The sequence below is a fragment of the Danio rerio genome, chromosome 12 (genome assembly GCF_052040795.2).
Source record: "Danio rerio strain M-AB ecotype USA chromosome 12, GRCz13ab, whole genome shotgun sequence".
NCBI lineage: Eukaryota > Metazoa > Chordata > Actinopteri > Cypriniformes > Danionidae > Danio > Danio rerio.
This window is the reverse complement of record NC_141032.1, coordinates 31365790-31509968: the sequence shown is the minus strand read 5'-3', so window position 1 is coordinate 31509968 and position 144179 is coordinate 31365790. Positions and strand designations below refer to the sequence as shown.

The window sequence follows — 144179 nt, the reverse complement described above, 5'->3', positions numbered from 1 at the left end:
GGAGACTTACCACTTGACAGATCACAGGGTACTTGATCTGGTTGATGCCTCCTGCAAACACCCCAAACGTCATGGCAGTGTGGAAGAGGAAGTTGAGGAGCATGTGCCATCCTTTCCTGCTGATTCGGATTATGCTGAAGGGGCAAACACACACACACACACTTCTATCAGTCGAAGAGACAGCCGCTCCATGAGTAATACAGAAGGGAACAAGTATCTGCCTTTGAAGCGCAACGCTATGACTAAAAAAATCTTTCTGACCCCGTCTGCAAAGTGTCTCGAACTGGAGCGGCTCACTAAATTTGGCACTGTCCCTCTAAGGTTGGAAGTGTCCCGCTCTCCATGGAGCAAGCATTACTCACTGAAAATATCTGTGACAGTCAGGGGTGATGATACTATAAATATTGGCTGTCTGACTCAGGATCGCAGCATTATCGTGGCGGCAGTCTGTCCCAAAAAACATTCCCTACTGTGACCTTCCAGTGTTAGTGCTGGTGCTGCACATGGCTATGCTTTGAACGGGGGGAAGCTTTTAACTAGCTTTGATTTATGCAGAAGGTAAAATTGCACCATGTAAAATATAACAACAATTTTAAAGAATTTTGTTGAAGTTCGGCTGCAGAAATACACTGGACCAAAGCAATATAGACATTTGTTCTGATTATTTTTGATCATTTCTTGATTATTCAAGTCTTTAAAACTTGCTTCAGCTGCAATTTATGTGGAAAAAAAGCAAAAAGATTTGTGATCACATTTGTGTTCATCAAAGAATTAATGTAGAATCAATGAAGAAAATGTAAGCAGCACAATTGTTTCAAGATTGGTAATAATAAAAAATGTTTCACAAGAAACATTTGAACATTAGAAACATTTCTTTAAAATTTCACTAAATTCAGGATTGCAATAGGGAGCCAAAAAGCTTTTTTATTGCATGTTTACATGAGATAAAATTAACTTAAAAATACAATAAGCTACAGATACAGTGAGTGAAAGAAAAAATTACTTTGAGCGTGCAGATGACAAAACCCAAACTGACCAATGTTTACACAGATATGTGAAAATGGCAAAAACAATTATGCACTCTGCACAATATATAGTTTTAGCATGGATATCGCAATGTGTGAACACGCAATATTCACATCGCAGGATCTGTAATGTGAAGTCAGTATTACAGTTGACCAGGTACAATCGTGGAGTCATTTCAGTTTAACCATAAAAACGTGAAAGTATTTTTAGTTGTGCGTGTTTTACCCCTTTAACTGCCCCACCAAGAAAAAATCCTAATGTCGCTAGTTAACACACTCATTTTTTTTCAACACATCTCATAATTTTTTTAATTTCAACCTCTACCAAATGGTTGATATAACGGTATGTAATATAATATTATGGTAAAAAGTACCGAAATGAATACATATATTATGAAAAATCTGAAAATATGAAGAGTAAGACCACATTATTAATAAAAAACTCAAAATAAAACATTTTTGAATACCAAATCATCTTTATTTTTGTATGCCATAAACTATTTCAGATTCTCATTTAACATTTTTTTCTTTTTTTTCTTTTTTCTTTTTTACAACAAAACCAAAATCAAGTGTAGTAGTGCAACGGGATGTTTGTTTGATTTTTTTCATTAACCAACAAAGCTTTGTTTGTGAGTCATTATTTAAAACAGTACTTCTTCAAATGACATTAACAGTCATTATTTAAAACAGTCAAAATATGGTCAATCATTTGGTAGAGCAGGCAGTTAAAGGGTTAAGCCCTTTGACTGTGTTTGAAGCATTTGGGCACAAGAAATTATTGCATTTTCTAGCTTTAACAAAAATTTATTTCATTTAATAATGTAGATAATGAAGACTATACAACTTTATTGTATATCTGATCATTTTATTTTTGTATTGCAGTACCTGAATACTGTTAGAATTCTTCATTTATACCATTGCTCTACTGTATTTATCTATGCTGATAATTTATCTAGTATATTTTCTGCAGATGCACTTCTCTAAAAAAATTATTAAAAAGGTGACATGTAAACAGAAAATATTTTTTTTAATCTTACAATATTATTAATTTACTAAATTATCTTCTAATAAATGCAGTCTTGTGAAGCATAAGAGACTTTCTAACAACATATATCTTACCAACATTAAATCTTTGAGTAGTATGACACTACTGAGTAGTGTAAGTAAGGTTATTTTAGAATTTTAATATCAGTGCATACACAATCTCTAACCACAAATCTACTATTTATTTACAAATTTATAATGTATTTGTACTGTACACAGTATTATCCATCTGGGATACACCACCAACTTTCAAACGTTCATGGTCAGTAAAATTAAAAACATGTTAATTAAAATTTCAAATGTTGTTCTATGAAATGTTTCATTCACTAGAATCTTGGGAAAAATACAAAAATATTTTCCAGATTTATTTTTCACCAGCTGCAAATCAAAATAAAAAAACAATGAAATATTTCAATTCAATTTAACCATCAAGGAATACATACTATTTAGGCTACATTTACACAAAATAAATGTACTAACAATTCAACAACACTCACAAAAAAACTTTTAAATAGATCACTGGCATGAAAAAGAGTCAACATTTTTAAATCTCAGAAATCAACTAAAACCATTGCAAACATGCTTAACTACAGTATAGACTAAACCTGTTATATGTATGCATGTAAAGTCACAACAGTATACATTAAAAGTTTAATTTTCAAAAACGTGCCCTTTAAAACCAGTTTTGAAATGTTTGCATTTTGTGGTGAAAGTGTTCTTGTCATATAAATTAAAGGAATAGTTCACCCAAAAATGAAAATTATCCCATTAAATAATTAATTACACCCTCAAGCATTCTCTTTTGCTGTCAGACCAACACAGTCTACGTAGTTTTAAACTCCTGGCTCTCCCATGCTTTTATTTTGAAGATTCCAAAAGCACATAAATCCCATAACCAATATTCCACCAGGGGTTTAACAAACATCTTATGAAGTTGATCGATGTGCTTTTGTAACAGAAATATTTCCAATATTTAAAAGAGTTCAACTTCAACAACTGGTTTTCAGTAATGGCTGAATGCAAATAACGTGAATTATATATATTCAATTTATGACGCATGATGAAAGACATGCATGTGACATTGTAAGCGTAATATACTGCATAGCATTATACAATAATGCCAAGCCGTCTAGTTTTCATGTTCATCATTGTCTTCTGTGGTAAACAAACTGTGTAGTAATTGGTTCTTACAAGAAGAACCTATTCCTGGAGCTTCCTCTACGAATGCATCTTATGTCATGACTCATACATCGCTTAACGTGCATTTGGCCTCCGCCAGAAGTCAGTCTTTGTGTTGTCTGTGGGCTTGCCCTTATTGTCAGCAACATTCATGAAATAATTCCATATTCCAACTTGGCGGATCAACTCTGTCCTCAAACTGTGGGCTGCCACTAAGAGTACCTGTATTTGCAGCCACACCTCGTTTTGTCACTATAAAATGCAGATAGTAATGGGTTGTTCTTGAACGATTCTATCATTTTGAACAAATCTTTTGTATGACTCAAGAACAATGAGTCCTCTCAGAGAGTGATTCATTTACTTGCATGTGCAGGTAGAGTAGAAGATAGCTCCTTTTTCAAGTCCTCTGTTGGGTTTGAATCACATGGAAGACAGAAGCTAATCATATGCATTTAGAGTCTAAAAAAAATTTGATTCATCCTTCTTTCGAAATAAAGTTTATGGTGACCGAACATGGACTGCGGTCGAGGGTGGTTTTACGGCAAACACATAAGCAGCTTAATGCAGTTTTGCTTTACGTGTGGTCGGTGTTTGGAGTTTCTAAAGGACATGGACCAGACGGAAACCCCAGACATACTTCATCAATGTGTTCAATATTTTACTGAGGGCCACTCGTACGTTGAAATCGTGAATATAATGTCTCTTAAAAGTAAATTGAACGGAGCAGGTGTTACGGTTTAACTGGTGTGCGTGTTAACTGGTGCCTTGTTCCAGATGTAAACTATTCACCTTTGCTGATTGCAGATGCGTCCCTTTTTCACAGCATCAAAACATGCCCATACCAAATAAATATTCGTATTACTTGGTGTCAGTGTAAACATTTTAATATTTGTGTTGCAGAACAGTATATAACCAAAATAATGAAAAGAAATAATTATAATTTACAAGTCATCAATGGGATTTGAACCCAAGTCAAAAGGTTCAGCATGAGTATCAATCGCCCTATCAAACTGAGCTATTCAGGACTACACGATGAGGTCGGTTTTGATATTTTTATCAGTCAACACATGTGCTTTGGTTATGGACTTGTGTTAATTTGTTTCCATGTACTTGCGTTTAGATGTTTCTACATACTCTCACGCTGATATTTTCTCGGAATAGCTCTAAATGACAAAATGTTGTTTTATCGCAGTTGGTGAAACCATAATTTTATAGCTGCACTCATGTTAACCTGTGCCTTTGGACTCATTTTAACCTGTGTCAACAAAGTCACACACGAGTACATTCCGAGTCACTTCCGGTGTGTGGTACATTCCCTTTCCGTAAAGAATCTGTTATTGTAAATTTGTTTCGGGACTGGTAAAATTGTTTTGCATCTGTTATTTTTTTTTCTAAAATTTTATATTCATGGTAAAATGTTTTTTCCAATGTAACTGTGTATTAGGATAGGTACAAATGTCCAACATAAGCATAGGGCGCTCATGTTGGATTACCTTTTTATTTTTGAATTGTGAAAGCAAAATTCTCCAACAAGAGTAATTATAGCGCCACCCGATGATGAAAGCAGTTTTACTCATGGAGTCTATTATTTGGTAGTTTGGTCCTTTATTTCAATAATTTGGCAACCGTTAAACGTCATCTGGGAAATGGTTTAAATTTCTGCTTAGTAAAAAACCTTAAGTGTTTAATATTCGACGACACTACATTTAAAAACTATGCTGTTGAGTGTGTAAGGGCATAAGTGCAAAAGGGGATAGTGTATGGTGCTTTTTACTCAGATCTATACTGTATTTAATAATTAATGTCACTAGTGCAGCTTAATGACTAGAAAATGTACCTGTGGTGCACAATGTATGTCATGATAGAAATTAGCAGGCAGAGCAGCATCACTGCAGTGCAGGCGTACACCACTGGGTGCAGATAATCCCCTGGATATGGAGGAAAGGACAGCACCCTCTTCAAATCCTGTCAAGAAAAACACAACAAGGCAAAATTAAGCTATGAAAAACACCAAATGATAAAAAGCCTTTATAATGCGTATAAAGCGGCAGCAGTGTGCTAATTTGTTTTATTATATTATTAATGCATAGTGCTGGTGTCCGTTTCTAGTTAAAACATCTGCAGACTTTTAATTGACCCTTCGTATTGCTTTATTCATGTAGTGCCAGAAGCAATCAGTCTCTCTGTGAATAATGCGTGATGGTTTGGATCCACAACATAAATTAAGCTGTTGGATTAAAGAAACTGACCAGTGAAACGGTTATATCTATCTAAATGTGAAATGAAAAAAAAGGAAGCAAGAGGGAGGGGGAGAACTGAAGAAAGAAAAACAATGGAAGAGAAGAGCGTTGTCCCTGTGAGTCAAAGACTACGCCCCCATACGCATCAATCTCTTTCAGCATGTCTGTTTTATCACCCGGCCCCAAGATCCCCTTTGTTTTGTGCCTGAAGGGCTTCTTCCCCTCTGTAAAGCAGCACCACAGATGTACATACATATCTTTACACTCTAATGGACTGAATATGCTCTGTGCTCCACATTACATCAGCCACTTTTACTTAGTCTTCATTTTTAAATGTGTGACAAATATTCAGAGCTCATTCAACATCATCTTTGCTAGTACAGTGAGTTATATTTAGGTTAAAAAAAAAAAAAACTGAAAGAATGCCATCCCGAACAAGATTGCATATTTTAATTGCTTGATTTTTGTTTTGCATGTAGTTAAAGGTTAAAGATTGACACCAAGTGGTTGAACTAGGTATTGCACTCTTAGTTTAAAACACTTTTTCACTCTGCCCCCTCCTCTGACGACGTCACACAAATGCAGATTGCCAGATTGACGACAACAACAGAAGCAAGCATGCCTGACTATCGAGCCAAACACTGTGTCCTATTTACAAGCAACAACATGCAATAGAAGGATGTTGAGCTTTCCATGATAAAAGGTGTTTTTGTCCTAACCATCAACTAAAATTTCTGTTAGAAATGGCTTATAATTCTCACGTCTGAACAACTGCATAACTGTATGACAATGATTGCCTCAGGTACTGATTATGTGCTTTATTCACTGGTAAATGGTAATAATGTGAGTTTGAATGTCATTTTATGTAACATTTATTATCATCCTGAAATCAGCATCAGATAGTTTACATCAGACCTTGAAGATAAAATGAACACAGTTGAAATTAAACTTTAGAACTGTGACTCAGCATGAATCAGTCCTTCAGCATGTACATTTAATAATGTTAAAGCAGTTCAATATGTATTGCTGCGCACCATTCTGTGCTTCTAAAAGGCTGAACTTAAATGTTCCTGTCGTGTTGCATCTAGTGCAGCCAAAATGCAGCCAAATTGCTTATCACTGCAAATCTTGTCACATTTCTTGTTGTTAGTACACTGTAACAATGCAACCTGCTCACCCAATGTTTAAATTCATGTCATTTATTATATTTGTGAATTTAAAACCATCTCATGTGGAACTCTGAATCTGCATCTCATTTCGGAGGCTGCTACTGTCCACTAGAGGTTGCGTTTTCGGCCTTGAATTCATACTTTAAAAACTTTCATGACTGAAATGAAATGCACTGTTTTCCACCAAGCCAACCATGGGTGCTGAAATATAGCTGGATAAGCTGGCAGTTGGTGGAAAACAGTGCATTTCATTTCAGTCATGAAGGTTTTTGTTGCGTCTAGTGCAGCCAAAATGCAGCCAAACTGCTTATCACTGTGAATCTTGTCACATTTTGTGTTGTTAGTACACTGTAACAATGCAACCTGCTCACCCAATGTTTACATTCATGTCATTTATTATATTTGTGAATTTAAAACCATCTCATGTGGAACTCTGAATCTGCATCTCATTTCGGAGGCTGCTACTGTCCACTAGAGGTTGCGTTTTCAGCCTTAAATTCATACTTTAAAAACTTTCATGACTGAAATGAAATGCACTGTTTTCCACCAAGCCAACCATGGGTGCTGAAATATAGCTGGATAAGCTGGCAGTTGGTGGAAAACAGTGCATTTCATTTCAGTCATGAAGGTTTTTGTTGCGTCTAGTGCAGCCAAAATGCAGCCAAACTGCTTATCACTGTGAATCTTGTCACATTTTGTGTTGTTAGTACACTGTAACAATGCAACCTGCTCACCCAATGTTTACATTCATGTCATTTATTATATTTGTGAATTTAAAACCATCTCATGTGGAACTCTGAATCTGCATCTCATTTCGGAGGCTGCTACTGTCCACTAGAGGTTGCGTTTTCAGCCTTAAATTCATACTTTAAAAACTTTCATGACTGAAATGAAATGCACTGTTTTCCACCAAGCCAACCATGGGTGCTGAAATATAGCTGGATAAGCTGGCAGTTGGTGGAAAACAGTGCATTTCATTTCAGTCATGAAGGTTTTTGTTGCGTCTAGTGCAGCCAAAATGCAGCCAAACTGCTTATCACTGTGAATCTTGTCACATTTTGTGTTGTTAGTACACTGTAACAATGCAACCTGCTCACCCAATGTTTACATTCATGTCATTTATTATATTTGTGAATTTAAAACCATCTCATGTGGAACTCTGAATCTGCATCTCATTTCGGAGGCTGCTACTGTCCACTAGAGGTTGCGTTTTCAGCCTTAAATTCATACTTTAAAAACTTTCATGACTGAAATGAAATGCACTGTTTTCCACCAAGCCAACCATGGGTGCTGAAATATAGTTTGATAAGCTGGCAGTTGGTGGAAAACAGTGCATTTCATTTCAGTCATGAAGGTTTTTGTTGCGTCTAGTGCAGCCAAAATGTTTCGTCTAGTGCAGCCAAAATGCAGCCAAACTGCTTATCACTGCGAATCTTGTCACATTTTGTGTTGTTAGGACACTGTTACAATGCAACATTCTCACCCAATGTTTACATTTGTGTTATTTATTTTATTTGTGAATTAAAAACCATCTCATGTGGAACTCTAAATCTCATTTCGGAGGCTGCTACTGTCCACTAGAGGTTGTGTTTTCGGCCTTGATTTCATACTTTAAAAACCTTCATGATTGAAATGAAATGCACTGTTTTCCACCAAGGCAACCCTGGGTGCTGAAATATAGTTGGACAAGCTGGCGGTTGGTGGGTTAGATGTGCTTTCACTGTCCATGAGAGTGAACAGATGTGAAAACAATTTACTATACTTGTAGCAAGACAAAAACATGAAGGCACATTAGAAGATATGTGAAAGAAAAATAGCACTGTCATGAGGGAGGTCATGGCCGAGAGCTGAGGGAACGTTAACACTCATGTCACCGGTCTTTCTCCAGTCCCACAGCTCTCCTCCCTCCCTTCACACTTGTGACAAGTACAACTTCCTGAAATGTTTTAGGTCTCAAATTATGACCGAAGGGAAATCTGGTCACTCCTCTAAAGGATAAATGCTCGAGCTGTATAACTCAGTACCAACGATGGCAAAAGTACACCCAACTAGAGATCTGCGCGGGACTAAATTTTGAATCCCGCTCCCGCCCGCACCTGTCAGATTTTAGCCCGAACCCGATCGCTCCCGCTTATATTAAGCATTTGTTGTCCCGCTGCCCGACCCGCCCGATCCGGCTATAGAGCGGGGGAGAACAAAACCGAAAATCACCCAGTGATACAGTCCAGACAGCCTATAACAAGCTGTCTGTATAAACACACACACTCACAGCACCAAGCACACACACACACACACACAGACAAAGCTCTCTCTCTCATTCGCGCGTGTGCGCACTAAAGGCTGATTTATACTTCTGCGTCAAACACCGGCGTATGCTACGGCGCTGACGCATAGCCCATCGCCGTGGCCGTTGCCGTCACTGACGTGCACCTCTCAAAAATTGTAACTACACGTCGCAACAACGCGTAGCGCAAGCTCTGTGATTGGTCGGCTTGCTAGCGCCGACGAGTCTGGGCGGGACCGAGAGCCGCGCGAATGGCGCGAGCGATTGTTTACAAGTGTGGAGTCCCGTGAAGGAGCTCCGGATGGAAAGTTTTGTTCTTAGTTTACCTCATGGTTAAAGTTGTTGCACGTCCGCTGGTTCCTGCCTCAAAATGAGCGAGTTTGAGTCACTTGTACATCCAGGAAGTGTTCAGAATAGCAAAACAGAAGCGAAGAAACTCGACACAGAGGAACATTTACACCTCACTGCCCACTAGCGTTTCGGAAGTGTTAATGCAGACCAACGGAGACAGCGCGTAGAAGTATAAATGCCCAGCCACGCGCGTTGCCTGCGCCGTGAGTTGCGCCGGTCACTTGACGCAGAAGTATAAACCAGGCTTAACACACACACACACACACACACACACACACACACACACACACACACACACACACACACACACACACACACACACACAAGCTCCAAGCACACACACAGGCAAAGCTCTCTCTCTCTCATTCGCGCACGCGCGCACACACACACACACACACACACACACCTCTCATTCGCGCGTGCGCACACATACACACACACACACAGCAACAAACAAGCTAAACACAACATCGTGCTATTTCATTTACACACATACATACGCATGCTCGCTTGGGAGTCGGGAGCGATATTGCTAGACAGCCCGCTCCCGTCCCAAATTAAACCCATTACTGACCGCTCCCGTGATTTATTCGGAAATTTAAGTTTCAGAAAAATAAATAGTGGAGTAAAGTACTGATTCCAGTAACCGGCAGCTAGCTCTCTGCAACTCTTGCATTGTCATCTACTAAAGCTCAGTTCAGTACCTAGACGGGAGATCACATGGGAAAACTAGGCTGCTGTTGGAAGTGGTATTAGTGAGACCAGCAGGGGGCGCTCGACCTACAGTCTGTGCGAGTCCTAATGCCCCTGTATTTTGATAGGGACTCTATACTCCTCAGTGATTGCTGTCTTTCAGATGAGATATTAAACCGAGGTCCTGACTCTCTGTGGTCATCAAAAATCCCAGGATGTAATTTGAAATACAGTAGGTGTTTAACCCAGGGATTTGCCCTCTGTCCATTATGGCCTCTTAACCATGCTTATATCATAATTGGCTTCATCCCTCGGTCTCCTCTCCACCAATCAGCTGATGTGTGGTGCGTAAAAGCAATGTGTAAAGCAATTTGAGTGTGCAGAAAAGCGTTATGTAAATGTACGGAATTTGTATACCTATATAAAATCTACTTAAGTACAGCAATAAAGTATTTGTACTTTGTTACTTTCCTTCTCTGTTTATTTATAAAGCAATTTATTCACCTTCTTTTGAAACACAGAAGCACTTAGGATTCATTTGCCTATGGGTAAATAACTATGAATAACAAACAGCAGTAAATGGTTAAACTAATTACGAAACAACCCAGTGTGTTTATGACATTAATATTTAAATATAATAAAAAAAGAAAATACCAGTTTGTAACATCAAGCAAAACACTGAGCAGTTTTGCACCGCTAAAATCAATGGAAGCAAATTAAATTACAATGGCTGCACAAACTGAGAATGGATACCATTAGATCGTGATGACTGAACACAGAAAATCAACCTAAAAGAATTTCAGCATCAAACAGGTAAAGACCCAGAATAAAACCGATTACATCGATGCCAAAGATTGCTAACAGTTAGAACTATTTTATATAGTTGCAAGTGGTCTTAAACTGTTAGAACAACCTAGCTGCTGTCCCGAATTAATGGATTGACGCAAGTTCATTCTTCTATTTAGCTTTAAGTACATAATGGCCTTTAGAGAGACTGGATCCTTGAATAAACCATTTCACATGCAGTATCTAAATGTAAATATATTATATTGTATATTAGATATATATTATTTAGACATTTATATAGACATTACATTAGGTGACACTTAAAAATGACCATTAACGCTGCGTTTGGCACCGCGGCGGTATTAAGGGATTAAGAACGTGTTTTAAGTCTAACAGCAGTTTGTAAAAATGTCACCAGGGGGAACAAAGGGACAGAATGTGAATGTACAGAAATATACAGTAGCTGTATGGCGTTTTCTCAATGACAAATGTCATGAGCGCAGCATTACAAGTTGAGAGAGAATTAATGTAATACGAGCAATCGAATCTCGTGCACAAAACTTCATGCGCGCTCTCGCATATACGCTGTTCAAGTGTGAATTGGCTGCTTTTGCTCAGTGAATCGATGCGGACTCACAATTTGGGCCTTTTGATCTCCATGAAAACTCCTGTTAAATTAGTTATCCCAAGAATGTTGATATGATTAATTTAGTGGTACTACTTATTAACAATAACCAAAATACTAAAGCGTTAAGATAAGTTCTAAAATACTAGTGTTTTGATGTATAAGGTATAGCATACTGTATATGTTATAGTAGGCCTATTTACAACTTGTTAACAAATGCTTCAGCATACTGTAGCATTAATTATAGTGAACTCATAAAATGTAATCTAAATTAAAGCTTTACTACAGTAAAGTGTGGTGAAATATATTATAATATACCCTACAGTTGTAGAAAACTGCAGCACTGAGTCATTTCTTTATATTACTAGTTGTTGTGTTACCATAGCAATTACAGTAGGAAATTACAACACCCGATCCATTGAAGTACTTTACTATAGTATGGTTCAAAACACTGTACATGCCCATAGATGTGTTTAGGAGCCCTGAGGAACAGTTTTTCCTCAAAGTGAAAGGAAAATGCCCTCCAAAATCTCATTAACAATGTGACGAAAGCAGAGACTAATTCACTTATTTGTAGTTGCCATGATAAAATGGGATTGAAAGTGACAGTTATATGAAGATTGAAAAGTACAGTAACACCTTCTAAAAATGTCCCCCCTATTTTCTATTACAGTTACATTTCTGCTTGCGTTAGCTATAATTTGGGTAAAATGTTTTATTTGATTAGTATGGTGCACCTTTTGCATGCTTGATAACCGTTTTTAAAATAAAACGCATCCAACGTTTATTCTTTGTGTCTTTAAGTGTTACAAAACAAACATTAAATAGCTCATTATATAACCTACAGGCAAAAATGATATGGTTTATTGAACTGAAATTGTAACGTGTAGGCCTATTTTTAGTATTTTGGTTATTGTTAATAAATAGTACCACTATATAAATTATATTATAACATTCTAGGGATAACTAATTTAACAAACTCTGGAGAGCAAAAGGCACAAATTATGAATCTGCAACATTTTAATGAGCAAAAGCAGACAATTCATACTTAATCAGCGTATATTTTAGAGCGCGCGTGAAGTTTTGTGTGATAGCAACATATATATAAGAGCACGTGTGAAGTATTGTTCGTGAACAGAGGAAATCCGTGCGCTAGCAAAGAGATTAGCTCGCTCCTATTACATTATTGTGACTTGTAATGCTGCTCCCATGACATTTGTCATTGAAATAAAGCCATATAGCTGTAAACACCTTGCTACTTGTAAATGAAGATGAAGTAATGAAGTAAAGCATTATAATTCCTTTATTAAACATTAAAAATGTTAACAAACTTTATTATCATTGTAAACTTGTTAAGTGCAATGAGGATTCATTTTGGAAATTAAAAACTAAAGAAATAAAAGACAAATAAAAGTACAAACATACAGTTAAAGTCAGAATTATTAGCACCCCTGAATTATTAGCCCTGTTTATTTTTTTCTTTAATTTCAGTTTAACAGAGAGCAATTTTTTAAACTCATTTTTAAACATAATACTTTTAATAACTCATTTCTAATAACTGATTTATTTAATCTTTGCCATGATGACAGTAAATAATATTTGACTACATATTTTTCAAGACACTTCTATACAGCTTAAAGTGACATTTAAAGGCTTAACCAAGGTAATATAACTAGGTTAGGGTAATTGGGCAAGTAATAAAATAACGATGGTTTGTTCTGTAGACTTTCAAAAAATATATAGCTTGAAGAAGCTAATAATTTTGACCTTAAAATGGTTTTTAAAAATTTATTAAACTTTTATTTTAGCTGAAATAAAACAAATAAGTCTTTCTCCAGAAGTAAAAATATTATCAGACATACTTTGAAAATTTCCTCGCTCTGTTAAACATAATTTGGGAAATATTTAAAAAAAAAAGAAAATTCAAAGGGGGCTAATAATTCTGATTTCAACTGTAAATACACGAATGAATAAATAAATGAGTAAATAAATAAATTAAATATATAAAGCAGTGTTTTAGCTTAATATAGAAGGATTGAAAATGTGTTAGTTAACTTAAAGTGATAGGACTAAGACACTCAATAAATAAGCTTTTTTTCATTTAAATTGTCTTTGTTAATGATATTTTTCTCATTTTATGTCTTAACTATTGTACATAAATAATAAATGAACGATTAAGCAGGCCTAAATAATTATTTATTAAAGACATATTAGACATGTTAGATGTATATTACCTTTTTTACATGAGTGGATGTAAACCTATTGGAGAAAACATCCTAAACAAATCTGTAACCATTAAAACAGCCTAGAGATAGTTAATTCTATTGTCAGTTTTACTATTCTGTTGTTACCAGGGGCACTTTAATAAAATATATATATATATATATATTTTTAAATATTTAAACTATAAGCAGTGGAAAAAAGTGCTTATTATAACATCAAACAATAAAAAAGCAAATTTAATCCTAAAATATAGTTTGTCTTTCACTCTTTAAAATAAAGGTTCTTTATTGGCATTGATGATTCCATAAAAACTGCTTTCCGTTGCACAAAATGTTCTTTACAGTAAAAAAAAAAGGTTCTTTAGAGTATTAAAATGTTCTTCACACTTTTTTGGCATCACTGCAAAAAGTCCTCTCTTTATTTTTTTAAGTGTTATATTACATGATTTAGCTTGACAGTGTTTTTGTACTTGGGTCCATTATGTCCCATCACCCAGAGTGCATGTTCGCTTCAATCCAAGGTGAGATCAGCACAATTGCTGCCCATTAATCAGTTTCCCATAAAGCATCACTCAGTGTCAAAGTATTGATCCTTTGACCTCAGTTGTTCGGCAAAGATGCCACACCTTTAATGCCCTAAGACATCAAACCACTGTTGCGCTAAAAGTTCATTTTGATTAATATCAAATCCATTAGTGCATCCTAGAGGAAGCCATTTCAAACAGAATGTCCAATAAAATGCTTATCAATGCTTTGGGGTAAGCTATAGTGAGAGTTTGTGCTAAATAAAGATCTAATCAGTGTCACCTTAGTACAGGAAAAAAAACTAGTAATTTTTACACAATGCCTGCTAAAAAAAGCAATGTTTGTCATTCTTTTAGGACAAGTCAATTTCATCACAAACAGAGCCAAAGCACTTCTGTGCAAACCAATAATTTGCTTGTAGGAAACCTTAAAATATCATGGTCAAAATAGAGTCCGCCATTGAGGTTGGGTAAAAATAAACTCCAGCTGATGTCTGTGGTGATTAGACACAAGCACAGGCGACACCGCAGCCTCACAGACACACACACACACACACACACACACACACACACACACACACACACACACACACACACACACACACACACACACACACACACACACACCATTGCTCATCCACCCATCCACAGCAGTCTGATGCGATAGTGACTACTCTTCAAGTTCTGTGACCATCCACCCCTTCCACTGACAATAAACTGAGTAACTTTGTTAAAGAACATTGTTGTTCCAAAGTTTGAGGTTTTTAAGATTTTCCTGAAAATCTGTATTTATTTATATAAGAGCATGAATTAGTATTCAAGTGTTTAGCATTTAGGTGTTTAGAATATCATATAATTCAGAATCATATATTCCATCAGTAATCACTACTACATGCTGATTAAGTGCTCAAAAACATTTATTATTATTAGTATTGAAATTGAGTTATTCTGCATAATATTTTAGTGGAAACAGTGACATCTTTTCAGATTTTTTTAATGAATAGAATTAACTGTATTGGTTTGTAACACTATGGGCTCTATTTTGACAATCCAGGCGCAAAGTCCAAAATGCAGGGCGCAAAACCATTAAGGCCGTGTCAGAATCCACTTTTGCTATTTAAAGGATGGAAAAATCCGCTTTGCGCCGCGGTGCATGATCTTACAGGGTTAAGCTTATTCTCTTAATGAGTAATAGGTGTGTTTTGAGAATAAAACAACCAGAGTCTCGTCTCCCATTCGCTTTACGATTCGGTTGCATTGCGCCATGGCGCATTTGCTATTTACATGACAGACTTTGTAAGTGGAAAAACTGAATGCTTCTTCACTAGAGAGAAAACAGTTAAACAGAGCATCTGCAGGCGAGAATGAGAGATGAGCCTCCTCATTCTTTACTTTCACTTTCACTCTCGTGGATAGGGAAGTGTGTTGTACGCCCAGATATCCATTAGTCTATACATTATTAATTTTGTTTAAGCGCAAAGGTTTGTTTCAAAACTATTTCAAAATTCAGTTCTAATTTCCAGCAAATGAATAAATGAACAATAATAACGAAGTGTGGTCAAAAAACTGAGTTATATCCAAATGCACATGCTATGCCCCATACGGTCTAAAACCTGACAGGTGGACAAATCTAAGTTTTTTTTTAATAAAACAAATAAAATTATGCATATAATAAATACTACTACTAATAATAACAACATTACACAAAAGCAAATTGTCATGAATAAACTAACACTGACACCGTTATTGTAAGTTTGTTGGTTGGTAAGGAAGGAGGACATGGACCCGTTGTTGAGTATTTTACAAATTGGTGTCGAGGGGACATATACATTGACCTGCTGCAGAAGCAGGAAGTAGTTTTAGGTATACTGTAAAACCCAAAAAGTTAAGGTAACTCAAACGATTTGAGGAAACAGATTGCAACAAACCATTTAAGTTCAAAAACTAATCATAATGAGTACTGTGAACTTAATCCATTTGAGTAAACAAAGCAATTTGAGCACAGTAAAACCTATTAAATGAAGTAAGGCAAGAGAATAAGTTAAGGCAACTCAAATCATTTGAGAACTGATTGAAACAAACCCTTTAAACTAAACAACTAATCTATATGACTACTGTGAACTTACTCCATTTAAGTTGAAGTAATTATGTATTTTATTAACTCATTTCCTTCAACACTAAGTTTAAAAAATTTTCATATGAGTAGAAATAACTTTCAGTAAGTTTTCAGTTAACTACACTCATTTTAGTTGATAAAGTTGACTGTTGGGTTTTACAGTGTACTAATTCTGAAACTTGACTGATGCAGTTTCAATTTACTATAACTTCTTTGTTAAGCTGCTTTGCCACAATCTAAAAATGTCAAATCAATGTAAAAGTGCTATAGAAATAAACATGAATTGAATTGATGGTGGCATATCACAAGGCCTATGTAGAATCCATTTGAACCTTTGATTTGCTGGCATGCATCTTTAAAAGTAAAACAGAAGAACTTGCTGTCTAAGGTTTTAAATACGTGTAGCAAAGTATTAGGGGTGAAAGTGCCGGGGTTATCCAATTTGTATGAAATCAGGTGTTAAAGAAAGCCCATCAGATTACATCGGATATATCCCATCCTCTTTTGGATTCATTTCATATCCTTCCCTAAAGATCTTAATGTAGGGTCCATTTGGCAAGGACCAACAGATTTAAATTTTCATTTGTTCCTTGTGCGATTGATTTGCTGACTTTTAATGGGGAAAGGTAGCCACTGTTTTTGGTACTATTAATGTTGTTCAGTGTTTGTCTTAAGTGTATGGTATGAAATATGTGTTGTAAATCTAATAATCTGTAAAACAAATCATCCCAAAAAGGGACAATAAAGTTTACAGTAAGAGTAACTACATTTGTAGCATCCATAGCTAAATAAAAACATAAAAAATATAAAAATATTTAACGGTAAAGGTAACCTGTCTATCAATAAATACATGTAATCAAACTCCAGCAATAAACCTGTGACCATCCATATTTATGGGTGAATGAGATTTTCCACAAAATATTTTTTTCTATATACAAAGAAAGCATAATAAATGCAAATAAATTGCCAGTTTTAAGGCAAAATAATAAGTAAAAAAATAATAATACAAAAAGCCAACATACTCATTCTGACCTATACTTACAAAGTCCTCATACAAATGTTAACTAGACAAATATTTACAATTTTGTAACTTGAAGGAGAGCGGCAAAGTAAATAAATGACAAATAGTTCACATTCCAAAAGGTCAGGCATATAAACAGGCTCATTCTGAAAAATGTACAGCTATATACATTTCTAGAGAGCGCCAAATACGTCCCAGGAGGTATGCTTTTTGCATTTTTTGTTTTCGCAAATCCACCAGAGGCCGCTTTTTGTGATCTCTAAATTCTCTCACGAGTGCCATTCATACCTGTTGTTTTTGCGTAAATCCACCAGAGGCCGCTGTCGACTGACTGACTGCCTGACTAAATGACAAATCCACCCACCCTCCTCCTTCCTTAAACCCAACCAATAGTGTTTTCAAAAGCACAGGTTGACTCGCTCACCCACTTCCCTAAACCCAACTGACAGTTTTAAAAGGCAATCCAGAAAAAGAAAAGCCCTCGTATGATTTTACCACATTTTTAGATTTTACCACGTTCTCACCCTGTTATTCACTTGTCTATTTAAATTTTTGGGGGTTTTTTTTGTCTTACTCGCTTTTCGCCAGACTAGAACCCCATCGCAGTGGTCAACTCCTCTCTGCATCTCAAGTCCGCCAACATACACAGCGAGCTACTGGTCAAACTGGTAAGCGGTCAGCTGGTAAGCGCAAAAAGAAACGGTGTCATACAATCACGTCTGTTCATTTTAAAGACAAAATGCAGCCAAACGTACTTCTGGCTACATAATTTACAATCTCCAGAAACGTATAGGGGGTCATTTTCAGAATGAGCCTATAGTTGCAACAGTTGCTACACTGAATGACATTCTAGTGGGCGTCTTCTGTAAACCTGTGTATTTTACTATTTTGATGCTTGAATACACCATTGTCATCTTTCCCTCATGTATTTATAACACAACTGAACTGAATCACATGACTGGACTTTGTAAAGCCACCCAAGCCTCTGTCAACTCCAGCCAAACAGCAAGTGGAAAAAAAAGGTCAATGAATAAAAAGTGGGCTCTGAAGAGATGCCATTTCAACTCTCAGCCAACAAAGCATGCAGAGTGGAAGAGGATCATTGCTCGCTCAGTAGGAACTGCTATCATTCTGCGCACTGGCCCTCTTTCTTCAAGTAGACCAGTTCAGACCACTTTTGGTGGCAGAAGAGCAAACGCTATCCATCAAAACATGGCAGACTTGCAGAAAACAAAATGAAATACACAATGTGAATGCTAGAGGGGATAAAGCATGACATCTAAAAAGCTGTTTTACAACGTGTTCCATTGAGAGACGAACTGTTGAGATTTTGGAGAAGGTGAACATATGAAAACTGACAGATCCAATTCTGAAGCGAATAGCGACGGTGAGACAATAGAAAAAGAATCGGCTGCTGTCACTAGTAAGACACCATGCGTTCTCTCTCGGACAGGCTGTGCTTGGATTAAATATGATTAGTGAAATAGCGTCAGCCTATGGCCCTTAAATTGATTAGGGTGCAATCGTACGTTCGGGGGCCAATGTGATTGACATTTTCACACTGTCGTCTGAGGAAAGTGATATTTAATGAGCCATTGAAATTGATTGATCAACGCAGCGCCTTTACAGCAGGCTGAAACTGTTCAATCTCATAAAATGCGTTGGTATTAATATGATGTTATAAAGATTGCCGTGGCTCCTCCATATTTAGTCTCTGATGCGTCTTGAGCATTAAAAGTGTTCTTGGCTTCTCCTTCTGTGTGCCTCAGTGAGCATGCTTATCTTGGAGACAAAACTTGGTCAATCAGTCTGCTCCAGTACACAGACTCATCTTTCCAACTGAACATGACTGCTTGAGTTTGTTGCAGGCGTTTACAGATATGTTCATAAACATATACCAAATGTGTACACTCCAATTTGCACACATGCAGAAGAATGCTGCAAAAACACATGATCTAATATATAAACGTTAGATGCACCAACGAGCTTGCAAGTATAACAAGCTGTTTTAGCATATTATCACATTTAAAAACATTCTGATATCTTTTATCATTCTACTAATACTCTTTTTTTAATAGCTACTTGTATATTTCACATAAAATTATGGTAATTATTCATTAGTTACTATAGCTACTGACTGCAGTCTTATTCATTACATAGTAGTTGCTAATGTTGGATATATGTACAACTTATTACCAATTGCATTGCTTTATTGCATTTCTGCATTGGGCTCTGACATACTTTCTGCTACTTCATACTGTGGCCGTGGTGGAGGCAGTCGACCAATCGCAACAGACTGGGTCATCGGTCCAATTAGCGTAAATTAGCTTTGCGCTAAGGAAGGGTTTAGGAACAAAAGAATCGCTTAACAAATCATATGGGAGTCGCTGGGATAATTAGGTAAAAATAAATACATCTTATAAGGCAATGAAAGTGTTTTGACCTTGCATGCATTAGGCATAGGATGATAATAATGTTCAAGGTATACTGCGGTTTGAAAAAGTCAGGGTTTTGAAACCGCCTAAATGTTCTGCTATACCATTCTTAAGGTACGAGTAAGATTTTTTTATTTACTTTTTTCAGTAACTCCAGCAGAAAAATCCAAAGATGGGATTTTAAATTGTAAAGATCAGTGTTTTTGAAACAAATGAAGGCAGCAGAAGTCAATTAATCTTATGAATTATTTATCCTTGCATGTTTACTGTTACAAACTATTATAAATCTTTCAAAAAATTAAATATATTGTTTTCAAGGGGCAAAAAGTTTTTTACCTAGACATTTAAAAAGAATATATTTTAAGAGCAGTAATCACAATATCGTGATAGCATGAAACTGTGATATTTTTATCCAAGGTTATCATACCGTCAGAATCTTATACCAGCCCAAGCCTAACAGGCATATAAGCCTGTTGTTGGAGACCCTTAAAACCAAAATATGACTTTTTAAATGCAAAATAAAGGCTCTTTAATAGAAAGCACATCTGTAACTAAAAGTAAGTACTATAGCATGAAAATAGACACTAGTATGTTTTATAGATTGAATGTCAAATCAGCTTGCCATATGTAAACACATTTTTTCTCTCACAAACAACACAAAACAAAAAGCAGTTTTTATGTGACGACTATCTTTGCGTTCTTTCTACAAACACTCTTTGATATTCAAGATTTCTTTTGCATATAAACAACTAAAATAAATTACTATGCGATCAATAATTAAACCGACTTTAGCATGCAATTCAATTTTCATTTCTGCAATGTTGGTGGTAGGTGGCCATGATCTTCACTGTAATCCGTGTGGAAAGGGTGCACTTGTGTGCGGTTTTAAAGAGCTGCTCTGCACATCTCTTGCACTTTCATGTCCTCTGTAATCTGAAAAAGCTTTTTTGCAAGGTCTAATGGATAATGTGGTACTTGTAAAAACATATTTAGTGTTTTTGCACAGCTCTCTAAAATGCTAAATTCTTATTGGGCGATTGCAGCATTTAGTAGTCAGTACATTGTTTGGTGTATAGGCAACACTATATAACAGAGCTCGATAAGAAGATAAGTCTTTGGTTTAAAATCTTTGCAGAACATTGATGAAACAATATTTTTTGCCCATTTATTTCTTTAAATACACTGATATTTAAATATCTCGAGAGCCATTGTGATCACTTAATTTGTAAATCTTGTAGAAATGAGATAATAATTATAATAAAATACCAATCCAGTGATAAACAACTTCATAGATTTGGAATAAATAGGATAAGCACTAAAAAAACTTTTTGCTGGCCACAATTAATTATACTTCACAGATTTATAGATGTACATTTATACAAATATGACAGTAAATAGTAAATATTTGGGCCAAAACTAATTTGTCCACTTATTTATTTATTTATTTTTTTTATTTATAGGAAAAAAAAGTAGTGAAACAATGATACACCGTCACTCACTCACATTTCTTTGGCTTATTCCCTGCTTTATCAGGAGTCGCCACAGTGGAATGAACCGCCAATTTCTCAAGCAATTGTTTTACACAGCAGGTGCACTTCCAGCTAAAACACACACACACACACACACACACATTCTCTCCCATTCACACAATACTACATTATTTTATCCAATTCATCTTTACAGCATGTCTTTGGACTCTGGGGGAAACCAGGGCATCTGGAGGAAACCCACGCTGTATAATAAGTTATCACACTAAATTGATAAAAATACATTGCTCTATCCAATGTAGGGTGTCCTTCCCTTACCTCCTTGAAAGTTAAATGTGAGAAAGATTGTGGAACTTATTTTAGTGATTAGAATAGTCTGTTCCGGCATATTTTTCAAAGGTGCCACAATATCAAACCACAATATTTGTAATTTTTTACAGAACTTATTTAACACCAGTTGTCTCAATAAGATAATTCCTAATATTTCTTAATGTTGTTTTAAGTGTAAATCCAACATTGGTACTGTGATGTGTGTTTTCTGGGACTGTGATGTGATTAAGACATACTGGAAAGAAATCCACAAATAAGTTCAGAAGATTATTGGTAGACCTTTTGCCCGATTTCCAGCTATTTATCTTCTGAATCGTAAAACTGCTCTACACCCTAGTTATGGACTAGAATCTGTGTAACATTCATTTGGTCAATATGTGGAAAAATCTGCCATTTTCTTACCCTCAGAAAAACTGACTTATGACTTCATGATCTGATGATTTCTGGCATATCTGTAATTCTCTATAGGAGTTTTTCAAGAATGTATCTAGAAAGACTTTTTTTATTTATTTATTGTTAACTGTACCCTTTACAAAAGACTTGAAATACTAGTCGATGGACATGTCATTGCAAAATATTTTAAATAAATATAAAAATAAAATAAAAAATACATGCTGGCAAATGGATAAATCCAGGGGTCTGATGGATAAGGGCAAAGTAATAAGATTTATAATGGCTTTTTTTATAATAATTTATTATAAAGGATTTATAATTGTAGATGTTTTATGATCTTTCAATTGAATATTGTTAATATGTCATCACATTTATTCTAAACAAACTTGAAATGATTCATGAAAACAACATACATATTTTCTTGCTCCAAAAAAGCTCCTTCCTATGTTTTAAAAACCTTTTTTCTTTTTCGACACATTTACAGAATAGGTCAGCTGTCATATAAAATATTGTAGGGCTCAGAAAAGTACATAAAATGAGACTTTTGTTCGTATGGAATAAATCATTCTCTTTATCAACAGATGTACCACCGTGAGGTGGCATTTTCCAACATCAACACTCTGATCAAGGTCCCTTGATTCACTGTTCTAATCACTTGTTTGTTTAAAAAAGATTAGAATCTTATCTTAATCTCATCCCTGCCTCCTCGCAATATGTCCCTGTTTTCAAAGCAAACCTACGCCCTTGCTGAGATCTATGTTCTTAAATTATTAGATCAAGGCAATTTCTAACACTGTCATTGACTGTAGGCCTAGCTGGTTCGGGTCTCTGTCCTTGGTGCTTAAAACAGATAAAGCGCTAAAGGCGCTCTCCATGGTGCTGCTGTGATCTTATGTGCTTTCTGTGTGGTGAAAAAAAAAACCTTTTGCCTGGTTGGCTGATAAGGATGACCTGATAGGCTGGATATCTTTAAAGAGGAAGCGGCGACAGGCGACGTCATACACCTATTGTGTACGTCATAACATACACAGTTAAAATCTCTATCCACGTCATACAGCCGCGAGTATAATTTGGTGCTGTCATAGATCTTTTTTTTTTTTAAAGTATAATTGGAAAAACAATGTAAAATCGCCTTTGCCTCAGGGATAACCAAGGCCACGGACACGCCACAGCCCCTTGTGATGATTAGCTGACAATGACAATTGATATTCATTGCACGCGCTCTCCAGCTTCCAGAGGCACCAGTGCGGTTTCCCTTCTCACTAAATCCCTTCTACACAATCTCTATACCGTTTTCAGAGATTCAAATACTGTGTGTCGACTACACGTAACTAAATAAACTTAATTTAACCGCGCAGGGGGACTGAGCACGCGGACAAATGGATCTTCTTTCTCTGCGGTGAGAAAATACGATAATCTATGGGGCGATACTATTGTGAGGCATCGCTTTATATCGGTAGGCTACATAACATCGGAGATCAATTCTAATTCCCGTAAACGCCCGCTTGTTTAGGGGGGGGGGGGGGGGGGGAATCTCTTAATTCACTGCCATTAGAATTAAACAGAGAATCTAAAAGAAAGTTTCTGAGTGCGTATAAAAGATTAAAGTTGTATGTTATATCATGAACTGCCCTAAACTGTAACTAAAAACATAAATTAAGTGCTCTGAATCACTCACCATCAGATCTTCAAAGTTTAGGTCCAGCTTTAGTGCAATAGTATCAAGTATCACAGTCGGTTATGATGTGGCCATCTGGCGCGTGGCCCTTGTGCACGCGGAGAGAAACGGCATTCCGACAGGCGCTGAGGGGGGGTCATTCTCCGACAGGAGAGGCTGTAGAACATCCGAGAAAAAAGCAGAAAACAAAGCGAACATCAACATGAACCATTCCTTGTTGAAAAACAGCTCAGAATGGACGAATAAGTTATTTGCGGAGATTTCCTTTGGGCACGTGCGCATTCGCCGTGACGTAAGTCTTTGGAAATATCACTCGTGCTAACGTTAAAGCACAAGCGTAAAAAACACCGCGACGACCTCATCATCACAACGTAGGTAGTGTAAAAATACACTAGCTCTACGAATGCGTTAAAACACTCTAGTGTCTCCAAAATCGTAATTCTATGACGAGCAGAAGCCAACACCCCTTACCTTCCACCAAAATGGCAAATTCAGGACTTTCATCGGAAAATGTTTTTAAATGAACGTGGCTGCGTGAATTTATGAGCCACCTTGGTGGATATCACTTACAGCACCAGAATAAGATCGCCAAAATAGGCTGTTATCTAAAACATAACGTTAACTGAATATATTCTTACCTATTTTAAAGAGAGCAACTGGTGTCGTTCCCCATCTTTACGTCCCATTATCTGATAGACTTGTCGAGCGTGAGGGCATATATACTCCATCTCCAAGGAAGACCAACATCAGGTCTTATGAACTGAGAAGCGATGAACCGGCTCCATTTTTCATACAAAATAGCGCATCGAAGTGATTTTCATGACGTTCGGTTCGGTTCGGTTAACAGTGCTTGAAGGTGCATTGTTCCGCCGATGCAGAAGGATCACAGCATTGAAATCCTCTGACAGGGTTTCCGTACTACCATGCACCGCAGCACCGACACTGAATCTTACAGCTTGAGATCAGTTCAACGAATGACTCCTATGAGCCGGTTCTTTTTTGTGAATCAATGCAAAAAGAAGCTTATTAGTCCGAATCTCAATTAAATGATTCTTAAGAATCGACTCTTTATAGTGATTCAAAACACATTTCAACCATTTAGAACAGTTACTGAATTTATGTGACTCACTTACTCAACAGCAAGTTTTTACTTTCGTCATATCTGACTCGAAACGAACCAAGAACTGTTAATGTTTCGTACTTAAAGGGACAGTTCACCTAAAAATAATGATACACTCAGGTCATACGAAGCAAAATTTAAGGTATATGTGCAAGAATTTTTTACAATGTTGTTTCCCACAGCCTGGGGCACGAGTTTCTTCTTGCATAATTACATATATCAACAGGGATGGGCAAAAATACATTGAAGTGTATTTTAAAATAAAACACCAAATACCTCAGTTTTACGTGTATCAAAATAAACTACAAAATACAGCAGCCACAAATGTATCAAAATAAAATACTGTATTTTTGTATTTTGAAAATACAACAAAATATTATTACAAAAGAGCATGACAATTATTCTTTATCATTCGATCAATAGACATATTTCACCAATCCCTTCAGCATCAAACTTACTTAGGGAGGTAAACACATCTCTGGGGGATTTTAAATCAGTTTCTCTGTACCTTGTTCACCTCTACTTCTGTACATGAGTAGCTCTCCATAAACTTTTGTTTCTCCTCGGCTTTAGCATACATTCTGTACAAATTTCATACAGTAAGTTCTGTCTTGAACATGATCTCTTTAACCCATGTAATTGTTGGGATATAGAACAATATCTCTTCATTGTGTTTCCATCCATTGCATGGCCAGTGAAACTGCAACAATCTCTTAAGAGACTTATATTTAAAAGGGTGAAATATGAAAAGGTTATTTATTTGTTTGTTCAATAAAACTACTGAAAACTCCAGTTGTAATAATTTCCAGAAATCATGTTTTTTGCAATTGTAGTTTTCAATGTACAACCGATATTTATAAAAATTGAGTGATAATTGAGTTATCTGTTTTTGCATATAAACTGTTCATATACATCCTGCTGCTGCTGTGTAACAGGGGTCTGGAGTTTTTGACCAATCTGTATAGACTGCAATATTATTAAATATTTGTGTTTCATATGCTGTATTGTGCAACTTTTACAACTCTCTTATTAACTGTATGAAGTATTGTAGAAATCACCACTATTAGAAAACTACTACTATTTGTACAGTCTATTCATTTCTCCAAGATTTTTTCAGTTCTTCTTTAACTGGAAATGTCCCAGATTGCCCCCTTAGTCAACACCAGTCCACCATCTGTACAGCATTTCTTAAGCAAAGATGCTGATCAAATTGTATACTATACTGCCATTGTATTCAATTCAATTCAATTCATCTTTATTTGTATAGTACTATTACAATGTAGATTGTGTCAAAGCAGCTTCACTTAGAAGATTATAGTGAATTGAAACAGTGTAGTTCAGTTTTGATTAGCTCAGTTTAGTTCAATGTGTTTTAATATTCACTGCAGGAAGTCTAAACACCAAAGAGTAATCCATCGATGAGCAGCTCTACAAGTCCTGAACGATGTAAGCCAGTGGCAACAGTGGCGAGGAAAACAAAAACTTCACCAATGGGCGAAAGTGAGGGAAAAAAAAAAAAAACCTTGGGTGAAACCTGGCTCAGTTAGCATGACCATTTCTCATATGGCAAAATGTCTTGTGGAGAGCTGCAGTCGAGGCGCCGGAGGCTGGAGAACGCAGGAGGTCAGTGAAGACTTGGCGGTCCCTGGAGTTACACAGGAATCAGTCTCAGGCTCTCTACTCCTCCATGACCACCACAGCAGCTGCTACGGCCTGGTCCGGGAATGTGGAAAACCTTGGGATCATCTCTTCACAGGTATTGGATCACTTCAGTGGCACTGCATAATCTCTGGGGGTCTAGCGATGAGTATCTCCAGGTGGAAATAGAGAATAAAGAGAATAATTAGCGTAGCCTGTATATTATTGGTCTTAACATTGTGCAGTATACTATTTTTACGATTGTTGACTTTTGTTGCCATTTGCCTTATTTACTTTTTGCGTGTTGCATAATTTCCATCCATACTCCAAGCATTAACCACCTTCTTAATCAGTTTTCTGTTCTGATCCCAAGCCTATAGACAAATAACTAAGAAAGCATCAATCTGAGGCCACATTTTTAAGATGTTATCATAAAGCCCTTCTTACAAAGTATTTTACAGTATTTTAAAAATACAAAAATACATGACACTAAAGTATTTTGATTTCAAATCCATTTTCATAAACCCTATCAAGTACAAATTACAAAATACTATTTTGTATTTGAAATACATGCATCATAAATACTGCCCATCCCTGCATATCAACATACTACAACATCTGTAATCTGAGAAAAGTCAATGTTTCAGACTATGATCAAACACAAATCTAACTTCTCTAACACAGGAACCATCATAAAAGATAAACACCAGTAGCATAAGTTCCATAAGCTTCATTACTCTCTCTCTAAAGTGCAGGTGTTACCATCTGCCTGCATTTTGAATCAAGGACCGCAAGGAAAATAAGTTTTGTTTTTTTAAAACTTTATTCTATATGATAATTTTGACTTTCTGTAGGGACTGAAGACCCACAATTTAAAGTCTGGTCATAAAAAGTTCTCACCACATTATATGACTTGTTTGATGGAAATATTTTAATGTCTTTTGACAACTGACCAACAAATATAACACTGGGGGAAAAAAAAGACAACACAATTCTCAAAAATCAGGACATTACAGTTGTGAAAAGACAACTTTTGTTCACACTGGGACAACTCTACAAGCTGTTTCTACAAAGTCCTTAAGGATTGTGGCTCTTTAAATACAAGACTTGGGAAAGAACTCTTGATATACAAATCCCAGAAAATCAATGGGAGGAAGCTTGGAAAAAATGTAATGTCCCTAACAGAGTAAAAGCAATGCAACTAAAAATTCAACATCGAGCTCACATCTCTCCCTCACGGAGGCACAAGCTTAAAGAGGAGTTGTCACCAATGTGTCTAAAATGTAAAACTGAGAAAGGAGATCTTGTTCATTGTTTCTGGCTTTGCAGGGAAATTCAAAAGTTCTGGGTCATGATTGAACAAGAAATTAATGGTATTTTATATATTAATATTGGTTGTGACCCCAAGCATATGCTGCTTGGGATATACAACGAGATTAATATGAACAAACAAACAAAACAAAAAAACACTTTGCAAGTTCCTGACATTTTGTGCAAGAAAATGTATTCTCCTACACTGGATAACAAAAGAAAGAAAGAAAGAAAGAAAGAAAGAAAGAAAGAAAGAAAGAAAGAAAGAAAGAAAGAAAGAAAGAAAGAAAGAAAGAAAGAAAGAAAGAAAAGAAAGAATCAGACTCCAATTCAGGTAAATATCCTGTTAAGACCTCTATCTTCAATGTATTCATAAAATGTGTAGGTGTATTCCTTATAAATAAATAATTATATACTTTTATTCCTTAAAAATATTTTCATGACTGAAATGTTAAGGAAACTTTATTATAAACAAATATTATGAAGAAAACTAAAACTGTTTATCAGAACTTTTGTGGGTTGAATATTTTTGATATTATTTTCTTTCCCCAAAGATGGCTTCCAATAAGTTCTCAGTTTAGCGTGGGATCTACCAGTCTGTAGGAGAGAGAATGTGAGTGTAAACTGAATGTCAGTCGCGTGAGAGGCGATGTCGAGCGCGCGCATTTAAAGTTGCCCACTGCAGAGGTGGATGTGGTTGAAACCGTCTGAGCTCACGGGCACATCACCACCGCAGCGCTGATTTAAAGAGACAACCTACCAGGTTTTACCCTTCACAAGCAGCGCATTTTAGAGAATCACATTGGGAGGTTTCACCTCACACTGTTTTTACCTAAAAGCCACACTGAAAAGAGTGTACGTCCAGTGGCGTAGTGCAAACTGCTTACCTCCCTGCATAATCAAAATGGTAAAAAATAAAATTAAATCAGTGTTTTTTCTACACAGAGAGGGTCATTCATCACTAGATTACAAGTGCTCCCATGTTGACATGACCAGAATTCATAAAAAAACAATAATAAATATGATAATAACAACAATTTATTAATATAATAATAATAAAACTTTCCCATGGAAAACTTTAACTGCACTACTGACATGCAACCACGATAGTACAAAGAGTAGACCAATAAACTTGCAGTAAATTAGTTCAAACAGCTAGGAATGTCCTGATCAGGTTTTTGCCCTCGAGTCAGTCATTTGATTTTGAGTATCTGCCGATAGCAAAACCCAATCCAACACTTCTATGATACATAAAAAAAATAAAGAAGAGGTAAGAAACAGACCCAGAATGCTCCTTATTTTTTATTTAATTCACCTTATTTTAACATTCAACAACTCTGTTAACAAACAGAGCACTTCTGTGAGGTGGCTTGAACAATCAAGAAATAATTAACATCAATTCTTCACTTTAGGTGCAAGAGTTAATATATAAAAAATATATATATAAAAATAATAGCGAATATAAAAACAAATAGCACCTCAACATAAAATATCCGGCAGACAATCCCAAGTTTACATATCTAACAGTTCGCTATGGCCATGTTGTCATCATCAACTTTATAATACCTCCAGAGCAGACATACTCACACTTTCTCTTTCAAGCTGCTTCCGTGTTCCACTTTGCCAGCATTTAACCAATAGCCTCTCTGCAACAGTGATGTCATGCTGCACACATTGCTGTCTCTGTGTGAAGACAAGAAAGAGGTCTAACTATCGATGTGTTAAAATATAATGAGAATATGTGTGTGTTTGTGTGTGTATATATATATATATATATACACACACACACACACACACACACACATTCATATACATATATTATCGAGTCCGTAACGTCTGATTCCGATAGAGTCTGAAACCGCATGATCAGATCTGGACATCTGTATAAACAGCATCACACAAACATTTACCTGCAAAATCCTGGAACTTGCTCCAAATGTTTAGGTTATCTTTTAAAAGTATTTTCATTTTAATAAACTCATTGGTGTTTTCAAAATGACAAGTCCTTTGTATTGTCCATAAACAAGGTAGTCATGTTGTCAATGTACCCATGTATCTCGGCTGACACTATGGTGGTGTTTTGAAACAAAAAGTGCACAAAGCTGCACTTTCCTGTACAGCACATCAATTTTAACAGTACAAATTGTCACTATTGCATTTTTGGACTGAAATCCTGTTTTGACAGTATATGGTTACACTTTTACAGGTGGTCTGCAATCCAGAAAAAACAAAGATTAGAGGACAGAGTAACAGTTCACAGCGAGTGCACATTATTGAATTACAAAACTGTCTGTTCACAAATATTGGAATGTTCTACCAATACTCAAATGCACCTTTTGACTCACCTTGGCCATGATAAGGTCAAGATTAAGAACATGCATTAAAAATAACTGCTCTTATTCCTTCAGAAATGAGCCGGTGTCCTTGGTCTCTCGTATCTTTTCCACTATTTTGCTTCTATATCATTTCACCAGTACACTTCTTCTATCAGGCTTTTAAAAAAAATGAGAGTGAATTTGTACAATAATCATGTTGTGTCATCATGAATATTACACACCATCCTGTAGTATTTCGTTTTTGGCTGTATGCATTGACTGTTTATTTGTCAGGCTTATTGTATTGCTTAATAACAAAAACACCTGCGTGTCATATTTTTTTATTTTTTAACTATATTTTAAAATAAAAACACTATTTTTATATTTAGTTTACAGCAAGAACACATTACTGAATTACAAACCTGTATGTTCACAAACATCTGAGCATTCTCCCAGTACTCAAATGCACCTTTTGACTCGCCTTGGCCGTGATAAGGTCAAGATTAAGGACATGCATTAAAATAATGGCCCTTATTCATTCAGAAATGAGCCGGTGTCCTTGGTCTTCTATTTTGCTTCTCTATCATTTCACCATAACACTTCTTCTATCAGGTTCTTGACCCTGTTCTTTTACAGTTTTCTTCCTTTGTCTGAATATTTTTTTATTATAGAAGTTTTATATTTTATGGTTGCCAGTTGGAGGTTCATACAATTGGTTAAGAACATGTGTCCCACACACTGCATTACAGACACCTTTAATTGAACAGACTAGTTTATATTGATGCTTTCATAAGGCTTTCCAATGTGACACACAGTGACTTAAAAAATAACAGGAAGGATTTTAAAGAGTTAAAACAAATTTTGTGATCCAAAATAAGGCATCTCAATCCAAGAAATGCAGGCAGGTCAAATCAGATGTAATAACACAATTTTAACACATGATTGTGCAACAGACATCATTACTTATATTATAAAGCTTTAGGTTTAGCATTTGGATGCATACTTAGATAGTTGCAAGATGTTCTCGCTGCAGTCTGTAACCACAATGAAGTACTGGACCAGGTCCACTACCTAGTGGACATTGTATCGCCGAGTCGCCCACTAAGGTAATGCCCATGCTACTGTGATGACTGGGTTTAGGGTAGGGGAAGGTGTAGGCGATTGTCCATTACACAGTGGACCTCCAGTACGCCATCAAGCTGCGGGTTTTGATATTTGGGTGGCACAGTGGCTCAGTGGTTAGCACTGTCACCTCATAGCAAGAAGGTCGCTGGTCGAAGTCCCAGATGGGCCAGTTGGCATTGTCTAACAGGGTTGTGCTCATTCTTTTAGTGAGTTATGGGTGCACTTTGAGCATAATGTGCATTAAATCAATCAGAGGCTCATCTCTCATTCGCTTTAAGAGTCAGCTGTGTTGCGCCATGGCGCATTTTTCTATTTACAAGGCAAATTATGCAAGTGGAAAAACTGAATGCTTCACTAACGAGAGAACAGTTAAACAGACCATCTGCAGTGTGGAAATAATGAACGAGCTTCCTCCATTCGGCCTCTTTACTTTCTCTTTACTTGAACTTCACTTTACTCCTTTACTTTTGTAGATAAGGAAACAGTGTTGTACACACTTCAATGATGACATCCATTAGCCTACATATTTAATTTTTGTTGTAAAGCACAAAGATTTGTTTCAAAACTATTTCTAATTTCCAGCAAACGAATAAATTAACAATGATAATGAAGCGTGGTCAAAAAACTGGGTTATATCCAAAAACACGTCCTTTTCTTATGCCTCATAATGGTGATACAGACGTCTCCAAAACCCAACAGGTGGACAAATCTAAATTGGTTTTTAATAAAATGAATATAAATTTGCATAATAAATAATACTGCAAACAATAATAACATTATACAAATGGCATGAAGAAGGTGTGGGGGCAGTGATTTTTATATTTATGTAGAAATCATTTTATTCCTTTATTTTTATTTTTTTATATGCTAATATATTTGAGTATTACTGTACATCCCATGTGTATTAAGCAATGTGTAAGCGTTTCGACCTGCAAAGTACATAACTAACGCACTCTGAGCTGAACTTTAGACCAGCTTTTAATTAGTCAATGGATCAGCACACCCATGACTCATGAGTCCACAAAGTGGCACAAATGGTTAAACAGTGTGGTGCAAAATGTGAAAAATAGGGTTGTGCTGATCTGAAAATAGCAACAAAGCACATCATACAGGTCTTGTGCCTTTTTTTGCTGTGTGAAAGACAGGGTTAAAAGAATTGAACAAGCTGACAAACAAGATCATACAAACTAGAAGTCCATGTCTGAAACCACAGCTTATCCACACTATACAGTGCACAATATTGGCTGCCTGCCATTTTGTAATGGTACAAGCATTCTTAGTGAACGGCTTCATTACCTACTTTTGTTCACTACTTCTTACCCACAATCCACTCTAAAAAAAAAAAAAAAGAAAGATGGCTGAGGTGAACACTAGAGGCTGCAAATTTCATTCATAATTTAAACCAGGAGTCACTCAAGCGCATTGGAAACCTAGAAAAATTATAAGTAGTGATGTTCATACACTTATAGGTTCTTCATGTTTTTTTTTTTTTTCAATGAATGAATATTTTATATGATCTTCAAATAATATGTTAGATTGTATTTGCATTTTTATAAACAAATAAATGTAAAACTAGTGTTTCCATTTCAAAATATAGTTAAAAATTGACGAGCAGGTCTTTTTGTAATCAAGCAATACCATGCACATGACAAATGAACAGTCAATGCATAAAGCCAAAAAGGAAATACTACAGGATGCTGTGTGTAATGTTTATGATGAATCCATCCACTGCATAACAGACTACTCTCTGGCTCACATTATTTACATAATTTTGCTGGCATATACTTCAGTGAACGAGTGAACAAGTGAGCAGTTTTAGACATGAAACAAAACACAACTGCAACACTGTCATGCATAATGAACATTTATCTGGATTAAGGTTAGAAGCACATTACACATGCTACAAAAGATATGCATATCCATATATATATATATATATATATATATATATATATACACACAAACACACAAACATATACAAACTCCACATATGTGTTTTTTTCTAAGGTAGAAAAGCATGTCACCTTTTGAAAATTCATCTTCAAACTATGACCACCCACTTGCTCTCTGCCTTGTTAGGTCTCAGTGTTGCAATGCCTTGGGGTGTGCTTTTGCCCTGTCACCCACGTCGCTAAATGAAACCAGTCTCCGGCTAAACACTAACCTGTTTTATCAGCAGTGGAACAGCTGCTTGCTTTCATGCAATGCCCTCATGTTTTTTTCACAAGTGTGCCTAGTATTTTATTGTTGTTGTTATTGTTTTCTCTGACACTCATTATATGCAGTTACACTACAATGCCACCCAATATGGTTATATTAGCATGCTAATTGAAATTTATAAAGCAATTGCCCTGGAGAACACGGAAAGGTCCCTGATCCAGTTGTTGTTGCGTTAAAAGCATAACTAGCCAAGCGTAATTAAACCCTGTAACTTGGTTTCCATGACAACGAGTCTGCATCCCCCCCTTGACTGTTTTCGATTTAAGACGAGATTAAATAATTCCTCCAAGGAAAAATCTTAGCAATTACGATGTATCGGGCTCTCCAAATAGATATTAAATAAACTGACCTATCGGTTTTGCCAGATGCCTTAAACATAACGTTTAGCCTTGGGTCAAGACTTGTCTTGACTAATTCCTGTCAGTACAGCTAAAACAGAACATGTTAATCTAGGAAATTCAGATAAACGGCAGAACATAACAGCTTCATTATTCCGAAAGAATCAATTGGATTTTATTTTTATATGAACTAGGTCTGAAAAGGTGATCATTTTCACAGGAATATACTATTAATAGGGAAGAAATGCTTTCCGCATGTTTGCTATATCTTGATAATTGTACACACAACATGTTCACAATTAAACTCCACAAAGTAAGCTACCATGTGAATTTAGGACCCCATAAAATCCACTGTATTTTCAACTAAATGCTGTGAGTTTAATTGTAATTAGATTTTTTTAAATGATTCATTTAATTGAATTATTCATTTTCTTTTCAGCTTAGTCTCTTCCCAGCAGGCATACAACATCATACAACGTTAATATTAGGTATTTATGTCATGACGTCAGGTGACCAAAATTCAATGTCTAGTCAGCCTCTTAGTACAACTTTATTTTGACGTCCAATATCAATGTCAAATTACGCTGATATTGAATTGATTTTAGGTTGTGTTGGAAAGTGACCAAAATCCACTGTCTGACAAATGTCATAGTGGTAACGTCCATACAACGTCAAGGTATAACATGATTTTACGTTGATATTTGGTTGATTTTAGGTTGGACATTGGACATTGATGTCGGCCTGATGTTGGGTTCTGACATCAACCCGATTTTCATTTCCAAACAAAATCCAACGTCGCCATGACGTTGGGCTACAACGTCAATATGACTTCATGTTGACATCCTGTGACTGCAGGGTTTATAAATCAGGGTCGCCACAGCGGAATGAACCGGCAACCTATCCAGCATATGTTTGACGCAGCAAATGCCCTTTCAGCTGTAACTCATCACTCTCACATTCACATACATACACTACAGACAATTTAGCTTACCCAATTCACCTATAGTGCATGTCTTTGGACTGTGAGGGAAACCGGAGCACCCCGAGTAAACCCACGTGAACGTGGGGAGAACATGCAAACTCCACACAGAAATGACAACTGATCAAGCTGAGGCTTGAACAAGAACCTTCTAGCTGTGAGGCAACAGCCCTATCCACCGCATCAAATTTAATTTGGGAAACTTGTGTTCACATATTTTTATCAAATCAATCAAATCCCTTTTATTGTCACATCATCAGCAGCACGCTATGATGAGTGAAAAGCTTAGGTGCTGGCTCCAGACAGTACAAAATACAGTGCAAATAAAATGACAGTGTAAATATAACGACAGTGCAAAATACAGACAGTAAAAATACAACAACAGTGCAAAATACAGACAGTACAAATTCAACGACAGTGCAAAATACGACAGCATACTCCCCCCAAAAAAGTGATATCTGCAATGAATAGGTGTCCACATAGTTGTTGTTTTATTGCGAAAAAACAAACAAATTTACAATACAAATTGTTACATATCCTTTGTTTTTTTTTGCAAAAGTATTTTGCATAAAATATTAAAAAAGAAAAAAAAATTATAAAAAGGGGAAAAGAAAAATAGAAACAAGAGTATTAACTGAATGCAGTCATTCAACAATATATTGTCAATGTTGAAAGTAAATATTTACAATTAAACAGTATAAGATAATAATAGTTAAAAACAAACTAAAATTAATATACTATGAAAGAAATCAATTAAAAAGGAAAGAAAGAGCATTTATTACATGGAAGGCAATATGTTAAGAGAGTTCAAATAAGTTGTAAACACTGCCTAATTCAGAAATTTTAACATATATTCAAAAATGCTGTTTACTAAAAATGAATGACTAAAATAATATAAAGACAATTTAATTAAAATATAACAATTATTTACATTTTAATTTACAACTAATCATTGCAATTCATTAATTTTCCTTCAACTTAGTCCCTTATTCATCAGGGGTCGCCACAGCAGAATGAACTGCAAACTACTCCAGTATATGTTTTACAAAGAAGAAGGCCTTCCAGCTACAACCCAAAACTGGGAAACACCCAATCTTTGCAATATTTATTATTATTATTATTAATAATAATAATAATAATAATAATAATAATAATATTAATATTATTATATTTTAAAATGAACAAAACACACTTTTTGTACAACAAAAATTAAAATTATTAAAACAACTAAAACATTGATGAATTAATTAGCTATTATTTTGCATTAGTAATAATTCCTGTCATAATATCAAGTTAAATCAGAGATATATTTTGATACTTTGAATCTGTGAATGAAAATGTAAATCAGACTGCACTATATTTATTTAACAAACCTGTGAAAATCTGCAAAAATTAATTTTGCTTGCTTAGATGACATCTAAAATTAGACCTGAAACAGAATGTAAAAACACTTTAAAGCAAACCCATTGTGAATATCCTCCCTTAATTAACAGTTTATAAACTGATTGAGAAAATATCTGGATTTATAAAGCATTTACAATCCTAACATTTCAGATGTTTTTAGGACCACACCACTCCTTCTAATCTGACCGAATATTATATGAATCAAGCCAATTCCTCTCAATTGATGCATATTCATAACATGATTTTCAGTCCTATTCAGCCATCAATGCCAGCAGATTACTAGAATATGAGAAAATGAGTTGACTTTGCTGATGAATGTTTAACGAGAAGCAACTTGGCCTAACGTGACTCCTACTGATGGTCTTGTCAGTAGGAAATGCAGAACAGAGTCAGTGCGCATGACAGAACGAACTGTGAAATTAATACATGAAGTAAATGTTTACTAGTCAAGCTGTGCAACATCTGCTAGCATAATGGCTCTAATGATTCTTACTGTATTGCTAAATGATCAGAATGGGAAGCTAACTGATTCTTCAAAACCTCATAAAACCTCAACAGGGATTTTGTAATTTTATTTCACATCTGTTAACATCATCAACCATGCTGTATATATATATTTCTTTCAGTGTATTCATCCATTACTCATTAATAAACTTGAATCAGATGAATAGAAATAAATCAGAATTAATTTGTTAATTAAAACGTATACCTTTAATTTATCAAACATTCTGTATAATAACAATTTTGCCTCGAATACTAACTACTTCAAAAAATATATCAATAATAGTGCTGTCAATCAATAAAAAAAAATTAACTAATGAATCACATTTTTTTAAACTAATCACGTTTAATCACATTTAAAAGACTGAAACTTGTCATTTTGGATATTGAAATGTAAAATTAATGTAAACGCAAGACAAAAACTATTTAAATTCAAAATATAATTGTTTATTAGAATTTTTGCTTAACTTGTAACACAGATGTCTTCATGTAAACAACATACCCACAATAAACCACCAAGATCCTGGCTTGACAGCCATATTTATTATCGAAATTAAAACACAGGCATGTTAATGCCATTTAAATTTTTTAAAACAATCAATGCCAATAAAGAAAAAAAATATCTCCAAGTTGGAATCTAAGTGGACTACAAAAAATGCCAAAATACAGGCATTGCAGATATGAAAGTTGGAAAATAATAATAATAATAATAATAATAATAATAATAATAATAATAATAACAAAAAAATTGAATACAAACAATTGTACTCATTGAAAAGTTGATTCCTGTAAGTAGTGAACATTAATTATAAAGTAGAAACAATTTTGCTTACTCCCCCTTTACATTCATCCTGTTGCTAAGACAGTCCAGTCAGTTGATGTTATCAGGGGCAATGTGGATCTTTTCTTTTGAATGATGCGAGCTGAGAGTGCAATGCAATCTCACGGCAATTCGTAACTTTTTGATTAAGTGGCTACAGACAACGACGTTAAGGCAGCTTTAGGCAGGTTTGTTGCTATTGTTGCTATTTTAAAAGCATCACAAGTGGGCATTACAATTCAGAAACTAATATTTACTGATCTGTGATGTAAAAAAGAACTGTTAAAAATGTGTTATTCTGTTCTACCGAGTTTTAATATTTAATCAAATGCAAGAGCAGATGGGGTAGATGTCTCTCCACTAAGTGTTCTCCTTTAACCCACAGGACTCAAAGTACAACTTAGTTAAATATAGACTATATCAGAGGTTTACCATGTTTTGTTGATATCAGCTCTAACACACAGTAAAATACTAGAAAAAAGAAATTTTGACTCCTTAAAGGGATCATATCATCTGTTTAAACAGTTTTTTTAAATCTTATTCATTTATTTGTAACCTACACTGTAAAAAATATCAGTAGATTAACAGTTTCACATTTTTGTGATTCATGTTTTTATTATTTTATTTTTCCCCCGTTTATTTATGCTTTTAAACTGCATTATGAGACATTGATCTTTTCTCCAACAACTTTTAAAGGTCATCTTTGATAAAAAATCATATTTTTTAAGCTGCTTGGACAGAACTGTGTTTAGATATAGTGTTTCCACAGTACTACTGGAGTGATATAAACACAACAAGTCTCAAGCTTTTAAATTTCCTGATATTAAAATAGGACCCAAATCCCAGTGATTTCGAGGCCCACTGCAACATGACGTAAGAGTGCGGTTTTCCCTGCCAATAAACTGATTGACAGGTGACATGTCTCTATAATAACATGTATGCACATGTCCACAGAACATTTTTTGCAGAGAAACTGAAATTAAAACATATGTTACGGCTCTCTGTGATCAGCTGCACCTCAATAATTCTTTTTAAAGGGTCACGAAACACCAAAACACATTTTTTGAGCTGTTGACAGTCGTATATGTGTCCCACACTGCTATAAACACTATTAGGACACCTATATTTCACTAAAAAGTGTAAATTGGTTGTTTTTGCGTTATTTCAAGCAAATTCATACTTTCGGTTTGAAACGAATTTTTGAAGCTGCGTCATGGTCATGACATAATAGTATGTATTGTAATATTGTATTCCAGCGTGCAGACAGGGCGTCTGTGCCAGAGTGAGTCTTATGCCGTCTTACAGTGTGATGCATTAATGCATGAGTAAGGCTTGGTTCAAACCAATCAGCGTGCTCTATTGTGCAACTTCATTAATATTCATTACTGTCACAGTGTTTAGACGACAGAGACGCCACGTTGTGTTGGCAAAACAAGCGTGAAGTGTTGCTTTTATAGTTTGCTGCCGTTAAGTTTTGTTTTCATTTTCTCTCTGTGAGAGCTCAGCTGGAGTCACGTGTGGATTAACAGTGTACGCGACGCTCGACAACAATAACTTACATGTCTAAGGAGGATTATTGTTTACCTGAGAGCTGTTCTCATCTCCAAACGCTGAGATCTGGATTCGCTTGTAGTATTCTCTTAATAAAGACGCGGCTCTAGTTACTGGTGATTGTCCTGTCTCTACAGATTTGGTAAGTGAGCGACCAGTGCTCTTTGTTTATTCAGTTTGCTCGTATCGAACTAAGTTAACTATTGCACAGAGTCACCGAGTGTAAACACGTTAGCATCACAACCAAACTTTAACCTCGTGTAGGGTTTTTACCGCATTTAGTGACCGGAATAACACACGCGGCTTTCTGACGCTACCTGCCGTGTGCATCTAAGTTTCCGGGAAATGCGGAGGTTTTTTTTCTCTCATTCGCCGTGCGGTATCAAACATTGCATGAAAAATACACGCTTAGAGCAGATCCTCGAATCAAATATCTCGTTTGTCGCGAGGGGCATGGATGAATTCCCTGAGTGAAAGAGCCAAACTGCAGTTAAAGTCCAACATTTAATAATTTGGCAAATAATTCGACTACAGATGTCCATGTAGGTTAAACACCATCACTTTCTCCTGTCTGTGTATTTTGCCTCTGAAACTCACGCGTGCCCAAATAGACACTCCCACACCCTCCCACTTTTCTTCCTCCGACACTCCCCCTAAACAGAGCTGGACACGCCCACTTTTTTTGACTTTTTCCAAAGTAGAGGTGTGAAAACACCCTGCTGAAACGAGGGGGTTTCATGGCCCTTTAAAACCGTGCATGTTTGTAATAAAAACAGTAAATTCGCTATGTAATTCTTAACTGCTATAATCCTTTGACTGCATGCTACCAGTAAACGATAATGTGTGTTTGTGTGTACGTGTGTGTGTGTGTGTGTGTGTGTGTGTGTGTGTGTGTTTGTGTGTGTGCGTACTGCAAACGTCATTTGTGTTTGCAGTACACACACACACTCATCATTTCAGAAAGGCTTGAATAAACTCCACAACAAATACATAAAAAAACTTACTTGTTATTTTTGAATAATGAGTAGGCCCACACGGAATCTGTACACGCAGAAATCCGCAGATTTTTAGCCCATGATTGAGTCTATTTATTTACTTGTATAAATCTGTGTAAATGTATTTTTATTCAGTTTTTTTTTTGTAATTTCAGTAATATTATTGACAAATATGAAAATGTTTATGTTTTATTTACAACAGTCTGTAAAATAATATTTTCTGTCTTTTAGTAGATTTACTATATGAGACTTGCTTTGTTTACTAAATATCTAATTAGATTTGCATTGTAAACATTAAATAAAAGTTAAAAAGGTATATTTTCTTTATTTTATATATTAAGTTTTTAGTTATAATAAAATTATTCTGCATAAATCCGGAGATTTTCCGCAAATTCTTCACAGAAATAGATAAAAAAAGGTCAGCAGATTCTGTCTGGCCCTACTAATGAGCTGTATTTTAGCTTCATTTGTGTCTGTCTCTATCACTGACAGCTGTTATCTGATAACGCATGAGAACCAAACATGCATGTAGCCACAGGCTATAAAAACAGCTACAATAATAATAATTATAATAATTCCTTACATTTTCTGGGCACTCAAAGCGCTTTACAGATTGGGGGGGAATCTCCTAATCCAATGTATTCAGATACTAAAACGGTCAGATTCTACATTACATAATAAATAATCTGATGGGCATTTTGAGATGAAACTTTAAAAAGACAAGACACCAAAGTCTTATCTTACATCTTATAAACGGGGTAAAACAGGTACCTTTTAACATTGAAAAGTTGGAAAAAGTAACTTCTACAAACATTTGTAATGGTTTAAAGTGATATATTGTCTGGTTTGGTGTTGTATATTATAGTACAAAAGACTTGTAATAAACTGCCAGTTCTTTTATTTTTGACTTATTTGTCTGTATATAATTTTTTGTACATTTAATTTTTTTCAAACTATTAAGGTCAATAAAAGCCACTTTGTTAAACCGTAAATTGAATTTTTAACATTGACAAGAGTAGACAGAGATCATGGTCCCATAATACAACCATAAATAAACAAAAATGCTTGAGAATCAGAAAATATATCTACATATATTATTATTATTATTAATTTTATTTTATTTGTTTTTACTTTTTCTGAGGCTATGTTTGATTTAATTTAATTTAATTTAGAGGGATAGGGGGGATATAAGAAAACTAAGACAGTCTGTAATTTTTCTTATTAAGTATTATAAAACTACAATGTATGGTCTACAATGTATGACCAACAGTAAATAAATAAATAAATAAATAAAATGAAGTAAATATTTGTTATATTTTCATAATCTATTGTCCAGCTCCTTCTTATAAGGCTATGAGTGAGTGACAGCATTGTCTGGGACAAGAAGTGGCTGTCAGCTGTCACATGTGATTTACGCCCAGGTTAAATATTTGTCAGCATCCGTTTGGAGAGGCTGCCTGAACCAATCGCTGTTCTCCAGAAACTTGCATTGTGCTACTGTTAAAACACAATGTGCTGCTGACTGCTGTGATGACAGGCTGGATGGAGCATCATCCACTCAGCACAGCTCGCTGAATGTCACATCCCAGAATCAAATCACACAGTGAATACGGTTCGGGGTGCTGACTGTGTAAATGCACTATACAAAACACAAATGCACAATTAATTATATGACGTTTACGTTGTAGTCTTAAAAAGTTACACGAAAGTTGACTTAATGATCAAAATTCTGTTGTTTGTTGAGCATGAGAGATATTTGGTGTTTTGTTCATCATTATCAGTGGCATAACAGTACTGTGGATGCATTGTTATTTTGGGATTCTGGCTGGAGAAAGTGCTAAATGCTGGGCTGTAAGCCAAAGTGATGAATGTACAATAACTAGCTGGTGGCAGCGTTATGGGTTTATGGGAGAAAGAAACCATTTTCAGATTGTTTGTTGGAGCTGCACTGGCTAAAGGCAGATTTCAGCCAACATTTGCACATTTGGGGGTAAATTAAAGAATTGATGGGAATACATGCGCAAACAGATAACTCAGTTTTTATTAGTTTTTGTTAATCTTATTTTGTAAAGAGCCCCTATTATGCATTATGAAAACTCATATTTGGCTTGAACAGGCTGATACATGTGCAAGGTAAAAAAAAAAAAAAAAAAATATATATATATATATATATATATATATATATATATATATATATATATATATATATATATATATATATGCATTTGTGTTTATCTAATTACTCCTTCCGCAATACACAGGGCCCTACACACCTTGCGTAGTGTGCATAATAGGGCAGATCAGAACTGTAGTAGCTCTTTAAAAAACTTCATTTGCAAACAAACATGATTTATGGAAATCAATAAAAAGCTATATTTCTCTGAAAATGAACTCATCCTGTATACTACTGTTAAAGTCTTTAGGGTAAGCAATCATAAAAGTAGGCCTTTTTTAAAAAGAAAATGTTTATTTAGCAGTAAAACGTGATCTTTAAAAAGATAACAATAAAAGTTTATTTTATATGCTGTTTTAAAAGCAGTTAGTTATAGACCTGTCACAATAATTAATATATAAACTTATTGCACAACATATGACATGACTTCAATCATTTTTGTTGATGCAATATATATATCCACCTTACATAAAAAACAATTCTAGCAACATTTAAGCTGATTGTGAAGCATCTCTATCTCTATTGGAGGTGTCAGTATGGTAAAAAAAAAAAAAACAAACAAACACTGTAGTATTTACTAAACATTACTATATATTTTCATGTGGGTGTCTGACAACCGAAAATAGATCTGGTAGTGGATAATCGCAGCCTCCGTTACTTTTTACTTCATACTTTTTTGTCAACATTTATTAATATTTATTTGGGATATGCGTTTTCACATTCTGATTCCAATGCCTAATTATTAAATTGTTAAAGTGACTATAATTAAATGAAATATTATTAAGAATAAAATATTGTGTGTTCTTTGAAAGAGTGTATTTGCATTATGATGATATAATATTGTCATTCAGGCATTATATAATGAGTGGCATAAAATGGCCTTAAAATGACAATAAGATTATTTATCGCAATATATTTTAGTACAATAAATCGCACAACAAAAGATATCGTTACAGGCATAGAAAGACTTTTCAGAAAGATCATGTGAAACTCATACCAGCAGAAATAGATAATCAACCACACATGTACAGTTGAAATCAGAATTGTGTCCCCCTTTTGAATTTTTTTTTTCCAGAGTACGGAAATTTTCACAGTATGTCTGATAATATTTTTTCTTCTAGAAAAATTCTTATTTGTTTTATTTAAGCTAGAATGAAAGCAGTTTTTAATTTTTAATGTTGATTAAGGTCAACATTATTAGCCCCTTTAAGCTATATTTTTTTTCGATAGACTACAGAACAAACCATCGTTATACAACAACTTGCCTAATTACCTTAACCTGCCTAGTTAACCTGATTAACCTAGTTAAGCCTTTGAATGTCACTTAATCAATAAGTATAGTGGTGTCTTAAAAAAATGTAGTAAAATATTATTTAATGTCATCATGGCAAAGATAAAATAAATCAGTTATTAGAAATGAGTTATTAAAACTATAATGTCTAGAAATGTTGAAAAAAATCTCTCTGTTAAACAGAAATTGGGGAAAAAATAAACAGAAGGGATAATAATTCAGGGGGGGCTAATAATTCTGACTTCAACTATACTGTACATTTGAATTACTTTTTAAATATTAAGTTAGACAACAAATATATAATATATTCTAATATTGAATAATTGTAACATGTACATAATCTTATCTAAGATTTTAAAATTGTCTATATTTACTATTTTAATCCCCAAATAATAATATAATCTAATAATTTAGAACGTACTCAATATGCAACTGAACCATTGTTAGCCATGGTCATCCATTCTAAAAATAAAAATTAATAAATTAAAATTATTTCAATTTCTTTTTATTTAATACTGTTATTTTTTATTATAATTTAAATGGCATGCTCAATATTATTCTGATACAGTTGAGGGCAAAATTAGTAGCCCTCCTATGACATTTGAATTCTTTTTTAAATATTTCCTAAGTGATGTTTAACAGAGCAAGGACACTTTCACAGTATTCCCTATATCAAATGTGGTGTGTATAAGAAATAATAAGTGAGGACCCAAATGCAGTCATACAGTAACAGTCAACAAAAACAAAGACAGTGGCAGAGTCATCAAGGTAACACTGAAAACAACTGACAACAAGAGACTAATACAAGAGGGCATATATAGTGTGGGAAACAATTAAGCAAACAAGCAAACAGGATAATGAGGGGGTAGAGAGAATAAATAACCAAGACAATATAAGGTAAACTAAGGTAACACAGGAGCAATACAAAAAAAAGACAAGAGATGGACTGTAACAATTAGCCTTTGACAATTCAAACCACTGTCGTCCAATGACTTGCCTAATTAATCAAACCTAGCTAACCTAATAAACCTATTTATGGCTTTAAATTGCACTTTAAGCTGAATATGAGTGTCTTGCAAAAAACAAATAAGATATGATGCACTGTCATTATGAATGAGGCACAACGAATTTGCTAACAAAACTATTACCTGCCAACATTTGTCTCCGAAATTAGTGGAGACTGGGGAGTGGGTGATTGTTGTGGCAGGAGTGGCGTTGAGTGTTTGTCAGAATAACACAGCTGAGAAGTGGGTTAGTAACTGTACTGTGATGTCAGTAACGGAGTTACTATGGGACGGGTTTCGAGCGGCTGCTGTGATCGCATATCGCTTAATGTTTTGATATGCATTGTATATAAATGTCATGTCCCCTTTAAGAGGACTTCTTCTGTGGTTGTTTTACCTTTGAGATGTAAGCATGCATGCATGGGACCTGCATGGTTCAGTTCATCGAGCTCAGAGGAGAAGTGTGATAGTCGCTCCACCGCCGTATCATTCTGTTATTTCAATAATGAAACATTTTATTTTGCGACATGTTTGAATGTCTGTTTCTTTTCCTTTTGCCTACTTATTGTCGTTGACTGGCATGTGTGTAGTCGACAGCACTTGGTGGAAACGCATAAAGGCCAATAGGAAGAGCGAAAAAAGTTTCTGTATCCTTTTTTTTACTCCTGGCACCCGTCACAATATATTGATTGCAACAGAGAAATACTGTAGACCGCATTAGACTGTAGGGAGATATCTCTGTTGACGGATGGCATTTCATGTCATGTTCAGCCTTATATTCTTAAAATGTGAGTGAAATCACCTGTTTTGTCATCACTTTATACATTACGCTATAGAGAGTCATTCAAACACTAGCTTTGAAGTGACGTTGGTGAATTAGTAATGGCTTCTACTGTTTTGACATCAGCTGCAGATGTCAATGAATGGCGGAAGAAAGCAGTTCCTAATCCAAAAAGGTTTTTAGACTCTGTTGGATATGCTTTTTTATATACACAATTGTGCTGTCGAACTGCTGTATAAACGCAATATCCCACTCGTATCAGTGCGATATGGCTGTATATCAGCACTGGTGGCATGAGGCCATGGTGTCATGACGCCAAGGCATGAGGCCGCACGCCTCCCATCAGTGCTGATATACAGCAATATTGCACTGCTACTTGTGTGATATTGCTAATATATATCACAGAAAAACAAGATATCGCAATGTCCGATTTTTTCAAAATCGTGCAGCCCTACTTGATAAATATCCAATATCTCACGAGGAAATATATTTTTTACGTTTTGTCAGTATAATGCATAATAATTTGCAAGATCAGTCGTATGAAAATGTATGATTTTGAAAAGTAGGCGTGGCACTAAACCCTACCCCCTAAACCCAATTGTCATTGGGGGATTAGCAAATCGTACTAAATTGTACAAATGAGATCATACGAATTCATACGAATCAGCAACTAAATCAAAAAGTTTCGAATTGCCTTGAGATAACATTGAAATATCAGAGTATTTTAATTAACTGTGCAAGAGACTCTCTAGCGTAAAAAAAAAAAAACTTATAAATGATTCAAATAGCTTTCAACAAAAAGAAGCATGTCCTGCCGCAGTAAAACAGCAAGGCAGCAGGATGAGTGAGAGATGATGATATGGCTAAGTGACAGGCGATGTCACCTGGGAGACTGAATCACAGTTCATTTCCTACATGGATCAGTCCACGTCTCTGCTACTATGGAAACAACCCGGTACCTCCAAGCAAAAAAAAGTGAGGGTCAGATGAGGTCAGGGGTTAACAAAGTTCAAAGGGATCAGGGGTTAACCAGGCGAAATGGTGAAAACATCTACACAAAGTGCACTCAGAGAACCCGGCAATGTGATGGAGGTTTTTCACTGTACAGCAGCCCATCTCAGCGATTGAAAAAGTCATTAATTATATATGAGAGAACGTCTGCTGAAAGATGCAATGACACATCCGAACGCATACGCTCTGACACACAAGCAAACAAAGCCCTGAAAATGGACATCACTCTAATGTTTTAAGACATGTATGAAGCTTGAATGAACATCAGCACTCCACAAGCAGTAGTAACTCAAAGAGAACGCTTGACATGGTTTTTATAGCTCAGGTGAGGTGCAGCTGAACATTTCAGAAGGTTAAATTACATACCGCTAATAAAATAAAGCACACAAAGGGCTTCCAAAACTGCAGCGCTGGGGACAAGAAAATCTGTTTAGAGCAGCAGGCGGTTTTCTGTGTAAACTGAGTTAACCCACTTTTTCAATGGCATTTGGTGGCATCAGATTGCTCAATGATTCGCTGTTTGCTATGGGTTTTTCTAAAACACACAGTATGTTAAAACAACTGACATCTTTTAATGCATTGTTGTTATTCATCTTAACAACATTGGCTTTTGTGGTGTCTGATAAAGCAAACTTTTGAAAAAATGGTTTTAAAGCGGTGGTCCACTATGATATACTTCAAACTTTGGTTGATGTGTAATGTAGCTGTGTGAACATAAGCAGCATCTCTGAATGTAATAAACTTAGTTCAATGTAAAGGGAGACATTGGCTTTTATATAGTTAGCTTGGCAAAACCTACAGCGAACAAAGTTTGAAGACTACTAAAAAAAACATCCGAGTTAATGAGATCATAAAACCTTCAGGTTACACGCAGCAACAGGGCGTGGCCAGAGGCACTGTAATGTTATAGGCTAAAAAGGCATTCAAATGCAGCTGTTTCCATGGAGCTTGTTCTGTTTCTGTATTTAGGCTTTCAAAGGACACAACACAGAGAAGTGTTATGTTATGTTGCAGAGAAGCATAAAAAAAGACATAACTAGCATTTGACAAAAGACAGCTTCAAAAATCTCTCGCAGTTCATTGCTGGACTCGACTAAAAACTTTTCAAAGAAAGAGCAGCTCCAACTATAATAGACGAAGATGTGGATTGTGAGCCACAACCTGTAAGTGTTTTTATTTGTTAAAATCAATACATTACATGACACATAATGTCTAGCATTAACTATATGTTGTAGCAAGGACGTAAACAAGAATGTAAACAACAAGGAATGCTGTTTGGCACCGCAAACAATTTAGCTACAAATTCCTATTCATCCGTCAAATGTCTCTCAATGCAGCCGCTTTCCCCGTGTTCTACATCTCAAATAACAATCTCACACAAGATATATGTGAACATTTCATATTACTTACACATGCTTATATCCCGAATATATATGACAGACTCTTGTCAGATTTTATTTTAGAGAGCAGGCCTTTTTATACTTTTTATGTGTCCTTTTTTATTTTCTGTCTGATTCAGGCTCAAACTGATTCAGCTAAAAGCTAAACTAAATGACAGTATCTACACAGTAGAGGCACAGCGCATGCTATTACAGGCATGATGCTTTTCCTGCTGACATGGAGCCAATCCACAAATCACAGCACATTTTGTTAAATGACCAATCAATCAGAGAGGGCGGGCTTTCGGAGGAATTAGGAAATATGACAGTCGTTTTCATGTAAGCAGAGTTGCTGTACATAATCAGTAAAATCAAGTAGGATATATAAAGAAAAAAAAACATATATTTTTTTATAAATGAAGCATAAGCACACCTTGCTTTGCATCTTATAAACTCAACCAAGCCTCAAAATTCACTCTGGACCACCCCTTAAAAGCTGAAGCTTTTGAAATCATACTGTCATTTGAAGACAACCATAATGTAATTTTGTGAAATTAGCACATCATGCACATGTGCATAGTCTATAAGCAGGAGCTGCAACAGTACTTGACAATCATAAAAAATTTTGAACAATTGGGTGTATGCTAGTGTACAGCAGATCAACCAGACTGATCTCACAAGGAAGCATAACTATTTTGCGTTTTGTCAGTTTTATGGGTAATTCATACAAGTACACTTGTATGAAAATGTGCGATTTTAAAAAGGAAGCATGCATGGCATCAAATCACCCCCCTAAACTCAACCATTTTTGAGGGATTAGCAAATCGCACTAAATTGAATGAGATTGTACGAATTCACACAAATTACCCACTAAATCAAAAAGTTGCAAATCGCCATGATGAGATTGTGTTGGATCAACACGAACAAGGATTGTTTAGAGTAGTGTTTCCCAACCCTGTTCCTGGAGACACACCAACAGTACATATTTTGGATGTGTCCCTTAAATGACCCATTCATTTTGCTTTTGTCTCTTCTAATGTTCTCATGAGCTGATTCAGGTGCATTTGACTAGAAATTGATTAGGTTGAAAATGTGGAATGTTGGTTTTCCTTTAATAACAGGGTTGGGAAACACTGGTTTACACAACATTGTCATCTATAGGGGTGTGGGGAAAAAATCAGTTCACACATTTAATATTCACACAGAATGTGTATTTCTCTTTCTATTTGGTTCTATTGAGACCAATTTAGAAAGCTGTTTGTTGCTGAATTTTGTGAACTTTTAGAAAAACATAATATAACAATGCTTCTGAGGGAATATCTTCCAATAAGAATTGAGCCTTTTCTATAATACTATTGTTTGTTTTATTAATGAGCTATGACTCACAGGTCTAACCCACTCAACATGATTCCAATATTAGCTACATAGTGCATAATAGTGTACCGCTAATACCTTACAATTCTCTCTTATTCCCAATTTGGTCAATAGGACTGATAGCCCACATTATAATGCTGCAGGTAGTTTTCCGCCATAAATTTTGGCACAGAAACAAGAAAGTAGTCTTATCCTTCATAAAAGTGAGTGAAAGAGGGCTGGAGAGTGGAATGTACATCACCACACGAGTGTCAGTGCTGATGGCAGCTTAGAGTACTGATAGTTATGCAGTTTTACTTAATCATGTAATGAGAATGGTGAAAGAGGGCAAACCTGAGAGCTGCTGCTGCAGGATATTAACATGAAGAGCTTTTTCAGATATACACCAGCAAAATATGGCCTCTGACACTCATGATAAGAGGTTCTTTAAAAGTGTTGCATCTCCAGTAGTTACTACTTGCAGGATTTTTAAAAATAGTATAATTAGCTAAATCTATTTGCGGATAAACAGCATGCTTATAGTCATAAAATAAGATTGTTGTGATTAAATGTAAAATCTTCAAAAAGTACAGTTAGAATTAAACAGTGATAATGATGAATTTGGTAATTGTGCAACAAAACATTTACAAAATACAGCAAAAAATGAAAAAGTTGATTACATATATTAATATACACTATCATTTTTATATACATGTTTTTGAAAGTCCAAATTATTCTTACGTGAAGAAACATAAAATATACATTTTACAGAAGGTTTAGGCTGTGTGTGTCTAATGAAAACTGATGGGATCTAAATAAACAATAAACTCCACTAAATATGTATATGTGTGTGTGTGTGTGTGTGTGTGTGTGTGTGTGTGTGTGTGTGTGTGTGTGTGTGTATATATATATATATATATATATATATATATATATATATATACATACATACAGTAGTGTAAAAAATGTTTGCACTAGGGCTGCACGATATCGGAAAAAACTACCATTGCGATATTGTTTTATTCTGCAATATGCGTTGCGTTATAAAATACAATTTTATTAAATAAATTGTATAACTGTTTGTAATTTGACATTTTAGATTGATTTGGATGATTCTGTTTGGGAGTACATTTGCAAAAAATATAAGAAATAATCTACAAGCATAGATAAATTCAATAAAGAAAAAAACACCAATTAAATAAACAGGGTTTTTTTTTTTTTCAATGAGTCAAACTGTATTTAGGTGTACAGTAATTGAATAATCAAATGAAAAATAATACTGCATATCCTTCGTTTAATTAACAATTAAACCGTTATTCATTTGTCAGTTACAGACAGTATAACTTTTTAGGCCTGAATGCTTTTGAAACTCACGCTGTCACATGCCTTAAAAAAACACTTGCATAATGATAAATTATAATCCAGACTTAACATTGCATATGCTTGCGATGTGACTATTGCGAATGATCCCATTGCAATATCAATGCTGAAACGATATATTGTGCAGCCCTCGTTTGCACATTACTGATTTCTTATATTCAAATTAGTTTGATGTTTTTTTCTATTATGTAAGGTTTTCATTGACTTTAAAGTGAAATAATTTAACATAATCATCGGGTCAGAGAAAAATTTTCATTTCAGAAGAACATTTGAGATGCCATTTAGAGGCTTGTGTAGCCTTTTTTGGATGCGTCACAGAAGACATTAATGAATCCAACTGCACAATAGATTGTTTCAGCATCGATATCGTAATGTGTGTATCTGCAATAGTCACATTGCAAGACCTGGAATGTTAAGTCGGAATTATAGTTGACCAGGAGTTACAGAACACATGTCATTTGTAGAGTTTAACCATAATAAAGTGAAAGTCTATAATTTGCATCTGTTAAGGCCTGTGACTGAGCATTTAAAGAGGGTTTACAACATTTGGGCACAACAAAAATTCTGATGTTCAATTGTAAAATTCAAAGATTAATTGTATTTAATTATTTATATGGAATGTTTGTCTTGTTTCTAGTCCACATTTCAAAGCAAAAACTAAATAATTTTACTTACACCATTTGCAGATAATTTAGCTTGTTTTGATCCCTCTTTAAACTTATTTATGAATTATTTCTTCTGAAGATGAAAACAAAACAATATCTTTACTTGATCTAAGAATTTGATATGTTTTAACAAGAGACAAGACAAAGCAGCATAAGAAAAGCATTTATTGCATTGTGATTACAGAAAATAGAGCTATTTAAACCATCATGTGAAACTGTTTTCATATGTGTTCAAAAATAAAATATCGCTATATGTGATTTTTCCAATATCGTGCAGCCTTTAAACCAACAATTCTATTTTTTTTACATTGTTAAAAAAAGCACAGCCTTGTAGAACTTATAGGATAATGGCTAAATTACACATTTTAAATGATGTTGTTTAAAAAAAAAATAACCACAGTATTTCAAAACTGATTAATCAGAATCAAGTATTTACATGTAATTATATAAATGACACAGAAAAGTTGGAGCCTCTGTGGCATTTCTCTCATAAGTGTTGGCAGAAGTGTTATAGATGAGATATTTGCATTCACATAATCATTACTGTGTGTAAAAGCATCATCAGAGTGGCCTGTGGCAATGACAGCACTAAACTATCAAGTGAAGTTTTCCCGCAGAAATGCAGTTGGCAGCAGCCTGGTAATTAAGGAGCAACATCTGTTCCTGTTGTTATGAGGGCCACATCTCGTACAATCTGAGGCATTAGCTGAAGCCCAAAAGAGCACAGAGGTGTTAAAAGGTTGTGACACAATGCCAGAGGCTTAGTGTTTGTCTTAAAAACATCAGCTGGCTGCAGAAAAAGAGAGTTAATTAAGCAATAAGGTACGGGAAAGCCATGCTATATTGTGATTACAGACTGTAGTCGCCTCCAGTATGTTATTGCTTTTTTAACAGGTAAATAAAAACAATAAGTATGTGTTACTTTTTACTGAAAAATGTTCCTAGAGACTGACATTTTTTTCATTCATTTTGTCATTTTTTGACCTAGTTGCCAACATTGTTTTTTACTGTAGTTTGTAATAAATGGAGGATTTTTCTCAATGCATTATTATGTCTGTTTCTAAGGATACTGCACACTGATATATAGATATGTTCAGTGGTGTGATCATTGCACTTTTTAATTGTATACTAAAGACTCTGTTGCTGTTGACCAATCAGCATCAATAAACGGAACTATTCATTATATAATGCTGCATAACATTCGGATGTGCTAATACGCAAATTACAATACAGGACAATTTAAATAAATTAATGACAGGGATAATGAGCACTTTTGATGGAGGCAGAATGAAGATAAGCAGTGCATGGTCCACTTAACAGAAATAATGTACAGTATAGAATATAAAGTCATAATGCAGTGGGAAAAGAATTAATATTGTGTATGACTCCCATGAGCTTGAAAGACAGCATCCATACATCTCTACAATGGCTCAAATAACTTGATATAACTAAATTAATAAAGTCATCTGGAATGGCAAAGAAAGAGTTCTTGCAGTACTCCAAGAGTTCATTAAGATTTTTTGGTTTATCTTCAACGCATCATCTATCTTAATTAACAATAATTAATTACATTACAATTAATTAATTACAATACAGGACAATTTAAATAAATTAATGACAGGGATAATGAGCACTTTTGATGGAGGTAGAATGAAAATAAGCAGTGCATGGTCCACTAAACAGAAATAATGTACAGTATAGAATATAAAGTCATATTGCAGTGGGAAAAGAATTAATATTGTGTATGACTCCCATGCATGAGCTTGAAAGACTGCATCCATACATCTCTACAATGGCTCAAATAACTTGATATAACTAAATTAATAAAGTCATCTGGAAGGCAAAGAAAGAGTTCTTGCTGTACTCCAAGAGTTCATCAAGATTCTTTGGATTTATCTTCAATGCCTCCTCCATCTTACCCTAGATATACTCAATAATGTTCATATAGTCATTGAGTAAGATATATGAAAAAATAACGTGAATGATAAGGAGCACTATACTGCTGGTGAATTTGCCCTCTCATTGTGGTTTGTGATGTAATGGGAAGCACAAATGTCTTGATACCTCAGGCTGTTGACATCCACTCTACAGATCTCTCACACACCCTCATAGTAACTCCAAACTATGATTTTTCCTCCACCAAACTTGACTGATTTCTGTGAGAATCTTGGTTCCATACGGGTCCAGAAGGTCTTCTATAGTATGTGATAAATGGGATGCAGTTCAACAGAAAAACTACCTTCTGACACTTTTCCAAATGATCAACAAGAAGTCAAGTTATCATTTGTTGGTCTTACAACTAGGATCGACGACATAACCTTTGTCAAGTAGTGTATATATATATATATATATATATATATATATATATATATATATATATATATATATATATATATATATATATATATATATATATATATATATATATATATATATGTGAGATTAACCGGTATAGTGACTGAAATATTGTAGCATGCGTTGTGTATAGTGAAAATGGTAGTGTATTAGGATTTGGCCAGTATGAGATTCTGACGGTATGATAACCAAAAATCACAGTTTCATGGTATTGTAATTACCGCTCTACAATATTATATTTAAATATCTGGGTTAAAAAAACAACTCTTTTTTTTTTTTCCCCAACTGAACTCAGTATATTTTATTTCAAGAAACATGTAGAACATTTTGTAATATTGAACATCGGGAAAAACAATTAGAATAAATAATTAAAATCTTCTTAAATAAATTAAATTGCAGTCATTTGTGTGAGCCTAAACCTGCAGCTCAACAATAATCAACATAAATTAAATTTTCAAAAACAAATCATTCTAAATTGAAAAAACAATGCTTTCACTAGTAGGCTAGTACTAGCATAAATTGTATATGTAAGGCATAATCAATGGATTGCTATGCGTTCAAAGGATTTCAGTTCCAGTTTAAGTCAGAATTGTTTTTGAAAAATGGATGTGGAGAGCTATGAGAAGAAGGTAGGGGAGTAGGCGGGATGGGCCGAACCAGGAGAGAAAGAGAAGAGAGAAACCATTATTTGTCAGTGGCTCATACCTATTCTGAAATTGTAGGTAATGAAATAAGAATGCAATATATGTTCAATGCAATGGATGTAAGATAATGCAAGATTTTTATATTTAAAGAGTGCTTATTTTCTAAATTTAGACACAAAATGCCTGCTTTGAAGGGACATAAAATCCTCAGACACAAGAGCGTTTAACAATCTTGTGTGTCAGCATTTGAATCCACTGAAGGATCAGCTGATAGACACGGCTTTCATATGCTCCAGTGTTTCATTCATTAATTTTCTTTTGGGCTTAATGCCATTATTAATCTGGGGTCGCCACAGCGGAATGAACCGCCAACTTATCCAGCATATGTTCATGGAGCAGATGCCTGTCCAGCTGCAACCCATAGGAAACATCCATCCTAAAAGCCAATACCAGTTCAAATTACTAGGACAGCAACCCATTATGAAAGCCTATGTAACTACTGCGTGCCAGTGTGCAGTCTCACAGCTTGACCGAATTATTCAGAAGCAGCTCTTCTCGTAGAATAAGGAAACTCAGTCTCATGAATATAATTAAACCAACACATCATTGAAGCACTTGCAGTTCTAAGCTAAATGACCACAAGTGACCCCCCATATAGATTTTAAACCCAAAAGATTGGAGGAAAAGCTCAGAATTAACCAGTTATTCCCTGCAATGAAAGCATGTATTTGCAACATGTTAGCTAAACATCTTCGCAAATATTTTATAGCATATTGGTGAGTTGATTGATCTATTGTGGTTCACTGTTGAAGCACTTGTCGGTATCCTCGAGATACACATGAATAATGTGAATACACATGAATGTCACTGATTTACTACTGTATGGTTACTAATAATGTTTGAGGGTAGTGCATTGATTTTAAACTGTGATCAAAACTGACAGAAACTACCTGTGCATTAAACAATTTTATTGGATTTCCAGCCAATCAGAAAAACGAATTTCAACAGACCATAGAATTAAAAAGTGGTATAATTAAAAGCATACGTGATTTATACTGGTATTATGGTAGTGGTATATATTGTACTTCTATTTTGAAAACATTAGGGGTATGGTGCTTGTTGTAGGGCTGTGTAATATTGAGGAAAAATTAGATTAGTCATAGCATACTAAATAATGCAATATTCGATACATGTAGGAAGATTAGAGATGCAACGATTAACAAATTTCCACACTTTGTTATTGTTAATTAATCGCATTTTAACACTGTGTTTCTGCACGAAACAAAACTGCAGCAATTTAACAAAGTTATGCCAACTGTGCGCTAGTTTGAAGTTCCAAGCTTGTACACCAAGGAAAATAACAACACACACGTTGGCTGTATGGCCGAGGCTATTAACTATTACCTATAGTTATTAAATATGTGAAGGGCCGTTCACATATTGTAAGTTTGATATTTCCAACGGGGCTACCTGACATATTGGGAGCAACACGCACGCAGCACGTGAGCGGCACGATACACTAGGATTGTCTAATGTAAAAAATTGCGATGGACGATGGCATCGTTGACATAGGCAGCTTATGAATAATTCATTAGTTTATAATGAATTAATTATTTGCTGCTTACCGTTTCAACTGCCTGACCCGCATGGTCTTTGTCTCATCCTTAACCAAATCATAAATAAAGATGAGTTACACACAAATTACCACCTGTCAGGTTGTTTTTCCGTGGGACTCTGAATAGGCAGAGTGATCAGTGTTGTTATAATAGCGTTGACAAACTTGGTTGGTAAAAAAGGTGCACACTGCAAAACCAACAGGAACTAACCAACAGTATCTGAGGTTTCACTAAAATTACTAAGTACAAGCATGAAAGTGAAAGCTTGAAGCAGTGTACTGATGCTGTGACACGTTACCTGATAGATTCAAAAGATCACTAGATGGAGACAAGATTATTTAAATATCAGGTTTACCAAACTATAGTAAGATGCGATCCAGCGGTACATCCTTGATAAATTGTCCAACGCGCACTGCTCTCTTGGGTTGTTCTCAGCAGGCCTGCTGACTGCTGTACCTCAGATGTGTGCATGCGCTGCAGCGCATGACTGTGTGTGTGTGGTCAGGGGATGTGCGTTTTCAGCGGTATAGTGTGGAAGGAAGGCTTTTCAGAAATGCTAGCTGTAACTCCACTGTGGACATGGATCGTTTTCGTTCTAAAATGCCATTTTAAATGCCATTCTGGGATGGGGGCAGGGCAGAAGATCGCGATGCCAGCTCAGCATCGTGATGTCCACCCGCCACCGGCTATGGACGATGGCATCGTCCCAACCCTAGCTCACGCTTACCAGGCACACCTGGTATGAATGCTGCGAGTGCACACAAGTCACATGACAAAAAAATGGACCGATCAGCTTCATACATTTGGGATTTTCTGCTCTAAACACAACCCACCGTTCCCATGTGCCTGTCAGAGTGACCCTTTATCTCCACTTCGACTGTGTCAGATAAACAGTGACAAGCATGAAGGAAGCAGATCTCTCGTGACTTTTGTGAGAAATACTCAAGTAAGAACTTTCTCAATCACTATTTGATGTATTTGTTGTGGAGTTGCAATGATGAGTCACACACAATGTCATTACAAAGTTCTCACACGCACACAGACACACAGTGCGTGCATTTAACTTTGCACAGCAAATGTGACAAGATACACATTAATATCCACTGCTGTATGGGTATGCGTTATGTTAATGTACAAAATAAACCTGATTTATTATCTACAAACCAGGATAGAATCGTCTTCTTTTATAATTGTACTGACATGCGGCTGTGCCGATAAAGTAAAGACAGTAAAATCACTGTAATTCACTACAAACATGCACTGTTTTAAAAACCTTTTAAATTTGTAAAACTCATTCTTGATTACATTTGATGATGATGATTGATGATCACAGAGTGCTGAACAGATCTTTTAATCCCAGTTGTATTGTACACGTCCCGTCTTGTTAATAATTCATACACGTTACTACGAAAACATGATAATACGCAGCTGTCAATCAATTTGGTGGGAGGGTAAACCACACTCCTACGTCATGTTGTGGTGGGCCTCAAAAGTGGAGGGATTTGGATCCTATTTTAACATTAGGACATTTCAAAAAAAGACACTTGCTGTGTTTATATCAACCCAATATGACAGAGGACACACTATACCTACACACAATCCAGTCCAAACAGCTTACTAAAGATGATTTTCATCATAGGTGTCCTTTAATTGGTTACTAAGCAGCAATAAATAATGAATGCATGATAATCGTGATAACCGTGATGATTCCTACGACTATAATCAAACAACTAAAATCTATAATCAATGCATCCCTACACAAGGTAAGATATGATTCGTATAATTACAGGAAAAAGAAAGCAAAACTACAACTTCAGAATGTGAACAGCCATGATTTACGGTTGCATAAAACAAACCAGACGTTTTAGCAATGAAAACAAACAAAAGGAAAAATCAACACCACTTTTCTCCACCGCTATAGTTTATCAACCTGAAAACATCAAGAACAATCAAAACACTTGAAACAGAATGGATTTACTTCTTTGCTGTCTTATTGCTTTTTATAACGCAGGTTGATTGCTTGGTCAAAGTGTTTCAGCACCCATTCTAAAACCATTACATTATCTGATGTGTCTTTTAGTGGGTTTGCTAATGGCACTTTTGTATAATATTATTCACTTATTCCAAACCATTGTGATACGTATAATGACAATATGCGCATTTGTGATATACTGCACAGCCTTAATTAACAGTACAGTCAAAAGTAGCAACCGGAATATATGTAAAATATAAGAGAAGCATGGGATAGATTTCCTGACTCTCTCATGATCAGGATCATCACAGTCATTCCAGCACAAACTCTCATGTCCTCAGTTCAGAGGCTGTGCCGAAAGCCTTGGGCTCAGCTCTGCTAATTAAATTAGTCTCAACCTCGCAGCATGCAGAGAGGCGATGAAGGAACATTAGTTATTTTATCTTGATGCCTACCCCTTCTGTCTCGTCCTCGTGTTTTAATTGGATGAAGGGAAGAGTGAGCAAAACTGTAGTTTTTAACACTGTATCTGGCAGATTCTACAGGAGGGTCAGCTGACATTTAAAAAGATCTCATCAGCTGCTGTTTTTTTCAGCCCTAGATGCAATGAGTCACACACCAGGATGGTCAGTCATTAGATCATCCAGGAAAGTCACTGTTAAATGAGATGGTGTCATTACAAAGAGTTCAGTCTTGTTTACAGACTGCCAACAGTCCTTTACAGGCGCCGTGATGCATACTGCTACTTGAGAAAAATGCTGTCTGAAATTGCCAGTTTTAACTTGATAACACCCCCCCCCCTCCCCTGTGCTTTTAATGACAGTGAGATGCATTAATAATAAAAAATGTTTTATTCCATTATAAATTTGTCACAGCCTCAAAAAAAAACATAAAGAATATATCTTACTGACCGCTAAGTTCGTATTTTGGTGTCTCCATTAAATTCACTTTACAAAATTGATTTTTTTATACCTAGACAGCTAATTAAATTACAGTGTCTGTTCTACTTTAATGTTCTAAATAACCTTTGTGATATATAACAAAGGGGATCAGACAGAACTGTTTAATATAATAGACGATTATGAATATCTTGTTGAAATATTTGTACTGGCTTGAAGGATCACGGTAAAAGGATTTAAAATGACAATTCATTTAATAGTTATCAATATTTTGGGGTTGCACTGTGATCAGGTCTTTTAATGCCATCAAATGATTTTAAATATCCAATTTTATTACACTGAATGACATATTAAGCTGTCTTCAGTAGATTTTGGTACAAATATGATATTGATAGTCAAATAATGCCCATTTTAGCAAGACACATTGTTAAAAAATGAAATTACAGCAGCATTACATTTTTTTCCCACCATACCATCTACACTCACCGGCCACTTTATTAGGTACACCTTTCTAGTACCAGGTTGGACCCGCTTTTGCCTTCAGAGCTGCCTTAATCCTTAGTGGCATAGATTCAACAAGGTACTAGAAATATTCCTCAGAGATTTTGGTCAATAATGACATGGTAGCATCACGCAGTTTTGTCTTATATGCAGATTTGTTGGGCGCACATTCATGATACGAATCTCCCATTCCACCACATCCCAAAGGTGCTCTATTAGATTGAGATGGTGACTGTGAAAGCTATTTGAGTACAGTGAACTCATTGTTATGTTAAAGAAACCAGTCTGAGATGATTCACGCTTTATGGCCTGCTGCGATGTCCTGCAATCAGAAGATGGGTATGCTGTGGTCATAAAGGGATAGACATGGTCAGCAACAATATTCAGGTAGGCTGTGGCTTTGACACAATGCTCAATTGGTACTAATGGGCCCAAAGTGTGCCAAGAAAACATCCCCCACACCATTACACCACCACCACAAGCATAACTATTGACACAAGGCAGGATGGATCCATGCTTTCAAGTTGCTGATGCCAAATTCTGACCCTACTATCCGAATGTTGCAGGAGAAATCGAGACTCATCAGACCACGCATTGTTTTTCCAATCTTCTACTGTCAAATTTTGCTGAGCCTGTGCCAATTGTAGCCCCAGTTTCCTGTTCTTAGCTGACAAGACTGGCACCTGGTGTGGTCTTCTGCTGCTGTAGCCCATTCACCTCAAGGTTTCAGAGATGCTCTTCTGCAAACCTCAGTTGTAACAAGTGGTTATTTGAGTTACTGTTGCCTTTTTATCAGCTTGAACCAGTCTAGCCATTCCCCTCTGACCTCTGGCATCAACAAGGCATTTGTTCTCACGGAACTGCAGCTCACTGGATATTTTCTCGTTTTCTGACCATTCTCTGTAAACCCTAGAGATGGTTGTGCGTGGAAATCCCAGTAGATCAGCAGTTTCTGAAATACTCAGACTAGCCCCTTGGCACCAACAACCATGCCACGTTCCAAGTCACTTAAAGCACCTTTCCTTCCCATTCTGATGCTCAGTTTGATCTGCAGCAGATAATTTTGACCATGTTTACATGCATAAATGTATTGAGTTGCTGGCATGTGATTGGCTGATTAGAAACTTGCGTTAATGAGCAGTTGGACAGGTGTACCTAATAAAGTGGCCGGTGAGTGTATTTAATAAATACAGTAGTCCCAATACTGTAACTGCAGTTGGCTGTTATACATATTTATCAGACAGTCATATCAAAGTGGGCAGTCCTTGGCTACAATAAGCTGCAATAAGAAAATAACTTCATCAATAGTTGCCATTTTCTCTACCTGAGACTGTTGTGAAATATTCCACAATATTACAGTAAGTGTAACTGCATTTACTTCCTGCACTCCCGTGGTACCCACAGTGTTTCACATGTTCCCATCAGTTCTGTTCAATTCATCCGATGCAAGAAACATGTCTCAGCTAGTTACCTTTGCAAGTCCAGCATGTAGTTTAAGGGGATCCGCTGTCAGCATCTATCATTAGACATGTCATACGCAATCAGTCATTTAAATCTCTCCATCGCTCCCTATCTGCATCCACTTGCTCCTGTCTGCATTTATATATATGCTGTTTGCAAATATATACACATTTCTGGGTCAGTACAAAGAGTCAGCGTGAGGGCAAGTGTTCAGACATTAGCATGATCAAAATCCGGTTTGTGTTCTTCCAAAAATAACCACACAGCAGCCACCCTGACAGAATGTGTGAGTGGGCATCTATGTAATGTTATGCATGGAATAAACTCAACTCTTTCTTTCTCTTTCGGACTCGCTTCTACAGAGAGACGGGTACTGGGAGCAGCCTGTGTATTTTTGCCTTTCTCCTTGCAGAGGTCAAACTCTTCCTTTGTTGCAGCTCAAATAAATAAAAGGGCTTCAAGTAAAGATTAGTTAACATTTGCAAACAATTTTGCTTATGTAACGTGATGTAATTCCAAGTGAACCAGCATATTAAATGAGAAAATATGCAAGACATGACTTCATTTTATCCACTGGGAACTGAATGGTGAAATGCAGGTATTGCGCAAACGAATGATCCTAAAATTGAATGCTAAAATAGTTGGACTTTTGCTTAAGAAAAATAAATATTACTTAATTCCTAATTAATAAGCTCAGTTAATAGGATGTGTCAAGATGCTGATTAAGTAAAAAGTATCATGATGCTTTATGTAATATATTTAATACATTAATAATACAATAAAATTGAATGCGACTACCCCACATTTTTTACTACACAATATATATATATATATATATATATATGATTTTGCAATTGCTGAATTTATTGCTAAACCATCCATGCAAACTTTTTTTTTTAAATGCTGTGGATTTCCCACAAATTCAGGGTCTAGACGATTTCTATGACATCATCACAACACGGAATCACCCAAAACAAAGGACATGTAGACGCAAACAACCCTCGCTAAGCCATGAGTTTACACACAATCATGATCGTATGTGGCAGTATATACCTTTTAACCAGAAGAAAAAGGCACAAAAGGTGCACATTCAATACGAGTAAACATACAAAGTCACATTTAACTACAAATATTACTGTGGAAGACCATAAAAACCATGAGGTGAGGCTGTTTAACAGATCCAGCTTCAGTTAAATAGAAACAGAAGAAGTCAGAATTATTAGACCTTCGGAATTTTTTCCCCCCAATTTCAGTTTAATGGAAAACCAATTTTTTCAACTAATTTCTAGACATATAGCTCTAATAACTGATTTCTTTTATCTCTGCCATGATGACAGTACATAATATTTGACTAGATATTTCTCAAGATACTAGTATTCAGCTTAAAGTGACATTTGAAGACTTAACTGGGTTAATTAGGCAAGTTAGAATAATTAGATAGATGTCATTGTATAATAATGGGCGACACAGTGGCGCAGTAGGTAGTGCTGTCGCCTTACAGTCACAGCAAAAAGGTTGGTGGTTCGAGCCTCAGCTGAATCTGTTGGCGTTTCTGTGTGGAGTTTGCCTGTTCTCCCTTCGTTCGCGTGGGTTTCCTCCGGGTGCTCCTGTTTCCCCCACAGTGCAAAGACATGCAGTACAGGTGAATTGGGTAGACTAAATTGTTTGTAGTGTATGAGTGTGTATGGTTGTTTCCCAGAGATGGGTTGCGGCCGGAAGGGCATGCTGGATAAGTTGCCTGTTCATTTCACTGTGGCGACCCTGGACTAATTAAGGGACTAAGCTGAAAAGAAAATAAATGAATGAATGTTTGATAATGGTTTGTTCTGTAAAATATAAGATACAATATAATATGAACAATATAATGTCCCTCGAAATCCTGGAGGAATACACTCACTGATGACCGAAGTACCAGAAAGTGCCTGCGTTATTAGTTTCAGTTATTTCAGGGATTTACATATATTGGAATGCAGCGAATGACCATTTAGAATCAAGTATTCCAGACAGCCTTGAAATAAACCAAAGTCCCTTTAAGGTAAGTCATTTTACTTGGCGACCATCTTTAAAACATGGTCTCAGGCAGAATGCTTGGGCATTCTGTTAGAATAAGCAAACATCAAATTCTCCAAAATTGCTAGCCAAGCTTACGATTAAATGTCATATAGGAAGCATCACTGAAATTGAACAACTGCTGTCTCTTCAGTTTAATTTCTAAACATTCGAATCACATAATCTGCAGAAACTCACGTCTGGTCCAAGCTCCTCCCTCAGAGAACTATCAGTCAATATCGATGAATGATTTGCTCCTGTACTAGAAAGCGGGGCTTCATTCGCCATATTGTCTCACGTCTTGCGTATTCTATACTCTTTGAATAAACTACAAAAATGGTTTAAATAATAATATGTGGACCCCTAAAACACAATGATCTGATCTGAAAACATCACAGCTTCATAGATCCAGGAAACCAATAACTAAAGTGCACTCCGTTGAGTTTCGCTTTTCATTTACACAGAAAATAACATCATAAGACAACGGCCACTGCTGAATAGGACTGTGCGATTTGGGAAAAATATCTAATTGCGAATTTTTTTCACATATTGCAATTGCGATTTGATTTACAATTTAATTCAAGCTTCAAGCTGATTCTAATTTAATTAAATTTAATGGCAACAAATCTTACCTTTTTTTTTTTTTACCTTGTTTTTGTTTGCTATTTGTGACTTTGAAACAAAAATATTCCCATATTACAAATGCTGTTTTTCTTTGATATTAATTAGTCTATTGATGCTTTTGAAGCAGCAGACACCATAATCTCATAATCTTGTCAGCGATTTCCTGTTTGTTTTTTTTGTTTTTTTTATTGTGGGCATAGTTAAGTTGCGCAATTCTGATTGGACAGAACGAAAGTGTGCTCATTCAATTGGCTAGTTATAAAGCTTTGGTCAGATCACATGATTTGGGCATGATTTTCTTGACGTAGGGTGTCATGGGGAGTCGTAAACAACACATGGATGTCGTGACAAGATTCAATTGTTTCTTCTTGTGTAATGTAGCATAGTTCACGACGACCGATACCATGTCTGTGATGCCTCACGACACAATCACAGAAAGTCTAGAATGTTTAATTTTCTGAGGCGTAGCGGACTGGTTTTTAAGATGTTATTTTTGTTTAAATATATATTTTTTATTGCAGCCTCTTGCAATTAACTAATCGCAACGTTTCAAATTGCGATTGCGATTTAATTTCGATTAATTGCACAGCCCTAATGCTGAATCCATTTACTTTAAAGATCTTCAGATACATCAACATTTGCAAGCATCTGCACCACACTGATTCCTTCTAATTAGCAATGTCCTGCTCTACGATGCTCGCCCCTCCCACCTCAAGAAAACGTTCACACCGCACCACACAAAGCTAGAAAGACAAGATATATCCATGGAAACGCAATCGTCCATGTTTAGGCCCCCTGGCCCTTCATATATGCACTTACTGTGTTGCCTATGGAATCGCTGAGCGTGTTCAAATGTGCAAGAGCATGTATGTGTGCCTTTGCCGGACAGCCGAGTAGATGGCCTAGATTTACAACGTGCCAAAGAACACCACTCCCTGTGTGGGAGCAGTGTGCTCTGAAGCATACTCACCCTGAGAACCGCACCACGCTTTTCATCATTCACACACACTCCTCTCAATCCCTTGCCATTCCCCATCCTTTCTCCTTCATGTTCATTCTCTTAAGTGCCTTATTTTGCACTTATGAACACGTGATCAATCGGAAATAGGTCAATGTGTTAATAGCACCAGATAGCAGTGCAAGACTATTATGCTTCAGCTTTAACCCAAGATTTGCCCTTTTCCATCTTGCAACGTTATAATGGCAGGTCTTATATCACGCTGTATGGCCAAACTGTATGAAATCTGTATGCCATTAGAAAAATACGAGCTGTATGACATTTACAATCGCTGTACACTTACAGTAAGTGCAAAACAGACATTTATGGTGCACTGCAGTTAGTCGTCCACAAGCCTTGGAGAAAGTAGATGTATAATAGTTATTCTTGTATTTCTGTTCTCATAAAAACAGAGAGATGAATATTCATGAAGACCCTTAGGGATAGATTGCTGCGTGTCTAAAAACTAAAAATAAAATGGAAAAAAAAAAAGATACAAATGTGCTGGGACTGAGTCCTACACCTTGAATGAACCCAGCATGCTATAGAACTGCAATCACATTATACACTTTTCCCTTTCAGTCCAAAAAGCTTCATCCGATAATATGTATACCAGTTAGTATCTGCTGGAACAGGAACATTGTGTCTTGCCGAACTGAAAATAATGGCTGAAAATATTGTGTCTAGCCAAAAATCTGTCTCTAATGATTGTACCCTACACTTCAGCTTTAGAGTTTCGGAGCTTTCGAATATGCCTAACATAGCAGCTCAGTCAAACACACAGCTGTCATACTTTATTCCAGAAGCGAGGCCTATTACTTGGTATATTCAATCCACACACAAAAAAGTAGAACCAACTATTGCACAATCTTTCCCACAAGATGCCACAACATATAGTTAACTACCAATATATTCACATACACAAAGAGGTTATGAAAATGTAACATAGACAGGCTAACATTCACTGCTTTTAACCATCAAATCAGTTTGCGAAACAAGACAACTTTCCCCAGTGACAGTCTGCTTCATTATATTTTACCCTGCTGGACCACAAAAGCTTTCATTTTTAAAACTGACATTTAATTTACCTGGAAGATGAATAAATAAGCTTGATGCATGGTTTGTGAGGACAATATTTGGCTGAGAAACAAGCATTTGAAAATCTAGAATCCTTATGGTTAAAAAAAAATCTAGCCTACATTTTTATAAAATCACAAGTCCAAATTATGTTCTTAACAATGTACTTAACTAATCAGTAAATGTACTAAATATCGTAATGGAACTCGACCTGTACTTTGGCATATTGTCCTATTCTTGTTTTTTTGGCATAAACAAATCTATAATTTAAATGTAGGCTACTGTGATTGAGGTAAATTTGGTTTTATATTCACACATTTAGACTTTCTCCATAATAATATAATTTCATAAAATATTCATTGTCAATTCTAAATAACGTTAATGAAATTATATAAGCAGCAAATGACTAGTGTACAAATGACTCCAAGTACAACGTTCTCCACAGTCAATTAGTGTGAATGTTGCTTTCAAATCACTTACATGTTATTGTGTATCACAAGTTAGGGTCACATATTATATGCTAGTGTGATGGTTCGGCTCTAAATCTACATTAATCCACAACATCCTTATTTTATCCAACAATTTTTGTTTCTTACCGGTTCTTTGTGTTCCAAGCGATGTTTTCGTCTCATTCTCGAGCTTCTGTCGATGCATATTCATCATAAAAGTAGAAGCCCAAAGTCTCCACAGGCCATCCTTATCACAGAAGGTACACAATCTTGAGAGACGGAAGATGGCGCTAAATTGCGTTTATGTCAAAGATGTTTGTAAAACGATTGAGCGCCGGTAAATAATAATAAAAGGCGTAATAGCAGATATATTTTCGTAAAATATATTATGGAAGCATGTTTCAAGGACAGCTCATATGTAAATAGTAGGCTCGTTTGAGGTGCGCCTCGCCTTGACTGCATTGTAAACGAGAGCAGGCGTGCGCAGTAAGAGGAGGGCTCAAAAATTACATCAGAAGTCGGACACCTGCTGAATCTCGCTGTTTAGCCACCTGGAATCGTCACCAGTGACGGAGATCTCGTTCGCGTTTTTTATCGCAGACGAATGACCTCATGAAAAAATACTATGGTGATTTATAGTCAATATTATTGCATTTTGAACATGTTTTTTTCAGTATTGGGTTGTGTTTATAGTTGTTGTGATACCAGAGCAACTATAAAATTTAAATAGGCTATGTTATAACATGGTTCAAAAGCACTACAGTATACATTACTATAGTATTTTTTAATATGGGAGTGGATGCAATTGAAATATCACAGTTTTTACAAAAAAAAATGTTCGGAATTACAGAAGATGAACAGCTCATTAACTAAAATGGTGTATTCAAAATATAATTCTGTATATTCAACAAACGTTAAAAGAATAACGAAATAAACAGCTTATACAGCAAGAAAACTTTCAAGAAACCTAATTTGGCTACATTATAAATGAAGTAGCCATAGCAAGATGCTTTTGAGTGACGGGTCATGACAAATGATTGTTTGACAAATAAATTCTTAGGGGGTTAATTATATTGACAAGCTTATCAGGTCTATATAAACTGATATTACTCCAGTCAGACTAAAATAAACAGCCCAAGACTTTCTCCAGAATAAAAACTATTAGACTGTAGGAAAAACTGTGGAAATGTTCTTGGTCTATTAAACATTACTTTTGACTTCACATACATATATATATATATACATATGTGTGTGTGTGTGTCTTGTTTACTACACCCTTTTCACTTCTCATATGAAACCACACAAAGATGAGGCATAATGACAAAACAGTCTGATTACCTTTGTATGTCTGAATATATGTATAAATTGGATTGACTTTCATTGAGTAACGCTGCATAAAAATTACAATACAAAATTCACACAAACATATAAAAAGTGAAAATGACAACAAACAGGACTTAAAACTGAGAGAGAAATAAAATACAGCACACACACATCCTAATGATTTATTAGTAACATTTAGTTATATTGGATAGGTCACGTCATGTTTTACAAAGATGTGTTTTGTTTTTGTTTGCATGTAAATCTAAATAAATAATCATATGTAATGCTCTTTATGACTTTTTTTTAATTATCAACGAAAATACAAAAAAGGTTTTCAACAAATCCAGGTATAAAGCTTAGTAAAACAAGTTAATAAAGTGTAATGTGTCAGTCTCATCCAATCAGCATTAAGCTGTGTCGTCAGCCAGTCGTTTCCCATCATGCTTTTGGTAACGCAGTCTTTTGAGAGCAACTGCGGCCGACTGCTCTATCCGAGGTACCCGCCTCGCGACCGCGAGAGCTTTTTGGCGCACGTCAGCGTGACATCAGAGCGAGGCGAAGGCAAGGCGGACACATTTCTAACCGGCATGCATCTTGCGGTGATCACCGGTGATCGATTCTGCGCAGATTTTGGCCAAGTCAAACGAGCCTAGTGATAAGGTAGTACGCGACGCAAAGGCGCACGTGAACATTGCGCATGCGCGGATAAGTCAAAACAACGAGAACGTTTCTCGTAATTTCGAGTCATTAGGCTCGTTTGAGGTGCGCCTCGCCTTGACTGCATTGTAAACGAGAGCAGGCGTGCGCAGTAAGAGGAGGGCTCAAAAATATGGAAGGCCGTTGGGGCCAAAACGTCTGCAACAAACGTGTTAACGCGCAATTGCGTGTTAACACGTAATTTACGCGTTAACACGTCATTTACGCGTTAACACGTTGGTACGTGTTAACACGTCATTTACGTGTTAACACGCAATTTACGTGTTAACACGTTTTTTTTTAAATAGTCTCATTTTTAAAGTGTTATCATTTACTGTTTTCTCCAATTAACCTACTTATTATAATATGTGTAAAGTAATTTCACTTAAATCACAATAAATGCTTTGCAGTCAATGATCTGTAGCAGATATTTAGCATTATAAAAGGCCAGACATCTTCTGTAATGTTATGTTTGATGGCATAATAATGTAAAATATTAATGTTTGTTATTCAGCTGCTGCGATTTCTTTGAAATATATGTGCAGAGAAATCAGAATGAGATTAATTTGACAAGTGTGTGCAAACACACTTTTTTTCAGGAACACAAACATACAGTATATACAAATCAACACAAGAACACAGAATGACATAAGTGGATAAAGTAAATAATAAAACATTGGTTACAAAATCATATACAGTAAGGGTTGTGTATATGTATAACTAAAAACAAGTAGCAACTAATCTAATAAAAAAGATCTATAGAGATAAAGATGTGTAGAGATCTGGAGGTTGGGCAGGTGCAAAGCAATAATCCTCTCCGCTGTTCTGACAGTCCACTGCAGTCTTCTTGTGTCTGATTTGGTGATTTCTAGATGGCACTTAAGAGTTTTTTTTATTTGAACTTTTTATACATTTATTGTTTCCAAAACTTTACACTATATACTTTTGGTCTCTGTACTGGAAGCTCCAAATCACCAAGACAAAACACTCTTGTGTGCAAACAATTGACAATAAATAATTGACAAGTTTTGATAAAACTGTAAGCTCTTTTCTGCCTGGTAAGAACAGCCCAAGTTATGATATACTAAATCAAAATAACAAGACAAAAAGTCGAAATAATGATTTATTAACTCAAAATATGACTAAAATCTGTAGAAATGACATACCGACAATAGATGGCGACAAATCACCATCTAAATGTGTAACTTAATTCTCTAAAGATGATTAATCTAATTTTTTTTCTTTTTAAAAGAGTTATTGAATCTTTAACTGAATGTCATTTTTTTCATTCATTAGCTTGTTTATGAAAACTGCATGCAAGAACTTAAACTCAAATGGTCCATGGTAATTTTGTCAAGTAACTTTGCAATGTAGTGGGTAACACATGCAGTTTAGGTCAATTCAATATGAAGTGAATTTAAAATAATATTTCCCACATTATCTTTAACTAACCAAGGACATTTTCACAGTATTATGCCACAGTATCCAATAAAACAAAAATTCTTCTTGAGTCATAAGTCTTATTTCTTATAGTTTATATAAGTGATATGGGTCGATCAATTGTTACTTATGCAAACTTCAATACTTTCTTTAAAATATTAAAGGTGCTGTAAGCAATTTTTCATCTTAACAGGCAGGCACAATGTGGCGACTCTCAAAAAAAAAAAAAAAAAAAAATTGTGGTTAGGCATGCACAGAGTATCTTCTTTCTCACAATGAGTTTCTTCTATCATTCATCCAACCAAGTTCGTTCTTCCGAAGTGATCTGGGAACAAGGTCAGTGCTGCAAAGAGCTTGTAAAGCCTGCCCTGGCTCATTTAAAGTGACCAGCGCAATGAATGATAAATGTCAGTAATAATCAAAACAGTTTAAAACGGGCTTCTCTAGAAATGTAAATATTGCACATAATATGAAAGATTGTGTTCAAGCATATAGCTGACTTGTGCACTTCATGCTATTCTTTCTTCTTGCTCATTTTGTAGATAACAGACCAACAAAAAATTCATTAAAATAGATACAAATTATATCAAATGAGTTTTAAAAAGATATATTTTCCAAGAAAGATACAAGTGTATGTTTTTGTTCCTGCCCATGAATAGATGATTTCTTTTGTTCTGTGGGAAATGAGGGTTTCTTTAATGCTCCACTGTAATTGGGTCACAAACCCCTGTCATTTGTTTGCTACATTTTTAATTTGTCATTATGTTAAAGATTGTCATAAGCATCTGATTTTTCCTCATTCTAATGTGCTTTCATTTTCTCCTAACTTGCTGCAGGAGTTTTAAAATCCCAACCGATAATGAAATCTGGTTACAGTGCACACAAACCTTAAACGTGCACACACTACAAGACAAAGAAAACTGTGGCATAGCACACTACAAGATACTATTAAGATTGTGCCTGATGGAGCACATAACCTGATTGCAGAATAACTCTGCTTTTTAATGATAGGCTAGCTAAAAAATATTTGACCAACTGCCAGAGCGAAATGCCTGCAGAATGAAAAAAAAAAAATGCTGCTTGAAAAGAGCACGTCCAAACAAATGTCTAATATTATTATGAATAACTATAATAAAAACTACTACTACTACTACTATTATTATTATTATTATTATGGATCAGAGAGAAGACAAAGGCAGATTAACAGAGAATGAATATTTAATGATACTTTAAACAATTTTGAGGTTGTTCAGAAAAGAAATATCATCAATACCAACAAAAAGAAAACAAACAAACAGAACTTAACTTCGGGTTGTAACTGAAACAAGATGATGCCAGTGGAGGTAAACACCGTACAGGATTCACAGGACAAGATAACAGACAGGATAACAAACTGGTGAGCAGGTAGGCAGGCTACATTATCAGGTAAATACTGTCACACTGTAGAGAAATGAGTCTGGGTACTAACAAAAAAAATCAGACCATAAATGAGTGACTGTTCCAGGCTTACAGGGTTATGTAGTGTGAGCGATGATGAGCAACAGGAGAAGGTGATTGGTGATTGGTCTGGTGATTGGGGCTGTGCAGGTGCAGTGAATGAATCTGATTGTCCAGAAGGATTCCTGACAATTATTATTATAAGCTAATATCATAATACTGGAACGTGCCATGCTTTGACTGGCTATTTATTTCAAAAGAAAAATTGTTAGTTGTTGCACTGCATAGCCTATAGTGTGGAAAAATATAATTTACAATGCAACGAAACCCTGGCCTGCAGTAACAGTACTGTCTCTCCCTGGGAATTTTATTTTCTATACTTTAATTTTCTAAACCTTACATTTTAATGTTTAAGCATTTTGTTTCATTGGCTACACATCTGGGTCATAGCAACCACACACACAGAATAAAGTGTGGCTAATAAAAAAAAAGATGGTTTAAGCATATTATAAATTAGCTTATTAATTTATTCATTTGTTAAAACCAACACAATTCCCACCAGCTTTTCTTTTTAGGCTTTCAGGATGTTGTCACAGCCATGAACATAATAACTTTCTTTATTAATAGCCTTATTGTTATTTTTTGACCAACTGCCTATAGGCACAACCTCAAAATGGTTTCTGGCAGTTATATAAAAAAAAAAAACATATGCATGCACTCAAGGTGTGCTGCAATTGTCTTTCATATATAAAATAAAAGTTTGTATGTTAGAGGGAAACAGAATTGCGGCTCATCTCTTGCATTTACTTAATTTTATAACAGCCAGTAAGAGATATGCAAACTGGGACATAATGACACCTATTTTAAGGTTTTGCTTATAGTGGCAGGTAATCAAATATTACCATAATAATAATAATAATAATAATATTTTATTATTATTATTATTATTAGCAGGTTGTTGTTATTCTGTTTATTGTTGTGACAAGGTCCTGTAAGCCTAAAAAGAACAGCTGGGGAGAATCGTGTCACTTTTAACAAATAAATAAATATATATAAGCTAATTTATAATAAGATTAAATGATAGTTTTTTATAAAATAGTGTAAGTATAAAAAAAAATTTGTCCCATAGCCTAAACTGAAACGAGTAGGCTATAGGCTATAAGATTTTTTTTTTCAGAGAGAGATAACTGCAGGGCCAGGGTTTTGCATTGTGAATTATATTTTTTCAATACTATAGCTAACAATTTTGCTTTTGAACTACATAGCCAGTCAAAGCACAGTATAATAAGTAAAACTGGCCACAATTTAGTTTGGATGCGATAAATTGGAAGAAAATATATACATTAAATACAAAGGCTGGTTATTTTACTGGTGATAAGGCACACTACAGTGTAACCTTACATTTTACTCATTATTTTAATTGATAATTTGTTAATTAATACTGGGCGAGGCAGTGGCGCAGTAGGTAGTGCTGTCGCCTCACAGCAAGGTTGCTGGTTCGAACCTCGGCTCAGTTGGTGTTTCTGTGTGGAGTTTGCATGTTCTCCCTGCCTTCGCGTGGGTTTCCTCCGGGTGCTCTGGTTTCCCCCACACTCCAAACACATGCGGTGCAGGTGAATTGGGTAGGCTAAATTGTCCGTAGTGTATGAGTGTGTAAGTGAATGTGTGTATGGATGTTTCCCAAAGATGGGTTGTGGCTGGAAGGGCATCCGCTGCATAAAAACTTGCTGGATAAGTTGGCGGTTCATTCTGCTGTGGCGACCCCGGATTAATAAAGGGACTAAGCCGACAAGAAAATGAATGAATAAATAATACTTAAATGTAAAAATGGTATTGAATCTACTTAGAAAGATTTTTTATTTACTTTAAAAAATGTCTGGTGCAAAGTTTAATAGCTGTTAGTTGTGAAACTTATTGATGTACTCTGGCTCCTTTAAGGGAGGTGCACCGGAAAGTAGGAGAGAGGGAAAAAAAGGAAGTGGAGAAAAGTTCGGCAGATGCAATGCTGTAGTAATGCTGTTTGTGAATGTTATGTTGATGCTCCAGATTAAAGACAAAGAAATGAATTATCACCCTGGTAACCCGCGTTTAATTATGATACCCACGTTGGAGAGACTGGTTTGTAAACAGCCAGAAACATGGGTTACAACAGATTTTCAACAAAAATATTATAAGGAAACTTATTTGACAACAACAGATCCTATAAATGTTATAACAAATGCCCTTAATTACCTAGCCTAGTTGACAGCAAGCATCAAGTGTTTATTGAGATTGTGTCTGTCATCTTTCTTTATGAAGCATTAAACAGAAGGGCGTACGTTGACCAGAGTGATGTTCAGCTGACGAGGTGCATTTATTTAGCCTGTAACCTACCCTATAGATTTTTTTTTTTTTTTTTGCATATAATGTTCTTAAAATTTCATTAAAATGTATATTTATAGTTTTTATATAAAATATAAATATATAAAAGGCCTGGATAAATTATGTATTTTATAAAAGGTTTGTTTATGGACTATGCGCGTCTCGCTGGCGCATCTGTGACCAAGACAGAACGTGTTTGTTTGAGATGATCAAGACCCACGGTATCCAGAGTAAACCACCAAATGAAAAAGAAGAATAAGAACCACATCCAACAGGAGGAACTGTGGATGCCAGAGGAATCTGTCTGAAATAGATGTCTTTTTAGTGAACAAGCATGAATAACATGCAGGTTTTAGAGTATGTGGAATTCCCAGCTTCAACTTACATGTTTTTCATGTTTGTTAACCATTTATTAATATGATTTACCATTAACAAAGCATTTGTTAGTGTAATTATAAACCTTATTATAGTCTGAACTCCAGCATTAAAATGTTACATTTGTTCATTAATGGTTCTTGTAAGCACTAATTTGTTAACTAACGTATTAATTAACACTGTAACAGACGTAAATAAGCGTTATCTTACATTTCTTTATGCTGAAGGATCATTTTATTTCTATTGTTTATGGGGGACTTTTATTTTGACAAGAAATCGTTTTTTCAGAGCTAAAAAGTTATGATGAGAGAACAGTATGGATAGCGGGCATTTCATGACGGTTTAACAGAGCTCGTATTAAAAAGGACGGTTTATAAGTTTATTCCTTGCTGCCAAATATGTTGAGCTCCTTTTAAAGGAAGTGGAGCAGATGACGTAGGCTCAACGTAGCCATTGTGTAACGAAACGATTGAGCGCATCACCACATTAATATTCACGAGAAGGATTACAAGCTGCTACGACAGACACAATCATCGTGACACCACAGCTACGTTTTACTTGAATTATTCATGATGCAGTGACCGAAGCACTACGCTGAGCTTACGGTGACCTTACCTCATCATCCAAGATCATGACGAGAGAGTAACGAACGCGGAAGTGCGTTAAGAAATACAAACCGAAAGCAGCAAAATACAAAGCAACAGAGTTTTGCTGCTGCTTAATGTCTTGTTCATCATGGGTAACACTTTACATGAATAATGATGTATTAATATGTTAACTAAACATTACTTTATTATGAACTAATGATGAATTAATGCATGCCAATCATGAATTAACTTTAACTACAGCATGAGTCACGAGTTCATGTGTGAATAACGGCTACCTTAATTGTTAGTACATGTTTATGCCTAATTTAACCATCATGAACTCATGATATCTTAATGTGTAATTATATTGTGACTTTACTTGGAGGGTCACATCATCATTAATCCATTCTTAACTACTCATGAACTCCTTATGCACGTCCATCTAGTATGTTACACTGAAAAACAATAGAAAAGTGTTCTGGCAGCATAAACATGAACAGGAATTCATGAGTAGTTAAGGATGAGTTAACAGTAATGTGCCCCTCCAAGTCATGACATAATTATACATTAACAACTTATGAGTTCACATTAATTACTTTTAGCTTAAACTTAAATGTGAATTAATACATTAATCAACAGCATGTACTAACAAGTAATTAAGGTAGCTGTTATTCACACATGAACTCATGTTGTAGTTTACGTTAGTTCATGAATACTGCATGCATTAGCTTATCATAAAATCATTCATTCAGTTTTCTATTCGGCTAACTCCCTTTATTAATCTGTGTTCGCCACAGTAGAATGGACCGCCAACTTATCTAGCATATGTTCTATGCAGCAGATGCCCTTCCAGCTGCAATCCATCTCTGGGAAACATCCATTCACACTCATTGACACTCATACACTACAAACAATTTAGCCTAATTTAACTGTATCGCATGTGTTTGGACTGTGGGGGAAACCAAAGCACCCGGAAGAAACCCAAGCAAACCCGGGGAGAACATGCACACAGAACTCCACACAGAAACACCAACTGACCCAGCCGAGGCTCAAACCAGCGACCTTCTTGCTGTGATTCAACAGCACAACTGCGCCACCACGTCGCCATCATGAATTATGAATTTATAATAAACTAATGTTTAGTTTGCATATTAATACATCATTATTAAAGTACTGTTATTGTAAAGTATTACCAAATCAATTATATAATATAAAACAGTATATAATTACAAATAAATATCATATAAATAAATTTATAAATATATCATTTCATTTTATATATATATATATATATATATATATATATATATATATATATATATATATATATATATATATTCATTTTCAGATAATGATAACTCTTATAAAGACATATTTCTTTCATTCTTTTTTTTTTTTTTAATTATGCAGTGTCACATTTAGTTGGTTCTTATATGAAAGCAAGCAGCATGACTAGAACGCTATTAAAGGGATTTTCACTCCAGTGTGGTGATACATTAAAGTATTTAGAGGCCTAAAAACACCAATAATACACATGGCCACATCTTATAGTACACATATATCACACAGAATAATGGAAATATAAATACTTTGTGCATGATGTATTCAAATAACTGTAAATATGATTTGCTATCAAGCCATATAAAATGTGATAAAATGTGAATATCTGCAAAGTATATGAAATACAAGTTAATATTTAAATTATATATATATATATATATATATATATATATATATATATATATATATATATATATATATATATATATATATATATATATATATATATTATTTTTTTTAATTTTGAAAAAATGGGCAACACGGTGGCGCAGTGGGTAGTACTGTCGCCTCACAGCAGGAAGATTACTGGTTTGAACCTCGGCTGGGTCAGTTGGTGTTTCTGTGTGAAGTTTGCATGCTTTATGAAAATGGTTTTATATTTTGTATCAAAATACTTTAGTGTCTTTTGTATTTTTTAAATACTGTAAAATACTTTGAAAGTCTACATAATGACATAAAATGCAGCCTCTGATTGATGTTTTCTCAGTTGTTTGCCCAGACTTGAGATCAGAACAGAAAATGTATTAAGAAGGTCATCAATGCTTGAAGTATTGATGAAAATTATGCTCATATAAAGAAAATAACAGACAAATGACAGGGGTATATTTGAGAGCAAGGCAACAATCATTGAAAATGGTATACTGCACAATACCATGAAAAAATATAATATAATGGGAAAAAAAACACCTAAAGACAGTGTACTGAAGTTCACCAATTGGGTGAACGAAGACTTTAAGTTAAAGAAGAACTGAAAAAATCTTCAGAAAATGAGTAAACTGCACAAATGGATGGATTGCTGATGTAGATGCCAAGACAATTAGACACACCACATAAAAATAAGTCCTACAGTGGTGACACCTATACTTCATTGGTTCTTTCAAATGTCAGAATTTTGATCTGCAGGTGCACTTATATAGTTAATGAAGAGGAAAGATGTCAGTCTAAAGATAGCAAAGTGGCACAATACAGTATATGAGACACATATTTAATAATACTCCAGCCTGGTCAAAAACTCTAGACTCCAGACTTCACAAAAACAGATAAGTCCATTTTTACAGATGTCATGTTTTTACAGATGTCATGTTTTATGTTTTGCATTAGTTACTGCCAAAACCTTATTTTATGTGTAGGCCCTGCATATTGTGTTGTGCTCCACCCTGCTTTTCCACCCTGGTCTCTCACCAGCTCTCAGGTTAATTAGCTCCCAGCTGCTAATCATTATGAATCTGCCTGAATCAGAGTGTTTTGGCTTTAAATACAGCCCTCTGAAGCTAGAGACCTGAGGAACACTTCTCCCCAGCTCTGAATAGGAATAGGAATAGGAATAGGAATAGGAATAGGAATAGGAATAGGAATAGGAATAGGAATAGGAATAGGAATAGGAATAGGAATAGCAGCAGCAGCAGCAGCAGCAGCAGCAGCAGTAATTAATTAATTAATTTTATATTTCTTATAATTTTATTGTTCACTTGTGGTTGTGATATTGGTCACTAGTGTTTTTGTAGTTGGATCAAGCCTTAAAGCCAAATAACCTTTATTGTACCATTATTGCGTTTCCATTGCTATATAGTATTTTGTGTACTTTAAGATTTAAGTTCTAATTCCATATTATTTCACAAATATATTGTGTATATATATTTTTACAAATTCTTTGTTACACCTTTTAAACAAAACTAGACTTAAAGTAAACAATTTCAATAACCTCTTTATATAAAACCCTTTTAAAATATAAGACTGTTAAGTGATGATGTCAATTTTACTGGCCACTCAATGGATGAAAACACAATGATGTGATCTAGTCTAACTCATTATCTGCAATACATGTTTTTTTTTCTTTTTAAAGAGATCATTTTCAAGACAGGACTTTCTGTATGTATTTTGTACAATTATTTATTTATTTTTTAAATGAAAGAGAAACACGAGTTTATAAATGCCTCATGTAGAGGTAAATGCGTTGACGGATAAGCTGATTTAAACTTGCTCAAGCCCTGTTGCTGTCAAACATTGTTTACTTAATGTAGTCAGTGTAACGGTGAACGGTGACCAAATATGCCTATTTCGTGACGAAATTTCCTGCTCGCTTGTAAAAGTATTTTGTGTATTTTAAAATTAAAGATATATAGAATTTTACTTTGATACATTTGTGGCTGCTGTATTTTGTAGTTTATATTGATACATGTAAAATTGATGGATTTGGGATTTTATTTTAAAATGTGGTTCAATGTATTTTTGCCCATTCCTGCTCCCTGTGTTGGCTTGTGTTTCCTCTGGGTGCTCTGGTTTCCCCCACAAGTTCAAAGGTGAAGGTGTGTGTGTGTGTGTGTGTGTGTGTGTGTGTGTGTGTGTGTGTGTGTGTGTGTGTGTGTGTGTCCATTTATAATTACAAATATGTACATGAATGTTCAATTATGTAAAACATTAACTATATCAGGTTTTATTATACAAAATATTTAGAGAATTGTTACACATTTAGATTGTTTTTTTTTTTCTACCGCCTGTTGTTGTAATGTAATTTTTACAGAATTATTCAGTCATAAATTTGAGTTATTAAATCATTATTTTGACTTTATCTTGTACTTTTGATTTAGTAAATTATAATTTTGGCTTTGCTTACCTTACATCGTTTGCACAAAGTAATGTTTTGTCTTGGTGATTGGAGCTTCCAGCTCTAAAAAATATATAAAAATATCTAGTGCAAAGTTCTGCAAACAAATATATATATATATATATATATATATATATATATATATATATATATATATATATATATATATATATATATATATATAATCTAGTAATTTATGACATGTTATATATGGTATGAGAATGTAGAATCTGCAGCCACTTCATCTGACAAAACTTCAATTACTGTCTGGTTTGGATCAGCCACCAAATCAGACATAAGACTGCAGCGGATTGTCAGGACAGCGGAGAGGATTAATTCTGTGCACCTGCCCAACATCCAGATCTCTACACATCTTTATCGATCTTTATTATTAGATTGGTTGCTACCTGTTTTTATAGTCATAAATATACACAACCCTTACTGTTTATGATTTGTAACCAAAATGTTGTATTATTTACTTTATCCACTTATGTCATTCTTTTTTCCTGTGTTCATTTGTATGTGTGTACTGTATGTATATGTGCTTCTGAAAAAAAAAACACAAAACATTTCTTTTGTTTGCACACACTTGTCAAATAAATCTCATTCTGATTTCTCTGGACACATTTTTTAAAGAAATCTCAGCAGCTGAATAACAAACATTATTATTATACATTATTATGCCATCAAACATAACATTACAGAAGATGTTTGGCCTTTCATAATACTAAATATCTGCTACATAACATTGACTGCAAAACATTTATTGTGATTTTAGTGAAATGACATTATACATTTTAAAATAAGCAGTTTCAAGAATGAAAAATGATAGCACTTTAAAATGAGACTAGTTTAAAAAAAGACGTGTTAACACGTAAATTGCGTGTTAACACGTAAATGACGTGTTAACACGTACCAACGTGTTAACGCGTAAATTACGTGTTAACGCGTAAATTACGTGTTAACACGCAATTACGCGTTAACACGTTTGTTGCAGACGTTTTGGCCCTAACGGCCTTCCATACAAAAATTACATCAGAAGTCGGACACCTGCCGAATCTCGCTGTTTAGCCACCTGGAAACGTCACCAGTGGCGGAGATCTCGTTCGCGTTTTTTATCGCAGACGAATGACCTCATGAAAAAATACTATGGTGATTTTTAGTAAATATTACTGCATTTTTAAACATGTTTATTCAGTATTGTGTTGTGTTTATAGTTGTTGTGATACCAGAAATATAAAATTTAAATAGGCTATTTTATAACATGGTTCAAAAGCACTACAGTATACATTACTATAGTATTTTTTAATGTGGGAGTGAATGCAATAGAAATATCACTGTTTTTACAGAGATGGTCAGAATCACAGAAGATGAACAGCTCATTAACTAAAAGGGTGTATTAAAAATATAATTCTGTATATTCAACAAACGTTAAAAGAATAACAAAATAAACAGCTTACACAGCAAGAAAGCTTTCAAGAAACCTAATTTGGCTACATTATAAATGAGGTAGCCATAGCATGCTTTTGAGTGACAAGTCATGACAAATGTTTGTTTGACAAATAAATTCTTAGGGGGTTAATTATATTGACAAGCTTATTAGGTCTATATAAACTGCTTTTACTCCAGCCAGACTAAAATAAATAGCCCTAGACTTTCTCCAGAATAAAAACTACTAGACTGTAGGAAAAACTGTAAAAATATTCTTGGTCTATTAAACATGACTTTTGACTCCACATACATATAAATATACATATGTTTGTGTGTGTGTGTCTTGTTTACTACACCCTTTTCACTTCTCATATGAAACCACACAAAGATGAGGCATAATGACAAAACAGTCTGATTATCTTTGTATTTCTGAATATATGTATATATTGGATTGACTTTAATGGAATAACGCTGCATAAAAATTACAATACAAAATTCACACAAACATACAAAAAGTGAAAATGACAACAAACAGGATTTAAGACTGAGAGAGAAATAGAATACAGCACCCACACATCCTAATGATTTATTAATAACATTCAGTTATATTGGATAGGTCACGTTATGTTTTACAAAGATGTGTTTTGTTTTTGTTTGCGTGTAAATCTAAATAAATAACCATATGTAATGCTCTTTATGACTTTTTTTTCATTATCAATGAAAATACAAAAAAGGTATTCAACAAATCCAGGTATAAACCTTAGTAAAACAAGATAATAAAGTGTAATGTGTGAGTCTCATCCAATCAGCATTAAGCTGTGTCGTCAGCCAGTCGTTTCCCATCATGCTTTTGGTAACGCAGTCTTTTGAGAGCAACTGCGGCCGACTGCTCTATCCGAGGTACCCGCCTCACGATCGCGAGAGTTTTTTGGCGCACGTCAGCGTGACATCAGAGCGAGGCGAAGGCAAGGCGGACACATTTCTAACCGGCATGCATCTTGCGGTGATCACCGGTGATCGATTCTGCGCAGATTTTTGCCAAGTCAAACGAGCCTATTATTATGATAAATTAATTATTACGAGAAAGTAAGTCATTATCATGATAAAATAAGTCATTATTACAAGAAAGTAATTCATTATTCGAAAAAGTATGTCGTTATTATGATATGTTAAGTCATTACTACAAGAAAATAAGTCATTATTTCGAGAAAGGATCGAATTATAACGAAAAAGTGAGTCATTAAAGGTAATTATTTTTATTATGACTTTCAAATTATACATTTTTTTGTCATGGCAGAAACAGTCCTCCTTAATGATCAGAGTGAATAACTGTTAAATGTTGTACATTAAATCGGCTAAAAACCATTGAGAACATGTTTACTCCAATTGAAACAAATATAAAAGGTTATTGCAGTTAAAACAAGCTAACCACAAATTAAGTAACCATGGTTTTGCACTTATCATAGTTTAAAATTGTAAAAAAAAAAAAAAAAAAAAAAAAAAAAAAAACATTTTTACTATAATAAAATACTGTTGTTGTTGTTGTTTGTAAGAAAAAGTGACTTGCAAAACAACAATAAATTGCGATGATTAATAAATCTATATTATTTAAAACTTGTATCAAACCTGAGAAAAAACTTGCTTCCCTGACAAAAAGTAGCATGGTTATAGGCTATCCTAGAAGCATCAACTACATTTTGCTGAACTGAATGATTAATGGGCTATATGCACGCATTACTTCCGCGTTTTGTCTAAGGCCGCGGTCCAGCTTCCGGTCTGGGTGATTTTAAGCGGAGGTGAACAGTATTATGGCAGAGTCGTCAATATTTACTCGCTGTTTGCGAGTAAATTATGGTCAACGATGTGCAAATGATTGTCCGGATGTGCTCTACAACACCGCTGAGCAAAGCTTGAGAAGGGTTTCAAGTTGTATGCATCTTCCTACCTGTGCAATTATGAAGGTAAGTTCAGCTAGCCTGAAGGCTAACTTTAGCGTTAATACTCTTACGATCCGTCCATCTGCAGCTTTATCACGTAAGTAAAAATAATCATATGTGTACGTAATTCTGTCTCAAAGTGTCAGGTAAAAACAGGGCAGGAATAAGATCTCAGTGAGAGCTCATTACTACCGATAGATCTATGAAGAAATCGGAGTCTCCTCACCAGCTGAGAGTAGGACAGCATACATATGAAATTCTGTCCCATTCATACTTTTACTGTTCTAAAGTGACCACCACTGTTCAGTTCGGATAATTACAGAAACACAGATGCTGTCATAGCTTGTAAGCATGATTATTGAGCAAGATATATTAGGAATAAAATAATACAATGCCGTTCCATCCACAACAGACAAATAGCACTGTGTCAATGCTGAGATTTATTGCTGAAACAGTGGAGATGACAGATGCAGTGTAACAGTGTAGATAGCATGCTTTCTATTTAGTCGATAACATTGTAATTAAATGGGAGGGTGACCCAAAACAATAAGGTGTCATTAGTTAATTTCACATCAACAATTTGTCTATTTCAATATTTATTAGTTTTTTTACGTTTTTGAACAAATGCTTATTCATTGTGCTTGTTAACTCACGATGTAATAGCTAATGTTAACAAGCATGACTTTGGATTTTTATTCATTAGTAAATTAGTTTAACAATGTTAAATATAAAATAGTTATTTAAATAGTGAGCAAATACATTAATTAATGAAACATTATTTTAAAGTGTGACTAAAGGGAGCTACTTTTAAATCATTTAAATTAATGATTTACTGTGTAGTTTAACCTGATGATATTGCTGCAGATGCCTTTAAAAAGAAGATATTTTGAAGAAAGCTGAAAACCTGTAACCATTGACTTCCATAGTATGAAAAAGAACTACTATGAATATCAGTGGTTGCAAGTTTCCTGCTTTCTTCAAAGTATTTTTGTTTGTGTTAAACATCAGAAAGAAACTCAAAACAGGTTTGGAACAAGTGAAGGATGAGGAAATAGAATTTTCAGTTTTGAGTGAACTGCCTTTGATGACTCTCTTTAAAAACCTATTAATATTCTTGTTTCTGTTTTCTAGGTAACATTATGAGATTCAGAGCTAGAAAATTTTATGTGTTACTTCATCCTGGAGCGGACATCCGTCAGAAGATCCATGCCATCGTCTGCTAGTTAATAGCTCCTGCTCTTGTGTGGCTGAGAGTGGGATATGCAAACATTTGGTTGCTTTGCTTTTGCAGACAGCCCATTACTCTGAAATGTGTAATGTGAGTTGTCACATGAACAATTGTTTGGAATGGATCAATTATGTGTTAAGTTCCATGAAACAGATGGGTGATTTATTTATTTATTTATTTAATACGTATAAGCCTAAATACCTCTCTATGCACAAGTTACAGAAGAAGCACCTGATTCAAGAAAACAACTGATTCAATGTCATTTTTTCTGTTCATCTGAATAAAATATTTTTTTCAAAATGTTAAATTTTTTTGACAATTTTTATTTCAAATTACATACAGTGAATTATATTTTATATGTACAGTGAATAAAATAAAGGTCTTTATTCTGAATTAAAAAATTGCACTTAGTAGCTTAAGAAATGTTTATGTATATTAATGTTCAGTGTTTTTTTACTTCAAAGGCAATGAAAACAAACTATTATTTGCCATAAAAGCTCCTTTCTTTAAATGTCTGCATCCGGTTGGCACTCGAGCCTCGATCAGTTTGCTAGACTGAAATTATCAGCTACACTCTTGTTTTTTTCTGTTTCTGTAAAATTCTCACGTTTAATATCAACAACCCACCTCTTCTGCACGACTTTCTTTTGGAAACGTGTGGAAACTAAGGTAAGAGTTCAATTTTTGACGCTGTGCATTGCTGAACACAGCAGTGGTATCTACAAGTACTGTTCTCACGTCTTTGAAATGACACTTTTAAACGTTTAGATGTCATATTTATGTAGCTGACATAAACATATATAAGTGGGCTATAATGGCATAAAACATTAAGACAACTGTCCAAAACATTACTCGTTTTTATCAGTAGCGCTCCTGTTGTAGCACTGTACTGTACGATCGGCGGAAGTAGACTCGGGGTCTTAAATTTTACCGGAAATGCGTCACGCGCCGCCGTGCATAGAGCCCATTAGTAGTTTACGTATGTGCTGTAACTTCTGTGGGGTTTTTTGCAGTGAAACCAGTGTTGGAGTAACGCATTACAAGTAACTGGAGTTATGTAATAAAATTACTTTTCTTAGAAACGAGTAAATAACGCATTATTTAAAAAAATTAACTAACAATATTTGAGTTATTTTTAAAAAATGTCAGGCAAGTTTCTTTTTAGTTTTTAGTTAATTCGCTTTTTAAACAAATAATTGCTGATTTTCAATTAGTGTAGTCACGTTGAATCCCAAGCACAATGACAGAATGCAGGAACAGACAGAAATGAAGACGACAGAGCCTTACATTTCTGCATTGGAAGATTCTCTTTATTTTGTACACATGGAACAAAAGGAAAAGAGGATTATCTGAATGAACAGTGCTTTTACTTTATAATAATAAGACAAAAAGTACAAAAGTAGCAAACACTTAAACTTTCATTTATCTGTAAATACAAAATTGTAACCAGGAGATGTGACACTGACAACAATGGTGAGGATCCAAATGCAGGTTTATTAGCATGGATGATCTGGCAAGCAATGATTAACACAGATGTATAAGGGCAATCCAGAGTCATGGCCAAAATAACAGGCAGATGGTCACAAGGCAGGCAGCAAACAGGATTAAATAAACAAAACAAAGCAAAGGTTCAAAACACAGAAGGCAAGGCAAGGCAAGGAAAATGCGTTGTAGTGTCACTAACAGATAACAAGACTCAGCCATGACGGTCTCAAAGTGAGCTGTATATATGTGTGTGTAATCAGTACTTGAGCAGCATCAGCTGTGTGTATACAATCAGTCAGGATCAGGAACCGTTGTGTGTACTGCTTAACTGGGATCTGTAGTCCATTACAGGGCGGATTTGTAGTCCTTAAGCGATCTGCAGCTACTAGATCGCTGGTGATCATGACAGATATGTAGAGCTCTGAGGTCAGGAAGTTCTTCGAAGATAACATTATCCTACATTAATTATTTTTTTGTTTCTGTTTTTTTTTAAAGTAAATAAATGAATGTTATACAGTGTGTTTTTAATTGCAGAGCTCCCCTATTTACTAAAAAATAAGAAAAATAATATCCTGCAAGTTCTGAAAGAGATCAAGCCTCAGCCAGGTCAGAACACAAAGGTAACTCAAAAGTAACTCAAGAGTAATGTAACACACTACTGCCCATCAAAAGTAGTTACTTTTTTGGGGGAGTAACTCAATATTGTAATAGATTACTTTCAAAAGTAACTTTCCCCAACATCGAATGAAACCATGGTTAATTTTCATTGCCATAACTATAATGATACTGTTCATTAAATCATTTCAAACTAGATTTGGGAAAAACACCATAGGCAAGTTTTTGTGTAATTGAACTTTCAAAGACTCAAAACTTTACATAGGCTATAGTCCTTTTGACAATTTTAGCCCTCCCAGTGTGACAGGCCTGCTCTCTCTAAAATATAAAAAGCCTGACTGAGCCAATTCAGCTCCAGCGTGCATTAGTCTAAGCCTGTCCATCAAAGCGTCCATCAAAAGTGTGTGTACTGCATTGACAAAAACTCATTTAAAAAGTCCAAGAATGTTCTGTAAACTTTCAAGAAGTGATTGAACAACTTCAGAACACAACACCAAGACACTAAAGCATATTCCCACCATTCAAGTCCGTCTGCTTTTACACATCAAGCATAAGGGAACAAAAGGTATTGCTGACAAAAATCAATAATAAACACACATACATATATACGTATATCTCCACACAAACAGAGATGACCTCATCCATAATTCAGATCTCCACAGTATTCCTCAGGTAGACTCACACTCTCACAAACACAAATCCTTGTATATAAATATTCTGCGCTCTTGAATACAAATGCTGGACTTTCTGCTTAACTCGCACATTTGCATCATGTCGGCAGAATATAAAATTGACTGCTGCTTCACATGTGACCTGAAATCTGAAAATAGAGTAGAAGAGGCAGGGCTTTTACCCTTTACGAGAAGGGGGAAAAGGAGCAAAAGTGGAAAAGGATCCATATTGTACAGATTTTGACCTTCCTGTCTCTGTGCCACATGCATATGCCACCTGGCCCTCGTTGCTCCAGGTGCAGACAGAATGCACTGGCTCTTTTTCCTTACTCGCCAAATGTGCTTGTTGACTCAGAGGGTTTAGGGAGTGGAGAGCGGCTCATGTGTGACTCAGTGACATAATGCACCGTGGCTGCACCTCTCAATGCTCCGCTGAGCTAAATAAATAAAGCGCAGATGTTACACGTGCTTCAAAGATTCCTTCTGGATGATTTGTAATATAGGAATGTTAAAGGTCTGAGTCAATGTACATCAAATAAAATCATTTACACACACACACATTTTACACATAATTATGCATGAATTAAAGGTAATTTTTTATTATTTTATATATCTTAAACTATTTCTAGATTTCTGTTACGATTTTACATTACATGTATTTATTACATTTAATAAAATAATAGATTTTATTTCAAGACGATACACATACCCGTATATACTGTATATACAATATTGTTTTGAGACTCTGTGTTTGATTTTTTTTATGCACACAATTATGCTGTTAAACTGTTGTATAAACGCAGTATCACACGAGTAGCAGTGCGATATGGCAGTATATTAGCACTGGTGGGAGGCGTCATTGTGTTTGCTTAGTGTCACAGCTGTTTGCTTAGTGAGAGCTGACCTACAGTAGCTCTCACTCAAGTGGCCACGCCCTTAAATATGCAGACTTAATAAAACCTAATATAAAAAAATGGATGAGTTATTAAAAAAATTCACCCCCTCACAGTTGTCATGAAGAGTAATATTAGCTATATGAACCAAAATCGTTTTTGTACTGGGCTGTAAACACCTTTTTTTCTGTTGTAAAGTTGCCCATTTTAACAGTGGGGTCAATAGAAATTGGCTCTATAGGGAGCCAGGACTAGCAGAATTTTGATGAGTAGCAGATTCAGTTACTACCGAATTTGCTTCACGTGGGAGAGTGTTAGGTTGCTGCTTCAGTAATACACAAGAGTGAAAAGTTAAGAGGCTGGACCAGTGCTGTTACTTGCAAAATAGAGCCAATCAGATTTAAGAACCAGACAGAACTGTTGTATAAATATGTATTATATGTTATGTATATATGTTATGTTTTATGTTATGTTATATGTTATATCTTACTTTTTTATTTTATTTTATTTTACTATGTTATTGCTATTTACTTTATTTTGTATTATCTATTTAATTGAATAACCTCAAAAAGAAAAAAAGTTCAATGATACTTTATTAAAATTCTAATTTCATATTTTATTGCATTCCTTTTTTTAAACTATATATATATATATATATATATATATATATATATATATATATATATATATATATATATATATATATATATATATATATATATGCTAAATAAAAAATTAAAATAACAAATATGTGTTTGGGAGATAGATATATTAGTTTTATTCAACAAATGTGATTCACAATCAAAACGTTTATACATTTTAGCTCCATTAAATACCGTATATTTCTTTTATTTATATTTGTTTTATTTTTTTATTTGATTATTTAAAAAAGAAAAGGCATAACACTGATATGAAGTAGAACACTGTTAGTTGCCTAATAGCGATTCGCAGTGCACAACAGTAAAGCCTGCGGCTGTCACGTGTCTGCCGGATAGAGGAGCAGGCAGGAGGGGCTTTGATGAAGAGAGCTGATTTTTTGGCTTGGCAGCTCGTGCTCTTCATATCCATTCCTTTTTGTGTGTGATCCCTTAGCACGGCTGACTGGACATTTCACCGAGATGTTAACAACACCACGGCCCAAATTCCCACCTCTTCATCTGTTTAACCGCCTCTGACACTGATCCCCAGCGATGAGAGACAGCTGATTATACAGGTTTGGGCCAAAGATAATGGCTATTGGGTCGTCCTCATTCTTCTTAATAGAGAAAATCAATGAGAACTGCTGTGATGTCTATTTTGATCTCAGTCTTTTGTAATGAAGTTGACTTTACAGCGCCACCATGTGGTGAGGTTTAATCAGGGTGTAACGAATCCTTAACGTAATTAAGGTGAACGTGATAAATGTGAAACTACATGAAAATCTATTTTCACCCATCTGTCTTTTTGGCATTACATAAAGTGACTATTATTTGTGTTATGGAAAGTTATAACTTTTAGCGTTTCAATTAATTGATTTGCGTTTTTTATTTAAATTACAAGAGGCCTACATACATTAGCCAACTTATTGAAAGAGGTGACTCTTATTTTTTCTGAAAAACTGGACCTTTTTGCAATGATTTGCCTCATTTTATATTTAATTATAAGGTTTAAAATGTTGCATTATAGTGACATTTTAAGCTTTTATTTATTTATTTTTATTTTTATTTTTTTTGCTGGATTCGCTTGATGGGTAGTGATCATAATCACACTTTTTGATGTACCAAAAATATTTCCTACCATTTTACCAAATCACTTACCATACTATTTTACGTGTTTATTTCCAAATGTGCATTTAAACTGTAAGTTTTATATTACAGTTTTTAAAAAAAATGTTGAGATTAGCATTTTAAACTCAAAGATTTAGAATAAAGAAATATGAAAATATACATATTATCATTATAATCTATCATTAAATTCTTTTTAGGGATCTGTTAAAACTTAAAACTGAAGCTTATATGCAAATAAAAATCTGGCCAGTACATTCAACTTTCCTCAGTCAGAATTTCAATTGTATCTGGATGCAGCCTTTATGATACAAGCTGAGATTGCATCACTCAGCGATGAAATGTTAGAAATGTTAGAACAATGCACTCAGTGGAGTGAGTGACGTCGCTGTGACAGGTAGGGTTAAGGATGGAGTTAGGTGAGCGCACTTAAAAGCATTGGATGCAGCTCAGATTGCACTGCACCGAGTCTGCAGCCAGACCCCTCTCCAGAATTTCGCCATTTCAATAAGTCACAGATAATATTTAAGCATAATAATATTAATACAACAGAAGATTCCTCTTGGTCTTAAAGCCTTTTTTTGATTGGTTAATTTCAGAATGTATGATAGCATAGAAGTCAAACATGGAATAAATGAGCTCATATAAGGGACAAATTCTGGACTTTTGTCAATGAGGGGTGGGTCTCTCAACTTTTTTTGGGGGTTAGTCCCTTATTAGAGCCAGACAGAATCTGTGGCACATATTTTGCTAATTCTGCAGAGAATTTTGTAAAAAAAAAAAAAAAAAAAACTGTGGATTTATGCGGAATGATTTTGAGAGTATCGTACACACTCAGAAATAAAGGTATGCAAGCTGTCACTGCGGTGGTACCTTTTCAAGAGGTAAACATTTGTACTTGAAGGGTCCATATTGCTACCTTAAAAGTATATATTATTACCTGAACATTTTAAGAGGAACACTTTTGTCCTTTTTAGGTACTAATATGTACCCTTGAGGTATTAATATGAATCTTTTAGGAACAAATTTGTACCTTTTGAAAAGGTATCACCCCAGAGACAGCTTGCATACCTTTATTTCTGAGAGTGTAACTAAAAACTTAATATATGAAATAAAAAACAATGCAATTTTTAATTTGTTTTTAATGTTTACAATGCAAATCTAATTCATTCATTCATTCATTTTCTTGTCGGCTTAGTCCCTTTATTAATCTGGGGTCGCCACAGCGGAACGAACCGCCAACTTATCCAGCAAGTTTTTACGCAGCGTATGCCCTTCCAGCCGCAACCCATCCCTGGGAAACATCCACATATACACACACACTCATACACTACGGACAATTTAGCCTACCCAATTCACCTGTACCGCATGTCTTTGGACTGTGGGGGAAACCGGAGCACCCGGAGGAAACCCACGCGAACGCAGGAAGAACATGCAAACTCCTCACAGAAACGGCAACTGAGCCGAGGTTCGAACCAGCGACCCAGCGACCTTCTTGCGGCGAACGTGCTACCCACTGTGTCGCCCCGCAAATCTAATTAGATCCATTTATTTCAAAGCAAGTCTTTTATATCTCTACTAAAAGACAGAAAATATTACTTTACAAACTCTATTGTAAATAAAACATGAACATTTTCATATTAGGCAATAATATTACTGAAATTAATTTAAAACTGAATAAATATAAATTTACACACATTTACACAAGTAAATAAATTCTGCGTGCACAGAAATCCGTGTGGGTCTACTTATTAGCAGTTAAGCCAGTCTTTTATGAAAAATGGAACAAGACTTTTGAACTTATTATGGACAAATTTCTTATTTGCATATTTAAAAAGTAAACTTTAGATATGTTTCCAAAAATGTTTGCAATTTTTTTTAACTGGGGAAATATGCTGCTAAATGTTTTTATTTTATTTAATTTTTTTACCTATATATTCACCAGCAGTGTCATCAAGTCAATATTATCTTAATGATGCAAGCTGAGATTGCATATCTCAGAGATGCAATATCAGATAAATGCACTCTGGAGCTAGTGACATCACTGTGAGGTGTACGGTTAGGTGTGGCCATTAAAAAGGATTGCATGCAGCTCAGATTGCAACTCCACCAGACCCCTTTTGGAAGCAGGAAACAAATGCTCAGACAAACATTCAACTTTCAGTAAAAAGGTTTTATTTACTTAAACATTTACTTTACATGCATAGTGAAACGTGAGTTATTTTACTACATTAAAAAATAATAAAAACAATAATTTTGGGCCTTTTCATTTGAGGTTCATCTTTTTACAATTATTAATTATTACATGCCAAAGTTTTTTTTTTTTGATAATTCAATACAGTTATTATAAGATACTATAAGCAGTAATTGCAGTTTATGCAAATGAATGTGCATAAATGAGCAATTAGAATAAATGAATAGCTATTTACTTTTCAAAAGGAAATGCTAAAGGCTGGATATTACTGGAGATTACTCTTTGGCATCAGAATCAGGACTGACAGCATGCTAACCTAAAGGCAATAACATGCCGCAGTGACAGATGTATTGCCGAGTGTGTATTTCTGTATCAAGTTGGTTCTGGATTTAGATCGGGATAAAAATAAATGTTAAATGCACTCGCCAGTCAGGGCCAGTACTTTAAGATTTTGTGGTAAAGTATTTTAGAGTTAAAATCAAAGCGTTTATAGTGTTTAGTGGTAAGAAATTTTTATACAGTTGAAGTCAGAATTATTAGCCCCCCCTGAATTATCAACCCGCCTGTTTCCCTAATATCTTTTTAACGGAAAGAAGATTTCTTCAACACATTTCTAAACATAATAATTTTATTAACTCATTTCTAGTAACTGATTTATTGTATCTTTGTCATGATGACAGTACATAATATTTGACTAGATATTTTTCTAGACACTTCTATACAGCTTAAAGTGACATTTAAAGGCTAAACTAGGTTAATTAGGTTGCCTAGGCAGGTTAGGGTAATTAGGCAAGTTATTGTATAATGATGGTTTGTTCTGTGGACTATCGAAAAAATATAGCTTAAAGGGGCTAATCATTTTGACCTTAAAATGGGTTTAAAAAAAATTCAAACTGCTTTTATTCTAGCCTAAATGAAACAAATAAGACTTTCTCCAGAAGAAAAAATATTATCAGACATACAATGAAAATGTCCTTGCTCTGTTAAACATCATTTGGGACATTTAAAAAAAGAGAAAAAAATTAAAAGGGGGGCTAATATTTCTGACTTCAACTGTATTTGAGTAGATAAGTAGATAGTACTTTACATTTTCTTGTCAAAATGGATTACTTATTAATTGCACATCTATTTTTATAACCTTTTTCTAATCTGTTCAAACAGATGCAGATCTCCCCATGCATGGCAAACATAAAGCAATATGGCCTGCTGTCTCTTTAACAACGGTATGCAACTTTCATGCATTATTAAAATGACAGTATTAATAATAGATATTATTTGGTGTACATCGTTTGCAATATTCAGCCAGTATGTACAAAAACAAAACGCTTCCTGGCAAAGTAATATTGCCTTCATAATTCAAAACCTCAGTGCAAAAAGGAGAACCCAAAATATTTGTACAGCTTAATTTGAGCACGGAATCAATTCACCTGTAAGAATTGAATGACATTCACAGTAAAACATAACAAAATCCCACAGAGGTCAGGTGAATAACGTTTTTTTTTCTGAAAAAGGTCATACAAAGCATTTCTCTATGACATATCTATAACAAAACATGTTGACAGTGGGGAAAATGCACAGTATATTGCAAATTCTATGCAAAAACAGCAATACAGAAATAAACAATGCATCTGTAATTGTCAGAGAAGATTAGCAAACACATTAATGTACACACATACTGTAAGTGTTTTAATTTTGGCATTTTCCCAAAATAGTCAGCTATCAAAAATACTGTAGTGCAGTTCTTTAAGTAGGTCAGAGAGGCTTAGATTTCATTAACAACAGCAACAAAAAATAAATAAATAAATGCAACAATATACAGCAGAATAAATAAATAATCATGCAATTAACACAGAATCATTCATAATCAGCGCTTCTATCCCTAAGAGAATATTCCCAAACTACTCCCATAAATAAATCACCAGGAGAAAATGAGCAAAACCGGCTTGATTCCTGTTTGGCAGCTGATGACAAGACATATCACTGCTGAGTTCACAAATACATACAGTATATGCCGCAGAAACAACAGACAACCTGTGCTCATTTGAATTCAGATCGTAATTATGAAGAATGAGAAACACATTAAGTCTTTGGTCCAGTTATTTATTATTAAAGTAGCTGTCAAACATGCTTAAATGATTCTGATGATCAGTTTATAAATTAACAAGTATTTTATTCATTATTTGTGTCAACAGTGACTTATAAATCATGCTTTTTGTGCTAAAAGACAATGTCATCATACCTACATTCAGGTAAGCTTTTAATTGTTGTGTGGTTCACATAAAACGGTAACACTTTACAATAGAGACCCATTAGTACAGAGTTTTTTGCAAGAGTGTGTATTCTTGCAATTCAGATTTTTTTCTGATATTTTTACTCCTTTTTTACTTTTACCTAATATTTTTTTTTTTTTTCAAATTGTGAGTTTTTTTTTTTTTTTTAGAAATGTGACTATTTCTCGCCAATCAAAGCTTTGGGATTTTAACTGAAAACTATAAACTCAAGTTTTCTCATCTGGGGTATTTTTGTGAGACTAAAAAGTCACAGTTATCTTATTTATAAAATTATACGATACAAATACAGATAGTTAATATTATTTTATGGGTTATCTATCATTAAAGGGCTAATTAACTCAAGAAAAAATCATTTACTCTTTCTCATTTGGTTTTAAACTTTGAGTTTCTTTCCGTGAGTTAAACCTATGAGTTTCTTTCTTCTATTCAACACAAAAGAAGATATTTTGAAGAATGCTGGTTGTTTGCACCCATTCACTTCCACAGCAGGCAAACAATTACTATATGGAAGTCAATAGTTGCCAGCAACCAACATTTTTCAGACTATCTTCAACAAAATATACCCTTGTGCACTGTTCAAATGTACTACTTTTTGTTATGTTATGGATGAAATCATACAGTGACTTAAACTGCTGTAAAAATGCATCAGATACATCTTTCTTTCAAAGTTTTCTGCATAAATCTGTTATTAAATTCTGTTAATCAACCTCGGTCCTGATCAAAACTATCAAATTGTTAAGAAAATTACAGGATTTTAACTCTTTAATTGCCAAGTTCACAAATGATGTCACTGATTTAGTGAAAAAACACAAAAAAATTTACATATTTTCAATATAAAAAGTATTGTGGATTGGATGTGTTTGCCTTTTATCACAGGCTTGGACATGTGAAAGATTAAAAACAACATTGGCTTTGATGCATTGTTAGATTTTCATTTTTTTCTCTCCAATTTACCATTGGTGGTTGTTTTTGCTCTATTAACTTCCATTATATCCACATTTGATAATGCATCAATACAATCTTTGTTTTCGTTTACTCCATGTAGTTCTGAGAGCTGAGATGCATATTTTGATTTTCTCAGACACAACAAGGTAAGTGCATAAAGGTCACTCTCACACACTCACATACACACTTTAATTTTCTGTTATACTCCATATAAAATTCAGAAACTAGGCACAGGTCTATCTAAAGGGTTAAAAGTGACAACTAATGATCAACAGTAAAAATGACAAATTTGACCTCTTCCCAACAGAGAAAACCACCAACAATCAAAAATGCATGATTATATGGTGTCATGGTTTTGTAATCTAATAAATGTGGTTATAATGGAAGTCAATAGGGCAAAAACTGCCACCAACAGTAAATTAGGGCAAAAAATGAAAATGAATCCAAAAACAATGCCTCGAATGCAATGTTGTTTCACATGTCCAAGACTTTGATAAAAGCTAAAAAAATCTAGTTCACAATTACTTTTAATATTGAAAATACCTCACTTTGTGTGTTTTTTCACCAAATCAATGAGTATGTTTACATAGACACCAATCATTCGATTTTAATGCGATTAAGACAATACTCTGATTATTAGTCTACCATGTAAACAGCAATTTTTGATTAATTTAATCAGATTAAGGACATAATCAAACTAAAGAAAGTACAGACATTAAAACACCTTAATCAAACTATCACCATCATGTAGGACATTTTGCAACAGAATAGTCCGCACACACGCGGTTGTTCTATTCTTTGCGCCTACCGAGTCAGGAGTCAGTGAAGACCACAGACGCATGCAACAAGAAATGTTTTTTTTTTTTATCACATTCAGCGTGCAGTATGAATTTCCATTAAACAGCACTCTTCCAACAGTTTATAGTTGCATCCAATATCTCGTTTGTCAAGGGGGCATGCATGAAATGTTCCCGGATGAAAGTGAAAGTGCCAAACTGCAGTTAAAGTCCACAAATTAAAAATGAAACACCCAAAATTACATGAAACTCCGGAGGACACGTGGATAGCACGGAGACGCAGACGTTAATGGAATTATGTGCAATAACTTGTAAAACGGGATCATAAAAGGAACATTCAAAAAGCAACTCATGTAAACACCTTACTCATATTATTGTCTTAGATTAAGGCAAATAATTCATTTAACGATGTCCATGTAAACAAAATCAGAGACATTATTGTTGAACTTGCCAATTAAAGAGTTAAAATCCTGTAATTTCCTAACCAATTTAGTAGTTTTGATCTGAAGTGAGTTTGATTAACAGATTTATCCAAAACAATTTGAAATAATACTTGTCTGGTGCATTTTTTACAGCAGTTTAGTTCAGTGGATGTTTTCATCCCTAACATAACAATGGGGTAGTAAATTTGCTTAGAATGTACTGTTGAATTTAGTTGTATTTTTTTTTAATTCAAAGCATTTTCTCAAAATAAGATTAGTCACCAAAAACATTTTGCTAGCTGAAACACAAAAAAGTTATGGCCAAATTAAGACTCAAAATCACCCCAGAGTGGATGAAAACACCTCCAACACTACATAAGAGTTAAGAAACTATTAAGGGTTAACAATGTTAATTTTCTGGTGAACTGTCCCTTTAGCTAACAATTAGCAATAAATTTGTTACAGATTTGTTGATATTTTTAACTTTAGTTCATAAAAATTCAACTGTTACCTTATCATAAAGTATTACCCATAAAATCATACTGTACTTTACAACTAGGCCGATTTTATTGCGAACTTCAGTAAATCTGAAGCTCCATCATAAAACGAAGGCCACATATTCCTGACACAGTAATGTAGAATCCTCATCCAAATGCAGAGATGGTCCAAATCCCACTCAGATCCTCCTCGCACCACAATAAAAATGACGCACATTTGGATGACATGAACACAGTCAGTCATACGAGCTGAACTGAAATGCATGCTGACATGTAAGAGCGTAAACCCTTAGGAAAACTGTGACACAAACACACACCCACACATGACTGTAAACGCCTCAAACACACACTCACAGAGAGCAGGAGGTTTAAAAGTACAAGTAGTAGGTCCAGTAGAGGAGGTTGATGATGACGAAGGACAGAGGGAAGGTCAGGCGGGAGTAGTTGTCGATGTAGTGTGGGTTTTCCACCTTGCAGCAGTACAGACAGCGTATGATTCGACGTGCCCTCGACATGCATTTGGTGCAGCGTGTCTGTGGCTGCGAGGAGCTGACGTCCTCCTTACTTTCACTGGGGGTTGGGTTGTTGACGCTGCCCATGCGGGACAGCATCTCCTCCCGTTTGCGGGCCCGCAACGCGTGGCTGCCGAAGGAGGTGACGATGCCGTTCATTTCATCCTCGCGCTCCTGCATTTCCTGGCCATACTAATGCAGCAGTGAGATATAAAAGTGCTTTAGTTTTTGTCATGACTATGGCAAGGTTAAAAAAGAATTTTTTATATTAATGAAAAAAATGATAAATTGTTTGCCGCTCTTAACCACTTTTTTCTTAGAACTGCAAAGAAATGAGACATTAATTTAGCTTTACTATTTCGTATAGTCAAATCAAAACTGTGCGAATTGGCAAGTTATCTAATTCACAGTTAATCTAATAGAGTACACAATTAAAATTGTTTTTATATGCAGCAATTGAAGACCTCCTAAGCATTCTCAGTGTTCTGGATTTACAATATTTTGTCATGTTTAAGTACAATTTTATAGAATTTTTCATTCATTCATTCATTTTCCTTCAGCTTAGTTTCTATTTCATAGGTTGCCACAGCGAAATCAACTGCCAGATATTCCAGCATGTTTTATGCAGCGGATGCCCTTCCAGCCGCAACCCAGCACTGGGAAACACCCATACACACTCATTCACACACACTCATACACTACTGCCAATTTAGTTTATTCAATTAACCTATACTGTTAACCGGAGCACCCGGGGGAAACCCACACCAACACTAGGAGAACATGCATACAAAAATGCTGACTGACCCATCCAGGACTTGGACCAGTGACCTTCTTGATGTAAGTCGACAGAGGTAACCACTGAGCCACCATTAGGAATTTCCAGTATTTTTAAATTTTGTGAATCATTGGTTATATTTTTTCTAAATTAATAATAAATGTTGTAAATATAGGCAGTTTGCTTGAAAAGACAATTAGTCAAAACAACAAAAAAGAGCCTGTGTTTTCAGACATGTTCTAAAAATGTTCAATATAATATAATTTTCCATGTAAACACACACAAGAACACAAAGAAAACAGAAAACAACAAAGTAAAGTTACAGGATAGAAAAGAAATAATAGAATAGAGAAGAAAGTTTTATATGTGACGGCCAGAGCAATTTTCCTACAAAACAATACTCTTCTGGTCCTGCTGCATTGGATTTTGTAACACGTTTTTTCCCTGAAATCTACTGTTGGCCAAGATTTCATGCACTTAATGTATTTTTACATCATGTAGACTCTTTCAGTCTGTATCTAGAGGACTGTGTTCTGTTCTAAATTTTGATTTGCTTTTTTTTAAGTTGGCATGAAATGAAAGTTGGAAGACAAAAATGGATGATTTTGTTTGTCTACTTTAACATATATTTGAGTAAAATAACTTTTTGAATGAGAAAAAAAGTTGATCTTGATCAAGTCTATCAGGGATTGAATGGATGATGATGTGGTTTGCTACTGGTGGATCTCAAGTGAGTGACAGTAAGCAATAAGCATGTCATCAGAGAAGACTGTTGCAGGCAGGAAGAAAAGTCTTTTTGATTCAACATTCATTCATTCATTTATTCATTCATTCATTCATTTTCTTTCAGATTAGTGACTTATTTATCAGGGGTCACCACAGCGGAATGAACCACCAACTATTGTGGCATATGTTTTACACTGTGGATGCCCTTTTCCACAGTTTCCGTTTCCCAACCCAGTAATGGGAAACACCCATACACTCTCACATTCACACATGCTGTCATACACTTTGGCCAATTTAGTTCATCCAATTCACCTATAGTGCATGTCTTTGGACTGTGGGGGAAACCCCACAAACTCCACACAGAAATGCTAACAGGCCCAGCCGGGACTCGAACCAGTGATCTTCTTGCTGTGAGGCGACAGTGCTAACCACTGAGCCACTGATTAAAGATCTCAATGGCATAGTTTTTAAATAAATACATTTAAAAAGTCCATAATGTGTAACTGTAATAATGTAATATGTAACATGATTTCATGATGACCATTTATGTAAACAAGAACTGTAATACTGCAAAATACAAAGACAACTTAAAGGTACAACATAAAGGTTCTCACCATATATGCGTTGGCAGCATTGGGCTGGTGTAACGTGCAGAAATGGGCGACTGCGTATTCAATCAGTGCACCAAAGATGAAGCTGAAGCAAATGCCCAGATACACATCAATAGCTTTGATGAAGCAGTTGGCATTGGGTAGGGAGGTGCGGGCGCCCATCATCAGGGTGGTCATAGTCAAAACTGTCGTCACTCCTGTTAATGTTAATCACAGAGTAGAGTTAGAAAAGATTCAGGACTTCACGCTATAAAAGTCATTTGATAATAAGATTCCTCCCATTAAAAACATTCTTTTAGCAAATGTTTAAAAAAAGAAGATGTAACAAAGTTTTATTAGTTGGAGTCTGATTGGTGTGAGCTGTATGAGAGTACTCTAAAATATTTTTACCAAAAGGTTGTATTGTTGACATTTTAAATAGTATTTGGTTTAAAGGAGGGCTTTTTCAAGATGTAAAATAATTGCCTGATGTCCCTAGAGTGTGTATGTGAAGTTTCAAAATACCCCACAAATAATGTTTTATACCTCTTTGAAACTAACCCATTTACTTTTTGATCCAAGCTGTGCATTTTAGGGATTGTTGCTTTAAATTTAAACGAGATCTCTGTGAAAAAATCAAAATGTCAAAATATGTGGCTCAGAAGATAATTTTTGGAGACTACAGTGTTCATTTGTGGATTCTAAAACTCAACCATTATAATGTCTTTTAGATGCTGACATTATCTTCAGCAGGTATAGTGTGAAAAAAGAGCACGGCTACTTATCACTCAGGGCTGTCTATGCTAATGAAGGAGAGATTGTCACTATTGTCACTGATTGTTTATGTTGGCTGTTCTTTTATGTAATGGTTTTGGGAAAGTAAAAATGTAAACTTTTAAGGATTTTTTTTAAATATATATTATGTCTGCATCTATGAATGTTATGTCTGGGTAATGTTGGAAGATTAACAGTTACTGTATTTGATGTGTTTTGAGGAAAGATGAGATACCTGTTAGTGTTTAATGTGGGATTCAGAAGGTGGCTATCTTGGTGATGAAGAGAGTTTATTGTTTAGTCAGAAACCAGCTATTATTAGCCTAGAGTGTTGCATAAGATGTTTGTGTGAAAAGGCAAATCCAGATTTACTCCATTAGCCATGTCATTACAGTAATGGATTATGATCTGAAAATAATAATGTAAGAAATAAATTTGTTCTTTTGCTAAGTGCTCACATTGGCAATCACCTCAACACTGCAGCTAAAACTGCTTGCCAGTCGAGCACAGGGTAAGGATCTCAACATACAGTGTCTCAGCGTTTAAGAGAATTTGGACTGAAGGCCAACTCTGACTGACCAAACATCTGATCTGCATGAGATAATAAAAAAAAAGTTGTCTTATGCTGAGGAGCATGTAGTTCACTGGTGTCAAACTCAGTTCCTGGAGGGCCGAAGCTCTGCACAGTTTAGTTCCAACCATAATTAAACACACCTGAGCAAACTAATTGAGTGCTTTAGGCTTGTTTGATACCTAAAGATAGGTGTGTTGAAGCAGGGTTGGAACTAAACCGTACAGGGTTGCTGCCCTCCAGGAACTGAGTTTGATACACCTGATGTAGTTTAAACGAAAAACTGGTCCAGTCTTCGGTCAACTCTGTTACTTAACTGTTACATTAGTAAAAAAGTAAAAAAGTCATAACAATCTTTAAAACTGATAGAAAAAGCATGTGAAATTGTGAAAATAACCCACTGAGCAAGACTTTAGAACCACGTGGAATCCTCTGTTGACTGTCCCTTTGGCATGACTTCAGCTAATCAGTTTTAAGCAATGCAAACATTTGTTTTTTAGTCCAACATCCAGCTGTGCAAGAAAACATACAATTTGACGAAAGTAAAGTCCCCTTTTACCCTTTCACTACAATTAACTTTTATTCTAAATCTTGAACCTTGTTCTTGAAACAAAAAAGGTCACATGCAGCCCATATTAAAATTAATTTGAATACTAATTTGGCAATTGTTGTTATCCATGAGTTTCAAATGAAAAATCGTGAAGCTCTACATGATAATAATTATTTTTATTATTATTATTATTATTATTATTATTATTATTATTATGTATTAATTTCTTATTATTCAAATTACCAAATTCTGGCCAGTTTGATATTTGCCAAATAAATGACAATAGGCGACTTTAAAAATAAGCATTTATTCATATTTATTTATTCTAAATCTTCAGGAAATATTTTTGGTACATCAAAAAGTGTTGTTGTGAACACTCGATTAGCTAATTCAGCTAAAAATAGTGTTTAAAATATCGCTAAAATACAGTATTTAAATCTCATAATTAAATAGAAAATGGTGAAAAACTGCAAAAAAGTCCAGTTTTTGAGAAAAAAAGCCACCTCTTTCATCCGGCTAGCAACAGGCCTGGGACCTCATGTATTAGCGCTGCGTACGCACAAAAACTTTGCGTACGCAAGATTCCACGCTCACATTTAGATTTACTAACGTTAAAATTAACGTGAGAACGTGCATTGGTCCACGCCAACTTCATGTCTGGCATACGTGCATTTCTTGTGTGTGTTTGTTATATTTCCAATGGCGACTCCTAGAGGCAATTATGTTAAGTTGCACACTACAAAGTATCTTTGAGCCGTGCAATGCCAGCTGTATGGGACGGGATCATCCACATGTCTTGCAGGTATATAAGATTTCCATACTATACAGTTGACCAGCCAAACATTAAAGCCCAATTTGCAGCGATTGTCGGTTTTCCCAATGTAATCGGAGCGATCGACTGCACGCACATTGCTATAAAGGCGCCATCTGAAGACGAATTTGCATACGTGAAACAGAAACATTTCCATTCAATAAATGTGCAAATAATATGTGATGCCAAATTCCAGTGGCACTGCCTTGATAAGAGCGGAGGGGTGCTGCTTTACCGCCCCAACAAAGTGTTCTTCCAATACATCTCTTTCTCCACCAGACACGGATACTACTCCAGACAGTAAAGTCCAGAATTGAGGCAACTCTCTCCTCAAAGGGTGTTTTGAACAACATCCTCTGTTCCCCCGCCTGTTCGGTCCACTCTTTGATGGCGCGCCGCTGTTCTCCTCTTAACCTGCACCTTTACATCAGACCATTTCTTTTTGAATTCACTCACAGTGTAATGTTCAGACCCCACTGCATTAACCGCATCAGCTAAACTCTCCCACTCCATTTTTTTTTTCTTTTTCGTTTGGTTTTGCCAAAGTGAAGTCATTACCATATTTATTAGGGGGAGGAGGCAGGGAGGGGTTTTGAGCTTGTGCACGTGCGCTCAGTTTTACGTAAAGTTAGATGTACAAAGAGAATATGCGTGGGATTTCTACGTATGCAGTGTTTCACACATCCCAACTTTTTACTGCGTACGCACATTTACAGCTTTGTGCATACGCAATGTTTTAGTATGAATTCAACAAGTCTTTGTACATGAGGCCCCAGGAATGTCAACTCTGTTATTGTGAAATTTCAGTCATTTTGTCATTCACTTTTTTAATACCGTAGTACAATGAAATACTTAAAATTCTGTTTACAACCTGCCATATTTAAATCCTAAAATGAGTTAAAGTATAAAATGATGGAAAGTCTCAACTCTGTTAGTGGTTTAAAAAGTTTAATGTTAATTTAAACAACAATTAGTCACAATCAAATGGTTCCTATCAAATTTTAGCATTGTATATCATTTCATTTGAAGAAAAATGAATGGAAAATGCTCAAAATCTGCCTGTAAATCTGGAATGAGTCATATATTATTTTTATAAATGCTGAAAATAGTCGTTCTGCGTAGGATCTTGTTTTAAACTGACACTTTTACTTGGGCATGTTCAACACTGAGCATATATTTACTGTCACTTCAATTTAATGATGAAGAAAAGTATTCCTTTTAAACAAAAAAAGTATCACCTCAAGCTTTAAACACTAATGTAATACGCTTTTATTGGCTTTTGTGTCATCCATTAGGCCAAGCTTCCGAATACTAAAGCACATATTTGAAATAAATAGTCCTATTTGAATGTGCTAATGATTGCATTGCGTTCCTACCTATGCAGATGCGAGCAGGTACTGAGGACTGACTGATCCAGAAGGAGACCCAGGACAAGACCACCAGAGCACTGGAGGGAACGTACGTCTCCAGAATAAAATACAGGATGCTTCGCTTGAGTTTGAAGTGGAAGATCAACTTCGGGTAGTTACCTGTTACATTAGGATTAAATTTATAAGTATACACACTGAGAATGTCCCCAAAATATCATTGTGTGTGTGTTTGTGAACATACCAGTCTCATAAACAGCTTCAGATTCAGAGGTGTAATGATCCTCAAGGGTGTACTGTGCCAGCTGTAAATGATCCAGGCCGCTAACCGATTGGTTTCCCCGTGTCCAATAGAAAACAACATCTTTCACGTTATATCCCCCTGTGGAGAACATAATATAAATCCAAGAGCCAATTATCACCACAGAATAAGTCATTTCAGTGCTGAGAGCTACTATATTTCCGCTGAATTACGCATTCGGTTACCACTAATCTTATATGCTGCTAGAGCTCTATACTGTAAAGCAGGCATTAGCATAATATCAATAATTCTAAATGGAGCTATTCAGTGTTTTTTTAGGGTAATGCTGATTTACCATGGGATCCCTGTGGAATTTAAAAACAATTGTACAATCGGCCAAGCATGTGAAATAACATGCTTGTTAGCAATCTATATTAAAAAGAAGTCCTGAAGCAGTTAAACATGCAAGAATTACATTTGCTGGAAGCACACACTTTGTGCTGAGCCTTTAATTAGGTTACTGAATGAGGGGTTAGTGAATATACTTTAACAATCGCAAGCATAGAATAACTTATGGGGAAAAAAACTAATTGATTTTTTTACATGTCATTGATCATTATTATACTGGAGATTTTCTACAAGGACATTATTCAGTTCATTTTACAAGCATCTCTTGAGCTTAAAAAATAGAAATGCAATCTATAATTTGAAATATAGGGAAAACACCTCTAAAAAATATTAATATCCCTATGAATACTTGTTTTGGGTGGCACAGTGGGTAGCATAATTGCCTCACAGCAAGAAGGTCGCTGCTTCAAGGTCCGGCTGGGTCAGTTGGCATTCCTGTATGGAGTTTGCATGTTCTCCCCATGTTGGCGTGGGTTTCCTCCGGGTGCTCTTTTTTCTCCACAGTCCAAAGACATGTGATACAGGTGAATTGAGTAAGCTAAAATGGCCATAGTTTATGTGTGTGAACGCAAGAGTGTATGTGTGTTTCCCAGTGTTGGGTTGCAGCTGAAAGGGCATCCGCTGTGTAAAACATATGCTGGATAAGTTCCACTGTGGCGACCCCTGATTAGTAAAAGGACTAAGCCAAAAAGAAATTAAATGAATGAATAATGCGTGTGTTTTTTTTTTTTTTTTTTTGCCCATTTCCCCCTTATTTTTTATTGTAAAGGATGTTCCATTACATTCATTCATTCGTTCTCCTTCAGCTTAGTCCCTTTATTCATCACAGCGGAATGAACCAGCAACTTATTCAGCATATGTTTTACACAGCGGATGTCCTTCCAGCTGCAACCATCTCTGGGAAACATTCCAGTAACTCACTCACACACTCTAAAAGCAGTTTAGTTAATTCAATTCACCTGTACCACATGTCTTTGGACTGGAGCACCTGGAGGAAACCCACAGGAACAACGGGAGAATATACAAACTCTACACAGAAATGCCAACTGACCCAGCCGGGACTCGAACCAGTGACTTGCTGTAAGGCGACAGTGCTAACCACTGAGCCAGCTGATGTTCCATTTGTTAAAATGTCATTTAAATATGATATATAAAATAATATTTGATTTCTAATATTTAGAATTTATAATATTTAGTGTAATTTTATTCATATATTAATATATTTATTTTGCATTATTTTATTTATTGTCTGTGTGTTCGTAAAGTCATGATTTGTTTTTATTATTATTATTATTAATTGTCGGTTATTTTAACACATCAGCATATACAAATACAGTGTCAGCTATACAGTAGGAAAAAAGTAAACAGGATAATATAGTCAGGCTAGGAGCTGAAATATATACACCATAGAATAGAAAATCAGTAGAAATTTCTAATGTAGTGCCAAAAAGATATCCATAACTGCTAAACGTCATCAGACTTTTGATGTATGGCATAGGTGAGTGGAAACATTTTCAAGGAGGATTACTTGAGGATAACCACAATAGAAGTTGCTTTGCTAGATAAACCAGTATTAAAAACAAATGCTTGGTGTGGAAGTCCAACACATTCTCTACTTTACCATATAACAAATACAATTCCAGAGAAAAACTTTTAAAAAGATAAAAGATAAAAAATAATTATCTTAAAAAGTCCTTGTAGAAAATGATGTTTTCTTCTAAAAAGAGATTATTTTTTCACAATACCAGAAACAGTGAAGGAATGTTCCGTTGCATTTCTTGCAGTTAAAACAAAGATCATAAAGTCGTGATTTTGGTGTAGATTGTATTACTATAATAGAATATACTACACTACACATAACCTGCACTCATTTACTATTTGCAGTTGTTGCTTTTACAAATTAATTTTGTATTCTTACTTTATAATGTACAATTGTTTGATAGGCGACACAGATATTCATTATATTCATATTAAAGCCAAAATCCAATGGCGAAAAAAACATATCTTGTAAGTAATTCATGCAGCGCTTTGTAAACTGTTGTAATACATAATCTACACCTCAAGATGGCACTGTGTCATGCAAAGTTTAGCATGCAAGCGCGTTCTCCAAAAATAACTTTCAGCACCGATTAAATATTTTTCCTTCATCTAGAGCATAAAACATTGTGAAATATGTTGCCCTGATTTCCCCGAGTATTTGGATATATCGTGGAAAAAGCAGCATATAGTGCTCTGTGAAGAGTAAATAAATTCTAGCTGTCACGCTGGTTTTTACAGCATGCTTAGCTAATTAAACTGCTCATACCATATCTGTCCTGCTGAAAATACAGCGTATTAACTATAATAGACTGGTTTAGGCTTTGGAGTTCGTGATGATGGCTCAATAAACCGTTACAGCATAATGGTATTACAAAAAGCAGGCAACTAGACAAGGTGGAAACACCAGCAGCATCTAAAACACACCATATGCTTTCTTTCTTTCTTAGGAGGCTAATGTCCACTGAACTGCCCAAAATCCTCACGCGAACATAACACCAGTTGACAAAAATAGCTTATTTCTTGAAATATCTTGCAATCTTTTTCTAACTGTGGCTTCATCCTTGCTGAAATAAACAGCACATGCTGGTAAAGTAGCCTAGCATGTTTGAAGATGTATGGCTGCTCAATATTGGCAAAAAAAATAAAAAATGTCACTGCACAATTATTTTTTCTGCTATAGGCTATATCTATTGCGATATGAATATGATTTCACAAGATGGCTTAAGCATTTGGAAATAATTCAACATTTACCATTAATTAGGATGATTTTGTAGAGGAGTGCATCTGCACAATATACAAAACTCATTACAAGCATAGATGAATAAAACAGAACAAAGATAGCAATGAAATAACCAGTGATTTATGGTTTTCTGTAGTGTCTAACAGTAGCTAATAGGGTACGGAAATAATCAATATTCATTAATATATCCAAATAATCAATAATCAATTTTAAAGTAGCCTAACCCAAAATGTAAGTATAAATACAACTCATCTTTGTTAGAGCTACAAACGTTCGAAATTCTTGTGCCCAGATGCTTTAAGTTCACTTGAAATATTACACAGATACAGGTATTAAAAACATCCGATTAAATAATTTAGATTAGATTAGGGTTAAACTACTTTGCAATGACTCAACAAAGCATGTGTTCTGAACTGTGGTCCCTGGTTAATCCCAACCGGACATTGCAGATCCTGCGATGTGACTATTGCAGATTTGCATATTGTGGAATGATATATTGTGCAGCCCTACTTTGATGCTGATTTGTGGTTTATACTGGTTTGTGCTGGTCTTTTGCTGGTCTCCATGATCAGCAAAAAATGGCAAACCAGCATCAAATCATATGTTACCAGCAAATGCGGTTTATTTCAGCAGGGATGTATCTCAGTAGGTGAAGGAACATAAAACAAACTGCTCTAAAATGTTCATACTCGGCAAAATCCTACCACAGCAGGGTTAGACGAGTGAGCATACGTGTGCAGATGAATTTTTAACAACTTAAGGGGCATTTATGGTGTGTGCACCTGGAGCATCTATCATTAGTGAACTGAATATTTCATCAGAGCTCAACAAATTTAGAAAAGGATTTGAAACATGCATGATGGGACTCTTATTTTTTACACAGCATATGTGTACCAAATCACACTTTGATGGGAAAATACAGTACTAAGGACAACATGTTCATCAGAAGAATACTGTAGTGCTGACACAGACTAAAAAGCTATTCACTAATTAATACACAATTCAAACTTTTGCAATATAAATGGAATATGGGATGGGACTATATATAACTGTACAATTGCCTCACAAACTCCAACCAAACATTCCAGATCAATGCATAAAATGTAATAAAAAGATGGGAACTCTATACTCACCGGCCACTTTATTAGGTAGACCTGTCCAACTGCTTATTAACGCAAATTTCTAATCAGCCAACTACATGGTAGCAACTAAATGCATTCAGGCATGTGGACATGGTCAAGATTATCTGCTGCAGTTCGAACCGAGCATCACAATGGGGTGGAAAGGTGAATTAAGTGACTTTAAAAGTGGCATGGTTGTGGATGCTAGATGAGCTGGTCTTAGTATTTCAGAAACTGCTGATCTACTGGGATTTTCACGCACAACCATCTCTAGAGTTTAGAGAGAATGTTTAAACAAAGCGAATATATCCAGTAAGCGACCTAGCTGAGTATTGTTGCTGGCCATGTTCATCCCTTTATGACCACAGTGTACCCATCTTCTAATCATACTTCCAGCAGAATAATACGCCATGTCATAAAGACGAACCATCTCAGACTGGTTTCTTGAACATGACAATGAGTTCACTGTACTCAAATGGCTTCCACAGTCACCAGATCTCAATCCAATAGAGCACCTTTGGGATGTGGTGGAATGGGAGTTTCGCATCATGGATGTGCAGCTGACAAATCTGCAGCAACTGTGTGATGCTATCATGTCAATATCGAGCAAAATCTAAAGGAACCTAATAAAGTGGCCGGAGAGTGTATTTCTTTTATGAAAGTGTTATTTGGACATTTTTGGGAGAAAGTTATTTTATTTTATTAACAAAATTCCATAATGTCTCACCCGATTTCCCTAACATCCTATCATCAGGTCAAAAATGAAGTTCTAGACTCAAAACCATACACATTTTGCTGAAAAACAGACATCACTCATAAGCCCTTAAAACACACACACACACACACACACACACACACACACACACACACACACACACACACACACACACACACACACACACACACACACACACACACACACACACACACACACACACACACACACACACTACAACACAGTTTTGCAATATTTTCAAAACTGGCAAGTTAGGTTGCTTCTGTTTCCCCTCAAAAAACTTTTCATATGATGAACACAAAAGACGCAACCAATGTGAATACTCTGACACATTTATTAGGGAGAACTGGGACATTTCCTGGTGGCCATGCCCAATCTAGCCTGCCCCAGCATGCTAGTGCTTTCTAAATGAGCACATGGTATAAGCACTGAAAATTGAAGGGATTTCACCAGATATAACAATTCACCAGATATAACTAATGCGTCAAAGCAGGAAATTGTGTTTAAAGTTTAAAGAAATGGGTATGCTTTTTGAAAAAATTATATTGTAAATATAGTTATAAAAAAAGTTAAAAGACTGGTTGTTTTAGCAGTCGAGAAAAATTGTAAAAGCTCAGATAAAAAATAGTTGATTTTCTATTTATTGCTTTCAAAACTTGCCATAGCTCATTATTGGAATATACAGAAAACCCTCCTTTAAAAACAATAATTGCAAAAATTGTCTCCTTGTTTGGCCTTAGAAAAGTTTTTTGAAAACCTTTTTCAAAAAATGAAATTAGTTTGTAGGATTTCTGAAGGAAGCTGATAAAAATCTTTTGTCCATACAGTACATCTTGTATCTTGTTTCACCTGCTATTACAGTTTTTTTTCCTAACTGCTTACACACAAAATCTTTTCTTGTCACATGATTCCTAAAACATCTCACTCAAAAAGCAAAACCACAAATCTCCAAAACCAGAAGCTATTTATCAGCCTTGAACTCAGTTTTTAATTGCATAAAATACTTTTCTAATTCAAAATTCCTCTAGGAAAGAATAGAGTAATTCTTCTCAGCCTGGTGCTGGAAAGTATTTGATAGCCAACCCTATGCTTGCATGATGCTTCTGCAGGCAATGGACGCTTTTCACACAGAAACCCCGCACACACAATTGTGAGGTAGCAAAGAATTCTGGCCTATGTTTGGCATAAAGCTGACACAGCAGGCATTCCTTCGGCACTGGCATACATCATGTGGACCAAACATGGCCTGTGTTTGGCAGAGGTGGCACCGTCTTTAAGGCGGAAAACAAGATTTGGGCCAGATGTAAAATGTAGAATTTGGCCCAGATGTTAAAAATTTATATGTGGCCCTCGTAAATTTGGCCTATCTTGACCCACATTTAAAATAAATTAAATCATTTTTAAGTAAAATAAAATTCTACCAATCAGATCGCTTTGAGAAAAAGCACCTACTTAGTTTCCCTTAAGTGCAATGTTTCATGGATTGATCAATTTCATTGCAATTGTGACACACCAACCTATCTGGCCCAGTTAAGGCCTATTTATGAGTTAATAACTTGGCTGGGACTTGGCCCCAATATAATCCTAGTTTGGCCCTTGTATGGAAGCCAGACTTGGTCCAGTCATGTAATGTAATTCACTGCAGCATGTGGGCCAAGCAAAACCTGATTGTGTGGGCCAGAGCTGGGCCAGATAAATTTTGCTATGTGGGTTACTGTATTCTAAAGAACATACTTTTGCTTTACACGTTCTTTACATTTTTACATACAGTAAGTTTGTAATTTGGTTGTATGCTGCTGTATACACCAGTATGTTCGGCCTAATAAATATTTTTGGTTTCTTGATGTCTTCCTTGGGGTTTACAGTGTAACTGTTCCACCTCTCAGCCGATGACTGTCACTGTTGATCATTGTATTGAACTGTAGATATAAGCCTATGGAAGAGTAAAGAGCTTTAGATTTTGAACAACCGTGTTTACATGTGTAACGGAGGCCAGCTAGTGAAGTGCTGTGCAGGTAAACCTTACACCTCTGACCTCTAAAAGTGCTATAGCGACAGATGCTAGAGGCCATGGTCTTTAGCCTCCTTGTTAGAGCAACTAACTCCCATGCGGAAGGTCACCGGTTCAATCCCAGCTCGGAGCCAGTTGAGTGCAGTATGACTGGTGGGGGTTACACATGCTATATTCAAACATTTACTATTATGAAAGAAGTGTTTTGCCATTTGATGCAAATGTTTCATTCTTACACATGTTTATGGTTTTTTAAATGGAGTGTTACTTTTAAAGCAAACTTGAGGCATTTTGCATTTCGTGTGTGCAGTTTTGGGAATTGTGTTTTGAAAGAATGTGACACTGTTTTGAAAATGTGTGTAAGCAGTTGGAAAAAAACTGCAAAATACCATTGTTTTGATACCTTTATATTGGTTGTGTATGCACATGCATTTATTTATTTATATACTTATAATAATTGTAATTTTTATTATCAAATTTATATATATATATATATATATATATATATATATATATATATATATATATATATATATATATATATATATATATATGTATGTATGTATGTATATATATATATATATATATATATATATATATATATATATATATATATATATATATATATGTTATATAATATAACAATATAATTATTATATTATATATAATATAATATTTTTATTATATTTTGTTTTATTTTCTTTAGCACATGTTAAAAGTTCCTAAAAATAAATAAAGTGTTTTAACAATAAAATAAATTCACTAATTTGGTCTCAACCACTATGTATTGCATAACTATTTATAAATTTATACAATGTATTAATTCTAGCTATATAAATTTACCCATTCTTACAATGGGTCTTCATATTAACACATATCAAGCATTAAAATATGCTGCGTTTGGTTCAGAAATAAAAAAGTTTAGTCAGGTACAGTCTAACATAATATATTGTGAACACTTCTCCAATTAATAGTGAACAAAACCCAATTTGTTGAAAATACTGTAAAATCTGGTTTTAAGTTAAATAGTATTATTATTGTTTGAGACCTACAGCTTTCAAGTTGCAGCATGCAGGTCTGTCTGTCCATGGGATATTTGGTGAGGTCCATACTGCAGGCCACTGTGGTGGTAATTCTGGAAAAGGAGAGAATAAAACACAGTGACATACATGAGCGAACGCGACTGCTTATATAACACTGGAAATGAGCTCACTGTTTATGGATGCTACATTCAAGCTTAATTTCTGATGCCAGCTGCCCATCTGCACACAGGCTCTGCGTCCCCTGCCACCACCGCCTCTGTTCTTACTCTGTTTTCCAGCATTTGAACTCTTCCACTGGCCCATATCGCATCCATTTTTAGTTGTCCTCTCATGCCCTATAAATGCCCTCTGTTAATATTGGCAGCAATAGTAAATATAAGGAAAGAAAAAGCTGTAAAGAAGTGTCTTTTGTTTGACCTTTATTGTTTTTACTAAATTTTCCACAAAACACTGCATTTTGTTTTTGTAGAACACTGTAAAAATGCAATTATTTAAACCTATACATAGCTAACATACTGAAGCAGGAATCTAACTATACATATATGATAAATCAACCCTGGCTCCTTATTGATACGTACCCCTGTATACATTTCTATACATTGCAAAATACATCCCAGGAGGTTTTATTTTTATTTTTTATTTATTTATTTTTTTTTTATATACATATATAATAGATCAACCCAGGCTTCTTAAAGATACGTACCCCTGTATACATTTCTGGACATTGCGAAATATGTCCCAGGAGTTTTTTTTTTTTGTTGTTGTTTATTTTTTTGCATTTTTTGTTTTCGTGAATTCACCAGAGGCCACTGTGTATGCTTTTTCAGATACCACATTTTCTCAAGAGTGCCATTTATGCCAGCTATTCTCTCATAAATCCACCAGAGGCCGCTGCCGACTGATTGACTGTTTGAGCAATACCCCCACCCACCCCTTCCCTAAACCCAACCGATAGTATTTTTAAAAGCACCAACTGACTCGATAACCCTTTTTCCTAAACTCAATCGGCAGTGTTTTCAAAAGCAAGAAAAGCTTTTGAAAAAAAAAGAAAAGAAAAGCCTTTGTGTTCGCCTGGTTTTTACCACGTTTTCCAATCTTACCATAACTTGTTTATTTTATTTTATGTTTTGCCTTTTGTTTTTGTTTTACCTGCTTTCTGGAATCGTTTTTCACCAGACTCTAACTTGTCTTCGCGGTCAACTCCTCTCTGCATCTAAAGCCCGCCGATGTATGTGGCAAGCTACTGGGCAAACTGGTAACAGCAGAAAAGCTGGCTATATGGAGGTAAGCGGTCAGCTGGTAGCATGAAAAGAAACAGCCATACGTAAGTCTGGCTACATAATTCGTGCTCTCCAGCAATGTATACAGGAGTATGTTTTTACAATGAGCCTGTGTTGCAACAAATAGTAAACTATACACATAATCTAAGACAGACTGTACAATTGCTTCACATAATACAGTATACTGTGTAAGATATCGTGCAAAAGAGATATTTAATTAAGGTTAAAAAAGCAAGTACAAGTTTACATTTATTTAAGGTTTATTTTAATCCAATAAATGTTTAGTTGAACTAATAGTTGATTTTATAGGGAATAATTTAAAAGGATAAGGAATAAATAAAAGTGAACTTTAAAAGTAAACAAGGGGTTTACTCACTAAAAAAGTATTAAAGGAACTAATTGCTTTTTACAGTGTAATGTAGGTTATTTCAAATTGCATTTTTGGAGACTTAAGCCATGTTTACACAGACTATTTAAGGCCCTAAATTGGGTCTGTGTCTGCTCGGAATTCAGTGTAAAGATTCTATGCTGATTAATTCAAATTTTTATACATTTATGCACATTCAGGTTTGGTTCCTGTGCCACCTTTGCTGTGTAAAGATGCCTTTTCTGACCCAAAGATCTAACATTTAACTAATTAACAACTCTCCAGCTATATTCTTGGAGATTTTTTGATCACTTGTGTTACGAGTAGTTGTAGGTAGAGAGAGAGAGAGAGAGTGTGGTGTTTTTCTTTCTCTTTCTTTCTCTCTCTTGCTCTCCATTATTTGCAGATGCAACAGATTATAACGGATTGTTATTGGCGCTTGGATTGGTGGCGGCCATATTTAAAACACCAGAGAACATGGATTCCTCAGCTCCCCACTCTTTCTCGATTCCCCGCTCGTTATTCTTTGTGAAGATGTTGAACGATGAAAAACGAGTGATTGTTGCTGATGTCTCTTGTTGCTGTTTTATGAGATGCAGATGTGACATTTCAACCAAAGAAACACTGTTTTCTGACTCCCTGTCTGGCTTGGAGAATGGTAGGGAGGTTTAGTGCCTTCTGTTTATTATTTTCGTTTTCTCCTGTGTTGTTAGTAGCGAGGAAGGTTTACTGTATTTTATTTTCTTATTTATTTTCCAGGGAAGTTTTCTTAGCTACTTTGGTTTATTTTCATTTATTTTGGCTCAACCCCTCCCGATGTTTTTTTTTTTCTATAAATAAATAATATTTTCTTATTAATTCTCATGGGTTTTGGTTTATATTTCAGAAGAAAGAGCGCTGGGGCACCAGGGATTATGTTTTTTTAATCCCTGTCATCTTATGTTTTTGGTTTAACTTCTTTTTGGTTAAGGATTTTTTATTTAATTTGTAACATTTGAAATAACAGTGGGTTGGGAAAGACAGATATACATCTTCCAGATGTTTCATATCACCTCCAGTTCCCTATAACAGGTTAACTATTGCCCTAATGTTTTTTTGTTTTTTTGTTTTTTGCGTGTGTGTTTTGCCATTATTATTAGCCACTTTCCATTTAGTGAAGCTAAAGTGTAACTTTGCTGTAAATGCCAGTCATGTTTTGGTGTAACTTTGGCCTTCGTTTTACCTCATTTCACCTGCACTGGATACGGTTTACCATGATGCACTAAGATTTACAACTAATTTTAAATCCCTTACTCATCATTGTGTGTTGTATACTGTAGGTCTGCTTTGCCCATTCAAAGGGTCAAGCATTTGCATATCTTTGTTTACAAATCTATATTTACTACCATTATATCTCCAGAATTACATCTGTAAAAAAAACTGTCCTTAGCTATGGCCTTTGGTCACAGGATATTTATTTACTGTCTGTTTCTAAAGTGTGGATTAAGGCTTTTAAATGCGCAGCACCTTTTGCATTGCAACAAAGTTGTGGCTTAAAGAACTGATTTTACTAAATGCTTTTAAAAAGAGTATAAATGGTTAAGAAATTGATTAATAGAATTAATAGAATTGATTAATTGAATGATAGAATTGAAAAATTTGTTTGTCTGTGCAATTCATGCTGTTAATTGTTTTTTGATTGTTCTCTGTTTGACCCATGTGACATGTATACTGCCTAATCTTGGCCAGGACGCTCTTGTAAAGAGATTTTTAATCTCAATGTATCCTAAAAATTAATTTAAGGTAAAATAAATGTTATAATAATAATAATAATCATCATCATCATCATCATAATTTGTACAACCCTTGTGAAAAAGGAGCTAATGATTATATGCATTTCTGTTCCTAATCACCAAGATGCACCAAATAAAAGCATAACATCAATTCCAAAATAATTTTAAAAATATTTACCTCATATAAATGCATAGCCTTGCCAATAACTGTAAACAAATACAGTATTTCTCTTCATATTTTGAGCTAAAGTTTAAATAAATGTAGTTTTTTTTCTGGAGTGTAGTTCTGGAGTTTTTTTCTGGTTAATATTAGTGGAGGGCACTCTATATTAACCCTGCGGTCAGTGCTTCAACAGTGAGCTCTTTCCTATAGTAGAAGCCCAGTAGCATCTGCTTGAGGAGTGAATGTGAATGACATCTCACTACCTGAGGGCATACAGGACGGTCCCATTGGGGAATATCCGGATCAGTCTGTTTTCGACAGTGATGTCGTGCAGGAAGGATTTCTTGGAATCCACAATGAACGTATCGGGGACCCAGAGGAGCTCAACCAGCCTCCCATCCAGACTCAAGCTCTTATTGCCATCGAAACACAAGCGTTCGTCAGTCCAGCGCTGACGAAGGAAGATGGTAGCAGTGTAATCCTGAAGAGAGATGTGTGTTTCAGCAGCGACACAAGCTTACATTTACATCATGCACTCAGCTCTTATACAACTCTGACCAAAGATCAAAGAGGCCCTTTGAAATATGGGCCAGTGATCTGACACTCATTTTTGTCTTGATCTACTGAGATTAAAAACCTACACTCAAATGCAGTTCGTATAAGGAAAAAGACTTCTACATGCAAACCTCTTCTCTTGGGAGATCAAAATTAGTTTAGATGTTTTTCTGGTGCTTAGCAAAAAATGTGTGTGGTGTATATGTCCACAGATAAATAAATATAGGTTATTTAATCTTTATATTATGTTGTATTATATTATATTATATTATATTATATTATATTATATTATATTATATTATATTATATTATATTATATTATATTATATTATATTATATTATATTATATTATATTATATTATATTATGTTATATTAGGCTCATACAGAATCTACGTGCAAAGAAATCCGCAGATTTCCACAGTTTTATTTACTTGTGTAAATGTGTGTAAATTTATATTTATTGAGTTTTTAAAATAATTCCATTAATATTATTGTGATATAATAATAGTGATCTTAAAATGTTCACAGGATTTATTTGCAACACATTTTATGATGTAGTATTTTCTGCCTTTTAGAAGACAAATTATATGAGACTTGCTTTGTTTACAAAATAAGTGGATCTAATTTGATTAGCATTGTAAACATTAAATAAAAGTTAAAAAGGTTTCATTTTTTATTTCATATATTAAGTTTTTATTTATGATACTCCTTAAATCATTCAGCATAAATCTGCAGATTTTTTTTTTTTTTTTACAAAATCCTTTAGGGAAATAGCAAAAAATGTCAACAGATTCTGTCTGGTCATAGTTATGATGTAAAAACAGTGTTGGGGGTAACGCAGTACAAGTTACGTGAGTTAATAGTATTACTTTTCTAAGTAATGAGTTAAGTAGCGCATTGCTATAAAAAAATAGGTAATAATATGTGTTACTTTTTTGAAAATGTAATGCAAGTTACGTTTTAGTTTAATTAATGAGTTTTTAATTGCTAAAAATTGCTAAAAATTTTAAATTGATTAATATTTAGGTCACAATGAATCACGCAGTCAATGAGAGAATGTGTTCATTATTTTAAACGCATCGAAGAAAGGGAGAAGGGGACTGTTTCAATGGACAGTGATAAGACAAATAGTATAGCTAACACGGTGCTTTAAATACTCAATAATCTGTATATAGGGTATTTAGAGCTCTGGGGTCAGGAAGTTCTGAGATAAAAGTATCCTAAAATTTATATTTTATTTTTATTTTTATTATTATTTTTTTTTAAAGATAAATAAAGGTTATAGTGTGTTGTTAATTGCAGAGCTCCTCTATTAAAAAAAGTTCTGAAAGAGATCAAGCCTCAGCCAGGTCATAAAAGTAATGCAAAAGTAACCCAAAAGTAACGCAATGCATTATTTACCATAAAAAGTAACTAAGTAACGCAACTAGTTAATTTTTTGGGAAGTAACTCAATATTGTAATCGATTACTTTCAAAAGTAACTTTCCCTAACACTGTACAATGCAACTAATGTGAATGTTTTGCATATATGCAACACTGCCTTTATATTAGTTGCATATATGCAAAACATTCACATTAGTTGCATATTTGCAAAACATTCACAGAAAGCAGTGCTTCAGTAATCAATAACCTATATTTAGATGCTTGTGGTTTATGAAATCATCCTACCATGTTGATTTCTGATATTGTGTCTATGCTGGCGATATCCAGACTCATTCCCACAGTAACAGGGCCATCTGAAGAGAAAAACAAAATACAAAGCAACACACGCTCCATTTACTATAAAGCAACAACACTGCTAACAGAGAAAGACAGCAGAAAAAGTTCTTAATTTACATGCGTTACAAGAGCGGACTGCATCAACACAAGCCCGGAGCGTTTCCGCTGACTTTACATTTGTTTTAATTGCAGTCGTTGATGATGACAGGACTTTAAGAGAAGATAAAAATCCACTTATGTAAAGATAATAGTGTAAATGTAAAAGCTTTGTTCGTCGTACTGCCGAAGAATGGCCTAAGGTACTTGTTGTATCCCTTCATCAGTTTCTGAATGGTGGGGGGCAAGATCTCCTCAGTGTTCGCAACAGAGCCATCCATGATCCTGAAACAGAAAAAAAGACACAAAACCTGAGCTGTAAAAAGTACTTATACTGCAGTACTTATAAGTAAATTATGCTGAAGTGAAAGTACAGATACTGATTGTAAGTTTTACTGAATAAAAAAGTATTTAGTTGAATAAGAATGAAGAAAGTACAACTTTAAATTGTTCTTTAACTTGTCTAAAGGTCACACTTTACAATAAGGTTTCAATAGTTAATGTTAGTTAATGCATTTATTTACATCAATTAATAATAATCAATAATTGTAAAGCAAGTTCAACATTTACTATTCCTTGTTAATATTAGTTAATGCAATAAGCATTACAGAACATTGTAAGGGAAAACTTCAATAAAGTTAACAAGGATGAATAAATACTGTAATATATATATATATATATATATATATATATATATATATATATATATATATATATATATATATATATATATACATACACAGTTGAAGTCAGAACTATGAGCCCTCTTAAATTATAATATATTTCAAATTTATAAATATTGACCTTATTTTTATTATTATTACTATTATTAAAAACAGCTTTTATTCTTGCCGAAATAAAAAAAAGGCTTTCTCCAGAAAAAAAAAAGTATAGGAAATGTCTTGAATGTCTTTAAAAAATGCCTTGCTCTGTTAAACATAATTTGGGAAACATTTAAAAAAGGCAGAAAAATCCACAGAAAAGCTTAAATTTTTTACTTCAGTTGTATGTTGTTTGTTGTTTGTTCATGTTAGTAAATACATTTAAAAATGCAAACCTATTGTAAAGTGTTACCATATTAAAAACGTTTTAAAATAATTATTTTTCACTTAAATTGAATCATCATCCAATGGAAAGCTGAATAAAAATCTAAAAGTAAGTTGTCAACAGACTACTAAATATTTAACCAAGTTTTCATATTTAACCAACATAAAATATTGGTTAAAAGAGCAAAACAAAACAAAATGCATTAGCAAAGGTCAAAAACATCTATTAATACATACAACAGCAATTAAAATGCAGCAGAGTGGAGGACAAAAATACAGCCCTTAAAGTGATAATAAACTAAAGCCTCAATATATAATAATCAATATTTAATTGTAATAACCTTTTCCACCCATAACACTGTTGATTTACAACCAATTTAAAATAGAATACTTTCTTAAATATTTATTTTTTCATATTTATTACATTTCATAAAAACAAAAAACCAAGCCATCAAATATTATTAATTATACTTTTCCACACACAATTTAACTGAGAATTAAAAATTCTCATTGCTGGATTTTAATAGCACTCACTCCTGCACATTCTGTCAATATGCTAAACAAGATTTCCAGCTATGGAAACTTAACTTACTTAGTTTTTACTTTACATGCGTTACAAGAGAGGCCTGTCTATGGCCCAATCCCAATTTTACCCCTTAGCCCTTCCCCTTACCCCCACACCTCATTTCATGCACGTTCATGTGAAGTGGTAGGGGTGTGCTAATTTTCTTGGGCATAAGGCTCAGGGGAAGGGCTAGATAGCCCTCGAAACAGAGATTTTCCAGGACCACATTCGAAACCAATGGGTAGAAAAATTTCCCAGAATACACGGGCTACAACAGCAGCATTGTTGCACACGGAATAAAGGAGATGTACAAATTATTACTGTTTGTTATTATTATACATTTTTACAATAAACAAGCATATCTTTTAATATATTCATAACATTGTGCCTGTTTTGCTGTCATCCTCCAAAAAATAAAAAAAACGCTAAATTTTGCAATCTATAATCCATAATAATAACTCCTGTATAGCAGTCCCACAACATACTTTTACATCTGTCACTCGATAACACGCAAATTCCCTGTCAGAAAAGTCTGGTGACCGGGAATTAGCTTTTTACAGTGTCTGCTATAATGTTAATGTTGTTTTCTTGTGTTTAGAGAAATAGGCCAGGGTGTAAATGCTCAGTATACAGTTACGATCTTATTGCCACATTATATCATTATAACATGATATCGTTGCCTCCAGTGACTTCCTGAAGATAAATACCAAAACATAAAACAACTGGAATAACTAAAGCATATGAAGCAAGAGATTAGCATGACATATGAAGACCTGTGCAGGTGTTGTAGTGCTGTCCCATTTCTTAGGGGTAAAATTTGAAACCCCTCCCCTTCACACTCTGTTTCATGGGCCGAGGGGAAGGGGTACAAAAATAGAATTGGGATTTAGCCTAAATCAGAGATGCAAACTAAAGCCTGTGGGCCAAAGTTGGCCCAGGGTAACCTTTGATTTGGCCCGCCATCCTATCTGAGAAGAGAGTGAGAATGATAAGTTTGGTGATTGGGGTGAATATCTTTGACAAATATCATACTTTTGAATGTAATTTAACCTTTTGTTTGTTTTGTATTTTCTATAGTTTTGTAAATTCATCAGATTTTTTAAAATGTAAATACTGTCACTCGACAGATATAAGGCCATGCACAAGACATCGGCGAGCACATCAAGGCAAAGGCAGATGCAGCATAGTTTATTCAGCATTGAACTCCATTGTATTAATGGTATTGCTTATGTTTCGGCTGTAATAATTTATTAAAAAACATTTTTAATACACTTATTACACTGCATCCGTTAATATAATTTGAAGCAATGTTTTCTTGTTATTTTTAAATATTAAGAAATAAATTAGAAGATTACACATTGAAACTTTAATGTACCTTCGGCCCACAGCCCTCAGTCAGGTTTGGTTTTTAGCCCTTTAAAAAAAATGTTTTTTGTACCTCTGGTCTAAATCAAGACACACCCGGAGCATTTCCACTGACTTTACATTTATTTTAATTGCATTTAATTGCAATTGAGGAGAAAACTTACAAATACTAAGTCTTCCCATATTTAGTGTCCATAAAATGAATAAACAGAAAGTGTTAAATTGTAACAAGAAAAAATTGTAAGGAGAAAAATGTACAGTATAATTGTAATACAAATACAACTGAATACCTATAGATTAATACTTGAGTACAGCAATCAAATAAAAACAGCTCAAGTATTTCACACCCCTGCTCAAAACACACAAACATAACGCATAGCACCACCCCAGAAGTGCAAAATACAAGCAGAAAAGCAATGTTACCTCGACCGAGCCAAGGCATGTTTTGATCATGCAGATTTTAATTGCCAATAACTTATGACCTAGATTTGAAAAACACTGTATTTTTAGGTTTCATCTCCTCTCTCATTAAAGCACTGCTACTGAAAGCGGTGTGTATGTGTGTGTGTGTGTGTGATTTAAAGGCCCTCAGTGATGGTAGAAGCGACTGCGTTTCTTTCCTGCTGAGCGGAGTCTCTGTTTCTACAGTGTAAAAGACCCGTGAGCTTCAGATATTATTCAGCTTCAGGATAACAATCCCATAGAGCACTGCAGCACGTGTTGAAAATACTTCAAGAGATGTCTGAGGAAAATAAATAAATAAATAAAAAAACCTGCTTGGTTGACGCTACACAATATCCTCATAAATATTCTAGAATGGAGAGAAACAAGTACTGTAGGCCAGATTCACCAGGGGGACGGAGGTACACATGGATTTTTGCTGCTGCTCAATGCGGCAGATCTCAGATTTCTTCAGACATCGCCCCTGCCTATAATATTTGTCTTCTATAAATACATACAGGGCCAAAGTCTGAGTCCATTGTGAAAGTCTGGAATTCAAAATGTAGATTAGACTTGATGATTTATTGTTAAGAGATGCTGATTTATACTTATATTCAGATCACATTTAGGTTTGAGGTGTTTATGCAGCTTGCGTGATGTCGTCATTATAGCTAATTGGACGCTCACTTAATTAATAGTACCACCATATTCATGGGTGGTTTTAGTTTATTTAATGTTTTAACTGCATTATGAGACATTGGTTTATACTCTGACAGCCTTTCATGTTGAAATTATGTAAATCTGAAGTGTTAATGTGGCTTTTAATTATTTTTGGTCATTTGAAGCAATATATTGTTTTAGAAATAGTAAAATATGTTCAAATAATTTATAATAAAAAATTACAACCTGAAATGAGCAACAAATCAGCTTATAACAATAGACTCTGAGGGCTATTTATATTTTTATACTTTTTCTACTCTATTTAATTTTATAAACTACTCTTTGTCTGTATTTTTGGTTTAATTATAGCCTTATTGACTTTAACAGATTGTGTTTTGTTGTGTTCTGTTTTTATAGACTTTTACAGCATGACAGAAATCACATTATTCTCTACTTTTACCCTTTCAGACCATGCATAAATTACATTTCAGGTGACAGGTCATATTTTTTTGCTACCAAAGCATTTCACCTAAACCTTGCTGCCTTGATATTAGACATTTGTCATATAATCAAATGGCAGTTAGGCTCTGCACGTTGTAGTACACTACACACTACACACAAAAACTAGGGTGGTACCTTTTTTAAAAAGTGCATATTTTGGCCTTAAAATAAATTTTTTTTACCTTTAGTGTATGCTTTTGTACCTTTAAGGTCCTAAGAGGTAAACATTTGTACCTTTTTAGGTATAAATATGTAACTTTAAGGTACTAATGTGGACCTGATAAGTATAAAAGTATACCTTCTGAAAAGCTATCGCCCAAGTGGTGAATTTTGTACCTTTATTTCTGAGAGTGTATGTATTGTGTACACTATAAATTATGTACACTATGTATTTATGTAAATTATGTAATCATATAAACTATGCTAAAGAGAGGCATGGCGGCACTTTGTTCCAAACACAGAAGTAAGCACCATTTTCAATGGTTTTATCGACATTTATTGATATGTTTGACAATATTTCATACATTGTATAGAAAAAGGATTCCATTTATAAAGTTAAAAATTAATTGTAGAATTGCAAGCTTTAAATGACATTTTATTTAGTTTAAATTGAGTCCATTATAATTTTAGTTAAATGTTATAATTTTCAAGTTTCTAAGAAGAAGAAACTTGTCAAAAGAAATTTCATGTGAAGTGTAATATTTTATTTTTTGTTTCATGTTGGTATGTTGTTTTTGCAGTTTTTGACTTTGACTGTCAATTTATCAAAGAATGTTGACATGTTTTTAAATAATTTTAATTTAGTCTAATTTATAGAAGCTTTAAGAAGAAGAAAAATGTACTTCTACATTTTTCCTGAAACTTGGAACATAATTCAGGTCTGAATGGAAAATGAATGGGAGTGATCCGATGTAAAGGTCATGTGATAATGATAAAAGGCTGTGACATCACACTGAGCTCAAACATTTGAACAATATGATATTATGTAGTTATCAAACAGTCTATTGCTTTAAATGTACATGCTTATGTCTATGGCCAGACAGAATCTGCAGACATGTCTTGCTATTTGTGCACAGAGTTTTGTTTAAAGAGTTGAAGGATTTACGCAAAATGATTTCGGGAGTATCGTAACTAAAAACTTCATATATAAAATAAAAAATAATATTTTATTTTATTTCATGTGTATAATGCAAAGCCAATTAAATCCACTTATTTGGTAAACAAAGTCTCTCATATAATATATCTACTAAAAGACAGAAAATATTACTTTATTAACTGTATCGTGCATAAATCATATGAACATTTTCATGAACATGACAATAATTTTACTTAAATTAATTCATTTACAAGTAAACAAGTAGACTCAATGATTTGGTAAACATCTGTGGAAATCTTTGTATTTCTGTCGTGCAGTTTCCATTTGGGCCTACTTATGCCTATGGAATGAAAACTTCATAAAAGTCATAAACTTTGCAAATTTTATACTTAAATGAGATAGTTTTTTTCCATATCATTCATTTATTCATTCATAATCATTCCTTAAAGATATGGCTATGCATTTATTTGTAAAAACTGGCCAGAAAATCTACAGATCCTCCATAAAATAGTGCTATATAACCTTCAAGACAGCCAGAAAATGTGGCTTTCCTTGCCATTAATGCTTGAATGACATCACTATATCTTGTTTGTTTAAAATAATGGCTGATGCGAGTGCTGCAATATATTTAAACCTACCAAAAAATCTTCATCAGCATTTTGGAAATGACGTATTGCAAAAAAGACATTGATTAAATCACAGATTATCAATGAACGAAAACACCATCATTTTGCATTTCATTTGCATTTGACATTTAGAAAATATTTGCACACATCCGTGATGGAAACCAAGCTTGTGTCTAATTTCAACACTGTTAGCCTCAAAAAAACAACACTCATGCGAAGCTTTCATATTCTACTGTATGCAGGTATGAGCTTGGATTGCCACCTGTGTGACGTCCAAATTGAGCGCACAAACTTGTATAACGGAGAAAGACAGAAAACGACTGGGAAAGATCAAATGAGAGGAAGTGAGACAGATGGTGAGAGACACGGAGAGAGAGAGTTTGGAAGACAGACGGAGAGCTTCAGGTCACTGACATGATGTCTCTATTGTTACTCTCATTAAACTGTTACTAATGTTTAAAACAATTATCATAAATAAATAAGAAGCGAACCATGGGTCACTGCCTATATATTAGCCTTCATAAACACTTGAAAGACTCAAACAAAACACAGCAAAGTTAGAAGGAAAGAACGATCTTAGGCAATTTTCAGTGGTATCAGAACATTTATATTTCGGCATGTTTTTCTAGATGAAGTCTGACTCCACATGACTATCCCAATAAAGATGAAGTCTGCAAGTTTTTAGCGTATTTTCTCCTACCTCAGCTTAATAAGCAGAGACAGCTAAAAATAAGTCAACTGTAGGTTGTTTTTCCTCCTCAAGAAAAAGCATAACATTCTGTGTGGTGATATCAAAACATTGCTTGGTTTGTTTGTGCATCTTAACCCAGCAACATCGGCTCAACCATGATGAATCTGAAATCCTGTCCAATAGCAACAATCATTTTTTACAGTTTTAAATCAATTTGGTGAAGCAAATAACACACTTCAGCTTTAATCGTCCATCTGAATTATAAAATAGAAACAACGTCTTTACCTTTAGGGGAATTATAAACCTGAATCTTAAGAACAAAGGAGTATTCTGTTATGCAAGGAGAAAAGTCAAGTAGGTTAAATAATAAACAGCCATATCATCAAAGCAACACCAAGCTGTGTGCATTTTCAATGAATCCTTTTATAAGTGCATTAACATATCTCAGACTTCTCTAATTGGCATGATTTGACACTTGGTATTTAAAGGATAGTTCACCCAAAAAAGAAAAAAATTCTGTCATAATTTACTCACCACCATTGACTTGCTCCAAACCAGTTTGAGGTTCAAAAGAAGATGTTTTGAAGAATGCTGGAAACTGCTAACCACTGACCATCCATATGAGGAAAAACAAATATCATGGAAGTCGATGGTTACAGTTTCCATTAGGATTCAAAATAAATTATGATGTGCACTTTTCAGGACGTTTTCTCTCAGATTATTCCTTGCCAGGTACCTCCTTTTTTATACACAGTTGAAGTCAGAATTATTAAACCCCCAGAATTATTAGCCCCCGTTTATTATTTTCCGCAATGTATGTTTAACTGAGAGAAAAATTTTTCAACACATTTCTGAACATAATAGTTTTAATAGCTCATTTCTAATAACTGATTTATTTAATCTTTGCCATGATGACAATAAATCATATTTTACTAGATATTTTTCAAAACACTACTATACTGTACAACTAAAAGTGACATTTAAAGGCTTAACTATGTAAATTAGGTTAACTAGGCAGTTTAGAGTAATTAGGCAAGTTATTGTATAAAGATGTTTTTTTTCTGTAGACTATCGAGAAAAAATATAGCTTAAAAGGGGCTAATAATTTTGACCTTAAAATGTTTTTTTAAAAATTAAACTAAATAAACTGTTTTTATTCTAGTCGAAATAAAACAAATAAGACTTTCTCCAGAAGAGAAAATATTATCAGACATACTGTGAAAATTTCCTTGCTCTCTTAAACATAATTTGGGAACCATTTATAAAAGTAAAAAAATTCAATGGGGGTTTAATAATTCTGATTTCAACTGTATTTGAAGTTAAGGTTGACAATGAAAACATACGGAGTGCCATGGGATTCATGCTTAGATGATCACCCATTGTTAAATTGTATTAAATATACTGGGAGTCTTCAGGGTATACAGTCTCCTTGATCTATAAACAGCTACTTGAATGTTCATACAGACCCCTGAAGATATTAGCTGTATGGAACAGAGAACTCTCCTGGCTGGGTTACAGATGGGACACAATTTGGTGAAATATCTGCCTTACGTCCTAAAACCCCTTGCACATTCATAGTGTGGTTTATTTATAAACTAATTTCGAGAGGATCACGTGCTTATTATTGAACACGGCTGGTACCGCATCAGCTCCGTATATTGCACCAATTAGATGAATACTGACACACTATAAATAATTAGAGCTTTCCACTCCAGTCATCTTCGTCTTGAAGAATCCCCCTTTCCAACCCTACTCCTCCTCCTCTCTGATAGGACGGCTCGGCATTCCCAGTGGTTAGCACTGTTGCCTCACTGCTGGTTCGGTCTCTCACCAGGCCGGTTGGCGTTTCTGAACGGAGTTTGCGTGTTCTCCCCTTGGTTTGTATGCGTTTCCCGTGGGTTTCCCGGTTTCCTCCCACCGTCCAAAGACATACTCTATAAGTAAACTGACTACTCTAAAATAGCATCTTAAAACAACTCTTAGCTAGATATATTTTAGCACTTTCACAAGCAGGGTAGTTCTCAAGACCTACCTGAGCCCAAACTCTCCTCTCACCCATCAAACGGGAGGGGTTCCCAGGCTTGAGGATATACTGAGCTCAGGGATTCTTTCCAGGGACAGCATGGCAAATAAGTATTATTATCCATCATCAGCTAAGTGTAAACTCTTGAATCCATTTTAAAACTGCACACAAAATGTTTCATACCCTATACAAAGATATCTTATGAAACTTCACCAAATATGAACCGCAGTCTGTGTAGCAATAATTATAATGCTGTGTTCACACCAGACGCAGTGCTTCTGAGCTGAGCCCAGTGTGATGAACTGTTGTCAGTGTAGACAGGAGGATTTTCCCCAGGGCACCAACAACAGGCGCTACGTCATAATCATGTCCCCACAGGAGCAAGCTCCTGATTAATTAACGTGGCGCGAATGTCCACTGAGGTTCAGATTTTCAAATTCGAGCGATTCAAACATGCAAAATGCTCAATTTGCGCAATTCGCATTATTCACGCTGCAGGATGCCTATATTCGCATCTTTGCATTGATTTAACATGTAAATCACTTGCGCTTGACGCTTCTTCGGCGTCTGGTGTGAACGCAGCATTTGTACATTTTTGCATATGTTTTGGGACTGTTTGGTCATATCCAAATTCTGAAAACATGTAGTTTAAGTACTTAGAATACATGTTGTTTAAGGGCTAAAATACATTATGTGACTTATTGGAGTAAAATAGCCCAAGCTTTAAAATGATTTTTCTTAATGGAAGATGCATCACTCTATGTAATTACTTGCTGCTGTTGGCTAACTGTATTTCTTTTAAATGCGTATGTTTAGAAGTATTTGTATTCCTCTTGAAAAAATCTATACTTTTATCCTTTCTCTGTTATGCTACCATTTTAAATGAATAAAAAGACAATCACAAAAAAAAGATTTTATGATTTGGAACAAGTCAAGGTTGAGTGAATGATGAATGATTTTTGAGTGAACTATCCCTTTAAATGGCATCCTTCTGTTTGCTGCCCCCTTCAGGCTGATGTCCAGTCAAGTGTTAGTGAATGATAGGTTATTGGCCTATTAATGCTGGGTAGACACAGTTCTTTTCTGCTAATTGTGGCAGTTGATAAGCATCCATCATGCCCTTAAAGGCATCTAACACTCTTGTGACACATTTTTTGTTACATGCTTTGACGTTGCTGTCAGAGCTAATAATATTATGCATCAGGAGAAAATGACAGCCATTTATACAGTACTATTTGCACTTCACTTTTATTAATAAAATTAAACCTTGCATTTATTCATTTAATCATTAAGCAGATGCTTTTATTCAAAGTTCGACTGAGGTAAGACATGTCATTGACTACATTTTCTTTTTATTTAACATAAAGCAATGAATTCCACTGAGCAAGCATAATGATTTTGAATAGGAGGTGTTTAGTGAACATCTGAGTGATTTATTAACAAACTGAACTGAATCATTTGTTCATTAAGATAACTAAATCTAATTAATATTTGCTCAAGTTCTTGAGTTTATAACTTCAGACACAATGTCCAAACAAGCTATTTTTTTTAAATAATTTATTTTTGAATGAACCGATTCACAGAGCTGGCCTGCGTGATTGATTAACAAACTATGATTTATTTATTAGTCTGTCTGAATGTGGTTCATGGTTTGACTTGAGTGGATAATTGGGCATATTGTCTCTCACTAATATCCCTAATAACAGCTCACAGACTCACAGAATGAACTAAAAGATGTTTCTTTCAAGAAATGTCTCAATCTTTTAAGTTAAAGACTTTTCTCGCCCAAAATGCACATTTGCAGGCCATGCAAGATATATGGCAAATGGAGATCAAGTATTTTTCCTCATGTAATCTATTTGATCTGGTCTGGACATGCATTCATTATTTCTGAATGTTTAGAATCCATTTTAAGCAGCTTCAAAAGAAATATCTTGAAATGCATTCCTCCAAAACTTTATTGTAAAGCTTACGTCTTTGGTTAAAGATAGAAATTTAAATACATCTATAGGATGAACTGGATTCGCAATAGTCTTTTGGTAGTTTCAGCTTGGCGCAAGAGTCGTTTTGAGGCGTTGCGCTACGCTGTTTCAATAGCAAATGCATTAGCGCTCATTTTTGCGCCCATAGGCGTTCTGGTCTAAAAAGGAAGGTGTTCTGAGGTGGACTGCTGGCGCGTTGCTATTTTGAGAAACTAAAATAGATTTTTCATTAGACCAAAACTAACCCGGTCTAAACTCCGGCGCAGAGTTGAGCAAGAGAGCAATAGGCAAATATCTTTACATATGAAAAAATTGAAATATTAAGGATATATATAGTATATAATAAGAAAAGATAATATAAATATAAAGGATTAAAATATTGCAAAACATTATTTTCTAGCCTCTAAATATGAAAAATCACTGCTTTTATGTCTTCTTCATCTAGGGAGGCTTTTTCAGTTCATTCATAACAATTAGCTTTTGTATAATGTTATAATTATTAGCAGTATTATTTATTATATCCATATTTATATTTGTTTTATTAAAAACAAGCTTAGATTTGCCCACCTGTCAGGTTTTAGACCATATGGGGCACATCATGTGTTTTAGGATATAACTCCGGTTTTTGAGCACATTTTGCTATTATTATTCATTTATTCGTTTGCTGGAAATTAGAACTGAATTTAGAAATAGTTTTGAAACGAATATTTGCGCTTAACAAACAAAAGTATTTATTTATAGGCTAATTGATGTCTGTGCGTAAAGGTTTCCCTATCCATGAGCGAAAGTGAAAGTGATCCATTATCTCTCATTTTCACGCAGTAGATGCTCTGTTTAACAGTTTTCTGTTAAAAAACTGTTAACTGTTTGCTTGTGAAATGCTCATTTTTTCCACTTAGACTTACTTTGCATCCTGTAAATAGCGAATGCGCTCTTGGCGCGACGCAGCTGAGTCTTAAAGGGAATGGGAGATGAGACTCTAATTGGTTTATTCTCAAAACACACCTATAACTCATTAAGAAAATAAACTCAACCCTTTTAGAGCATGCGCCGCGGCGCAAGGCAGATTTCCCGTCCTTAAATTAGCAAAAACGTGTCCTGACACGCCCTGAAAGCATTTGGCCCTGCGTTTTACACTTTTTTTTTTAGCCAAGTGGTATAAACTAATTTTGGCATTATTAATCAAACTGCTTATTTAAAAGTACTTATAACCACACAATTCTTGAGATTTTGCTGGGACAACTTAATAGTATTATCTTTAATTCACTTAAATTTGTAAAAACTGACATGTAACTTTAATTCCTTCATGTTATTTCAACACAAATTTAATGTGTGGAACACAGCATATTTATAGTATATAACTAAAAAGCAATAAGTAGCAATTTGCATGTTGTTGCTGTTGTGCTGCTCTCTTTTCTTTGAGCATTCCATCATAGCAACAATGGCATCACTTTGGGGCGGGCCTATTTGATAGTCTGACCAATGGCAAGCAGTCATTGCGTTTGTAGACCTGTTAAGTGAAACTACACCGTAAAAAAATATCTGTTAATGAACTGTTTCCATATTTTGTGATGGACGAGTGTTTTCTAAATATGTGAATCGACTTTTGATGTTGAAAATTCAACAGTTTAACAAAGTGACTTTTAATTACAATTTAGTAGTTTTGAAATTAATATAATGTATAAGAAATAATATATAGTAAAAGAAGTACAGAAAATGTACTGGCAGCTTATTACAAGGTTTTTATACCTTAATATATGGCACCAACCCAGCCAATATACCACTTTAAACTATTAAAAATGTTAATGTTAATAAAATCCTTTTTTTTTTACTTTTCAAGATTAAAAGTTGATTGAAGAAAGATCAAGGCCTCATAATGCAATTCAAAAGCATAGTTAAATGGGGAAAATAAAAAAAATAAAACATTTTTTTTTAATGAATCATTTTTACAGTTAATAGTTGCAGAGAAAGTTCTTTTTTAATTGCCCAATTCAGAAAACAAGTAGAAAAATATGGTGATGTTTAGGATTATGTTTGTTCAAGTAAAATAAATAAACTTTAGGATTTCATTAAATGCATAAAAAAGCAAACGGAGATGCATAAAACTAATAAATTTTAATATGCTTATGTTAAGCCAAACTGTAATGTGAACCGTGTTGACATCATTTTAAAAAACATTTTCTGAGGCTTATTATAAATCTGTACCTCTGTATACATGTCTGGTAAGCACAAAAAACATGCCAGGTGTCAAAGCCCGTCCTGGCTACCCCCTCTTACAATCACCCTCACCGGTAGCCATTCAAAAAAAATGTGTTTATTAAATGTTTTGAAATTCACCTCTTGTGTCCAGTCCTCAGGGTGTTGTGACAAAAGGACCGACCCTAAAACAGTTATCAGGATGGATCCCAAACCATGCACACCACCGCCATTAGCTACCATTAGTGGATCTCTGGAGGTGGCTCAGGTGTCCAGAGTTCCCTAAATGGCCAGTGCCGTCTCCAGAGTTCCATGCACAGCCGGAGCCATCTCCAGAGTTCACCGCACGGTCGGTGCCATCTCCAGAGTTCCCCAGATGGCCCGTGCTGTCTCTAGAGTTCCCCACACAGTCTGTGCCCTCTTACACTCTTCAGAGTTCTCTGAACAGCCGGTGCCATCTCCAGAGTTTCCCGAACGGGCAGTGGTGTCTCCATAGTTGCCTGCACGGCCGATGCCGTCTCCAGAGTTCCACGCAAGGCCGGTGCCGTCTCCAGAGTTCCCCGCACTGCCAGTGCTGTCTCCAGAGTTCCTTGTATGACCAGTGGCGTCTCCATAGTTCACCGCACGTTCGATGCCGACTCCAGAGTTCCCTGCACGGCTAGTGCCGTCTCCAGAGTTCCCCACACGGCCGGTGCCGTCTCCAGAGATCCCCGCACGGCCGGTGCTATTTCTTGAGTTTCCCGCATGGTCGGTACCGTCTCCAGAGTTTCCCACAAGGCTGGTGATGTCTTCAGAGTTCCCCGCACGACTGGTGCCATCTCCAGAGTTCCCAGCATTTCCCATTTTATTCTTGCCTTTTGTTTTTGTTTTACCTGCTCTCTGGAACCGTACTTTGCTGGACTCGAACCCCCATCGTGGTCATCTTCTCTCTGCACCTCAAGTCTGCTGACATACAAGGCGAGCTACTGTGCAAACTAGTAACAAGGGAAAAGCCGTCCTCACGGTGGTAAGCGTTCAGCTGGTAGCAAGAAAAGAAACAGTAGCCGTGGGCAGCGTCATACCACCCCATAGCATTCATTTTAAAGATGAATTGCAGCCAAACGTAGCTCTGGCTACATAATTTGTGCTCTCCAGAAATGTTTACAGGGCTACGAATTCACAGTGAGCCTGTGTTGCATAAAAAAGGTCCAAAACACGGAGGTCAATTATAACTGATAATTAGCTTTTTTCCCCTTCTATGTATTTTTTGTTCGGAACCATCCTTGAGTCTAAATCCAGCCCACGTCTCTGGTGTTTAAGCTGACTGACGTGTTTTGCATGGAGGAAAAGCGCTCTTAGCAGGACTGTCTTCACAACACTTTCTGCTTTAATCCACAGAGACTGTTTGTATCATCTTCATCTCCCCGTTTACACATCAGCGCTTACATGAGACATCAACCCAATCGCAACTGCTTGGAAGAATTTGTCCAGCACTAAAATATTACGCAGAAAATTATTTGTTTCGTTTTATTCAAACTGAGAAAACAAATAACGCAGCCAACAAACAAATAAATAAACAAGCTAGCAATGTGCCAGGCGATTTGTTCATTGAAACTAGTGGGTTGAGAGTGATGATGACCTAATTATTTTTATAAATCTGTGTGCGTTGCTGATCCCAACAGTGTGATCTTCTTCTGTGATTTGGATCTAGTCTGGTTTACGCAGAAGAACGTGTCAAAGAAATGAATGCTTACTGTACTGTGGATTCATGCATTAAATATGACTTTTTAAATAGAGCGTTCAGTGGTGTCTCTCATCTACAAAACAGTCCTACGGTGTATATTTATATGTTTCTACAGATCTCTGGCATCTGACTGATAAATAAAACTTTAATCATAGAGGGTTCCATTTCTAATAAGGTCATAATATGAATATTTTTCTCTAAGGTCCAATTATAATCCTGGCACATTCACAAAAACGGTTCAGTTATTCAGGCCTATTTCAACCTCTCCATGATTCTTGAAGTAAAACGGGCATGTGAAGTGAAAAACAACACTTTTCTCCGCCAAATCCTAAGCCCTTAAAAGTATTACCATGTCTGCTTACTCAGAGCGACTTTGGGCTTGTTTTTCAAAATGTCACTTGCAAAGTTGGACATTGGTAGATTGCATTTTAAAAGTTTGCTTCCAAAACACACATTTGTGCTTGAGAGAGATAAAGAGAGATAAATATATTCATGGAAAGGTTGAGCCAGTTATTCTTTTAAATTGTGCAATAATTGTAGAATAATCTATTATGGTAACAAATTATTAGATAATTACATGTTATCAATTCTAAATCATATATCATATCATAAATACAAATTAAATAAATGTAACAACATATAAAGAAACTAACAACAGATGTTTTGTTGATGTTCCAACTTTAACTGGCTTGTAATAAATTATTTTAAGCTTCAAGCTTCACATTCTTTGAAATTGTAGAGTTAAGTTTATCTTGGTAAGAGCTAATACAGGCAGTGTACGCATGCCAACCAATCTGATGACAAATATTTTCCTATTTTGTTTGTTTTATGCATGATTTAATGTGTATTTAGAGTGTAATGTGAACTGTCTGAGACTATTCATTACTTTTGTGTACAACTAGCAAATTTTTTACCCTACATATACTGTAAGTTACAGCACATAAATTGAACAAAACTGTGGTTGGTAGGCATTACAATTAGCTTACTTTTGCATGACTTCTATGGGTCTAATGTTTCTAATCAGCCAGTAGCACAGGTTTTTTCAGTCACATTTCAACAAATGCTATTTTTGGTCCATGAAGTAGATTCTGAGTTCTGAAAGTTACAGTGTGATTTCACAGTACTGTACCTCAAGCTCTTCCATCCCAAACGATCAAAGTGTTTTATGGCAAAACCCCTTTAACCCTTGTATTACATTTAAAATGTAGACTTATGTTGTGGTTCTGCAGTGTAAATCATACAGAAATCTGATAGGAACAGTAACTTTATCACAAGCAATCACACAAGTTGCAGCTGAACTAATGATCATTTGTAATAATGTAGAGAAAAGTGTTTCCTGAAACCATAGTTGACCTGTCACAGCTCCTTAAAAATTCAAACTTCTGTAATGATGTTCTTAAGGGGGTAGAGTAACAACTTCTTTTGAAAAAAATATGCATTACAGTTTATTTTGTTTATTTGTTTTTGTACAATAATATTGTTACACACACACACACACACACACACACACACACACACACATACACACACACAAATACATAATGGGTCAGTTGGCATTTATTTGTGGAGGTTATGTTCTCCCCGTGTTAGCGTAGGTTTCCTCTGGGTGCTTTGGTTTCCCCCACAACCTGCGCTATAGGTAAACTGAATAGGCTAAATTGGCCGTAGTGTATGTGTTTGAATGAGAGTGTATGGACATTTCCCAGTGATGGATTGCAGCTGGAAGGGCATCCGCTGCATAAAACATATGCAGGATAAGTGGACTGTTCATTCCACTGTGGCAACCGTTTAGCTTGTTTGCCTCTGCCTTTTATTCCTTGCAATGTCATTGCATGAAGTGAAGCACCAGATGTGGAAAGCACTGCACCATTATTCATTCATTCATTTCCTTTTTGGCTCAGTCCCTTTATTAATCAGGGGTCACCACAGCGGAATGAGCCAGTATATGTTTTACGCAGCGGATGCCCTTCCAGCTGCAACCTGACACTGGAAAACACCCATACACTCTCATTCACACACATACACTATGGCCAATTTAGCTTAGCCAATTCACCTGTAGCGCATGTCTTTGGAGTGTGGGGGAAAATGGAGCACCCGGAGGAAACCCACGCCAACACAGAAAACATGCAAACTCCACACAGAAATGCCAACTGAGCTAGCTGAGGCTCGAACCAGCGACCTTCTTGCTGAGACAATCGTCCTACCCACTGCGCCACTGTGACGCCCTGAAACTCTTTAATATCAATTAAAATAAACCAATGAAAATAAGGTTATATAAAGACAGATTTGTTGTTATGTCAACCAAAGTGGATCGCGTGTGCCACGATTAAAGTTAAAAATAGCTCAATATTCCGATCTGTAGATATCCCGTTTATGAACCCATACTTATCTAAGAATGAACCACACATGCGTAATAAATATTCCTGTGGTTTGTAATAATGCTCATGTGATGTCATGGCAAAGCTGTTCAGTGTCAATAAAAAGTCAGTATATATAGAGTTTAATTTAAAAGGTCTTAAAATGACAAATAATTATAACAAGGCATTTTTGCTTTTGGCTTTCACTCTAGTGCAACCAAAATTTTTTGTTTTGGCCCAGAATTTTCCTTTTGGTGCATCCTTAGCATAAATATTATGGCAGTAAATATGAAGATCGCTAAACTGATCTGTAATAAAAATTACCATTTTACAACACATTAGAGAGTCAGAACTGCATGGCGAGAAAGTAGCAAAATATATTTAAAAATCACTAGTATTTCCAACAAGTCACAAATCCCAATGGGCTAAATAATACAGCAAGTAAAACCCACTCTCTGCATGGACCTGTGTGGATGGACAAACAATTGCATGTCCCTTTGTGAGATTAAGCCTTCAATAACACATCCTTATCTTCATGTGATAAGCACCCAAAGAGGAGGTATTGCTCTTGTTATTGTGCTTTAGGTTGTTACATGAAAAAAGCTGAATTCCTGGCCAAACTATATGTACACCCACTAAAGTCTCTTGCCAGGAAGAAGCCGGGAGATTGGAGGGGAAAGGAGGACAGGAAGGAGGTGGGGTAAAGCAGATGGTGAGGTGAATTGATGCTGGCACACTTCCTTTACATCACCCTTTGATCTTTAGCAGAGTCGTCCCGACCAGGTCTTACATCTACCCATCAAATTTCAAAGGTCAGGCCGGAATATCAGCATAAGTGATGAGATGCGTATCACATTAAATGGAAATTCCCATTCAACATGGCTGAGCGGCGGCAGTTCCGGTAAATCAATGTGTCTTGTCTCTACAGTGTCACCAGTAATCGCGTTAGCATTGCAGCTACTGTACCGCTGCATGGAAAGATAAGCTCAAAACGGGCAAAATAGAGAGGAGAAATGATGTGAGGGCTGGTGCTTCCATCAGTAACCTGTACATGGACTCCGACGGTCTCATTCAGGCAAGTCTACAAGGATTAGCTATAATTCCATCCTTCCTTTAGCAACAAACCCACACAATCTGGTGTGAATGGATACTTAAGACACATAGTCTTTAATTTGCTGCCAAAAGAGTAAAACCTAAATTATACCCGGTTTGTCAATTCTGCAAAGACGTCACTCTGAAAGCTTATCACCCAAAGAGAACTTCTTGACAAACATGGGTTTTCCGCTTCGTCTAGTTTGTAGTAACTTTACAAAGTCACTACGGAAGGGTTTTTTTTAAGACTCAAAATCAACTGAGGAAAACACAAAGGCACTAAACAGCATAGGAAGCAATTATGTTCAGCTTGCCGTACGACAATAATGAGTGAAGGAACACCGAAAGTGAGTGCATAACAAGGAGTTTCTTACCTGCTGATGAAAAGGAGGAGGAGCAAAAAGCCCACGAAGCTACACACATGCATGGCTGCTCGAGCGTCAGGCGTCTGACTGGGAAATGAGAAACAAAGAATGGAGAGATTATGCAGAGATTCAACAGATTTGTACAGAGATTAAGCACTACTGACAAATTTCGCAGTTAGCACAAGAGCTTGACATTTTAGAAGGCAAAATTAGGGCAGGTTTTTTCAGTCCTTCTCGTAAGTGTATCGGGGGACTGCTTAGTCACAAAATATATTCTCACTCAAGCTTTGACTAAAGAGATAAAAATAAAGGCTTCAAACTGCACTGTACTTTTTGAGAACATTTTTGACCAGCTAATCAAGGGAATATATGGAAAAACTCTTATACTTAAATATACAAGTTCTATATGATGGTTCACGCTATACAAATGCTGTTGATTCAAGCCAGTTTAAGATATGGATAGACTCAACCACTGGATAAAATATTTCAATTACTATGGGTAAAAAAACGAATAAGTATCAAGATTCATTCATTTTCTTTCAGCTTAGTCCCTTAATTATCAGGGGTTGCCACAGCGTAATGAACCACCAACTATTCTGGCCGCAACCCAGTACTGGGAAACAGTATCAACATATAACTGTATATTTATTTATTCATTCATTTTTTTGGCCTAGCCCATTTATTAATCAGGGGTTGCCACAGTGGGATGAACCGCCAATTATTCCGGCATAAGTTGTACACAGCAGATGGTCATCCAGCTGCAACCCAGTACTGGGAAACAATATCAACATATGAATGTTTATTCATTTATTTATTCTTTTTCTTTTTGGTTTAGTCATTTTATTAATCAGGTGTTGCCACAGCGGAATGAACCGGCAACTATTCCAGCATATGTTTTACGCAGTGGATGACCTTCCATTCGCAACCCAATACTGGGAAACAGTATCAATATATGAATGTTTATTTATTCATTCATTCATTTTCTTTTCGGCTTAGTCCCTTTATTAATCAGGGGTCGCCACAGCGGAATGAACCACCAACTTTTTACGGAATATGTTTTACGCAGTTGATGGCCTTCCAGCCGCAACCCAGTACTGGGAAATAGTCTCAAAATATGAATGCTTATTCATTCATTCATTTATTTTCTTTTCGGCTTAGTCTCTTTATTAATCAGGGGTCGCCACAGAGGAATGGACCGCCAACTATTCCAGCATATGTTATACGCAGTGGATGGCCTTCCATCCACAACCCAGCAGTGGGAAACAGTATCAACATGTGAATGTTTATTAATTTATTCATTCTTTTTTTGGCTTAGTCCCTTTATTAACCAGGGGTCTCTACAGCAGAATGAACCGCCAACTGTTCCAGCGTATGTTTTACACAGTGGATGTTCTTCCAGCCACAACCCAGTACTGGAAAACAGTATCAACACATGAATGTTCATTCATTCATTTTTTAGTTTTCTTTTCGGCTTAGTCCCTTTATTAATCAGGAGTCGACACAGAGGAATGAACCGGCAACTATTCCAGCATATGTTTTACGCAGCTGAAGGCCTTCCAGCCGCAACCCAGTACTGGGAAACAGTATCAACATATGAATGTTGATACATTTAATAAAATCTGCACAAATTTGCCTACATTTCAAACAAATCTTGGATAAAAGGTTTGTTTGACACATTAGAGTCAGAGTGTATTTGTGTAACTCATTTGAAATCTTTAACCTTGGACCTGTACATATAAATGTAACCGTCTCTGCTGCATAATCCCAGAGCATGGAGTGAAATAATCCCTCAAAAATGTTTTACGGTGGAATCCAGTTCACTCTCATAACAGATTTACTGATGGTGATATAAAACTCGATAAACACTGTGCATATTCCTGGGAATTACATAAAACCACTTTAGCTATGTGACCAGCAACTACGCAAAGATGACAAGATGTAACAGTATAAATAGTATTTAGGTTATAAAATTATTTTCAATCCCCTCATTCTTGAATTCTATCCATCTGGCTCGGAGCCTTTTGGGATTGTAAATACCGTAGCTTTAATCTGGCCTTATTTCACAGCTACTTTTTATCTCCCTTATGTCAAAAAATAGTCTGTGGTTCTTTGCTTAGTCTTCCAGCACCATTGCAATCTGTGTGCAGCTGTGACGATGAGCTTCAGACAACAGACGTCTGCCCTGCAGCGAGTGTTCATACACACAATGTGCAGAAAAAAATGCTTACATTTGGATCACAGGGGTGGAGCTACAGAGTCAAGGTTTCTTATCATGTTGACATGGTTGTCATTTTGATGAGGCCAAACAAACACAAAACTGTCATGTTGCTAACTTAAAAAAAAAAAAGATCTTCATGAGGACTTCTTTCACAGAGACCAACACAAACAAAAACACACTGGGATGTAACTCCTCCATTCTGCCTGTCACTTAAATTAAATCCAGGATGTTCCATACAGAGTACTCATCTCTAAGATCTGAACATGTAATTCATTATTATTTTAACACTCCTGTCTCTTTTCTGCTCATCAGCTCAATAATAATGGATTGTGATGGAGGTGGGTAGAAGAATATGTACCGCTGCTTTGCTTTTTAATATATACTGCCATGTTGCAATCAGTGCATTTTGCAGAAAGATTTATTCATTCCAAAAATGAACATTCTGTCATTTAAACTTATAATATTTCACTCATCTTTATAACACAAATAAAGACATTTTTAATCAAATCTTTACAATGAAAGTTGAAACAATCATATAGAGATGAAAAAAATAAATCCATATGAATCCACAGGTTTAATCCAAATCTTCTGAAGATACATGATTGCTTTATAAGATAAATAGATTTCATTTTGGCGTTCATTCACATGCATTATAACTGCTCAGTGAGCGTATAAGCATAAGAACTTTATCTGCTGTACATGCAAGAACATACATCATTGGTTCTTGCAGCAGTTCAAATGTGCAGTGTGTCACACAAGAATGAGTCTTACTGGCTCTCGTGTGTCAAGCAAGCATGATCCAGCTTTAACAGCCAAGCATGAATAGTAATCGTAATAGGGTATATGAGGAGCTAGTGTTTCTTCCCATAATGATAAGCCTCCGGTGAACGATTAACGTGACTTTTTTTTTTTTTCATTTTATACGGTTCCTTTTTACGGCATCAATGTTGTAATGTAATTACAATACAATCATTTAAATAGACATTGGCATTCATTTAGTTGCTCAAGCGTAAAATGAGAGAAAAAGTCGTTTACTTGCACATGCCTGTCAGAATCGGCAGGCTAGCGCAGAAGCTCTATTGATTATGGCGGGGAAAATGTAATTTAATGCAGTGCTTCTTGTACAATCTGAGACCCTCTTTATATCGGATATCCCTCAGCTAGTGGAGAAGAGTTGATTTTTAAAGAAAATAGACCTTGCATGCACCATTTTTACAATGGCATACAGTATACCGGAAGCGCTTAACCCAGGTTACAGACAAATTAAAAGTCCTTTAGCATATTTCGGCATATACCCTATAGTAATCAATTCTGCGATTTTCAAAATGCATCTCTATTCTCTCTTGAATCGATTCTGAGCTTGGTTTTTACACTCAAACTATCACATAATGCGTTTCATGTAAGTTGGTTTTATTGCCACAAGATTAAACACAGCTCACAATATGTAAAATATGTTGTAATTCACTAAACCTTTCAAAATAGCTATGCATTTTGAAATTGAAAAATCGATTTCTCAAACTATTTTTACAACAGCTCTAAACATGAATCCTGTAAACAAAAAAAATGGTTTATGACTGTTTCCCAGTACTGGGTTGCAGCTGGAAGGACATCTGCTTTGTAAAACATATGCCGGAGTAGTTGGTGGTTCATTCCACTGTGGTGACCCCTGATAAATAAGGGACTGAAGGACAATTATGAATGGATTATGACTTGCTTGATTCAAACTACTGTATTTTAAATTCTTTAGGAACATTTAGAAGTGTCGGAGTTTGAGGTGAACAGACTTATAATAGAGGACAAAAATCTCTCAGATTTAAGTAAAATTATCAGAATTTTGTTGTGTCACAAAGATAAGTATACAGTATGATGACACAATTCTCATTTTAGGGTAATTTAATGCATTTGTTGTGATCGCCGGCGATCTGGCAGTTGCAGATTGGTGGAGATTGCACGTCACAGTAATGAACTACAACTCCCAGCAGCACCTCGCACACACCAGTTCCTGTCTCCCACTGATTACACTTAAATAGCTGATAACTCATCACGCACCTAGCAAACATTACCAATTGTTTTCCTGTTTGTCTTGCCTTGTTTTTAATCCTTGTCTGCTTTTCATTTTGATTCTTTACCCCATACCTTACCATTTGCCTGTATGTGGAACACGGATATAGGATTATCTTTATGCTACTGTTTGCCCCTGTTTTTGACCATTGCCTGCACAACTTTCCTTTAATTAACTGCACACGGAAAATCTATTCCAATAAAAATCATCATGCCATTTAAAAACTAACAGGTTAACTTAAGTCTTTTATGTTGTCCCAACACAAATCATGTGTGTAGAACCCAACAGTTTTTACAGTGTAATGTCTTTTTAATGGCGATCACGCACTCTTAAAATATCTTCTTTTTATGTTCCACAAAAGAAAAAACGGCATACGGATTTAGAACATGGTGGAGGTGAATAAACAATGACAGAATTATTTATAGGTGAAGTCTTCCTTTGATTTTTGTTCAGTGCACAGTTGACACCTCTTTTGGAAAAAAAGATCTTATTTGTTCTTAAAATATGTAGTTTTCCACTGCATATCCCACTCTCAAACTTTCCTCAATTATGAAAAGCTGTTCTCCCTCACTTCCACCCTCGTGGTTAGTGAGTCAGTGGCTGCTCAGAGGATCCTGGTCTTAAGACTGAGATGTCATTCATTTAGAGTGACAGGTGACATCTTCAATGAGGTCTGAACCTTGATAAGGAAGACCCTACGGGAAGGGTATGCTGGACATATTTAGCAGCCTTCCCAGTAAAACCCAAAAAGCCTGTGGCTGTGAATGCACTCGTGGATATGGGTATTGGGTCTCCGGTGCTACAGATACACAAAACTGCCCTCCTGACTTTTGTGTGTAATATTTGCTATCATTGAAATGTTTGGGGCTTGCAAAATTGTAAATGTTTTTAAATTCTCTTGAGCACACCAACCTTCTCTGTTTACCAACAGTAAGCTAATATTAAATTTGCTCTGGCTTTCTGTACACATTAAAAATGCCAGATTAATTAAATCCTAAATTGGTTAAAATATGGACTGACCCAAACATTGGGTTAAATTTGGTCCTATTAATTTAGCTTTAAAAGCTTTAACTTTTTTAATTTAAAAAAGTAACCAGGCAGTTGGGTTAGTCCTATTACACCCATAATTGGGTTGAAAGTAGGTTTAGGTGTACATTCTTTTATCTCTTCTCTATTCTATCAAATTTATATCTATAAATAAATAAAAATGTAGCATAAAACAACAGAAAGGTGATCATAAACCTGATCACAGCAAATGCAAACCTGTTATTCTGAATGATTGTCAAACAAAAAGCTCTAAATGACAACAACAGTATTTGTACATGTGTACTTGAGTGTATATACACATATTTATTACAATATTAAATATAAATGTGATTTTCTTGTTGAAACCGTGATGCTTTTTTTAGGATTCTTTGATGAAATGTTTCAAAGAAATGCATTTATTGGACATATAAGTCATTTGTAACATCTCCACTGTCACTTTGATCAATTGAATGTGTTATTAGTGAAAAAAGATACTATTTCTTTCAAAAATGAAACCTCTTTCTAACCCCAAACTTTTGAACTGCATGATTAGGAGGTCTGCATGACGGCTGGTCTGACATTACTAAGTGACGTTCATCTACAAAGCAAAGAGCCTCAGCTGTTTTTCTTTATTGTGCACCTTCTTGCTATATTGACTTCAAACAGCAGAAATCTCAGAGAGAATCTAGGTCAGTGAATGACTGAGTTCTGTATCTTGAACAGCAGGGTCCAATTACAGTTCTTTGAGAAACTTAAAAATATCTCCACCGATACCTTCTAAATTAATCATGAAAGCAAAACAGGAGCGTAATGTGAAAGATTTTACGCCTTATAATTAAATGAAAAATAATTATATTTATTTGTATGATGCAACAAGAAAAACATCTAATTTTTTCCTCTGAAATATTGTAAATAATAAAATATGAATGTGGAAGAGAGAGTTTGTGCAGGATAAATCAGATTGCCTTGCTTTTGATAAATATTATCTGGGCATCTCATGATACCCAGAATAAACAGCTTTGACACAACTGATCATTTACCAGCTAACAGAGCATCTGAAAAATGCTGATTTGTAAATCAGCAGAGAGCTTAGCCTAAAGCCTTCAGCTAATCACGAGATGGAAATTTGTATGTTTTTTAGGCCACACTATAGTAATGGATACAGTCATTGCAACCATTAAGTCATTGTGTCACTTAAGGATGTCAATTAATCCAGTTCAAGGGCTTTACTATAACCTTGTCTTGTTTGACCTATTCAGACACTATATCGACTTTACAATCTATGAGTGCCATTACAAAAAACAATCTTATAATGAAATGAAGCGTGGTGCTCTGTGACACCAGGGAGAAATATGAAGCTGAGAGGATGATAATGATGCTCAGTTCACTTCAAATCCATTGTAAGTGGATCTAAATGTAAGCAACAGACAAAACAGATGCATATAATGTGCCTACATATTCCATGCAATCTTTGCCAGAACTGAGTCAGAATATCTTTAGACCACATCTGTCAAAAGTTATTTTCAACTTAGTGCCTCTACAGAAACATCCCAGAGTTTTAGTTTTGGAACTGTCATTCATCTGAAAATCTGAGCTGGTCACTGAAATATATTGTATAGCTGAATCCTGCAGGAAAAAACAAATGCAAAAACTGAAAATAATTGCTGGCCATGTTATCCCTGCTTACAGAAACACAATTATCTTATTTACTGTAAAGCTGTAATGGTCTTGCATTGATTAATTTGTGATAGTTATAAGTTAGCCACTTTAACCCCTTTGAAATGTAGAATATTAATAATTAAAAGTATTACGGCTTATAAGTAACGTATTATATATTATATTAATTATTAGTATTTTATTATATTAACATTATACATACATTCTCATATTAAACCATATTAATGTATATTCTAAATGAATACTACGCACACAGATTGCACATATGTGCACTACAAAATCAAAACAGAATCATTAGGTTCAAAATAGCCGTTTAAACAATACCGAGAACATTAATTAATTAAATCATTCATTCATTCATTCATTTTCTTTCGACTTAATCACAACTTCAGAGATCGATACACAGCAAAATGAACCGATTACTAGGAACATTCATTAATTTTCAGCTTAGTCCCTTTATTAATCTGGGGTTGCCACAGCGGAATGAACCGCCAACTTATCCAGCATACGTTTTAAGCAGCAGATGCCCTTCCAGCTGCAACCCATCACTGAAAAATACTAAGAACACACTCTAATGATTAAATTTTATGCCAGCATTTACACTAAAAAACATGAACAAGGACCTATGAACGAGTTAAATTTGACGACCTGTCACACCTGAACTTCGTTATAAAAGCAAACCCAGCATATATCAGTGAAAATATTCATAAAACCCACATTAACACAAACTGTTTAGTATAAAAGAAGCAGTTTTAAACTAATTGAATAATTTCCCCCCATGAATGGTTAAAAACCTTAAGGGTTAAGTTTAAAGACCTGTCACACCTGAACTTCATTATAAAAGCAAACCCAGCATACTATATAGTGAAACTAATCATAAACGCATATCAACACAAACTGTTTCATATAAAAGAAGCTGTATTCAACAAAATGAATCATTTTTCCAAATCAAATGGTAAAAACAAGCATGATTAAGAGTAAGCGAAAATAAAAACATAAAACGTGCACTCCCGACTTTTTCAAACACTTCATTCACATTAATGAATGTCCATCGCCTCACACATGACACACTGCGTACTTACATTTATAGCCGGACAATCGTTTGCATTTCCCAAACGCTTATAGAATCGAATCACTCATCTGCATAAGTCGTATCTGTCGTAAATCCGAGCCATTTAGCTCAGTGAGAAGAAAGACGTGACTTTCGGCGGTTTCCGCGGCGCTGGAATCCGTCAGTGATGCGCAACTACTTCTTCACAGCAGTCAGTCAGTCAGTCTAAACTACTGGTTGCATCCCAGACACATTCCGCGCTGCGCTCACAGCAGAACAACCAACCTATCCGCGATAGACTGATGATTTAGTGCTGATTGGGGGGAGCAGGATCGGAAAGTGACATCTCGCATATTTAGAAAAGAAACATTGAATCGCAATGGCATGTAATTAACACATAGCCACACGCACACATCAAATCTTTACAGGCTATTCATGCCACCACGTCTGTCATCTCTTTACGTTGTCACTTTGGTCATGAGGTTATTTCCTTGGAGGCATGAAAATGCAGTTTCACATGCTCGCCCACTTCTGGCAAATAAGAAAATGTTTGACATTGCATCATTATCATACATAGATTATGCCATAGCACTCTAGGGAATTATGCGGGTATCAAGTGCAGAAATGCATTAGCTTCTTCTAGCAGGTTGTCCAAGGCTGGATTCTGCAATTTCGGGGAAGCTCCAGTTCCAGCACCCACAGAACTGGCAGGTCTTCATAATAAACCCGCTTACTGCTGCTCTCCAACATATAGCTGCCAGCAGGCATGGAGATCTGATTGTAAGAGACTCTTTTGAAACTGATGGATGTCTCCTCTGCATTTTGTCTGGGCTTGAAATGTGTGCAGATCGCTGTACGTTTAGCTGTAGGCGACTGAAGTTTTGAGAAGGTAATTTAACCATCTTTTAAAAAAATCACAGAACTTATTTGTAGTTGAAAAGAGTTACGTCTAGCTGATCTATCTTCATCAGGCACCTGCAAGTCAGTCTTGCCAATGCTAATTGACTGCATATCCATGCACATCAGCATGTTGCCTGTCAGATCAAACATTACACAAGATGCATTCAAATAGGATCCTCCCACATGGCTTCCGAATAAAAACTGTTTCAGGGTTGCATGCCAAACGCTGTGCTGTTCCTGTCCAAAAAGTTCTCTGCTCGCTCATGCAAATACAAGCGTTGAAGGCTTCCTGCAACACTCCCACTCGAGACATTTAAATATGTCCTTTAGTGTAGCACCCCATTAGAACAGAGCAGAGAATCGTGAGCCCATGAGGGATAAAATCCATTATTCA

At 35.2% G+C, this 144179-nt stretch overlaps 3 protein-coding genes and 2 long non-coding RNA genes across 12 annotated transcripts in view; 2 read left to right on the top strand and 3 right to left on the bottom strand.

The window, feature by feature from the left end:
* adgra1a (adhesion G protein-coupled receptor A1a) overlaps positions 1-66075 on the bottom strand; it is a 78517-nt gene extending 12442 nt beyond the window's left edge. Inside the window, exons 1-5 of one of the 5 annotated variants that reach the window (XM_087276514.1) lie at positions 65748-66075; positions 29485-29551; positions 23603-23758; positions 5086-5213; positions 11-134 (exon numbers count right to left, since the gene is read on the bottom strand). In XM_087276514.1, the coding sequence (XP_087132640.1) occupies positions 11-134; positions 5086-5213; positions 23603-23605 (255 nt within the window). In that variant the 5' untranslated portion in view covers positions 23606-23758; positions 29485-29551; positions 65748-66075. Of the gene's footprint in view, positions 1-10; positions 135-5085; positions 5214-23602; positions 23759-24240; positions 24506-29484; positions 29552-65747 lie in introns of those variants that run through there. The other 4 variants (XM_087276510.1, XM_087276513.1, XM_087276512.1 and 1 more) reach the window with 4 other exon arrangements.
* Positions 66076-81191: 15116 nt separating this feature from the next.
* LOC147841424 (uncharacterized) lies at positions 81192-82887 on the top strand. The gene is made up of 2 exons (XR_015504253.1): positions 81192-81376; positions 82484-82887. It is a non-coding gene; the product is annotated as an uncharacterized LOC147841424 (long non-coding RNA).
* Positions 82888-87219: 4332 nt separating this feature from the next.
* Positions 87220-101958, top strand: LOC147834498 (uncharacterized). 3 transcript variants are annotated; one of them, XR_015504266.1, is made up of 4 exons: positions 87220-87457; positions 91363-91424; positions 92394-92450; positions 101847-101958. It is a non-coding gene; the product is annotated as an uncharacterized LOC147834498 (long non-coding RNA). The 3 variants fall into 3 exon arrangements; XR_015504268.1 differs by lacking the exon at positions 101847-101958 and adding an exon at positions 96245-98410 and having other exon boundaries at positions 87234-87457; XR_015504267.1 differs by lacking the exon at positions 92394-92450 and having other exon boundaries at positions 87234-87457.
* On the bottom strand, positions 92288-143106 carry gabrz (gamma-aminobutyric acid type A receptor subunit zeta). 2 transcript variants are annotated; one of them, XR_015503508.1, is made up of 11 exons: positions 142917-143065; positions 134861-134938; positions 116307-116407; positions 115976-116043; positions 114014-114231; positions 110178-110260; positions 102074-102211; positions 101839-101991; positions 97781-97974; positions 94808-95857; positions 92288-93164 (listed from the first exon to the last, which is right to left on the bottom strand). XR_015503508.1 is itself a non-coding variant. In NM_001114742.3 (10 exon segments), coding segments are annotated over 9 exon segments (1344 nt in total). In that variant the 5' UTR covers positions 134914-134938; positions 142917-143106; the 3' UTR covers positions 92579-95521.
* Positions 124328-132217, bottom strand: LOC147841423 (uncharacterized). Its single transcript, XM_087276534.1, has 2 exons — positions 128254-132217; positions 124328-127247 (listed from the first exon to the last, which is right to left on the bottom strand). The coding sequence occupies exon 1, from the start codon at positions 130155-130157 to the stop codon at positions 129654-129656; it is 504 nt and encodes a 167-aa protein (XP_087132660.1). The 5' UTR covers positions 130158-132217; the 3' UTR covers positions 124328-127247; positions 128254-129653.
* Positions 143107-144179: the final 1073 nt, after the last annotated feature.

Excerpts from the sequence above, each read along its gene's own strand:
- LOC147841423 (XM_087276534.1), bottom strand. The coding sequence starts at position 130,157 with ATGGGAAATGCTGGGAACTCTGGAGATGGCACCAGTCGTGCGGGGAAC.